The sequence below is a fragment of the Palaemon carinicauda genome, chromosome 1 (genome assembly GCF_036898095.1).
Source record: "Palaemon carinicauda isolate YSFRI2023 chromosome 1, ASM3689809v2, whole genome shotgun sequence".
Lineage (NCBI taxonomy): Eukaryota > Metazoa > Arthropoda > Malacostraca > Decapoda > Palaemonidae > Palaemon > Palaemon carinicauda.
This window is the reverse complement of record NC_090725.1, coordinates 1,212,429-1,356,607: the sequence shown is the minus strand read 5'-3', so window position 1 is coordinate 1,356,607 and position 144,179 is coordinate 1,212,429. Positions and strand designations below refer to the sequence as shown.

The 144,179-nt window shown below is 42.8% G+C and overlaps 1 protein-coding gene and 1 pseudogene across 1 annotated transcript; both read left to right on the top strand.

Annotated features, from left to right (window-relative positions):
• Positions 1 to 17,594, top strand: part of LOC137646057 (glutamate receptor ionotropic, delta-2-like) — a 93,268-nt pseudogene extending 75,674 nt beyond the window's left edge.
• Positions 17,595 to 25,319: 7,725 nt separating this feature from the next.
• Positions 25,320 to 139,703, top strand: LOC137641351 (phosphatidylinositol-glycan biosynthesis class X protein-like). The gene is made up of 6 exons (XM_068373824.1): positions 25,320 to 25,457; positions 62,046 to 62,189; positions 84,351 to 84,504; positions 112,571 to 112,701; positions 128,991 to 129,165; positions 139,515 to 139,703. Exons 2-6 carry the CDS (start codon positions 62,056 to 62,058, stop codon positions 139,647 to 139,649), a joined length of 729 nt encoding a protein of 242 aa, XP_068229925.1. The 5' UTR covers positions 25,320 to 25,457; positions 62,046 to 62,055; the 3' UTR covers positions 139,650 to 139,703.
• Positions 139,704 to 144,179: the final 4,476 nt, after the last annotated feature.

Here is a 144,179-nt window from a genome sequence, read left to right as displayed (position 1 = left end):
GGCTACTACAATCATTTAGCAAACTAAAGAGTTTGAGTGGGACTCGAATCTCAGTCTGGTGATCACCAGGCAGAGACGTTACCAATAGGCCACTACAATCATTTAGCATTACGTCTCTGCTAAAAGAAATATCTGTTTAAATCCCTTGTCACTCCAACATCACACCTCTCAACAAAGGGTTATTGTGGCCTGATTGGTAACGTCTCTGCCTGGTGTTTACCAGTGGGGGGTTCGAGTCCCGCTCAGTCTCGTTAGTGCCATTAGTGTCTGCAACCTTACCATCCTTGTGAGCTAAGGTTGGGGGGTTTGGGGGAGCCTATAGGTCTATCTGTTGAGTCATCAGCAGCCATTTGCCTGGCCCTCCCTGGTCCTAGCTTGGGTGGAGAGGGGGCTTGGGCGCTGATCATATAATATATGGTCAGTCTCTAGGGCATTGTCCTGCTTGCTAGGGCAATGTCACTGTCCCTTGCCTCTGCCATTCATGAGCGACCTTTAAACCTTTAAACCTTTAATAGGTTTGGTGGAAACTAAAATGGACAATAACCTAACGTAGTTGTTGTGTTTTGTTTCCTCACTATAAAAAAAATAATTTCTCTAAAGGTGCGATTAGATTGGAGAGTTTTTTCCGCGAGTTGCTCTGAGACAGCTGCTCTATGGAATGTAAACCGGGTGTAGAGTACTCTCCCGAGATTTTCTCTCTACTCTCGCGAGTGTTTCTCTTCTCTCGCGCGCGCTAGAGTCTAAACACTCTAGACAGCACGCTCGTAGAGCTAGGTTGTTGCTCTCCACTCTATCCAGTGAAAGTTTTCGTTTACTCTCGCGAGAGAACATGAGTGCCCAAAAGTGGAATAAAGACCAAACAATTGCATTAATTCAGCAATAATAATAATAATTATTATTATTATAATAATAATAATAATAATAATAATGATAGTAATAATAATAATAATAATTTTAATAATAATAATAATAATAATAATTTTAATAATAATAATAATAATAATAATAATAATAATAATAATGATAAAAATTTTAATAATAATAATAACAATAATAACAATAACAAAAACAATAATGATAATAATAATAATTTTAATAATTTTAATAATAACAATAATAATAATAATGATAATAATAATAATAATAACAATAATAATAATAATAATAATAATAATAATTGCAACTAACGGTATTTGTCTGTTGCTTTGTGTGTAATCCAGAGGACGTCCGTTTGGCACGTTTAAGATATTGTTTTCTAAAGCTTGTGACAAAGAACAGTTGGCAAATACTCCTCCATCTGATATGCGTCCATTGCACCCGACATCAAAGTACAAAAATTTATAATTGGCATCTACTAATGCCATCAGGACAATGCTATTTGTTCCCTTGTAGTTGAAGTAGAGACTTCCGCTGTTTTGAGGCTGTTTCAATACAATATGCTTCCCGTCTATTGCTCCCATGCAATTTGGGAATTGCCATTTTTCTTGAAATTCATTTGCAACTTTGTTCCATTCTTCGTTTGAATTGGGAACCTGTAAAAGACATTTAATTAGTTCGATAAATTGTCATAAATTTTAGAGCTGCATGTTTTGAGGAACACTCCTCTCTATATAGCAATAGGTAATCTATATTATAATAATCACAGTGTCTGTCCGCCTGCCTGTCCGTCACGCTCATAAATAATTAGTGTGAAAAAAAAAATCAAAACAAACAATTCTCTTAATAATTTTGCATGTGCTCCATCTTCTCCCCTTCTGCTTATCCATTTTCGGACCCACATACTTCTTTTCCTTTTCTTTTTCACTTCGTTCATGATTATTAATGCAGCAGCAACATGGCACTTTTGAGACATGTTCTCTTAACCCTCGCTTAGTTGTCGACTGAAACTGGCTACAGTGTAAATAGATGCGAGAGAAATCTTACCCGACTCTCGGACACTTTCTCTGGCGACACTCACTCACAGCTCTCGGAGAGAAAAACTTGCTGGTAGTATAAACACGCTGTAGAGAAAGTCGCGCTAGAGTAGCCGTCTCTCGGGAGAGTTTAATCTACAATCTAATCGCACCTTAATAGACCAAATTGGGATGTTATTTGTACAATACAGGTCTTCAAAAAGATCATGTAAATATATGAATATCTTTAATTTGGTTCCTGCTTCCACAATGTTCACTCGACAGTTTTAATAGACTGTGGGCGTGGCCACACTACTTGAGCAGGTACGTAAAGGACATCATTATCATCTGCAATCTAACCTGATAGTACTTCCTTCCACCTATATACAGTACTTCACTTATCTCCATTGCCCGTATATGTCCAACCACTTCCTTTGTTGAGCAATGTACATACATACATATACCAAGGCACTTCCCCCAATTTTGGGGGGTAGCCGACATCAACAAATGAAACAAAACAAAAAAGGGGACCTCTACTCTCTACGTTCCTCCCAGCCTAACAAGGGACTCAACCGAGTTCAGCTGGTACTGCTTGGGTGCCACAGCCCACCCTCCCACATTATCCACCACAGATGAAGCTTCATAATGCTGAATCCCCTATTGCTGCTACCTCCACGGTTATCTAAGGCATCGGAGGAAGCAGCAGGGAATGTAAATGTAAATCCATATAAATATGCACATCGAAGTTATTTCCTCCTCTGTCCTACATAACTCACAGTATCATTAATCCTCGTTTGTTCTTTTAAAATTACTCTTTAATTCTAGTATTTTAAGCCTATTCTCCCTTTTTATAACAATATCTATTACACTAAATCACTCTGTATTAGTATATGCCCATCCTGCTTTTACCTTTAGCAAATATCAACTGCATCTCCTTCCTTTGACTATCTTATCTATTTTTCCCTTCTGTATTCCATTATTTTGTATACATTTTTACCACTCTTTCACCTCAACAGTCTTTATGAGATTTTCTTGTTTGCTGTTTTCCAGCGTTTGTATTAATCTTCTTCCTGTAATTACTATGGTGTGATATAGCATAATCTCTTCTTATTCAATTTTGTATTGTGACGGGCCGAGAGAAGGTTGTGAACTCAAAGGCAGTGTGAAAGCAACTGAGTTAATTTATTATAGAACACTCTCCTTTATATACAAAACCTCAAGGCAACAGGAAATTACATGTTCGAGAAACAGACAATGTTACATAGGAGAAACGCAGACATGTTTATTCTGGTTCTTTTTAGTGCGAGGGAAGAGCGAAGATACAAGCATATTATATACAAAATTAATTATGTACGATCGTGTGACACACGGTTGGTACAGTATTCTACTGGCTATGCAAGCTACCTGTTTCTACTATTAATCCCCAGTATGGTTTTGTATATTTTCTTCCAGCATGTCTTTAATTATTTGGTAATTTATAACTTGTAACTCATTCATTTCTCTTTCTAATTCTTCCCTATGTTTATGGTGAAGATACTTTGATTGCCATATATTTTTCATTGTACCAATCACTCAAATATTTAATTCATGTTCGGTTACTCGTTTTATCTCAGTGTTTTTTTCCTTCTTATTCACTTGCTTATCTTTCTTCTTGTTTCCAACGATCAAATAATTCAGAAGGGTGTGCTAGTTAAAGTTGAGACGGAAAGCTGTTGCTTCCGTTGCAGTGAACTGCCACCTGTCGAGTACACGAATTGCAATTTTAAGGAAATAGAGCCTTTGTATAATGACGGACAGGACCTCCCGTGTGCATAGATAACTACTTAACCTAACCTTCAAGCTGTGTCCTTACCTGTTTAACTAGCGGGGGTGGGACACCCCTCTGACTGTTGTATTCTTAACTATTGGATTAAAAATAAGGGAGTTATAGGCTTTGGGCATCATCATGCATACACCCCCATGAAAGGATGGAAGGATGAAGGCTTTTACCCAAGCAAATCCAGCATAGAAAGTATAAAGAGACTACAAATGAATAGAAGCTTTACTAAACAATCGTGAATCAATAAAAATAACATACCATCATAGTAATGAAGAGAGAAAAAAAAGAAAATGAAGATCAGAGAACAAAGGGACTAACAGATCTGTAAATAGCAGTTTGTTTACCCGGATTTTCTTCTACTGTATTTCAAAAGCTTTTTCTCCTAATCTCTCTCGACGGATAATTGCATCTATTGTATCTAAGAGGTTAATGAAAGAAGGAAGATGAACCGAGAGAAAACTATGAGGAACAATAAAACGTTGGTGGATGAGACTAACGTAGACAGTCACATGTATAAAATTTTTATGGTGAAGAGGATGAAAATTAGGTTGGGTTGAATTAGGTTCAGCGTTGCCAGGTTGGCCTCTTTCAGGCCAAAAAATTTAAATTTGGCCTTTTTAAAATCAGTTGGCCTTTAGAAATATCATGGAAAAAACTCGACCTTAAATGCTTTATATTTTTACCCTTTTCTACTAATAGCTTGGCCTTTTAAAGCTACATTTGATGAGAAGTTGGCCTTATCTCATTTAGAAAACCTGGCAACCCTGGGTTCTGCCCCTGCGTGTCATTGGGTTTTCTGCTACATTTTGGCAAACGCTTTGCGAAGTGCGATTGATTAGGTGGTTCAGGGAAGGCAGAGAATTTCTCAATCTAAACTTAAGTGCATGTGCCATAGATGCTGAATGAGGATAAGCAGTTCACTCGAAACTACCACTACTTTTTGGCCTTACATCAATTAGCTCCGGCTATCTAAATCTAACGTAGATTAAACTATTAAACTTTAAACTAATAAAATCACTTTCTAATTGAATCCCTTATCTCTAACGTTAATTACTCTTACCCTATTATTATTATTATTATTATTATTATTATTATTACTATCCAAGCTACAACCCTAGTTGGAAAATAAGATGCTATAAGCCAAGGGGCTCCAACAGGGAAAAATAGCCCATTTATACAAGTATAACCCTCTCTCCTTCAAAACACATTCTCTTCTGGGCTGCCCAACGGCAAGAGCCCGGGTCTTACACAAGGTAAGGCAATCTATACAGACAGACAGACAGACAGACATGGACTGAGCAACCTTTTTTAGAGGTCATATTTCAAAGGCAACCGACCGTATCCGTCCTTTATGCCGATCGTTTCTCTAGCATTTCCTGTTGTTTCTAATACATTTCCTTTGCTTCTAAACAAAAGAGACTGGTTCGGCATTTAAATGGGTAGGTATTTTATGTTCAGCAAACTTCATTTTACCTTTTATAACAACGGTAATTGAAATTTAAATAATCTTTTGGATATTTCCACTTTAGCACTGAGAATATCATTACCAGAGAAAGATGTTATAGTAAATATCAGAAAAATTACAATATTTATTGATACTATCGATACTTATAATGCTAGTATATATGAATAAGTATTTCATAGGAAATATTTACGAAGATTGTTTTAAAAGTACAAATAGCATACTTGCATGGTCAATGGCGGTAATATTTACTACAATTAATCAAGTCAAACCATTACATGAAAATTTAGCCATCAAATTGATCACTAATCGCACTGTTTTAATTACAGTGCAATAGAGAGCGTGCTAGAAATAGGAATGAATGGCGAGCGATTGTGACGCAGTTCCGGTAGGCCCTGCTGCTGCCTTCGATGCCTTAGATAACCGCGGAGGTAGCAGCAGTAGGGGATTCAGCAGTATGAAGCTTCATCTGTGGTGGATAATGTGGGAAGGTGGGCTGTGGCACCCTAGCAGTACCAGCTGAACTCGATTGAGTCCCTTGTTAGGCTGGGAGGAACGTAGAGAGTAGAGGTCCCCCTTTTTTGTTTTGTTTCATTTGTTGATTTCGGCTACCCCCCAAAATTGGGGGAAGTGCCTTGGTATATGTATGTATGTATGCAATAGTTTTCCCTTTAAATTTATGCTGTTCTATGGAATGCTAACATATGTGGCTTTTGTAAAATCAGCATTTTCCTTCTGATGATAATTCGAGCTTTTTCTACGGCAGGGAAGCTGCTTCATGGCTAGGACCGACCCTCCTCTGCCCCGCTGGCAGTCGCTCGCCCTTCCGTTCTTACTGGAAACTTGGTTGGCCATATTCTTCGGACTCCTTTTGTTCTGCCCTCTCCTATACTTCCTGGGAAGGCTTTCGGCAATAAGGTAAGTCTCTCTTTACCATTAGTGGAACTTTGCAATGATCCGAGTGGAGGATTGATGCAATTAGGAAAGTGTTTGCAAAGGATTTTTAAGTGGAATTTTGCAATGATGGATTGATGCCATTAGGAAAGTGTTTGCGAAGGATTTTTAAGTGGAATTTTGCAATGATCCAAGTGGAGGATTGATGCGATTAGGAAAGTGTTTTCGAAGGATTTTTAAGTGGAATTTTGCTATGATCCAAGTGGAGGATTGACGCAATTAGGAATGTGTTTGCGAAGGATTTTTAAGTGGAATTTTGCAATGAACCAAGTGGAGGATTGATGCAATTAGGAGAGTGTTTGCAAAGGATTTTTAAGTGGAATTTTGCAATGATCCAAGTGGAGGATTGATGCAATTAGGAAAGTGTTTGTAAAGGATTTTCAAGTGGAATTTTGCAATGGTCCAAGTGGAGGATTGATGCAATTAGGAAAGTGTTTGCAAAGGATTTTTCAGTGGAATTTTGCAATGATCCGAGTGGAGGATTGATGCAATTAGGAAAGTGTTTGCAAAGGATTTTTCAGTGGAATTTTGCAATGATCCGAGTGGAGGATTGATGCAATTAGGAAAGTGTTTGCAAAGGATTTTTAAGTGGAATTTTGCAATGATCCAATTGAAGGATTCATGCAATTAGGAAAGTGTTTGTAAAGGATTTTTCAGTGGAATTTTGCAATGATCCGAGTGGAGGATTGATGCAATTAGGAAAGTGTTTGCAAAGGATTTTTCAGTGGAATTTTGCAATGATCCGAGTGGAGGATTGATGCAATTAGGAAAGTATTTGCAAAGGATTTTTCAGTGGAATTTTGCAATGATCCGAGTGGAAGATTGATGCAATTAGGAAAGTGTTTGCAAAGGATTTTTAAGTGGAATTTTGCAATGATCCAATTGAAGGATTCATGCAATTAGGAAAGAGTTTGCAAAGGATTTTCCAGTGGAATTTTGCAATGATCCAATTGAAGGATTCATGCACTTAGGAAAGTGTTTGTAAAGGATTTTTCAGTGGAATTTTGCAATGATCCGAGTGGAATATTGATGCAATTAGGAAAGTGTTTGCAAAGGATTTTTCATGGGAATTTTGCAATGATCCGAGTGGAGGATTGATGCAATTAGGAAAGTGTTTGCAAAGGATTTTTCAGTGGAATTTTGCAATGGTCCGAGTGGAGGATTGATGCAATTAGGAAGGTGTTTGCAAAGGATTTTTCAGTGGAATTTTGCAATGGTCCGAGTGGAGGATTGATGCAATTAGGAAGGTGTTTGCAAAGGATTTTTCAGTGGAATTTTGCAATGGTCCGAGTGGAGGATTGATGCAATTAGGAAGGTGTTTGCAAAGGATTTTTCAGTGGAATTTTGCAATGGTCCGAGTGGAGGATTGATGCAATTAGGAAGGTGTTTGCAAAGGATTTTTCAGTGGAATTTTGCAATGGTCCGAGTGGAGGATTGATGCAATTAGGAAGGTGTTTGCAAAGGATTTTTCAGTGGAATTTTGCAATGGTCCGAGTGGAGGATTGATGCAATTAGGAAGGTGTTTGCAAAGGATTTTTCAGTGGAATTTTGCAATGGTCCGAGTGGAGGATTGATGCAATTAGGAAGGTATTTGCAAAGGATTTTTCAGTGGAATTTTGCAATGGTCCGAGTGGAGGATTGATGCAATTAGGAAAGTGTTTGCAAAGGATTTTTCAGTGGAATTTTGCAATGGTCCGAGTGGAGGATTGATGCAATTAAGAAAGTGTTTGCAAAGGATTTTTCAGTGGAATTTTGCAATGGTCCGAGTGGAGGATTGATGCAATTAGGAAAGTGTTTGCAAAGGATTTTTCAGTGGAATTTTGCAATGGTCCGAGTGGAGGATTGATGCAATTAGGAAAGTGTTTGCAAAGGATTTTCAGTGGAATTCTGCAATGATCCAAGTGGAGGATTGATGCCATTAGGAAAGTGTTTGCAAAGGATTTTTCAGTGGAATTCTGCAATGATCCAAGAAGAGGATTGATGCCATTAGGAAAGTGTTTGCAAAGGATTTTTAAGTGGAATTTTGCAATGATCCGAGTGGAGGATTCATGTAATTAGGGAGTGTTTGCAAAGGATTTTCAAGCGGAATTTTGCAATGATCCGAGTGGAGGATTCATGTAATTAGGGAGTGTTTGCAAAGGATTTTCAAGCGGAATTTTGCAATGATCCGAGTGGAGGATTGATGCAATTAGGAAAGTGTTTGCAAAGGATTTTTAAGTGGAATTTTGCAATGATCCAAGAAGAGGATTGATGCCATTAGGAAATTGTTTGCAAAGGATTTTTAAGTGGAATTTTGCAATGATCCGAGTGGAGGATTGATGCAATTAGGAAAGTGTTTGCAAAGGATTTTTAAGTGGAATTTTGCAATGATCCAAGAAGAGGATTGATGCCATTAGGAAATTGTTTGCAAAGGATTTTTAAGTGGAATTTTGCAATGGTCCGAGTGGAGGATTGATGCAATTAGGAAAGTGTTTGCAAAGGATTTTTCAGTGGAATTTTGCAATGATCCGAGTGGAGGATTGATGCAATTAGGAAAGTGTTTGCAAAGGATTTTTCAGTGGAATTTTGCAATGATCCGAGTGGAGGATTGATGCAATTAGGAAAGTGTTTACAAAGGATTTTTAAGTGGAATTTTGCAATGATCCGAGTGGAGGATTGATGCAATTAGGAAAGTGTTTGCAAAGGATTTTTCAGTGGAATTTTGCAATGATCCGAGTGGAGGATTGATGCAATTAGGAAAGTGTTTGCAAAGGATATTTAAGTGGAATTTTGCAATGCTCCAAGTGGAGGATTCATGTAATTAGGGAGTGTTTGCAAAGGATTTTCAAGCGGAATTTTGCAATGATCCGAGTGGAGGATTGATGCAATTAGGAAAGTGTTTGCAAAGGATTTTTAAGTGGAATTTTGCAATGATCCAAGAAGAGGATTGATGCCATTAGGAAATTGTTTGCAAAGGATTTTTAAGTGGAATTTTGCAATGATCCGAGTGGAGGATTCATGCAATTAGGGAAAGTGTTTGCAAAGGATTTTCAAGAGGAATTTTGCAATGATCCGAGTGGAGGATTGATGCAATTAGGAAAGTGTTTGCAAAGGATTTTTCAGTGGAATTTTGCAATGATCCGAGTGGAGGATTGATGCAATTAGGAAAGTGTTTGCAAAGGATTTTTCAGTGGAATTTTGCAATGATCCGAGTGGAGGATTGATGCAATTAGGAAAGTGTTTGCAAAGGATTTTTAAGTGGAATTTTGCAATGATCCGAGTGGAGGATTGATGCAATTAGGAAAGTGTTTGCAAAGGATTCTTAAGTGGAATTTTGCAATGATCCGAGTGGAGGATTGATGCAATTAGGAAAGTGTTTGCAAAGGATATTTAAGTGGAATTTTGCAATGCTCCAAGTGGAGGATTGATGCAATTAGGAAAGTGTTTGCAAAGGATTTTTCAGTGGAATTTTGCAATGATCCGAGTGGAGGATTGATGCAATTAGGAAAGTGTTTGCAAAGGATTTTTAAGTGGAATTTTGCAATGATCCGAGTGGAGGATTGATGCAATTAGGAAAGTGTTTGCAAAGGATTTTTCAGTGGAATTTTGCAATGATCCGAGTGGAGGATTGATGCAATTAGGAAAGTGTTTGCAAAGGATATTTAAGTGGAATTTTGCAATGCTCCAAGTGGAGGATTGATGCAATTAGGAAAGTGTTTGCAAAGGATTTTTAAATTCGGGCACAATCACAGTGATGACTTCATTCCGTTTAATTTCCAAGTGTAATTACGATAATAAATTTACCCCTTTTAAACTTCTATTGTATACCTTCCTTAAATCATTTTGAATTTATCTTTTCCAACATTTTTCTATAGAGAAAAATGTGGAAATAATTTTTCTTCATTTGTAAATATCGTGATGGATAGTGAGAGAAAAAGTTGGATCCACTTTGTCTCACTATTTGTGTTCATATCACTAGCACAACTATAGTCCATTTCTTTTAGCGATGCATATTTGCACCGACTCGCAGCGGTGCCCTTTTAGCTGTGAAAAGTTTCCGGATCGCTGATTGGTTGGACAAGATAATTCTAACCAATCAGCGATCAGGAAACTTTTCCGAGCTAAAGGGGCACCGCCGCGAGTCGGTGCAAATATGCATCGCTAAAAGAAATGGACTATACGTCTGGAAGGCTGTAGATAGATTATTCGCCAAGATCCGCGAGGGATCCGTACTGTATGCGTTCTGCGTCCGTGGTATCCTTATCTATGGCCGTCGCAGTCACCCGTGTTCCGCATGCATCTGCAGGCATCTGCAGCCGAATTTTAAAAGCGATTATATGCTCCAGCGGATTGGCCAATCCATGCGGATGAGCAAAAGCCTTACGGATGGGGAAATTTTGTGTTGTATACGCCGCTTCCGTAATCCCTCCGTACTGCCTCCGACATAATCCATACTCTATTCACGGCGTCTGTACTCTCTCAGTACTGACTACGTAGTCAGTACTCAGAGAGTGCAAAAATAAATGTGTATCTTCTTCTTTCGGGCTCAGCGTTTTTTTTTCCTCTCTCTCTCTCTCTCTCTCTCTCTCTCTCTCTCTCTCTCTCTCTCTCTCTCTCTCTCTCTCTCTCTCTCTCTGTTTACAAGTGCATGGTGGCCTGTACAGTATGTGTCTTATTTATGTAGCCTACTGTCACGTCTGTAATTTCTATACAGCCATCTGCGGGATCCGTGTATAGATGTGATGGGGTTTTATATAACGTGCTAAATGACGTTATTTCTCAAATATAGTATTTTATTGCTCAATATAACATTCAGCGAGCGAACATGGGGAAAGAATAAGACCTTTGAAAAGCTTTTGTTAACGTAATTTCCCTTAGAATTTTAGTTTAGAACAGAACTGCGATAATGGATGAATTTACACATTTGATTTCCTTCACTCAGTCTACAACATTTGATTTCCTTCACTCAGTCTACAACTTCAAACATTTGATTTCCTTCACTCAGTCTACAACATTTGATTTCCTTCACTCAGTCTACAACTTCAAACATTTGATTTCCTTCACTCAGTCTACAACATTTGATTTCCTTCACTCAGTCTACAACATTTGATTTCCTTCACTCAGTCTACAACATTTGATTTCCTTCACTCAGTCTACAACTTCAAACACCGTCCATTCAGCTTTAAATCTTGCAATGCTTATCACAAATCACAAGGTAAACAACGGTTCTCTAACTTTGCAAAATAATATTTTCATGATAAAATAAATTTTTGAATATACTTACCCGCTGGTTATATAATGCCAAGTCCCTGGACGCCTCGGCAGGAAATTCAAAATCTCTTGCGCACCTAGCGCAGATATGCCAGGTGTACCCCAGCGCCCTCGCGGTACCACAGGTAGAACTATACCCAACCAATTCAGATTTTTCTCTGCCGGCGTGGCCGTCGGTTTAATTGGAAATTCTTTCTCGCTTTTTACTCTGTTTGGACGTTATTTGGTGATGTATTAACGTTTTTTGAGTTTAGGCTTTCGCCTTTTTTCTTTTATTTGAAATGTGATCACGTATTTATAATGTAAGGACACCGCTCCCTTCGTCGTCCAGAAAATCGACAAACTACTTATTTACTTGAATTCTCCTTTCGCCACACTGTGGTTTTCCATATATATATATATATATATATATATATATATATATATATATATATATATATATATATATATATATATATATATATATTCCGCTCTACCAGAGCTACATTTTGACATATGTATCATTTCATTTCATGTTTCTGTTAACTCATAATTCGTATATTTGTAAGTGTAAGAAAACACATATATTTTGGCGGGCAATTCAATCTGATTTGGCGCCAGCGCCATCCTACCTTTCCGTCCGCACCTTGTAATATACTCCCATGCACATTCGAATAAAGTATCAGTTGATCTTGGTGACGCTTGTCTCACTGTCCTTACAATAATATAATAGGTAAGATTAAAAGGTTTTCAAGATTAACTAGCGTTCAGTTGTTACGCAGTTATCAGTATTGTCATGGTTCTCTAACTTTGCAAATGTCTCTTTACAGTGGGGATGAAACCGGTCCCTTTCAGAGCCTGGTTCCGTGCACCCTCTACACCTGGGGAATCCACTTCCGTATATCTCAAGCTCAAATACCATTGATGGCCCCTACGCGCCTCATGGTGGTGTTTCTTTGGCTCTATGCCATAATCCTAACGACCGGCTACAGTAGTAACCTAACTGCCTTCCTGACAGTTGCGAGGAATCCCAGAAGCATTGAAACTATACAGCAGTTGCATTCATCGGGACAGGAGGTTCTGGGGATGGGATATTTCTTCCGAACATCTCTAGCCTCCTCTAGTAATCTTTACATAAAGGTACTGTTACAAATAGATGATTCTTACATCTTCAACACCACAGATAAAAGCTCATTATTTTCTTCTGAATGATGAATTAACGGGCATTCTATCTAATTATTCCTTTTCTTTTCAAACATAACTATTCCACCTTATTCCCTGTATAAAAGACTCGTAATCAATTCATTAGGTATAATTTTGCTTCAACACCACAGATAAAAGCTCATTATTTTCTTCTGAATGACAAATTAACGGGCATTCTATCTAATTATTCCTTTTCTTTTCAAACATAACTATTCCACCTTATTCCCTGTATAAAACGGATCTATTTTTGGGTGAGGTAGCCATGTCGTCGTATTCTCTTGTAGTCAAATATACCTAGGAAGCTACCTATGAAGGAACTTCCATCACGACGACATGGCCAGAGCCCAAAAAAAGACTCGTAATCAATTCATTAGGTATAATTTTGCGTAAACCTTTATCCTGATTAAATGTTAAAATACAACATAACTAAAATGCACTGCCTGTAATGACATAGCTATGCCAATGACAGCACTGCAGTTTTCAAGCCAAGTTCTTTCCCGTTTGCCAAATCCAGAATCTCGCCGGTCGTTACCACGGACTCTCGGACTTCGAGGAAGCTTATTCTTTACTGAAGGCAGGTCGAGGTGTCTTTCTAGAGAGCAGAAAGTACCTGGAGTATCTCATCAGCACCAAATTTACAGACCAGGGCATTCCGCAAATGAGGATTATGAAGGTAAAAGTAGTTAGATCAAAGGGAGTCTTTCACGCTATTGTAACGGGCCGAGAGAAGGTTGTGAACTCAAAGGCAGTGTGAAAGCAACTGAGTTAGTTTATTGTAGAACACTCTCCTTTATATACAAAATCTCAAAGCAACAAGAATTTTCATGTTGAGAAATCGACAATGTTACAGAGGAAAAAAGCAGACATGATTTTTTCAGGTTCTTTTTAGTGCGAGGGGAGAGCGAAGATACAAGCACAAAATGAACTATGTACGATCGTGTGACACACGGTTGGTACACTATTTAGCTGACATGGAGATCTAAATATGTATTATAAAAATGATATGTACGAGGAAGACATAAAATCAAACTGAATTACTCGGGTGTATTAGCAAATTCTTAGTACTGGATGACAAAATTTAGCCAAAAATGTTAAATTTTCATTTATTTCAATCATCGTTGTCAACTTTATCTTCATTATCATATGTGTTTGACATCATCATTTTCCTTTCTAGGGTTAGATGATATTAGTGTCAAGTAGCTAAGGTAAAATAAGGGAATTTCACAAATGAGACTAATACAGCCACGATATTTTCTGCATGCAGGATGTACAAAAACAAGGTGACATTTTATCCTGAAACAACACTACCTTATAATTAACTTCAGGTTCAGGTTCAGGTTCAGGTTCTGGGGTGAGGCATAGCCTTTACAACGGCGCCTCTAACGTTTATCTTCTTGTACTGTTTTGTCTTTTCTTCCACATTATGTTTAATACTTCTTTTTTCTTTTCTATATTTGTTTCACTAAATAGAAATAATCCTACTATTTTCTTTAGGTCTTCGTCGTATGGTTGTTGTAGCTCAATTACTTCATTCCTTTCTTTTCTATATTCCTGGCAAAATAACAAAAAATGTATCAAATCTTCCTCCTCATTTTCACAAAAATTGCAGTTTATATTCCCCCCATTGTGTCTATTTACAATATTTAGTTTTAACGTATTAGTTCTTGCTCTAAAAATATCACTGAAGCAAATGTATTGTCATAAATTAACTATATAGATACACGATCTTTGGATGCTTAAAAAACTCCACAAATTACATGTTCTGAAATTTCTAATTTCTCCTTTAGGATTATAAAACTAATTTAAGAGGTAATATTCATGAGGAATTTAGTGGACGCAGAATTCATTAGTTTCTGAAACATAACACCAGTATTCTATAGACCTCGTTGCCATTTCTGACCTCAAAATTACTTCTGATTATTATTATTATTATTATTATTATTAACTGCTAAGCTACAACCCTAGTTGGAAAAGCAGGATGCTATAAGCCCAGTGGCTCCAACAGGGAAAATAGCCCAGTGAGGAAAGGAAACAAGAAAAAATAAAATTTTTAAGAAGAGTAATAACATTAAAATAAATATTTCCTATATAAACTATAGAAACGTGAACAAAACAAGAGGAAGAGAAACAAGACAGACCAGGGTGCCCGAGTGTACCCTCAAGCAAGAAAACTCTAACCCTAGGAAGTGGAAGACCATGGTACAGACGCTATGGCACTACCCAAGACAAGAGAACATTGGTTTGATTTTGGGGTATCCTTCTCCTAGAAGAGCTGCTTACCACAGCTAGAGTCTCTTCTACCCTTAACAAGAGGAAAGTGGCCACTGAACAATTACATTGCAGTAGTAAACTCCTTGGGGGAAGAATAAAGACTTTCTGGACAACTCTTGCCATTTACGAATAAAATTTCGTCTCAAATTAGTATCTCCATCTTGAAAGAAACTCTCATTTGACTTGGATTAAACTCATGACAGAATACCAGCATGTTTATAGCACCTCTGTCCTAACCAACGTTACCAGAGATCAGCTGCAAGTATGGATGCATTAAATAAAAATAGAATTCTTTCTGAATATCATAAAGTATCACAGTAGGGGCTTACAGACAAGACTGTCGACACCCATGGGATAATATGGGTTATAATACTCCGGATATTTTCATTCCAAGGAATGTTATTAGTCGTTGTATGCCATTAAATCACAGAGTTAGAATGTATTTTAACACATCCATGTTATGTCGTTTTATCATAGAACAAACAGATAATAAAATGCCTTCCGAACAAAAAAAAACAAAAAAAACAAAAATTCTTCCTATCACTGTGTAACTAAAGCACTTACAATTCGCCAGCTTTTACAGTATCCATGTTATGTCGTTTTATCATAGAATAAACAATAAATGAAATGTCTTCCGAAAAAAAAGAAAAAAAAAATCTTCCTAACACTGTGTAACTAAAGCACTTGCCATTCACCGGCTTTTACAATATCATTCTATCTATTTACTATATGTTATTATTATTATTATTATTATTACTATCCAAGCTACAACCCTAGTTGGAAAAGCAAGATGCTACAAGCCCAGGGGCTCCAACAGGGAAAAATAGCCCAGTGAGGAAAGGAAATAAGGAAATAAATAAATGAAGAGAACAAATTAACAATAAATCATTCTAAAGAAAGTAACAACGTCAAAACAGACATGTCATATATAAACTATTAACAACATCAAAAACAAATATGTCATAAATAAACTATAAAAAGACTCATGTCCGCCTAGTCAACAAAAAAGCATTTGCTCCAACTTTGAAATTTTGGTTTGTTTCGTTGTATAGATGCTGTGCTTTTTAGGTGGATAACATATTCAAGTTTTATTAAGAATCTTTTCATTATTCGACTATTTATGTCCCACAGGAATGCTATGCGCCATATAGTATTGCTATAGCTACCCAGAAGAACTTTCCTTTGAAAAAAAGTTTTGACAGAGCCATTGCATGGATCTCTGAGAGTGGTCTTGTTCGACGATGGTTCCTTGACGTTCTCAGCCTAAACAAACAGGTGCTGTAAGCCCATATATCAGTTTGTGAGATATATATATATATATATATATATATATATATATATATATATATATATTTATTTATTTATATATACATATATATATACGTGTATATATATATATATAGCCTACACACACACACACACACACATATATATATATATATATATATATATATATATATATATATATATACATATTATAAATTCATGTATATAAATGTATATATGCATATATATATATATATATATATATATATATATATATATATATATATATATATATATATATGATTTGCCTTTAAATAGAAATAATGTGGTTTGATTTTGTAAGAAATATCCAAAAGTTTGTTAAAAACTAATTTTAAAAGTCTGCTAAGAACAGCTTACAGCAAATGACAGAATAAAGGTTAGAGACAAAATTGTTGGTAGCCTACCTCCATAGATTGAGACTATAGTCACTTCAAAAAGATTCCGTTTAATCTTATGGCTTTCTGTGATTCATTAATCTCTAACCTTTAATGCTGTCGTTAATGATTTTTTTTTAATTAATCAATTTCTTAACACTTTCCGTCACCCTTCTGGACATTTGAGTGGCATAAACAGAAGCAAATTTTAGGTTTTACGCCATGTCAGAAATTAGGCCTACGCTGAACTTCATTAATTAAGGCAATATCACATTTGATATTTGATGAAAATTACGGGATGATTGCACTTATGACAAAATACAAGACCCATCCAAAAGATAATTTTAAAGTAGTCTTTTGCACTACAGATTTTATACATTTTCATTACGTTTTAAGAATAACTGTAGACTTATCCTGTCTTACTGAAAACAAAATTGATGGTTTTAATGACAATGAAAAGCAGAAGTGAATTGAATGTCAGCAAAATAATATCGCCAATAATATTTTGTATGAAAATTCAAGTTGAAATTAGAAGATCATAGAAGAGTTTGATGAAATCCTGTCACACAACGTATTATTTTCATTTCTTAAGAATCACTTATACTGTATATCTCTTTTCACAGGTAACGACAGGATCAACAACGGAAACTAAAACTGAAAACGACAACTCTAAAGAAAACGGAGTGATCCCACTGGGCATCGACCACATGCAGGGTCTATTCTTCATTCTACTCTTCAGTCTCATTTTATCGTCGCTTGTCTTTTGTTTAGAGATCTTTTGCCATAAGAAATGAGAGCTACAGAGGTTACTGGCTCCAATGGAAAAGTTTTCGACCATCGCAACTTCATGCGAATCTTGCTAATCTATAAAGAAGAATAACCAGAAAGATAGCTTCACTGCTTATGATTTATGACCTAATTATGTGCCTCAAAGAGTTATCTAGTATTGTAGGCCTTTTGAAAGAAATGGCAATAAGCTTCCCGGAAAAGTTCTAATTGTTTTGTTAACTTGATATTTAAAGAAATTTCAACCACAAGTAATTAGTTTTTAGCAAAAATAATGTGTAGTAAGGGAAAATGATTTTATTAGCCACTAAAATTGATGTAAGGTACTACAATTCGATGTCAATACGAGGAATAGCATAGGAACTATTAGAGTTTCAACCTGAACCTTAGGAAATTCATTTATCTTATAGAGAGCAATTTAATTGTGGTTTCTTATCAATTAAAATTTGTAGGTTTAGTCCAGATTGAATAAAAGAGTACCCAAGAAGAAACAGAATATTTCTAGGTTTATTTAAAGAGAATTATATAAAATATTTTCAGTATCAGGGTTGCATTTTCCAGCTTGTCCCAAAAATCTCATTCTCCACTTACCAGCCAGTCGGAAGGCTACGTTCAGGTTCTTTGGAACAATGGCTCTACAATGATTTTGGATCCACTAAGGAAATGGGTGATTTTGATTAAATGAACATGATGGGCGCTCTCTTACTTCTTGTTTGTCGGTTGTTGCCAAAAGAGAGGAGACCTGGAGAGAGCTAATTAAGTCGGCAACTCGCGCGGTGTACTTCAGGAATTACTAGACTTAAATTTTTGCAGCTTTTTTTCGATCCCAGCTGCACCCACTTCTTAACATTTTGCTTTACCTCTGTTCCCACCCCATTTCTTCCATCATCTTGTTATCCAACCTCTTTTATCCATGACTTCATAGTGAAACTGTCTGGGTTTCTTCCTGTGGCACCTTGGCGCTGAATGACCTTGCGTACCCCTTTTACCCCCCAAAGGACGTACTGGTACGTTTCACAAAACTCATCCCTTTACCCCCATGGACGTACCGGTACGTCCTTGCAAAAAACTGCTATTTAAATTTTTTTTTGCATATTTTTGATAATTTTTTTGAGAAACTTCAGGCATTTTCCAAGAGAATGAGACCAACCTGACCTCTCTATGACAAAAATTAAGGCAGTTAGAGCAATCTTAAAAATATATACTGCAAAAGAATAACCCCTGGGGGTTAAGGGTTAGAAATTTCCAAATACCCTGGGGGTAAAAGGGGTACCCGAGCAGTACCGGGTCTCATAGGCCAAATTCCATATTTCCTAATCTGTCAGCGAGAAGGAGGGCCAGAAAAGTTGTTACATTAAAAGCAAAGCGAAGGTCTGACATAATGTGTTTTTGGTGTTATTGGCTGTGAAATGTTTAGTTAAAGGTAGAGCTAACTTAATGTTAGTCCACGTCACGTGGTACGTTGTAGGAATTACTTAAGGATCTTCACAGCACTCCTTTTGGCATCTAGCATCTTTATATCCATCTACTGTACACCTTGCATTCATTCTTTCATTTTCCTGATAAACCTCTTTTGCCTCATAATGTAACTCAAGGGGTTCACCCTATAGTCCATTTCTTTTAGCGAGGCATATTTGCACCGACTCGCAGCGGTGCCCTTTTAGCTCGGAAAATTTTCCTGATCGCTGATAGGTTAGAATGATCTCGTCCAACCAATCAGCGATCAGGAAACTTTTCCGAGCTAGAAGGGCACCGCTGCGAGTCGGTGCAAATCTGCCTCGCTAAAAGAAATTGACTATAGATGCACTTGGGTGCTGAATGGCTTTGCAGGTCCCAGTGTTGGGCTATTTAGCCTAAATTCCTTGACTAATTTAAAGCAGATCTCTCTCTCTCTCTCTCTCTCTCTCTCCCCATGTTCCAAGTTCCTCGTTGCCCTCTTCACATTATGATTGCGGTGCACTACTGGGTGTTGTGACGGGCCGAGAAAAGGTTGTGAACTCAAAGGCAGTGTGAAAGCAACTGAGTTAATTTATCATAGAACACTCTCCTTTATATACAAAACCTCAAGGCAACAGGAAATTACATGTTCGAAAAACAGACAGTGTTACATAGGAGACACGCAGACATGTTTATTCTGGTTCTTTTTAGTGCGAGGGAAGAGCGCAGATACAAGCATAATATATACAAAATGAATTATGTACGATCGTGTGACACACGGTTGGTACAGTGTGTAGATGCAAAGCGCTACAACCTGCAGAAAGTTCATTGTCATTAGTTACCGCTTACGCAGACAGCTTCACAGCTTGCGTACTTTTACATCTAACGTCCAAAGCCTGTCTAATATATTGGACAATTTCTTTGGTTAGTGTTTCTAAATTCCTTAATTATATGGCATTGCTTCTAAATTTTCTTATTTTTTTACAGCTAAACATCTGCCTCACTACACAACAAACAAAGTCTCTCCTTTTCATTCCTGTTTCTATAATTTTCTTTTATATTTATCATATCCAACATTGTTTTCACAACTACTAATGATTCATTAGTGTTAAGTTCTTTTATTTTATCTCTTCTGCCATTAATATTTACAAACCTTAATTTAGTCACTTCTATTTTCTTTACTTCTATTTTTCTTTAATTTCATTTTCCATTTTACTTTTTATTTCTTTCTTGAGTTCTTGCTTTTTATACTTTCATACTTCTTCAATTTTGATGTAATATTTGTTTTTGCAAATTTCTACAAGACCTTTTTTTTCCCAGCATTCCCCATATGGTTCCCTTACTTGGTCTTTTACTATCTCCTTAACTAATCGTTTATTATCTGATGTTATGATGTTAAGAAACAACATCACATTTTCATACTCTATTCTATTTTCAAGTGGCCATATTCCCGTTTCTGGTGTGGCTGGAACCTGTTCGAACATTCCTTTCATAATTTTACTCTCCCTTTTCTTTTTCTTTTATATCTGAATATTTTCAAACATTGTAAGTACTACTACTGTTCCAAAAATCTTTATTCTCAGACCGAAACACATTCAAGGAAAGAAGAAAAAAATAGAAATCGAAAGATATAAAATTTACGAGAATAACATGAACATAGAAGGGGTTGGGGTACTGCCAGGAATTGAAGAAGAACTGGGAAATGTAGCAGTTGAAATGAATAGAGAGAATTAGGCCCATGAAGCGCTCTGGGTAAAAATGGACAATGGTCGCATCAAGATTGCATAAGGAGTTGTGTATGCTTCACAAGAAGGTAAGAAAATCAAGAAGGAAAGGTAATAAATGTATAAAGTGATACAGGAAAAAGTCAAGAAGGCAGATAAGAAGGGATAAAAATTATCAAGAGCGAGAGATTTTAATTGAAAAGTAGGAGAGGAAACAGTGGGAAATAAGTCTGAAATTCCAGTAGGTGGAAGGATGCTTGTACAGCTGGTAAATAATATGAATTTAAATATTCTTAAGTTAATTACCCCCAGGCTATTTGGAAATTTCCAACCCTTAACCCCCAGGGGGTTATTTTTTTCCCAGCACATTTTGCAGTATATATTTTTTAAATTGTTCTAACAGCCTTAATTTTTGTCATAGAGAGGTCAGGTTGGTCTCATTCTCTTGGAAAATGCCTGAATTTTCTCAAAAAAATTATCAAAAATATGAAAAAAAAAATTTTTATAGCATTTTTTTGCAAGGACGTACCGGTACGTCCATGGGGGTAAAGGGATGGCTTTTGTGAAACGTACCAGTACGTCCTTTGGGGGTAAAAGGTTACCCATGATAAATGTAGAGGAAACCCAACGATAAGTAAAAATAGAACATATATAATTACAAACTATGGAATAATTAGAAAAGAGGATAAGGAAGGAATTAAAACGTTTCACATAGATGAAGAAAAAGTAGTAACACCCTACAGAATAACATATAGGATTACAAAAACGCTGATCACAATGCCATGCTAATTGAAGTAGACCGGTGTGACGGTCTGAACGATCCCCCGGTCTCGGAATTCTCCTTGACATTGTATAATGGTTCTTTTCCGCCATTAGCTCGCTTCGCTCGCATGAAAATAAAACATCAAGCTCGTATGCACTGGCAAGCGGTAATGTTGAGCTGCGCACGCTAACATTACAGGAAAATAAAACATCAACCTCGTATGCACTGGCAAGCGGTAATGTTGAGCTGCGCACGCTAACATTACAGGAAAATAAAACATCAACCTCGTATGCACTGGCAAACGGTAATGTTCGCGCATGCGCAGATTATCAAGGAGAATTCTGAGACCGGGGGATCGTTCAGACCATCACACCGGCGAACGAGGAATAATTGAATTAATCAGAAGAGGAGAATTCTGGACCTATAAATATTTAAAGAAGAGACTGAAGCGACGGGACTTTTGAAAATCATCAAAGGTAAGTGGATAAAAAAAGAAAAGTATAAAATATGTCAAAAACATGCAGCAGGACAGTCAATAAAAAAAGTTCAACGGAAAATAAAAAGAATAAGAACATTAATGAAGATGAAAAGGAAAATGAAGATCAGATTGAAGGAAAATAGTATAGAAAACAGAAGACTCCATGAAGTTCATGAAAAATTGGTAGATACGTATATAATAAAAGCAAATTCCAGAGAAAATGCAAAAAGAAAATTAAGTTGAAAAAAAGGGGGTGGGGGGGTGGGGGGTGGCCACGGAGCATCATTTTAGAATTTCAGAAAATGATAGATGGACATAAGACTTATTTTAAGACTGCCATCAGAAATAAAGAAGAGAAATGAGATAGAGTAGTGTGCCTGAGTGTACCCTCAAGAAAGAGAACTCTAACCCAAGACAGTGGAAGACCATGGTAAAGAGGCTATGGCACTACCCAAGACTAGAGAACAATAGTTTGATTTTGGAGTGTCCTTCTCCTAGAAGAGCTGCTTACCATAGCTAAAGAGTCTCTTCTACCTTTACCAAGAGGAAAGTAACCACTGAACAATTACAGTGCAGTAGTTAAATTTAAATCTAGTTTCGAATGTTCATATCTTAACTAAGTGTTCAGAAACAATCGTGAAACTCTCTCTCTCTCTCTCTCTCTCTCTCTCTCTCTCTCTCTCTCTCTCTCTCTCTCTCTCTCTCTCTCTCTCTCTCTCTCTCGGAGCAACAATACAAAATGTTCAGGATATTAAAAAAAGAAAAAAATTATCTTTATTATACAGGCATATTCAAGTTGGAAAGAGTGATACTGAATTGGAGAGACATGCTGGAAAAACTAATGAATGGGCTTTTAAGTGGTTAATGGGAAACCTAAAATAGAAATAAGATACTATAATGAAGACAATTCACCAAGAAGTAGATGCTGTTATACTATCCCTGAAAATAGGGTTGCTGTGGCCTGATTGGTAACGTCTCTGCCTGGTCTTTCCCAGTCGGGGGTTCGAGTCCCGCTCAGACTCGTTAGTGCCATTAGTGTCTGCAACCTTACCATCCTTGTGAGCTAAGGTTGGGGGGTTTGTGGGAGCCTATAGGTCTATCTGCTGAGTCATCAGCAGCCACTGCCTAGCCCTCCCTGGTCCTAGCTTGGGTGGAGAGGAGGCTTGGGTGCTGATCATATAATATATGGTCAGTCTCTAGGGCATTGTCCTGCTTGCTAGGGCAATGTCACTGTCCCTTGCCTCTGCCATTCATGAGCGACCTTTAAACCTTTAAATAGAAATATATGAAACAGACAGGAAATTAGCACTAAAATTACGAAAAACATGGGCCAAGATATAAAGAATAGTAGGAGAGAAATTATAAATTAGATGGAAGAGAGAATAGAAATAGCAAATGAATGAGATGAACTGTAGATATTAGATATAGGCAAAAGAAAAAGGAGTTTTTATTACTTACTTGTTTAATTGTTTTTGGTTTAAATCCAACCCTTCACAGAAGTCGAGTGAACCACCAGTTCTCGGTCCGGTCCGTATTAATCATCTAACGAAACATTTTCATTATAACTTATACAATTCTTTGATTGTGGCATCTTCCAAATCATATGATCTTATGAAAAGTAATGTCTTTAGTTTCTTCTTAAATTCAATTGCTCCCTTTAGGTCCTTCATTTCAGTTGGCAGTTTACGGTTAGTAAGATGTTTAAGAAACTAAGGTTAATGAAAATTAAGGATGGTATTGATAATAATATTAGTAGATTTCATTGTGGCGGGATGGAAGGTAGGTCAACAGCAGATCATTTGATCACACTGAAGGCAGTTTTAGATGATAGTAATGCAGTTTTAGATGATAGTAATGCAGTTTTAGATGATAGTAATGCAGTTTTAGATGATAGTAATGCATTTTTAGATGATAGTAATGCAGTTTTAGATCATAGTAATGCAGTTTATGATAGTAATTATGCTACTTGGGAACCTCAACATGCACATGGTTTGGGGATGCAGTAAAGTGTTTCGATGAACTCTGTTTGAGACTGTATTAAAGAATTGAGTAAAATGGTAGGAGAAACAAATGATGCTAAGATGATATGTGAATTAAATGAGAAAGGTAAGGCGATAATTAAGAAGAAATTGGCATAGAAGGAAATACAGCATAAGAATTATTATTTTTTTTTTCTACCAAATTTATGTTCAATTGCCAAAGACAAAATTAATTCTATAAGTGAGAAGACGATATCCCTGATTAGAAACATAAAAAAAAAAGCTGTAAGCAACTGCAGCAGTTTGGAAGAACTATAAGCTACCTCATTTTTTTTTCCTTTTCATATATGCTAAGAATATGGTTTCATTTTTCTGAGCACTATTCTCTCAAGTATTTATATTCCTCAACAGCTTCTATACTTCCATTTCTAACCCCTCCATTAACCTTTCTAACTTCTGTTTTTGAGTTTTATTATTAACACCGCTGACTTCAATGGAATGGTGCTATAAGTAAATTTCGTTAGTTCTAAATTTCTACTTTGTATCTATTGTTACAAAGGAACATTATATCCCCTACATAGATCAGGTCTCTCTCTCTCTCTCTCTCTCTCTCTCTCTCTCTCTCTCTCTCTCTCTCTTCAGGTGTTAGGATCGTGTTGATTTCTTAGTTTTGAATTATTGTTTACAAAGATATTTTATTCCTTTAGTTTGCCTGTCATTGCTTCTTGTTGCAAGTAGTACTGTAGGTGTAGATTGGCCAGGGCAACAGCCATTCGTTGAGATACTATCGCTAGAGAGTTATTGCGTCCTTTGACAGGCCAGATTGGATCTCTCTCTCTCTGGTGACGACTCATTTTACCTTTGCTTACACATAAACCGAATAGTCTGCCCTATTCTTTTCACATTCTCCTCTGTCCTAATTAACCTGACAACACTGAGATTACCAAACTATTCTTCTTTGTTCAATGGGTTAACTATTGTACTGTAATTGTTCGGTAGCTACTTTCCTCTTGATTAGGGTAGAAGAGACTCTTTAGCTTTGGTAAGCTGCTCTTCTAGGAGAAGGACACTCTGACATCAAACCATTGTTCTTTTGTTTTGGATAGTGCCATAGTCTATATACCATGGTCTTCCACTGTCTTTGAGTAGAGTTCTCTTGCTTGAGGGTACACTTAGGCACACTATTCTATCTTATTTCTCTTCCTCTTGTTTTTTTTTAAGTTTTAATATTCTATATATGAAAGATCTCTTTTAGTGTTGTTGCAGCTCTTAGGATATTTCATCTTAATTGTTCATTACTTCTCTTACATTTTTTCCCTTGTTTCCTTTCCTCACTGGGCTATGTTTCCCTATTGGATCCCTTGGGCTTATAATACACTGCTTTCCAATTAGGGTTGTAGCTTAGCTAGTAATAATAATAATAATAATAATAATAATAATAATAATAATAATAATAATAATAATAATAATAATAATAATAATGATTTTCTGCAAAGCAAACTTAATGACTACTGTATATCTCGTTTGAAAACCATTCTATTACGAAATCATTTACATTTTGATGTCCAAATATCTAAATACATTAAAAACAGACAAATGTTCAATTGTGAACGCATACCGTAAATCAATTAATAAGAGTAGGGAACTGCAAAATTAATTTATTAACAAAAATATAAAGGGGAGCCGTAACATAATAATATTTTCTCTTACTACTACAACGGATGCAGCTGCCCAAAAAATCCAAGAAATATTGAAAAGTTTACTACTAATAGACACTGGCAAGTATTTAAATTTGTTTTTGGATCAAGATGTGTAGAAGTAAGTGAATGGTGAACATCAAATGTTATTATTAGGAAAAATACTAGTAAATTAAGGTGTAATGATACGCCAAATTTATGCAATATCAATACTCTCGTACTAAGACCGGCGATGGGTAAATTAAAGGGATATCTACAAACCTTTAATATGCCTACTTAATATGACCTAAATTAAGATTTATTAAAGGAAATGGCCCTCTGCCTTATATCAGAGAAATGTATCTGGATAAGGCATCCCTTGTGATGAAAGCAAGATTAAATATGCTCAACTTGAAAGCAAATTTCAGGGGAAAATATGATGACAATTTGTGTGATTTATGCAAAGAGGAAGAAGACACTACCGAACATTTAATTTTATGCCCAAAGTTAGAACAGCTAAAGAATGTAGAAATAAGTTTAGGTACGCTGAGAAATCCTAGCAGGGATCTGGCTGCATTTATAGATAGGGCAATGCATATAAAAAGAAGAGTTTAAGAAGCCCAAACTGATTACCACAACTGGTTGCTAAAACTGATGGGTAATTTTGTAGTGAATTATATGGCAATGTAACCTACGAAAAAAACTACAGTTTCTTATAGAAAAAATTACGATCTCTCCAAAAATGACACTCGTTTCCGTCGCAAATGAATAGTTTCAGAAATATATATACATCTATATCCTATGATAATGGGGGACCCCCAGTGGGAACTCGGGGTTTTGGGTGGGGAAAACATACTGGGGAAACGAAATATAATTGTTTTCCTACAGTAAATAACGTGAATTAAGCGAATTTGATGTTCATTTCAATCGGAAACAAACAGATCAACCAATTCGGATAACTTTGAGATGCACGGTGTCACTTCTCTTACGAACGAACGATAACATTAGAAACGTTACCAATAATACGCAGTGTTACCAACGATGACGTATGGTACACAGAGTTACCAACGGCACGTTGACATTACTAAAGATAGTAATGATAGATATTTCCATATATTAAATAATTTCTCCATATAAGTTTTACTCAATATATAAAAAGTACAAAAAGGGCACAGAACCTAACAAACCCACCTAACCTAGCCTAGTAGTATGACAGGTCACAAAATAACATTTGATCTACATCGGACGTTGGCAGCACTGGTTACTGTATTTTTTCATGACACAATCTTTGTAACGGCGCCTCCAAAGTTTATCAAGATATACTGTTCTGTATTTTCCTCCTGTTATTATAATTTCAAGAAGGTAATGTATAGAGAAGAAAAGGCTTGTTTTACGTTTATATATCGATTCCCCAGTATGTTTTCCCCACCCAAAACCCCGAGATCCCACTGGGGGTCCCCCATTATTGGAGGATATAGATGTATATATATTTCTGAAACTATTAATTTGTGACGGGAACGAGTGTCATTTTCGAAGAGAGCGTAATTTTTTCTATTAGAAACAGTAGTTTTTTTCCTAGGTTACATTGCCATGTAATTCACTACAATGAAACCAACTGATGATAGCAAGGTGTTATCCTATCCAATTTCAAAGTAGAAGGGAATAAAAGTAAAGATTGAGAACCTCATTATGATATTAATTTATTGAAGGCACAGATGATATAAACTTAATGACAATAATAAGAATAAGCTTAGAAGCTTTGCACCCATCTATAAAGAGATAGAGTGCCCGCAAACTTATTTTGCGGAGTGAGCAATAAGGAACCAGGAACCAGGAACCAGTGTCTTTGCTCATATGGAAGAGGCTTCGCCATCCTTCTTGCCATAAAGTAATACAGTACGAAGAAAGACTAGATTTTACAATTATGCAAACGTATCTATGTAGGAAAGTTTGGAACCTTTGTATATCAGCGGTCAGTTTCTCCAGCGTGCGTGACAAATGGAGGCCAACTAACCTAAACTTCGCCGCTAACCTAACCTACTAACCATGTCCTTATCTACTTAGTTAGCGGGTGGGCTAACGCCCCCTTGCAACCCCCCCCCCCTTACACTGCCTTATTCTTAGTCAGCCGTCATCATACAAACAGGTGGCCGCTATCGTACGTACACCTCGAAAGTATTATGAAAGAAAATTTATTGGTAAAAATAAAATTATATGAATACAAATACATTACTAAGGAGCCTTTGTATATCGATGGACCAGGCCTTCTGTGTGCATAAAAATGTGAAATTTTTTCCCATTTTCTAGGCGTTCATAAGCGTTGGCCATCGTATTACAAAACCCATGTCAGTTTTTCCGCAAAAGGTTTACACAGGAACACAACCTAACCTAACCTACGAGCCGTATCCTTACCTACTTACCTAATGGGATTGTGATAATTGTTTACAACACCACCCTCTCCATTTACTCCAAAATAATGCAAACCTGCAGTTCTCATCTTCTTGCACAGTAATTAGGTGGATATTTAAATTCTGGGAAAGCAATAATTAGCAAGATATGTTGAGGAAGGGGTTATGAAAAGAAAATATCTCGGTTTCCTCACTAAACGACTTGGAACTGACATGTCAACATAGTCAACCAAACAGAATTTGTGATGCCAGCGTACATTTGATATACTGTACTGTATATTCAAAATATACTTAATCGAAAATTGAATGATTACTCAAAAGTGTCACTATTTGTAAATTGCATATTTTATGGACACTTTTGAGTAATTAATCCATTTTAACCAAGTCCTTGAAGGCCTTTAGCCCCAGAAAAATGGCCATCAGCTCCTTGTTGTTGATGTGCCATCCCAGCTGAATTCCTTCCCAATAGCCTGAGACCTCCTTGCTTCCTAGTGTTGCCCCCCAGCCTGACTCTGATGCGTCTGAAAACAACACTAGGTCTGGGTTCTTCTTGTGTAAGGAGATCCCTTCCCCTAACAAGGGTGGGTTCAGCCACCACTTCAGAAGAGTCTTGACTTCTATTGGAATGGGGAAGGAAAAGGAGTCTTCCTGCATCTTTCTGTTCCATGTCTTCGAAAGAAAGTGCTGAAGAGGCCTTAGGTGGAGTCTCCCCAGAGAGACAAACAGTTCGAGGGAGGATAGAGTCCCCAGCAAACTCATCCACTCCTTCGCTGTGCATCTCTTCTTGTCCAGGAAAGTTCTGACTTTTACGAGACACTTGGTCTGTCTTTCCTGAGAGGGAGAAGCCCGAAAAAGAACTGAATTCAGAACTATCCCCAAATAGAGAATAGTCTGATTCGGTCTGATCTGAGACTTCTCCCTGTTGATGACCAGGCCTAGATCTTGAGCCATCATAAAAGTCTTCCGCAAATCCTCCAGACATTTCTCCCTCGATCGTGAACGAATCAGCCAATCGTCCAGATAGAAGGATATCCTTATTCCCTCCTGATGCAGCCAACCTGACACATTCGCCATTACCCTGGTGAAGACTTGAGGAGCCGTGCTGAGACCGAAGCAAAGAGCTCTGAATTGGAAGCACTTGCCCTCCATTACAAACCTCAGGTACTTCCTCGAAGTCGGATGGATGGGGACATGGAAATATGCGTCCTGCAAGTCGAGGGACACCATCCAGTCCCCTGGACGTACTGACGCCAGCACCGACTGAGTCGTCTCCATGGAGAACTTTGTCTTCTCCACAAATACGTTGAGAGCGCTGACATCCAGGACGGGTCTCCATCCGCCCGAGTTCTTGGGGACCAGAAACAGGCGATTGTAAAAGCCCGGGGAGACTAGATCCCGAACCGGTTCTATCGCCCCCTTGTCTAGCATTTGGTTGACAAGGTCTACTAGGGCCTTCTGTTTCCCAGGATCTGAGTACCGGGCTACTAAGGCCAGCGGAGCATCCGCGAGAGGAGGTTTTTTCAGAAAGGGGATCTTGTATCCTTCCTTGATGACTGAGAAGGACCAGGTGTCCGCCCCTCTCCTCTTCCAAGACTGCCAAAAACCTGACAGTCTTGCGCCTACTGTCTGGAGGAGACGAACTTCATTTTCTGGAGCGAGGTCTGAAAGAACCCCTGGTAGATCTTGGTCCTGAATCTTGCCTTCTCCCTCTAAAATCTGATCTTGAAGTAGTCCTGCCCCGAAAGGGCTGCTGGAATCTCCTTTCCTCCCGTTTCAAAGAAGAAGGAGGGGGTGCAAAGGGCTTACGAGCAGAACGAGATAAAAGGTCTTGGGTGGCTTTTTGGGCCAGAGAACGCGTAATGTCATTAACCAGGGACTCGGGAAAAAGATGTTGAGAGAGGGGGGCGTAAAGCAGCTCAGACTTTTGAGCATTGGTAACAGACCTAGAAGCAAAAGAGCAAAGCAGAGCTCTCTTCTTTAGGACCCCAGCTGAGAACAGAGCAGCCAACTCATTCGCCCCATCTCTGAGGGCCTTATCCATACAGGACATAATGCTGGTAAGGTCCCTAGATCCTTCCATCTGTTCAGTTTTCCTTGCGAGAGTCCCAAGCGACCAGTCTAGGAAACTAAAAACCTCAAAGGCTCTAAAAATACCTTTGACGAGATGATCCAGCTCCGACATCGACCACATGACCTTGGCTTAGTTGAGAGCATGCCTTCTAGCAGAGTCCACTAAACCAGAGAAGTCACCCCCAGACCCAAAGGTTCTCCAGTTGCATACCACATACCCGCTCTTGAAGCAAGACGAGCTGGTGGAAACGAGAAGGAAGTCTTAACTGTTTGTCTCCGCTCCATCATCCAGTCATCAATCTTCGTGAGAGCCTTCTTTGCGGAGATAGACAGCTTCATCTTGATGAAGGCCGACTGTTTCTTGGCCTTCTTTCTGTTAAATTGGGACTGAGGAGATTGAGGGGCAGCAGGTTGGAATTCCTCTCCAAAAAGTTCAAGAAGGGAGCGAGAGAGAACTTTGTAATCTCCCACAGCGTCGGCAGGATTATCATAGTCATCAGAAACATCCTCGAGGTCCTGATCCACATCCGCAATATCCTTCGAAAAAGAAGGATCCTTAGAACCCGACAAGGGCAAATCAAAGGCATCATCCTGCAAAAGACGGGTTGCATCCTGGAGTCCCGCGCTAGAAGAATCCTTGGGACGAGAGGCAGTATCGTCCCGAAGAGGCAGGGTAGTATCGCCCTGGAACCGAGAACGAGAGGCAGAGTCGTTCTGTCGTCGAGAGCGAGAGGCGGTATCGTCGTGGCGGCGAGAATGAGAGGCGGTATCGTCGTGGCGGCGAGAATGAGAGGCGGTATCGTCGTGGCGTCGTGAACGAGAGGCGGTATCGTCGTGGCGTCGAGAACTAGGGTCGGTATCGTCGTGGCGTCGTGAACGAGAGGAGGTATCGTCGTGGCGAAGCGAACGAGAGGAGGTATCGTCGTGGCGAAGCGAACGAGAGGAGGTATCGTCGTGTCGAAGCGAACGGGAGGCGGAATCGTCTTGGTATCGAGAACGAGAAGCAGTGTCGTTCGATAAGGTATCGTCCCGGTATCGAGAACGAGAAAACGTATCGCCCTAGTATCGCGAAGAAGTATCGCCTGGCGAAAGCACACATTCCTCATCCTGGCGTAGAGAGGGAGAAGTTTTCTTTAAAGAAGAACTCCGTTCTCTCTTAGAAGCAGACTTCTTAATCGGCAACGAGTCGTCTTTACGTCTGTCAGACTGGGCGTGAGGGCGGCTAAAGGCTTGTACTAAAGTCAAAAGTTGTTCCTGCATGACAGACATAAAGGATTTAGCAACATCAGCTGGGTCTTGCGGACCCGAAGGGGGGGGCTGACGAATAACACTCGTATCTTCGGCAGCAGGCTTCGTCCTTTTCACAGGCACGGAGTCGAAATCATCCTCCGACGGACAAGGTTCATAACTGCTAGAACCGGGAGAGAAAGAACGAGACCGTTCGTCGCGGTTCCATCTCCTCTTAGTAGGTCTTGAAGCTTCATACTTCCATTTACGTCTGGACGAATTCGGAGAAGAAAACAACACATCCGACACGTCTTTCCCGTGACGGTCAAGAGCAGCCTGGGAATCGACAACAGGACTGTCTGAGGCGACGGCTGACCGAGGGTACGTACCTCTCACCCCCTTTCGGTCATCGACGTACCTTCTCCCTTGGTCCTGGGAGCTTGGTAGAGGTCTAGGCCTAGGGGTATGACAGATTCGGTCAGTCGCCACCTCCACTGCACTTTCACTTTCCTTACCTTTAAAGGCCTCCAGTTGTTCTTTAATGGCCTTCAACTCGGCCGCCAGGCTAGCGTACCGAGGGTCATCCGTAGATACGGAACCTGTAGGAGGTGCAGGAGTTACTACCTCAAGGGAAGGATCAACTTCCAAAGAGGAATCAATAATAGGATCAATAGATAAATCTACGCTAAGTTCGTCTTCCTTACCACTAACAGACTTAGACTTAGACCTAGAAGCTCTCCTAACTCTATCGAGCTCTAGCTTACGCACATAGCGCTTCATAATTAACCAATCTTTCTCATCCAAAACCTTACATTCCCCACACCTATTATCAAGGGCACAAACAAAACCCCTACAATGAGAACAAACAGTGTGAGGATCAACTGCCATTTTGGGTAGTCTCACCTTACATTCCTCATTCGCACAGATACGGTAATGACTCTTTTCACTCATAATGAAAAACAGCAAAAAAAAAAGGCTAAGAGAAAACAAAATACAACGATCGCCAAAACCCCAAATCAGAGTACTTCACCAAAAAAGCAGACTGGTACACCGAGCAGGGAAAGCGAAGAAAAACTCTTAATGACGGACCAACGTGTTATCGATCCGGCCGGCAGAGATGAACTGAAGAACAGAAAACGGGAATGATTCCTCCTACCACCCTTTAACGGGTGTTACCACCCAACCACCACAAGGCGGTTGCCTAGTTTTAGAAAAATTCTGCCGAAATAGAGATAATTAGCTATGTATATATAACTGCCAGGTAAGTATTCACAAAACTTTGTTTTATCATAAAAACTCCATATTTTGAATATACAGTATATCAAATGTACGCTGGCATCACGAACTTCTGTTTATGTACGCTGGCATCACGAATTCTGTTTGGTTGACTATGTTGACATGTCAGTTCCAAGTCGTTTAGTGAGGAAACCGAGCTATTTTCTTTTCATAACCCCTTCCCCCTTCCGCAACATATCTTGCTAATTACTGCTCTCCAAGAATTTAAATAACCACCTAATTACTGTGCAAGAAGATGAAAACTGCAGGATTGCATTATTTTGGAGTAAATGGAGAGCGTGGTGTTGTAAACAATTACCGGGATTATCCCCTGTGATTCCCCTTAGGTTGCTGTCTTCTTAGCTCACCTTGTGTTTATTTCACATCCTGCTTCACTCCTAGCATGGTAACACAATCATATTTTGTAAAGGAAATCTATTTTACAACTAATAAGAAAGTTTACACTTGTCCCAGCCAATTTCATTCATCCTCTTTGGGTGGTATCTTCTTCTTTCTAAGGGACAAAATTTTTTATGGTGGTTGAAATGGACTGGTAATTAGCGAAGAAGAAGGTATAGTATGATGGGATGGACTAGGACTTCCAAAATCATGGATATTGAGCTGATAAACATGCTTGACTAATTCCAGGAATAAATTCAGTTTATACCCTGTATTCTTTCAAATAGCATTTTTGAATAATGTACATAGCAAAGTAGCTACCATACAAATGTTTCTGTCTTGAATTTTGGTAGTACAGACCTTTTTTTTTGGCTTGAGCCGTGTCGTCCTGATGGAAGTTCCCTTCGGCAGCTTCCTGCTGTGTAATATTTCTGCGAGTGATATTACATAAGAATTAACATCATAGGAATCAATGTCTTTTCTGAATGTTCCTCAACAACCTTGATAAACATCTCAAGTTTTTCCCGGTCTATCCTGTTGAACACCCATTTGCTATCAACCTTGTTACCAGCATTTTATTTCCACTGCTAAACTTTTTGCTGTCGATCGCTAAGATATCCCCACACATGTCTTGGCAGAATTTGTACCAGTCCTTAAGTGTATGTGATGCAAAATATTGGTAGAAGATGCCAATTATGTTTTAAGGTACACAATAGGGAAAGCAAGCTAAAATAATGAAAACATCTTTGTAACACAGTTTGGATCGTGTAAAAAAGCTTTCACGTTTAGGAGAAATCTTCCAACTGCACAGACAGTTAGATCACTGCCATAAAAACATGGATTTTCCATTGTGTTGATTTAACATCATAACTATAATGCATTTCACCAACACTGTATTTCGAAGAATTGCTGGAATAATCCCTTCAAGTCCCAAGATTTTTGGATTAATTAAATTATAAAATGAATCACAAGTTTTAAATATTTAACTTAGCCGGTGAATATATAATAGCTGCAACTCTGTTGCTCGACAGACACATACATAAAAAACTCGCGAGCGATCGCTATGCAGGTTGCGGGTGTGCCCACCAGCGCCAACTGTCGGCCAGATACCACTCTCGGATGTAAACAAAACCTTCAATTTCTTCTCTGTCGACGTGTCGACAAGACGTACTTTTACTCGCTGTAGAACCTGGAGTTTTTCCCATCATATTTGGTGAAGTACTTTAATTTGGTTTGAGCTTTCGCAGTACAGGTGTTTTTCTTCAAATAAATCCTTGAACTCTTTTTTTGAATCGGATTAATTGTTGATGACTTAGATCGTTTTTTGGAATTTTCCCTTGACTAATTCAAAATGGCTGACCCTTCTCAAGTTCCCAAGTTTCGAAAGTGTAATGCTAGGGACTGTAAGAGGCGTCTTCCAAAGGCTTCTCTCGACCCTCACACTGTTTGTTCCAATTGTCGGGGTAAAACCTGTCAATTGGGAGATCAGTGTGAGGAATGCGTGGGCCTTTCGGAATTCGATTGGATCGAATTTGATAAATATACACGCAGACTAGAGAGAGATAGGGTAAGGAGAAGTTCTTCTAGGTCTGTAGATTTTTCCTCTCCACATGCCCCTGAACCTAATCCTTCCCCTGTAGTGGTTGTTCCTAACCCCCCTCCTAGCACTCAGGAACCGTCTATGCAAGACATGATGCGTGCCATTCATGCCTTGGGGGAGAGAGTTGAGGCTTTAGCAAGTGACCGGAATCAACTCATGGCGGACGTGAAGGAACTCAAGTGCCAAAGTGCCACGGCGGAAAGTGTCAAAGTGCCTAGTGTTACGCAAAGTGTTGTGAACAGTGTTGCGACCGAGGGTTCGTCTGTTCGTGCCTGTCGTCCACCTAGTCCGGGACCTCTTGCAAGCTCCCAAGCCCAGGGGAGAAGCAATGTCGTACGACTTATGGGTTCGAGAGGCCTTGATCAGCGAACAGACGTTCCCTCTTTGGTATCAGGCGTATCTCGTCAAGATCGCCCCTACCATCAGACGAGAGAGCCCATTTTTACCTCGTCGTCCGAAGGTGTTTCACGTAAGAAACCTTGGACCAAGGTCTCTAGACCTTTAAAACGTAAGTCGGTCCCTTCAGGACAAGTCCAACGTCCCGGATATAGCCACTAGGACAGTTCGGACCCGTTGCCGTCATCTGATGACTGCTCGCCGCCTAAGAGAGGCAAAGTTGTGCCGTCTCATTCGCTAACCCCGTCTGTTACCGCACCTGCTTCCGTAGACCCTAAATGGGTGTTACTGCAAGACATGCAGTCTAAGCTTGCGTCCTTGATGGAGGACTACAACGCTGAGAAGGTTTCCGTGGAACCTACTGGCCATCAGCCATCCAAGCGTTCTGTTGTTCGTCCTGTTGACGTGGATGTAGCTTTCTCGCGTCAACCAGTTGGGGTGGTACCTCCACCGATGCGACCCAGTGTGGATTTCCAGCCGCACGTTGACGTTAGGCAACGCACTGATGCGATTGGTGACGTTCAGGACGTTCATCAACCATCAGAGTTGACTTGTTTTGACGCGGTGCGTCAACCTCCGCAACCCGGTATGGTGTTGACTGCACAACCCAGACGGTCTAAACAGTCTCGGGTGGACGCTGTGCGTCCTCGCGCACCTGTTGTTGTTGACAGTTCCCAGACTGTTCAGCAGTTCCAGGACGTTGCGTCCGGCTCCGTCACGTATGCACCAGTGCGACCGGACTCTGCGAGTCAAACGTTGCCTACACCTTTGCCGTTTTCTCATCAGTTATCGGATGAGGAACTGTCAGATGAGGACGTTGCTGAACCACAGCCTGAGGATCAGCCTTCAGAATTAGATGAGCCTAAAGCAGTTCAACCATCCTTGGACTTCAGAAAAGTCATGGTTGTTTTTAAAGAGTTGTTCCCTGATCACTTTATTTCTGTGGCTCCTCGTTCGCCGCCGTCCGAGTTTGTCTTAGGCGTTCCTGCTACCATGCCTGCCTTTACGAAACTCGTTCTCTCTCGCTCATCCAAGAGAGCTTTACGGCTGTTAGGCGATTGGTTAGAGACCAAGAGGAGTTTAGGGAAGACGGCATTTGCCTTCCCCCCATCTAAACTCTCGTCTAGATCGAGCGTCTGGTATGCCACGGGAGAAGTTCTCGGCTTGGGAGTTCCTGCCTCTGCCCAGGGCGACTTCTCAAGTCTTGTAGACTCTCCCCGCCGCCTTGCCATGAGACGCTCGAAGATTAGTTGGTCACCCTCGGACCTGGACCACCTTCTTAAAGGCATATTTAGGGCGTTTGAAGTCTTTAACTTCCTAGACTGGTGTTTGGGAGCCCTGAGTAGGAAAATCTCATCTGCCGATAGGGATGTTTTCTTACTCATTATGTCCTGCATGGACAAGGCCGTCCGCGATGGGTCCAACGAGCTTGCCGCTTCATTCACGTCCGGAGTCCTTAAGAAACGAGAGTCTCTGTGCTCTTTTCTGTCAGCAGGAGTGACGCCATGCCAAAGATCTGAGCTACTCTTTGCGCCCTTGTCTAAGTGCTTGTTTCCTGAAGTCTTGGTTAAGGAAATTGCCTTGTCTTTAGTGCAGAAGGACACCCACGATTTAGTTGCGTCCTCGGCTCGCAAAGCTCCCCCTTTGCCTGCCTTGTCTGCTAGACCTAGGATAGACACTCCAACGTCCAGGTTTATCCCGCCCTTTCGTGGCAGAGCCTCCAGCAGGGGAGGTGCTCGTGCCGAAGGGAAGAGAGGAAAGAGGAAAGGATCCAAGTCCTCTAAGGGCAGAGTCTGACTGCCCGCAACTTCAGACAGCAGTAGGTGCCAGACTCAAGAACTTCTGGCAAGCCTGGGAGAAGAGAGGCGCAGATCAACAATCTGTGAGGTTGCTCAGAGAGGGGTACAAAATCCCTTTTGTACGCAGACCTCCTCTAGCGACGTCCCCCATCAATCTCTCTCCCAGGTACCGAGAGGAAGAAAAGAGACAAGCCCTGAAACTAGAAGTGTCTCTTTTGCTAGAGAAGGGAGCGGTGGTCAAAGTCTCGGACCTTCAATCACCGGGGTTTTACAACCGTCTCTTCCTAGTATCAAAGAAGACAGGAGGTTGGAGACCGGTGCTAGACGTCAGTGCTCTGAATGTCTTTGTCACAAAGACGAAGTTTACCATGGAGACCACAAAGTCAGTCCTAGCAGCGGTCAGAAAGGGAGACTGGATGGTCTCTCTAGACCTAAGGGACGCTTACTTCCACATCCCCATTCACTCAGACTCCCAACCTTTTCTGAGATTCGTCTTCGACGATGTGGTGTACCAGTTTCGGGCCCTGTGCTTTGGCCTAAGCACAGCTCCTCTCGTGTTTACGAGGCTTATGAGGAATGTGGCAAAATTCCTCCATTTATCGGACATCCGAGCCTCCCTTTATTTGGACGACTGGCTTCTCAGAGCCTCTTCCAGTCATCGCTGTCTGAAGGATCTCAATTGGACTCTAGATCTGACCAAGGAATTGGGACTCCTAGTCAACTTGGAAAAGTCACAGCTGGTCCCATCCCAAACTATTCTGTATTTAGGGATGGAGATTCACAGTCAAGTTTTTCGGGCTTTTCCGTCGGCCCCCAGAATAGATCAAGCCCTGCTCGTCATCCAGAAGATGTTGAAGAAAGAACGCTGCTCAGTCAGGCTTTGGATGAGTCTGGTAGGAACGCTCTCATCCCTGGAGCAATTTGTCTCGCTAGGAAGGCTACACCTCCGACCTCTACAATTCCATCTGGCTTTTCACTGGAAAAAGGACAAGACGCTAGAGGCGGTCTCGATCCCGATTTCCGAAAAGATAAAGACTTGTCTGACTTGGTGGAAGGACAATATCAGCCTACGAGAGGGTCTTCCCCTGGCAGTTCAGAAACCCAACCACGTTCTCTTCTCGGACGCATCGGACTTGGGCTGGGGCGCGACGCTGGATGGTCGGGAATGCTCAGGTCTGTGGAACTCGAGTCAGAGGAGCATGCATATCAACAGCAAGGAGCTTTTGGCGGTTCATCTGGCCTTGATAAGCTTCGAGAATCTCCTTCGAGGCAAGGTGGTGGAGGTCAACTCGGACAACACCACGGCCTTGGCGTACATTTCCAAACAGGGAGGTACCCACTCATTGACTCTGTACGAGATCGCAAGGGACCTGCTCATCTGGTCAAAAGATCGAGGCATCTCCCTAGTAACGAGGTTCATCCAGGGCGACTTGAACGTCCTAGCGGATTGTCTCAGTCGGAAAGGTCAAGTAATTCCAACCGAATGGACCCTCCACAAGGATGTGTGCAAGAGACTTTGGGCGGCTTGGGGTCAACCCACCATAGATCTCTTTGCAACCTCGCTGACCAAGAGGCTTCCAATCTATTACTCTCCAGTCCCAGACCCAGCAGCAATACATATAGATGCCTTCCTCCTAGATTGGTCTCACCTAGATCTTTACGCATTCCCACCATTCAAGATTGTCAACAAGGTATTGCAGAAATTCGCCTCTCACGAAGGGACAAGGTTGACGTTAGTTGCTCCCCTCTGGCCCGCGAGAGAATGGTTCACAGAGGTACTTCGATGGCTGGTAGACGTTCCCAGAAGTCTTCCTCTAAGAGTAGACCTTCTACGTCAGCCACACGTAAAGAAGGTACACCAAAGCCTCCACGCTCTTCGTCTGACTGCCTTCAGACTATCGAAAGACTCTCGAGAGCTAGAGGCTTTTCGAAGGAGGCAGCCAGTGCGATTGCTAGAGCAAGGAGAGCGTCTACCATTAGAGTTTACCAATCGAAGTGGAAAGTCTTCCGAGACTGGTGCAAGTCAGTTTCCGTATCCTCGTCCAGTACCTCTGTAGCCCAAATAGCTGATTTTCTCTTATACCTGAGAAAAGTTCGCTCCCTTTCAGCTCCTACGATCAAGGGCTACAGAAGCATGTTGGCCTCGGTCTTCCGGCATAGAGGCTTAGATCTTTCCAACAATAAAGATCTGCAAGACCTCCTTAAGTCTTTTGAGACCTCTAAGGAACGTCGTTTGGCTACACCTGGGTGGAATTTAGACGTGGTCCTAAGATTCCTCATGTCAGACAGGTTTGAGCCTTTACATTCAGCCTCCCTGAAAGATCTCACTCTTAAGACTCTTTTCCTGGTATGCTTGGCCTCGGCTAAAAGAGTCAGTGAGCTTCATGCCTTCAGCAAGAACATCGGGTTTTCGTCAGAAAAAGCTACTTGTTCTCTGCAGCTTGGTTTCCTAGCCAAGAATGAGCTACCTTCTCGTCCTTGGCCTAAATCTTTCGATATTCCTAGCTTATTGGAGATCGTAGGCAATGAACTAGAAAGAGTATTATGCCCTGTTAGAGCTCTTAAGTTCTACTTAACTCGTACTAAACCTTTACGAGGCCAATCTGAAGCGTTATGGTGTTCGGTTAAGAAACCATCCTTGCCTATGTCAAAGAATGCTTCATATTTTATCAGATTGTTACAGTAATACGAGAAGCTCATTCACACTTGAGTGAAGAAGACCGATCTTTGCTTAAGGTTAAGACGCACGAGGTTAGAGCTGTAGCAACTTCCGTGGCCTTTAAGCAAAATAGATCTCTGCAAAGTATCATGGACGCAACCTATTGGAGAAGCAAGTCAGTGTTCGCGTCATTTTACTTGAAAGATGTCCAGACTCTTTACGAGAACTGCTACACACTGGGACCATTCGTAGCAGCGAGTGCAGTAGTGGGTGAGGGCTCAACCACTACAATTCCCTAATTCCATATCCTTTTAATCTGTCTCTTGAAATGTTTTTTAATGTTGTTTTTATGGGTTGTCCGGAAGGCTAAGAAGCCTTTCGCATCCTGGTTGATTTGGCGGGTGGTCAAAGTCATTTCTTGAGAGCGCCCAGATTAGGGGTTTGATGAGGTCCTGTTGTATGGGTTGCAGCCCTTGATACTTCAGCTCCTGGGAGTCTGTCAGCATCCTAAGAGGATCGCTGGGCTCCGTAAGGAAGACGTACTTACAAGGCAGAGTAATCGTCTAAGTCGACTTCCTTACCAGGTACCTATTTATTTTGGTTTTGTTATATTGATAACTGTCAAAATGAAAAAACTCTTAGCTTATACGATGTAAACATATTTAACTCTGGTCTCTACCCACCTCCTTGGGTGTGAATCAGCTATTATATATTAACCGGCTAAGTTAAATATTTAAAAATGATATTTTAATTATAAAATAAATTTTTGAATATACTTACCCGGTGAATATATAAATTAAACGACCCTCCCTTCCTCCCCAATAGAGACGCAGTGGGATGAGAAGAAATTGAAGGTTTTGTTTACATCCGAGAGTGGTATCTGGCCGACAGTTGGCGCTGGTGGGCACACCCGCAACCTGCATAGCGATCGCTCGCGAGTTTTTTATGTACTGTATGTGTCTGTCGAGCAACAGAGTTGCAGCTATTATATATTCACCGGGTAAGTATATTCAAAAATTTATTTTATAATTAAAATATCATTTTAAATATTTAACTTAGCCGGTGAATATATAGCTGCAACTCTGTTGCTCGACAGACAAACTCTACGGAAAAAACTCGCCAGCGATCGCTACACAGGTTGCGGGTGTGCCCAACAGCGCCATCTGTCGACCAGATACCCAGCTCTTATGTAAACAAAGACTCAATTTTTTCTCTGTCGACGTGTCGACAAGACGTACTTTACTCGCTGTTGCTAAACTGGAGTTTTTCACATCATATTGGTGAAGTACTATATTCTGGTTTTGAGCTTTCGCAATGCAGGTGTTTTATCTTCATCTTAAATCTTGAACTCGTTTTGGATAGATTTAATTATGGTGACAAAGAGAGTATGGACTTTCTTTCACTTTTAAATGGCCGACCCTTCCCTTAGACGGAAGTGTGTTTAGGCTTTTAGTAATTATCTTATCACGTTATAAATTTTTTTTATAGATTTTCCTCTATATATTTTATATCTCTCCGCCTTTATTAGGCCTCTTCGATTAACTTTCCATTTATTATAAACATATAAAAATAAATTTTAATGTTTTGTTTATATGCGACCTTTCCTGAGAGTAGGCGGTCCTAACTTGGAACCGAAGTTAATCAACGTTGAGCCCTTTATATCGTAAATAGCTTTTAAAGAGCTAAGGATTTAAAACTTTTTAAATGTAATATTTTATGAAAGAATTTCTTTGATAGTCTTCATACTGTTTTCAAAGATGAACTAACGTTTAGTTTATTTATGCTACGCAGTTGTTGACGTTCAGGACGTTCAACATGCGCTCTATCGTTACGATAGAGAGAGAGTGTATCACGGTTTCACTTTGCAGTAAGAGTAAATCGATTCTGACGTTTTGTTCATTCTTTCTTAGCTTAAATGTTTTAAATTCTATTTTAAAGGAACTTGTTATTTGAAAAACCTTTCAGTTTTTTCCTTTAGTCAAATAACATGTTTTTTTGACGAAATATAATGGGGCTCTTCTCTTAGGTGCGAAATCAAGAGAGAAAGAGAGAGAGAGATAGAGACGGAGGGAGAGAGAGGAGAGAAAACGTTCCGTTCAAGCGGGTAACGTTGTTCTCGAGTTACTCTCGTCCCTAGTCTCTGTACGGGGAGGAAGGATAAAACGTTTTTAGTTTTTTATCCTCGTCCCCAGGCTATGTGCGGTGAGAGATTGAAAACGTAGTTTATATGAACTAGTGTTTAGTCTCTTTCCCAGCCACTGAATTTTTTATCTTAAAATATGTTTTCTGTTTTTTGCTGGTATTAATGAGCTTGCATTATTCGACTGATTTCGCAATTACTACCTTTTAATGAAGGGTAGAATTGCGTGTTTCAGGTAGAAATCAGTAAAAGTTTCGATTTCAGTGAAATAAGTGCAAAACAGAAAATCGAAGTGATAAAGTGATATGCGCAAAGTGTTACAGTGTTGCGTCCGAGGGTTCGTCTGTTCGTGCCTGTCGTTCACCTAGTCCGGGACCTCTTGCAAGCTCCCAAGCCCAGGGGAGAAGTAATGTCGAACGACTTATGGGTTCGAGAGGCCTTGCTCAACGAACAGACGTTTCCCTCTATGGTATCGGGTGTATCTTACCAAGATCTCCCCTACCATAAGACGAGAGAGACGTTTTTTCTCCTCGTCATCCGAAGGCTTTTCGCATAAGAAACCTGTCACAAGGTTTCGAAGCCCTTAAGCGAAAGTCAGTCCTTTCAGGACAGGTCCAGCGTCCTGGTTACAGCCATTAGGACAGCTCTGACCCTATGCAGTCATCGGATAACTGCTCGCCGCCTAACAAAAGCGTAACACAGACTCCGAGAGTCTTTTTTGTTGGCAAAGTGTTGCGGTCACAGACGTTACCCTCGTCTCTTACCACAACCATTTCCGTTGATCCTTAATGGGTTGTATGGCAAGACATGCAGAATATGCTTGCCTCCCTTATGGAAGATTATTCTCCCGTTTAGTCCGTTGAGTCTAGCCGTTTATCTCATCGATATCCTGGCTTTCAGCCAACCTAACGTTCCTTTGTGCTTCCTGTTGACGTTGGCGTAGCCAAGTCACGTCAGTCAGGTTGTTTAGAACCACACTCGATGCGGTCTCGTGTGGATTTTCAGCCGCATTTGGACGTTAGGCCACTTGCTGATGCTCCTGTTGACATTCAAGACGTTCGCTAACAATCGGAGTTGACTTGTTTTGACGCTGTGCGTCAACCTCCGCATTCTAGAGTTGTTTTGACTGCTCAGTCTAGGTAGTCAAAGCAGTCTCGAGTGGACGCTGTGCGTCCTCACGCACCTGTTGTGGTTGACAGTTCAGTTGTTGACAGTTCACAGACTGTCAAGCAGTTACATGACGTTGCGTTCTGGTCCGCTACTAATGCACCAGTGAGTGTGGACTCTGCTTGTAAAGCATTGCCACCACGGTAGGTCTCTCCCTTGCTTGAGACTCAGCTTTTATCGGACAAGGTTCCTGTAGATGAGGAAGTTGCTGTTCCCCCTCCTGCTGATATTCCCTTGAGGACTCTGTCAGATGGAGAGGAGCCTAAAGCTGCTTAGCCCCCTATGGACTTTAATTAAATCATGATGATTTTTTTTTAAGGATCTTTGTCCGGATCTTTTTGTAACTGCTGCTCCTCGTTCGCCTAAACGTCAGAGCTTACACTAGGCCTAGCTACTTCGAAGCCGTTGTTTTTAAGCTAGTGCTCTCTCGCTCTCCTAGAGAGCCTTACGTTGGCTAGGCGACTGGTTTATCACCAGGAGGAGTTTGGGGGATACAGCCTTTGCTTTCCCTTCTTTTAAACTGGCTTATAGAGCGAGAGTCTGATATGACACGAGAGAAGTTCTCGGCTTGGGAGTTCATGCCTCTGCCCAGATAGACTTCTCAAATCTCGTAGACTCTCCCTGGCGCCTGGCCAGGAGACGCTCCAAGTTTTTTACATGTCAACTTCACAGCTGTTTTCGAGCCTTTGAAGTTTTGCTGTACAATTATGTCATGCATAAACAAGGCTTTCAGGGATGGAAAGCGGTACCGCCTCAGTCGCTAACCCCGTCTGTTGCCGCACCTGCTCCCGTAGACCCTAAATGGGCTTTGCTGCAAGACATGCAGTCCAAGCTTGCGTCCTTGATAGAGGACTTTAATACGGAGAAGGTTGCTGCCGAACCTTCTGGCCAACAACCTTCCAACCGGTCGGTTGTGCGCCCTGTTGACGCTGAGGTAACCTTCTCGCCTCTGCCAGCTGAGGTGGTTCCTCCACCGATGCGACCCAGTATGGGTTGCCAGCCGCACGTTGACGTTAAGCGACGCTCTGAGGTGGTTGTTGACGTTCAGGATGTTCAACAACCAGCAGAGGTGACTTGTTTTGACGCAGTGCGTCAACCTCAGCAACCCGGTAGGGTGTTGACTGCACAACCCAGACGGTCTAGACAGTCTCGGGTTGACGCTGTGCTTCCTCGCGCACCCATGGTTGTTGACAGTTCACAGACTGTGCAGCAGTTCCATGATGTTGCGTCCGGCTCCGTCACGCATGCACCAGTGCGACCAGACTCAGCGAGCCAGACGTTGCCCACTCCGTTGCCGTTTCCTCATCAGTTTTCGGATGAGGAACCCTCTGATGAGGACGTTGCTGAACAACAAGACGATCAGCCCCCAGAATAGATCAAGCCCTGCTATCCATCCAGAAGATGCTGAAGAAGGAACGCTGCTCAGTCAGGCTGTGGATGAGTCCATAGGGACGCTGTCATCCGTGGAACAATTTGTGTCACTAGGAAGACTACACCTCCGTCCTCTTCAATACCATCTAGCTTTTCACTGGAAAAAGGACAAGACGCTAGAAGCAGTCTCGATCCCGGTTTCTGAAAAGATAAAGTCTTGTCTGACTTGGTGGAAGGACAATATCAACCTAAGAGAGGGTCTTCCCCTGGCTGTTCAGACTCCCAACCACGTTCTCTTCTCGGACGCATCGGACGTGGGCTGGGGCGCGACACTAGACGGTCGGGAATGCTCAGGACTGTGGAACTCGAGTCAGAGGAGCATGCATATCAACTGCAAGGAGCTGTTGGCAGTACATCTGGCCTTGAAAAGCTTCAAGTCTCTCCTTCGAGGCAAAGTGGTGGAAGTTAACTCGGACAACACCACGGCCTTGGAGTACATCTCCAAACAAGGAGGTACCCACTCACTGACGTTGTACGAGATCGCAAGGGACCTGCTCATCTGGTCAAAAGGTCAAGACATCTCCCTAGTAACGAGGGTCATCCAAGGCGACTTGAACGTCATAGCAGATTGTCTCAGTCGGAAAGGGCAAGTAATTCCAACCGAATGGATCCTCCACAAGGATGTGTGCAAGAGACTTTGGGCCACTTGGGGTAAACCATCCATAGATCTCTTTGCAACCTCGGTGACCAAGAGGCTTCCAATCTATTGCTCTCCAGTCCCGGACCCAGCAGCAATACATATAGATGCTTTCCTCCTAGATTGGTCACATCTGGATCTCTACGCATTCCCACCGTTCAAGATTGTCAACAAGGTACTGCAGAAGTTTGCCTCTCACGAAGGGACAAGGTTGACGTTAGTTGCTTCCCTCTGGCCCGCGAGAGAATGGTTCACCGAGATACTTCGATGGTTAGTAGACGTTCCCAGAAGTCTTCCTCTAAGGGTAGACCTTCTACGTCAGCCACACGTAAAGAAGGTACTCCAAAGCCTCCACGCTCTTCGTCTGACTGCCTTCAGACTATCGAAAGACTCTCGAGAGCTAGAGGCTTTTCGAAGGAAGCAGCCAGTGCGATTGCTAGAGCAAGGAGAGCGTCTACCATTAGAGTCTACCAATTGAAGTGGGAAGTCTTCCGAGACTGGTGCAAGTCAGTTTCTGTATCCTCGACCAGTACCTCTGTAGCTCAAATAGCTGATTTTCTCTTTTACCTGAGAAAAGGACGATCCCTTTCAGCTCCCACTATCAAGGGCTACAGAAGCATGTTGGCATCGGTCTTCCGGCATAGAGGCTTAGATCTTTCCAAACATAAAGATCTGCAAGACCTCCTTAAGTCTTTTGAGACCACCAAGGAGCGTCGTTTGGCTACCCCTGGATGGAATTTAGACGTGGTACTAAGATTCCTCATGTCAGACAGGTTTGAGCCGTTACAATCAGCCTCCCTGAAAGATCTCACTCTTAAGACTCTTTTCCTGGTATGCTTAGCCTCAGCTAAAAGAGTCTGTGAGATTCATGCCTTCAGCAAGAACATCGGATTTTCGTCGGAAAAAGCCACTTGTTCGCTGCAACTTGGTTTTCTAGCCAAAAATGAGCTGCCTTCTCGGCCTTGGCCTAAATCTTTCGATATTCCCAGCTTATCGGAGATCGTAGGCAATGAACTAGAAAGAGTCTTATGCCCTGTTAGAGCTCTTAAGTTCTATTTAAAGCGTACTAAACCTTTACGAGGCCAATCTGAAGCTTTATGGTGTTCAGTTAAGAAACCATCCTTGCCTATGTCAAAGAATGCTTGGTCAGACTTTATCAGATTGTTAATACGAGAAGCTCATTCACATCTGAGTTAGGAAGACCGAACTTTGCTTAAGGTGAAGACGCACGAAGTTAGAGCTGTAACAACTTCCGTGGCCTTTAAGCAAAATATATCTCTGCAAAGTATAATGGACGCAACCTATTGGAGAAGCAAGTCAGTGTTCGCGTCATTTTACTTGAAAGATGTCCAGTCTCTTTACGAGAACTGCTACACACTGGGACCATTCGTAGCAGCGAGTGCAGTAGTGGGTGAGGGCTCAACCACTACAATTCCCTAATTCCTTATCCTTTTAATCTGTCTCTTGAAATGTTTTTTTTTTTTTATGGGTTGTCCGGAAGGCTAAGAAGCCTTTCGCATCCTGGTTGATTTGGCGGGTGGTCAAAGTCATTTCTTGAGAGCGCCTAGATTAGGGGTTTGATGAGGTCCTGTTGTATGGGTTGCAACCCTTGATACTTCAGCTCCTAGGGGTCGATCAGCATCCTAAGAGGATCGCGAGGCTCCGTAAGGAAGACGTACTTAAAAGGCAGAGTAATTGTTCAAGTCGACTTCCTTACCAGGTACCTATTTATTTTGTTTTTGTTATTTTGATAACTTCTAAAATGAAATAAAAAACTCTTAGCTCATAAAATGTAAACATATATTACTGGTCTCTACCCACCATCCTGGGTGTGAATCAGCTATATATTCACCGGCTAAGTTAAATATTTAAAAATGATATTTTAATTATAAAATAAATTTTTGAATATACTTACCCGGTGAATATATAAATTAAATGACCCTCCCTTCCTCCCCAATAGAGACACAGTGGGACGAGGAGAAAATTGAGTCTTTGTTTACATAAGAGCTGGGTATCTGGTCGACAGATGGCGCTGTTGGGCACACCCGCAACCTGTGTAGCGATCGCTGGCGAGTTTTTTCCGTAGAGTTTGTCTGTCGAGCAACAGAGTTGCAGCTATATATTCACCGGGTAAGTATATTCAAAAATTTATTTTATAATTAAAATATCATTTTTCATCACTCTAGCACTGATATATTGCCACCTTTGTGTCTCAAGGGCTAAGAATGCGCATCTCCAACCCACACTTGATGCTCTCATTACCCTGTTTGAATTTTGGAAATAATGAATTCTGATTTGGTTGGAAAAAGCCCTCTGGCAATTTCCCTGGTCAAGCGGGGTCCGATTGGGTTATTTCAAATTACAGCACCTGCTGATTAGATTAGTATTCCGCTGCTAAGGCACTGCTGAATTGATCAAAACGTCATCTTCAGTGAATTCTAGGAACTAGGGGAGCAAGAAAGTACATTTGTTCCAACATAGATACAAATCCTCCGCTATTTATAGGGCTATACTTTGGGCGTAGCTGAAAGATGAGCCATGATAATTTTAGTGAGGGATAACTACCCCATCCGCTAGTCAGCGGGTAGGGGGTGGGGTAGACTGGCTCTCCCGCTCACTCACACCTCTTGGCTGAGTAACTACTTTACTTTTTGGCTCAGTAGAGAACGGACACGCTGCCTTTCTCTCCCGCAAAGACTTGCCTTGATTGTTTTTTTGTTTCATTTTGTTTTCTTTTGTGTGTGTTTTCATTTATCTTATACAGTGAACCCTCGCTACTTCGCGGTTCGACCATCGCGGATTCACCACTTCGCGGATTTTTTTCATAACCCATATATATATACATATTGGTAATAACAAAATCAACATACTGTACTGAATAATCAATATAATCGATGCAAAAACTAACCTATACACAGATGTGTACAGTAAATGCGTTTGTTTCTTCATTATGATCAGAGAAACGTAAACAAAACATTGGTTGCCATTTTTTATCGTGCTTTTTGGCGTGTTTAGGAAACGCATGATATAAAATCGCCTTTAATATTTGTGCCTGTTTTAGTTTAGGGTACTGTAGTATATGCATTAAGTGTTCTGTACATTAAAGGGTAGTTTGTTAACAGTACTACGTACAAGGGAAGGTTTTAAAAGTCTGAATATACATGTTAAATAAATAGGTAAATATGGTGTCACTACTTCGCGGATTTTCACCTATCGTGGCCGGGTCTGAAACCTATCTACCGCGATAAACGAGGGTTCACTGTACATATATATGCATACATATGTATATAAATGGAAATATACTTTTATGTTGTTAAATACTTGTAACTTTAATTACTGTTGACAACGTATCCGGCGGTCTCCGCCGTAAGGGAGTTGTCATTGTTTTGATAATACAGTACTCCCCTACCTTTCCGCCTTCCTCTGCGTGGGTGGTCGGCAGGTCCTCAACGCTCCCGTGTATTTGTTTCATTACTCGAGTTAAAGGTTATAACAGTTCAGCTCCCTTTTGAGGAATTCTCTTACAAGGAAGGTGACTTATTCCCTGACTAATTTATGTTGTGCAGCAGAGTTATGAATTGTAATCAATCACAACTTTTATTTTCTTTTCTGCAGGTAGCAGCAACGTAGAACACAAGGCCGATGGCTTCAGCCGCTCTAGTCATTATCCTGCGCTTCATGTGGCAACTCGTGAGCTACCCACATTACGAGGTAGCACTCGTTGTCAACGTTCAACTTGAACAAGGCTTATTGATTGGAAGCATGGATTGCTGCCAGGAGGTTCGCCTCCAGGAGTTGGAGAACCTTCCCTTACGAGGGGGTGTTAACCTTCCCCGGAGTTGGGCTGCTCCCCCTTCCAAGGGAGAGCTTCCCCACTTCAGCCGTTCAGCAACCTTCCCTCTTTCGGGAAGAATTGCGGACAGCTCGACGAGTTTTGCTTCTGCTATCTCGTCGTCGAAGACTGCTTCTTCCCTTGAGCTGGGGAAAAGAAAGTCTAAGGCTTGTTCCTCCTTCGAGGGGAACTTCTCTCTCTCGTTCATCAGAGAGATTGTTACGCCTATGCTTTTTATCCCATTGAGCTGGAAGAAAGCTTGTCTTAGGCGATATCCTCCTTCGGGAGGACTTCTCTCTCGTTCGTGAGAGAGTTTATTATGCCTACGCTTTTTTCCCATAGACCTGGGAGAAAGCTTGTCTTAGGCGATGTCCTCCTTCGGGAGGACTTCTCTCGTTTGCGACAGAGAGATTATTACGCCTACGCTTTTTTCCCATAGAGCTGGAAAAAAGCTTGTCCTAGGCGATGTTCTCCTTCAGGAGAACTTCTCTCTCGTTCGCGAGAGAGAGATTATTACGCCTATGCTTTTTTCCCATGGAGCTGGGAGAAAGCTTGTCTTAGGCGATGTCCTCCTTCCGGAGAACTTTTCTCTCGTTTGCTAGATAGTTGTTCAGTGACCAACATATGTCGTACGCCTACGCTTGTTTCCCATAGGGCTGGTAGAAAGCTTGTTCTATGCGAACAAACCTCCCATGCGGAGAAGTTATCTTTAGAGCTGGATCAGTCTCCCTTTCGGGTGAAGTCTGCTCTGCGTTCCTCTCCGGAGGATCGTAGGGTGGAAGGGTTTGTGACCCCTCTCCATCCTGGATGTTCTCCTCCTCGAGATGGAAGGAGATGTCTTTTTTGAACCCGCTGGTTCTCCTCGTGGTGATTGTGAGCCTTTGGGCCCTCGTCATGTTGATCCTACAGGTTCTCTTGACCTCAGAAGTCCTTCGGCCTCCGTCACGCTGGACTTTCGAGTTCAGGCGACTTGGAACCTTTGTGTTTCATTACGCTGAGCCCTCGGGCTCTCGTAACGATGATTACACTGATCCTTCGGGCTCTTATACCATCAGTCACGCTGACCCCTTGGTGTCTCGTGAAGAGGAAACTTTGGTGTCCCCTTGCGTTACCCTTCGGGGTCTCACAATACAGGTTACCCTGAGCCTTCGGGCTCTCGTGCCTGTAGTCACGCTGACACTTCGGTGTCTCGTGACAGGGAAACTTCGTTTTCCTGTTGCACTGAACCTTCGGGGTCTCGCAACACAGTTTACGCTCGTAACATCGGTATCGCTGAGCCTGTAGGCTCTCTTGCCGAACGCTACACTGAACCCTGGTTCTTGTACCTTTGGTCACGCTGACACTTCAGTGTTTCGTGACAGAGGAACTACGGTTTCTCGTTGCGCTGATCTTTCGGGGTCTCGCAACACAAAACACGCTGAACCTTCGGGTTCTCGTGACCCTTGTCATCAAGAGTCTTACTATTATGACAGAGAGTTTTCAAACTCTCATCGTGTTGAGCTTTCGCGCTCGCGCGACCTGCGCTACATTGAACCTCTGGGTTATCGTAGTAAGGAGTTATCTCCCAAGCGCGCAACCTCTAGGGGTTCACGCGATCACGCTGAACCTTCTGGTTCTCGTGAAACTAGTCACCAAGAGTTCTACTCTTACAACAGACAGTTTTCGGACTCTCGTCGCGTTCATGCGTGCGCGGCCAACTTGGCCCCACGCCCGTAACCAACACTACGTGTGCGAACAACTCTTGAGCGCGCACGACCAACTTGGCCCCACACGCGCAACCAACACTACGCGCGCGCACGACCAACTTGGCGTGTGCGACCTATCCTATGCGCGCAACCAATACTGCGGGGGCAAACACCACTTGCGTGCGATCATCGTCGCGCGGAGCGTTTCACGCTCACACGAACAACTCTCCGCACTCGATGTTGTAGGCGCGCGCAATCAGCGCTGTTGAAGCGCGCGACCATCTCAGCGTGCGTGGCCATCTTAGCGTGAGCGGTCAGCACTGTTGATCTCTCGGGCGCGCTTATCCCAACAGGAGTTGGGATGAGGTTCCTGGCAGTTTTTTCTTCGTTCGACTAAGAGTGCCGACAAAGCAGAGCTGTTCTGCTCATGCGTGGGGAATCTGCTGTCACTGCCGTCCCTCAGAGGACATCGCCATGGACGTCATCCCCTCTCTTAGAAGTATGCCCGTGACAACATGACCAGCACTTGAGATCATCTTAGAACGCTAACCAGGAGGTTCGCCTCCAGGGGTTGGACAACTTTCCCTTCCGAGGGAAAGTTTCCTCCCCAGGTGTGAGGTTGTTTCTCCCCTCCGAGGGAGAACTTCCCACATCTTAATAAATTCATCGTCTCCGACTACTCTTGCTGCCGTCGCCCAGACTTCTCTCCCCCCTTGCTGAGTCTCTCTTCCTTCAGGGGCGGAGCACAGTCTTAGGCAAGTCTCTTCTACGAAGTGTTCACCTCTCTCGTTCGTGAGAGAGGCCACTCATAGAGACTCCTCTTTGGAGGATCGCTACTGTTGAAGGTCAGCTTGCTGATCCACCGGCCCAAGTGGGCGTCATCAAGTCTCTTTTACGAAGTGTTCACCTCTCTCGTTCGCGAGAGAGGCCTCTCATAGAGACTCCTCTTTGGAGGATCGCTACTGTTGAAGGTCAGCTTCGTGATCCACCGGCCCAAGCGGACGTCATCAAGTCTCTTTTACGAAGTGTTCACCTCTCTCGTTCGCGAGAGAGGCCACTCATAGAGACTCCTCTTTGGAGGATCGCTACTGATGAAGGTCGGCTTCGTGATCCACCGGCCCAAGTGGGCGTCATCAAGTCTCTTTTACGAAGTGTTCACCTCTCTCGTTCGTGAGAGAGGCCACTCATAGAGACTCCTCTTTGGAGGATCGCTACTGTTGAAGGTCAGCTTCGTGATCCACCGGCCCAAGTGGGCGTCATCAAGCCTCTTTTACGAAGTGTTCACCTCTCTCGTTCGCGAGAGAGGCCACTCATAGAAACTCCTCTTTGGAGGATCGCTACTGTTGAAGGTCAGCTTCGTGATCCACCGGTCCAAGTGGGCGTCATCAAGTCTCTTTTACGAAGTGTTCACCTCTCTCGTTCGCGAGAGAGGCCACTCATAGAGACTCCTCTTTGGAGGATCGCTACTGTTGAAGGTCAGCTTCGTGATCCACCAGCCCAAGTGGGCGTCATCAAGTCTCTTTTACGAAGTGTTCACCTCTCTCGTTCGCGAGAGAGGCCACTCATAGAGACTCCTCTTCGGAGGATCGCTACTGTTGAAAGTCAGCTTGCTGATCCACCAGCCCTAATGGGCGTCATCCCTTCTCTCAGAAGCACGCCCGTGACAAAACCTGATCAAAACTTCACAGACTCCGATTGCTGTCTTCGCCTCGACTACTCACTCCCCTTGCTGAGTCTCTCTTCCTTCAGGGGTGGAGCACAGTATTAGGCAAGTCTCTCCTACAAAGTGTTCACCTCTCTCGTTCGCGAGAGAGGCCACTCATAGAGACACCTCTTCGAAGGATCACTCTGCTAAGGTCAGCTTGCTGGTCCACCGGCCCTCATGGACGTCATCAGTTCCTGATCATCCTACCAGCAGACCTACCAGCGCAACCCTGCGCTGGAGCTTAGTCCATGGACTTCGGTCCTGGACTCTTCTATGGACCTTTCACGGTTGCCATCGGTGGATGTTCGCCCTTCCAAAGTGCATATCCCAGTTCCTGATCGTCCTGCCAGCTGACCTGCCAACTTACCCACGTGAGCGCGCGCCAACGCTCTTCCGCGCATGCCAATGGTTTTCCGCGCGCACGCCAATGGTCTTCCGCGCCTGCGCGCAAATGGTCTTGCTCACGCGCGCGCCAAGCAGTCTTCCGCGCGTGCGCCAAGTACCTGCCCTTGCGCAACCAGTCACATGCTTCGGCGCATTCTAGGGAGACTGCACAAAACTACACAGTGCCTTACTGCGTGTCAGTGCTCTCCTGCGCTCTCATATCCAGCCCCTTCCTGCTCACTTGCGCTCGCCAATGTGCCAACTCTTCACAAAGAACCAGCTTTTGCCTGTTAGCGCTCTTCTGCGCATTCACCGGAAACTGCGCTTCAGCAGAAACTGAGCACCAGCATCATCCTGTGTGCCATCGCACCAGTGCTCTCCTGCACACTGCGCAGTAGGCAGAAAAAAGGAATAAAACTTTTTGGACAGGTCACCATTGTCCCATTCCTCTCCCCGCAAACACATAACATGGCCTCCGGGAAAAGAAGAAAGAGGCTTCACAGATGGGTTTAAGATCCCAAAGATTCCATCTTCTAAGGGGAATCAAAACGGGGAATCCTTGGTCCCCTTCTCTTCTGAAGTTTCTTTTTCCTTGACAGACCACCGTCAGCAAACAAGAAAGCATCAACAGACTGATCTCTAGATCACTGTTTGCTGATGGCTAGTTCACGGTTTGCTGATCGCTAGCTACCCGATCACCAGATTTCCAATTGCTAGCTCAGCTTGATCATTAACCTCTAGTCCCTCCAATGACTAATGATCTCCGATTGCTAGCGTTCCAATCACTGATTGCTAGTCAATAACCAGTCATCAGCTTGCTGATCACTAGATCACCGATGGGCAGCTCTTCTTTCTTCGATCATTGAACTCAGCTCGCTGATCTCTGACCAGCCCATCGCCAGCTTGCTCATCTCTGACCAACCAGGAGGGACCATAGTCAGCTTGCTGATCTCTAGCTCACTGATCACCGGTCCGCGATCGATCGCTGATCATCAATGGCTTACCATCACCAAGTGACTATCATTAAGCCATTCTGCTGTCTCTCAGGGATCTCAAAGCAGATTACCAACTCATTGGCTGACTGACCAGACAGCCTTCTTCTGCCTGTCAGTTACCATCCTTGGGTCACTGACTGCCAATTCACCGATCATTGGCAATTCGCCAGCAGTTCGTGACTCGGACTTACTAGTCAATCTCTGCCCATAGTTCCCTAGATCAGAAGGTATACAACATACTTCTCGATACTGGCCGTTCGCCATCACACTAAAGTGATCGGCAAACGATCGACAACCCTCATCAACGGCTTGTCGACAGGGGACTACTTGCGAGCACTCTCCAACTGCACAGTAACCACGATACCCAGCCGCTAACCATTGATTAACATTCGCCAGATTGATTCTATTCTAAGGAATAGCATCCACCCATCAGGGCGCATGGTAGGGCTAAGCGTTGCCTTCCTTCTGTTAGTCAAAGGAATTCTCTCTCAGGGAAGAATTCTTACACAGGGTATTGCGCCTGATCCTTTACGCCACGAGTCAAGACCCCAGCGTCAACAATCTCCCATGCAAAAGGATCTGCAAGGAGCTTTCCCTTTGGGTCGATGTCCACACCATTTTGGAGTTCGAACAAGGGCTAAGACCTCAGGTCTTCATTTGCACACTGGACCTAAAGGACACATACTTCCAGGCCCAAACCATCCATCTAGGAAGGTTGGAAGATTCAGTCTAGACAAACAAGAAACACCAGTTCAGGGCACTGTGCTTCAGTCTTTCCACTACACCCATCCTGGTCTCAGGATCGGCTTCTGTCTCCTCCGTTTTGGGACGACTGACTGACCTTGGCAGACTCAGTGTCAACCTTGCATTAGCACCGGAACTTCTGAAGTCTTTTTACCAAGATCCAGTGATCAAGGTAAACCTGCGGAAGTCTTCTCTGCTTCCCTCCCAGAAGACTGGTGTATCTGGGAATGATTCTAGACACCAATCTCCACAAAATTTCTCAAAACGAGAAGAACTCCCATCCCAGAGTGACTCTATCTGACAGGAATCAAGCCCTCGATCCCCCAGACATTCTGACCCCCATGGGACCAGAAGTTTGGACGAACCTCGGGGGATGGGTGTCAGTCGAGAATCTACAGAGCGGTATAACCTTCTCATCCTTCCACACCCCTCGGACTTGATGCTGTGCGTAGAACACATAAAAAAAAGAGAGGAGGGACCATAATGCTGCACCACATGACCTCAACCCTCTGGACAGAGTCTGAAATTACCTTCACTTAAATCTCTTAAGAGATGAAGGCCAACTTTCTGGTCCTTCAGCAGCCTCATCGGTTCCTAACAAACCACTCAGTGATGTGATGGCCGACAATACCACACACCACATAGAGGCTCACATTGGCAAGCAAGAAGGAACTTGCTCGTAGCCTCTTCTCATTTAACAGTATAAACACTAAGATGGGCCAAAATCCGTTCGGTGCCACTATCAGCCCACTTCATTCCAGACTAGAGGAATGTGTTCGCTGACAATCTGTGCACAGCATCTCAGATAAGGTATACCGAATGGTCTTTGGATCGCCTTGTAGCCGACAAAGTCCCGACTTTACGGGGTCCTCCAACTAGGGATCTGTTCACAACGCTCCTGATTCTCAGGCTACCGTTGCTCCCCAGCCCTAGACCCTAAGGCTCTCTGGCAAAAAACAGGCCAACAACGGTGGGTACAACAATGACGTTTACGTTTCATCCCTGTTTTGTCTGGAGAAGGGCACTCAAGAAGGCTAGAACATCGGTCAGCCTCTCAAGGACTCTCCTAGCTCCGCTATAGCATTACGCAGAACGGTTTCCAAACCTTTTGCAGCTCCTGATAGAGTCTCCAAGAGAACCCTCTCCACATCACAGACAACCCATTTCGACACCTACCACAAGCTATAGCTTTGCTATGATTGTACGCCTGGAGACTGCCCAGTACCTCTTTTGCGAAAAGTTTGTTTAGATATCTGAGGAATTCCTCAACATCAGTCTACCAGGCAGTATAACGTCTTGTGTGGTTGGTGTCATGTGAAAGTGTCTCTCTCCACTCGATACCTCTATTCCAGCAATAGCGGAATCCTCGAGTATATACAAGAGAAAAAGACCCCGTATTCAGTTTCGACAGTTAAGATGATCACTCAACCTGGATCCTTCACCTTCAAATTGAAAGGAAGGGATATCCTTTCATCGATAGACCTCTCCTAACTCATACTGACTTACAACTTGCGTTTTCTCAGTCGGAATTGAGACCTTCCTCTCGGAACAGGGTTCAAATTCTCCGATCTCTAAAGAGACCTCCTTATGTTCCACTTCACCAGGCAACAAATTTTCACCTTATTTTAGAAGACAATGTTCCTACACGCACTGACAGCAACCATACGAGTCAAGGAACTTCATGGTCTCTCTTTTCACATCGCCCATTAATGAGAAGGGCGAAAGGCAGTGTTCAGTTTTGTCCCTGAGTATGTCTCCAGACACAGTCTCCAGAGGTGACGGATCCTACACAAGTCTCCACTCGGTAACGGATGATCCAGATCATCCGTTACTGTACCCAGGGTAAGGTATGAGACTCTACCTTAATAAAACGGCAACAGCCCACCCAGGTCCCTTCTTTTGTCATCAGCACTGGGAGAGACTAGAGGAGGATCACCTAAACATCATCTCAACATGACGACTCACGATGTCAGGGTCATAGCTATGCCCCTGGTCCTTCTTAGCAGATTACTCTGTGACGCAGGTTTTACAAGAAAGGATGTGAATGCTTCAGATGACTTTCAAAACCTTTCTCCTGCTAGACGTGACCCACAGGAACTCGATACAATCTCTATCGGTCCGGTGGTGGCTGCACAACAGCTGGTTGTATACCTCAAGCTCCTTATTGGACAAGTAGCAGAAGGTTGAGGGCACTGTTGCCCGGTTTTAGTCTGCACGAATTAAAAGATTTGACTGGCTCTTATTCTTTTCTTCATCCTACCCTCTCGTGGGGAAAGTAGCATCCGGGGTTCTCTGCATAAGCTGACCTCAAACCACTGCAGGTAAACCATGCTCCCTTGTGTACTTAGTATTAAGCTAATATTGTTGAGTCCCCATACCCTAGCTAGGTGGTATTGGGAAAGTCTTGGTTACATCAGGTTTTTCCTGTAATAGACTCAGAATAACTTTACCTAGACAGTCACACTTCTGCATGTTTCAACACACAGCTTGCGTAGCAAGGTTTTAGCAAGGGCAGGGACTCCTTATTTTTGAGTACTAACATACTCAGATAAGGAGCCCCGGGTAAAGCCAAAAGCCAGATTGGCTAGGACGTCCACCCTTCCTAATGGGTGAGTCACCCCTAATAAATAGCGTGCTTTGTATTCCAGTTACGGAACAAATGACAAATTCGTAGATAATTTGTATTTTTCCTAACTATACAAACCTTAGCTATTTATACAAATTTCCCCGCCAGCCCTATCCCCCTTGAAGTCCTACCTTCAAGCAAAGTGAGCTAAATCACAGGTGTGTGAACCAGAGTGGTAGCAAGCTACCCCTCCTACCCCCCTGCTAACTAGCAGTATGGGTAATTAACCCTCGCTAAATTTTAATGGCTCGTCATTTCAGCTCCGCCGAAAGTGTAACCCCTAATAGATAGCTAAGGATTGTATAGTTAGGAAAAATAAAAATTATCTAAGAATTTGTCATGTTTATTGGGGACAAGTCCAGAATAGTTAGAAAAGTGTTCAAATCTTTCTTGGGCACGCAGAATGGCCGCCCTTGAAAGTTTATGGATTTTGTGCAATGGATGACTCCCGTCCGGAGAAGATCCGGTACATAATCCTCAGAGAATGGGGTTGTGGGTTGGAAGAAGCTCTTGAACTGGGGTGGTTTCTGTTTCCATTTCCAGTCTAGTCCCTTTGAGACTATGCTGTGAGCCCAGGGATCGAACTCCCGTTAATCCCTGGAAAGGTGAGGTCGTCCTTCTACTGGTAGGTCCTCGTTGTGAAGGACCTGCTTCTTTAACTGCCTTGCCTCTTCCTCAGCCTCTAGACTGACCACCCCTTCCAGACCTTTCTCTGCCACTAGTGCTCTTCTTTTGAGCTCTGACAGGGTGAAAAGGTGTTGTGGCTCTCTTATACACAGGGTTGAAGGCTGGAGACTGTGATACATACTTCTGGCAACCATGTACACTGTCTGAGGGATGGTAGCAACTGAGGCTGTCGTGACAGGAAAGGATTTCCTTCCTTTAAAGTGTCTTCTAGGGTTCTTGCCCTTAGGTTGAGGTCCTTCTCCAGGGGTAAATTTCCTTTTAGAGGACATAGCCCACATTTTTATAGGGCTCTTATTTTCCTGAGCCACTCTGTCCATGACTTCCTTAACAAATTTCTTGGGGAAAAGGTCTTTCCCCGAGATATTGGAGTCAATCAGTTTCTTAGACTCATGCCTGATAGTCGCTGCGGCTAGGATATGTTCTCTGCATGTTCTTCTGGCTAGGAAGAAAGCATGGAGATCTCTATGGAAAGTAGCCAGGTGAGTTTTTGCCAAGACTGGGAAGAGATCAGATTTGGAATAGTTTGCAATTAGCATCTCCGAATAGGATTGGAAGGATAAAGGTGCAGTTAGTCTTTCTTATGGCTTCCACCTCTTCCTTCACTAGAGATTCGGGAATTCTTGGCAGCTTTTCATGAAACTGCTTGCCTCCAATGTCCTTATCTAGTTTTCCTACAGTTAAAGTGTGTTGGACATATTCCCAACTGTCCGAGTCATAAGGAAGGGCTAGGGAGACAGGTTTGCACTCCTCTAGCACTAGGAATGGTCTACCCTCCACTACTGCTTTCTTCACAGCCTCTAAACCTTTAGAGGTGAAAGGAAAAACGGTATCCTTGGGAGCAACAAAGGTGGTCATCTTCCTGCCGAAAGCATAAAGGTGGGTATTAGTAAATTTGGCCGTTTTTAGCTCCTTAACCAGAAGAGACAGAGCTTTACTGTGGTCCAGGATGATCCTTTCCTTAGGGACCGTATCATCCCTAATGGACGCCTCTGAGTTAAGCCTTTCATAACAGTAAGGATAACTGTCAATCGAGGGTAAGGATTCTAAATCAGAGACCGGCTTAGAACCCAAACCTTCTCCAATGTGGAGGTATCCACTTAAATAAAGCCATATGCTCGGCATAACGCCAAGGGTTCTTAACTGAGCATTCAGGCAGGCTCGAAGCTTGTGGAGCCTTAGATGTAGGTGCTCTTTGCAAAGTTCTTATCTTAGCTTCTAGGGATGCTTGAGCATGTGCATGTTTGGCATGTAAATTTTTCATAAAAGCCTTCATGGATGCCATAAACTCCATTTGACCTGGAAACAAAGGTTCATCTGGTGTAGGAACAGGGGTCAAAGTAGATGCTGGGGCCTGAGATACGGGTATGGCAGAATGAGCTGAAGAAGTACTGGGAACGGTACTCACCTGATATACATCCAGAGACTCATCACAGTGTTCCGTGGACAGCAGGATCTTCTAACTCTCTGACGTCACAGAAGTTGTCGAAATGTTGTCGGCGTCTAGGCTTATCACTTATAGAGCGTCCCTAACGTCATCATCCGCATGATCCAATGGTACCGGTGAAAGTTGAACCGTCGGTACATGATGACCAAAAACAGCGGTCACCTTGGCCTTGGGAAAGAGGAGGTCATTAAGGTCCATGGAAGGAAGATAAGGGGCACCTTGTTGAGAGCTCCTCTAGAAGCCTCTAACCCAGTGACGAATAGTCTTCTGAATCCGCGCTTTCACATCCTGGGGGATGTTGGTGGCGTGGGAGCCAGAGTCTATTAGGTCCTTGCAAACCTGGCAGTTGGTAAGTTCCCAAATTGCAGGAAACCCTTTTGAAACATGACAGCAAATCTTTTGGCCACAGTGCAACTTGACCCACCTGGTATAAGTTACCATCGATCACTCCATTTCATCAGCAACCTGTAAAGAAGGAAAAATTTCAAAAAGTACAAATCATTAAAAATTTTCAATCTTAGACTAAGTATATATAAAAATGATATACAGAAGAAATATGCTAAAAAATATTTTTAGAATAAACATTCATACCAGCACATTATGGCTAAGGCTGCAAAACAATGGAGGCTCATGCCATACTGATCAGAAATCATTAGATCATTAGAGATTCATGAATAACTATCAATGATAGTGTGGTAGAAATATGGAGGAAAGAGTCACATCAGAGGAACACCAGTATCTCCAAAGTCGGTCTATTAGACAACCTATGGTGGCAAATACACTTATCAATTCTACCTAAGCCGGCAACAACTGCCCTGAAGCGGCAACAGCCGGGTCTAAGGCGGAAGCTTTTCCTAGCAACTGTGTGAGCATAAACTGACCTTTCAACACACCAGGCATGTCGACACAACGTGGCAGAGGCATTGTCCAGTCGACAAGGAGAAGGGGATGATCCCATAAGGAAGAGTCCACAATCGGGGGAAAGGCACAGGAATGAAAGACAGCAAATAAGGAAACCTGCCAAGACCTAGTCATTATCATTAACTCATGAAAATTAGGGTTGGTTTAGCTCGCAAGATAATGAGAGCCGTACAAGACGGCCAGGATGCCAAGAATTGAAAATTCAAAGGATATCCTGACAACCAGATGGGATCCATTCGACCAACTTCAGAGGATAATGTTCCTCATATGGAAGAGGAGAAGGAGGTGTAGATGACCAGCCTAAGGCAGCAGAGGGGATGCCATCATAGCCAACTCGCATCCAAAGTTAGTAGAACTCAAGCTGACGAGACCGGAAGCAGGGACAGAAGGCAACACTTCCGCCAAGATAGACTAACCAGGCAAAGGAGTCAGGACTCTGCAGCAAGAGGTACATAGACCCGGATGAGAAGCTGCAGCCACAGATCAGGCAACTACTAAGGTGGCAGAGGAGAACCCCAAGGGGTACCAGCTCTCTGCCTAGATAGGGTTAGGCCATAGGAAATAATGTGCAGGCAAGCCTAGCCCACCTTGCGGGTGAGGGAAAAACTCAAATGCTGGGGTAAGAAGATTAAACAAAAGGAACTATAGTTCCTAGGACAGTAAGGGTATGGCCTAACCAGGAAGGGGAAGGGGTAGCGAGACCACCCAAGAGTGGTCTCTAAGGTGGACAGAGAGAGTTAATCCAGGGAAGGAAATAATCTCATCCACCTAGGGCCAGACTAGGTAGCCTACAAGCTATCCCGTCCATGAATAGCAACGAAGGGTACTTCAGCTGCCAGGGAACTGGACTGGGAGGGTAACAAGGTTCCACAGCAGGTCGCCACACAAGCTGGCACAAGGGTTGGTGATGGGAACCTTAGAAATTGGTGAGGTGGCAGGACAGGAAGGCTTAGACTGTAACTTTAGAATGAAAATGTTCTGAGGGGTCTGCAGTAAGAAGGCACAGAGGACAAGTCCTCACAACCATCTGTTAGCCTACCAAAAACTAAGAAGGGAAGCCTAAGAATGGGTAAGGCAGCACAAAGGAAAGTGTACCTGTCAGCATTAGAACAGGGGTAGTGAGTTCCAATGGATAGACAAGAAGTAGACACAGAGAACAAGTTCCCAAGATCTGTGCCGCCTGACCAAACATGCAGGCTAAGTGGAAAGTGAAGACAGTTGCCCTAGGACAACTGTAAAATACTATCCAACTTCCAGAAGGACCTTCAGGACTGCAGCTCCCCGCTATGACTCATCAATAGCATGGGAGGATGGGCAGCCTCATGAAACCAGAAAGGTTAGGTGAAAGAAGAGGATGGTGCACAATTACATATTCACCTGTCATGGCCACCAGCCAGGGTAGAGTTAGCCTGAGTCAAGACTGGTAAAATACGCACATGCAAACACTAGTAAAAAGGGGGGGGGGTATTCCATAATCATACCACAATTGTAAAAGAATAGTATAAAACACCTTCTTACAATAATATGACTAAATAACTAAACATTTCTGAGCGATTTTGATATATGATGCACCGGTGCCGACCGCGTGCCAGCCACAGGCAATAAAAGGCATGCACATCGAATAAAAATGGGATGGAGACGCGAAATTCTCCAACACACAAGAAAAGGGTACTCAACTTGGTTGATGGGGAAGAAGCCGAAGCATTCATGATCGCAAAATCAATCAAATACAGTAGCTACAAAAACACGCAGAAAAGTTCCAAGCAACCGTCACGATTGCGTCTGCAAAAAGGAATGGTTTTACAGGAAATGTGTGAGTTGTAGCACACTGGTATCGGGAGTTGTAACAGCTCTCTCTCCCACATATCCAGTCCTATCTCATATCCTTCAAGACAAGGTTAACTACAGTATTTTGAGAAGAATAGCCGCGGATTATTTTAAACACATCCTTGGTGTATACATGATATCTCTAGGGATATTCACTCCAGAGGTTAGAATTCTGTGATACCTCTACAGGTAAAATTCTCTGGTATATCACTCGCAGAAATATCCCAATTAGAAAGCTGCCATTGAGGAACTTCCATCAGGACGACATGGCTCGAGCCCAAAAATATTTCAAAATTTTATGATGTTAAGGTCAAAGTGAAAATTACTTCACCTGGCAAGAGGGTGAAGCCTATCCTCCACCCATCAGCAACTAAATTACCTCATTAAAAGTTTAAATGGATGTTACAGCTTCACTGAAGTCATGCTCCTATTAAAGGACGTGGGTTTTTGTAGTTAAGAAAAATGCAAATTATTCCAAAAAAAATTGATATTTTGTCATACTAAAAAGAAAAACTTTAATTTGATTAAAATACAGTATGGTATATCAAACATTGTGATTGTTAAAAGTATTAAATTTTCCTTTACTGTTACCTTACAATTTTTCATTCTAAGGATGACATTTGACATTTCAGGTGGGTTACAATGCGTCATGTAGGTTTATGTCTATTGGCTGTAGTAGCATTGTATATACCTCACTGTTTCACCTCAACATGTCCCCTAGTTCTGAAAACAAATGCTCAGGTGGAACGAAGGCTTTTGAATGAAGGTTTTCACAGGTAACTAGAACCCTAGTATGTTTTTATCATTGATGTGTTGGAATTTATTGACAAGATTTTATCACTATACTGTAGCCTCTTAAGTACCATATGTTATATTTTCTGGGCTCAACCTGTGTCGCGCCGTGAAATGCTCCTTAAAGCACCATTTCAAAGGTATAAATACTGCTAAATATACCAGAGAAAAAAGTTATTATTAAGACATTTTGATTAACAGAATTACGTTAATTTATGCAGTACATTACATTTACTGTAGTATGTTTTTGGATCTTGAATACTGCCTGACTTGAGAGTTAAAGTGTTTTATAATGTATTGGGAATTATTTATTCCTACGCAAAAACAAACCATCGTCCTTAAATACAAGTTTGTTCCGGAACTGGAATACAAACCTATGCTATTTATAGGGGCGTTACTTTCGGCGAAGGTGGACGAGCCTTTGAAATTTAGCGAGGGTTGACTACCCATCCCGCTAGTTAGCAGGAGTGGGTAGTGGGGTAGCTAGCTACCTCTCTCACTCTCAGATCTGTGACTGTGTTTCACTTTGCTCTTAGCTCGGTTGGAGAACTGTTGTTGCCGCTTTTCCTCCTCGCTCTTATTTTGGACTGCCATTAATCATTACTTGTTCCCTAACTGGAATACAAACCTACGCTATTTATTAGGGATATTACTTTTGGCGAAGCTGAAAGGACGAGCCATTAAAATTTAGCGAGGGTTAACTACCCATCCCGCTAGTTAGAGGGGGGGTAGGGGAGTTAGCTCGCTACCACTCCCACTCACACCTGTGATGGAGCCCATTTTGCTTTTGGCTGGGATGGCGAACGGTCATTGCCGCACTTCATCCTCGCAAATTTTTGGACTGCCATTTATGCTTTTTTGCTTTGTCTTTACAATGTGTGCGTCTACGCTGACTTCTGGCATCTATGAGTACTTGCCCTGGTCCCGAGGGCGGCTCCTGTGTTACCTTCATGTCTGTGGAGGACACTGATCTTCGCACCCTTTCCCCTACTTGCAGAGGACAATGGTGTGATATGTCTAATAAGTGTGTTGAATGCCGGGAGTGGTCTGCCTCCAAGTGGGAGAGGTTTGGGCGACGTCAAAATAAGAAGTGTAAGCGGGACTCTTCTCCTTCGAAGGTTTCTTCGAAGTACAAGAAACCCAAGACTTCTTCCTCCGTAGCTCCTGCTCGTTCGGCCTCCTCCGGGGGACCGTCGAGTATAGCGCAGGCCGCTTAACCCCTGGACAACCTTGGTTCTCGACAGATGGTGCTGCTTCCCCCAGCGAAGCAGCCCCGCCTCTCCCCCGGGGCCGTTCCATGACTCTTTCTCCTATATTATAAGTTTGGCCGTCCTTGGGGTTACCAGGTCTTCCCTCCAAGGAGGCCCTGCTGCAGCTTCTTCGCTCTGGTGCTAGCCCGCAGCGTTCGTCGATGTTAGAGTTGGATCCTCTGGCCCTCGTCGACGTCGTGGTATTGGAAGTGTCGTCTGCTGCCCTGCCTGCCAACGTTCCTGCCTCTTCCGCCGATGCCGATGATTGCACTACCCCCCTGCCGAACATCTTTCAAGGGGGAAGCAAAGTCCGAGGCTAGTGTCTCCTGTGAGTGTTTCTCCCTCTTGAGGGAGTTCACTCATAGAGACTCCTTTTCGGGGGACTGCTGCTGACGGTCAGCTCGCTGATCCCTCTGGCTCCCTGTGGGCCTAGTTCCCGACGTGCTCGTCCTCCTCTTTGCCTGAGAGGTGCCTCTTTGCTCGTCAGCCTCGTCACCGCAGCTCTTGGAGGAGGATGAGACTTCTCGTCCGACGTCATCTGGTTTCCGACCTTCGCCGGCCTCCGGACCTTCTCCTGATGACGCTACCCCTAGTCCATGAATCTCAGTTCAGGACTCTTCGCCTGACGATTGTGTGCGATCCTCCTCAGAGGATGTTTGTCCTTCTGAAGCGCTCATACTCTCTCCAGCCTGTCATCCTGCTGCGCGCCAACCTTCGATCCACCGACCTCCTGCTCCTCCGTCTCCTGCTCTATCTCCTGGTTCCCGACTCCCTACCGCTTATCGCTCTCTGTCTCGCCAATTGCCTGCGCGGCATTCATCTACGCTGTATTCCCATCGTCATCAATCTCGTCAATCACCGCATACGCATCAACGATCTCCGATGCGTCAACCTGTACCGACTTGCCAACGCTCGGCAGCTTGTCAGTGCTTGCCAACGTGCAAACATTCGCTCGCACCCCAGAGCTCTCGTTATCAACCGTCACCGGTTCGACAACGTTCGCCGATGTGTAGGGGCTCATCAAGACATAAGAATGCACTACAACCTCGGCAAGCGCAGACAGAAGTCGACATCCATCATCTTCCGCCGACTTCGAAGAAGTCTCGCCTTCAGATGGAGGAACAGATAGGTGTCCACAAGAATAAGGAGCAGGAACAGAAAGGTAGGTGATGCCCTCCAAACCATCAGTCCTCTCTCCTAGGAAGGGCAGAGTCTTACCCCACAGGTCTCTGTCACCACATTCCCCTCCCTGCAAATTCATTACAGCGCGACTGCCGGGAAAGAGGGAAAGGGCACTTCTGGGGAATTCAAGATTCCAAGGTACCTGCACCCAAGGTAGACTTACGGTATCCAACGGTTCCAGAGAAGACTCCTCAAAGAGAACCTTTGGTTCCCTTCCCTTTGGGGGATCTTTCTGACAGCAACATCATCAGCAAACAACCCTGATTTGGCGCCATCATCAGGGCAGTTGTGCAAGCTTTCGGGCCTGCCCTCTCAGCTTGTTCCGTGGAAGCCTCCACGAGCCTTCAACATCCTTCGGCCCCATCGGATGCTCGGCTAAGAACCTCGGCTGTCTCTCCCCTCAAGAGGAAAAGAGGAGTCCCAGATACAATCTCATCCTCTAGGGAGAAACTGACTCCTGTGAGGCCATCAACAACAAGGCCAAGCCTCCCTGGTTCTCCTTCCACGCATGCTCTTGGGTCACCGCCACCTCAGCCAAGGGAACCTTACGAGGAACATGTTCCAGTCTCCTCTCTTCCACCTTTGGAAGACTCCCTTTGTGATGAGAGCACTCCACCTCCGGAAGAAACCAGGAAGGCCAGACCATCCAGGACTTCCATATTAGAAACGTACCTTCTTCCTCGCAAGGAGTTGAAAGACTCCAAGAAGTTGCTAAAGTCCTCTTTGAGGACTTCCAGACTCACAGGAATTGTCAGCCACCCTAGAGAAGACCGCTACCCACCCCGAGACGCACTCTCCTTGGTTGACGAAGGAGACTTCGCTTCCAGTCCCACTTCAGAGGGGGAACAGAAAGAGTCAGAACATCCTTCTGGCAGGTACTGACTCTGATGAGGGCTCTCAACGGGTTTTCCGACCCAGAGATACCCCCCAGTAGGGCAAAGACACAGTCCTAAACTGGGTCTTTGTCTCAGAAGCCCACAAAGTCCAGTGCAGCTTTTCCCTGATCCCAGGGGTTGAAGAGTTACCGGGCTAAAATCGCCCTACAGCTCTCCGAATTCTCCTCCTCCCTTCGTTCGGGCTCCTCTGCCAAGCTCCTCCCACTTCCTCGCATCCAGCCTCAACCAACTCTTTCACTCCACCAGTCTCTGGGACAGCTTACTAAGGGGATCTCTCAGGAGAGACTGTCCAGCCGGCAGGTTACGTTCTCGGTGATAGAGATCCTCAATCAAGAGAAGGTCTCGAAGTAAGCCATGCAGGCTATTTCATGGCTGGATCTTTGGTTGGGATATGTAGGAATCCTGGTACAGACCGAGGATTTTTCCAAAGAAAGTGCCAGGAAGGCGATGAAAACCTATATTCTCTCATATACCCAGACCATCGAGTTCTTGGCCCACCAAGTAATGAACTTGTGGGCCAACACCATCCTGAAGCAAAGGGACTCGGTAGCCGAGAGATTCCATCACCAAGTCCCTAACGCCGAGATTGCAAGGCTTCGAAGTTCCTCTCTGTAGGGTTCCACCTTGTTTGAGCCTAAGGACATCGAGCAGGCTGCAGAGAGATGGAGAAAGTCTCACCAAGACTACCCCCTCCAGAATGAATGAATGAATGATTTGAAGTTTTCTGGCATCCTGACATCGAAGGTCATTGATGCTGCCTCCTCCAGAGGGCCATGAAATCCCGGCCCTACAGACCACCAGCTCCCCCGCAGTCCAACCAGCCTAAATCTTCGACCAGAAAACGGTAGCGAAAGAAAAGGTGTCTAAGAAGTCCTTTCTTACCAAGGAAAGGAAAGGCACCAAGTCCACCCATAGAGGGCGACAGCCTAGAGGTGGCGGCTATGGCTGGAAATGAAGGATAAGCGATCCCCCTGCTCATCCACCAGTGGGTGGATGCCTACAATGCTGCTGGATCAGGTGGATGCATCTCAGGGCCAAACCCTGGACGGTCTCCGTGATTCATTCAGTGTATCACATCTTTTTCATTTCATCTCTCCCTCCACTGATCAAGACTCCAGCGATGATAAACTCCTTTACGCTGGGATCAGCAAAGTGGCAAAGTTCAGACCATGTTGGAGAAGGGCGCTCCCCAGGAGGTCCTCGACGACTCCCCAGGCTTCTTCGGTCGACTCTTACTTGTAAAAAAGGCATCTGGAGGCTGGAGCCCAGTCATTGACCTCTCAGCTCTGAACAAGTTTGTCGAACAGACTTCGTTCGGCTTGGAGATGGCAGACACGATCAGATAAGCGGTAAGACCACAAGACTTCATGTGCACACGACCTAAAGAACGTATACTTCTAGTTCCCAAGCCATCCGTCTTCAAGAAAGTATCTTAGAGTCAGTCTAGACGATAAGAAATACCAGTTCAAGGTGCTGTGCTTTGGTCTCTCCACAGCAGCCTAGGTTTTCATGAGTCTTGGCCCTAGTGTCATCCTGGGCCCACAGAATTGGATTCCGTCTCCTACATTACGTGGCTAATTTTAGCAGACTCGGTAGCAACCATTCTTCAGCACCGAGACTAACTTCTAAGGCTTTGCCAAGATCTGGGGATCATGGTAAATCACAAGAAGTTATCCCTGCTTCCCACTCAAAGACTGGTATACCTAGAAATGGTAATAGACACCAACCTCCACAAAGCCTTCCCATCAGACGACAGGGTAGTGAGACTGAGAAGGTTGTGAGACCTTGTATCAGATGAGAAGAGCTCCCAGCTCAGAGGGGGCTATGTTTCCTCGATCACTTATTATCAATGACCCGCCTTGTTTCCAACGGCCACCTCAGGATACGATCCCTCCAATGGTGGCTAAAGGACAACTGGAATCAGGCCTTTGATTCCCCGAACATTCTGATCACCATGGGACCAGAGGAACGGACCGATCTCAAGTGGTGGGTGGCAGACAAGAATCTGCTGAAGGTTGTCGATCTTCTTGTCCTTCCCCATGGACTTGATGCTGTTTTCCGACATATCAAAAGAAGGGTGGGGGCCCATGTGCTACATCACATGATCTCAGGCCTTTGGTCAGAGTTCGAAAAGTACCTTTACATAAATCTCTTAGAGATGAAGGCCATCTACCTGGCCCTTCAAAAGTTTCGTCAGTTCTTGGCGGGTCATTCTGTGATGGTGATGAGCGACAACACCACGGTAGTGGCTTCCATCAACAAGCTAGGAGGTACTTTTTTGCAGCCCCCTTTACCATCTAGCAGTAGAGATACTGAAATGGGCAGAAGTCCACTCGGTCTCATTATCAGCTCCCAGCAAAATGAATGTGCTTGCCGACAACCTGAGCAGAGTAACTCAGATAGTGGGTACAGAATGGTCTTTGGATCATCTAGTAGCCAACAAAGTCCTGACTTTGTGGGGTTCTCCGACTGTGGATCTGTTCGCAACGTCCCTAAACTTTAGGATCTCATTATACTGCTCCCCAGTCTTCCATTGTGTCTAATGGAAAGAGTACTCAACAAAGCCAGAACATTGGTCAACCTCTCAATGGCCCTCATAGCTTTGCTATGGCATCATGCAGAATGGTTTCCAGACCTTCTCCATGACATGATCTACTCAGATAGCCACATACCAACATTTTCCACAAAAGAGTAGCTTCGCTATGTCTACGCCTGAAGACTTTTTTTTTTTTTGCAATAAGTTGCGAAGAGGATGTCTGGATATCTGCGAAGGTCATCAGCATCAGTCTACCAGGCGAAGTGGAACGTCTTCTGTAATTGGTGTCGGGGAAAGGGTCTCTCTCCACTCGATGTCTCTATTCCAGCAATAGCAGAGTTCCTTGTATATTTGAAGGAGGAAATGCACGTTTCAGTTTTGGCAGTAAAAGGCTATCGCTCAGCCTCCTCATTGGAACGTGGATCGTGTTCTTCGGTCTCTAAAGAGGTGTCCCTACAAACCATTATGCCAGGCAACAGATCGCCACCTTACATGGAAGACGGTGTTCCTACTCGCCTTGGCTTTGGCTAAACGAGTCAGTGAACATCGTGGTCTCTCGTATGACATCGACCATTCCAAGGGGATGGGGAGAGGTAAGCTTCAGCTTCGTTCCTGAGTTTATTGACAAGACTCTGAATCCGGGGGTACCGGATCCTAGGCTCGATTCCATCCAGATAACGAGTCTCCGCTCAGTGACCATCGATCCAGATTATCTGTTAATATGCCCACTGAGGACTTTGAGGCTCTTCTTCAAGAGAACAGCAGCAGCTCGTCCTCGTGTGCCTTTGCTCTTCATCAGCACGGGAGAAATAAGAGGAGAATCATGAAGAACACCATCTCAGCTTGGATCTGCTGGGTCATTGACCATGCACTGAACCCTAATCCTCCTCCAACACATTGACCCAGAGCACACAATGTCGGGCATAGGTACGTCTCTGGCCTTCAAAAAGAAACTACTCTGTGGTGCAGGTTCTGCAAGCGAACATGTGGAAGCGTCAAACGACTTTCGCCACCCATTACCTGCAAGACGTGACCCACAGGAGATTCAATACGTTCTCTATCTGTCCTGTGGTGGCTGCACAACAGCTGGTTTAGTACCTCAAGCTCCTTAATGGAAAAGTAGCAGAAGGTTGAGGGCACTGGTTACCTGGTTTCAGTCTGCATGAAGGAAAGGGAATGACTGCCTCTTTTCTTTTCTTCACCCTACCCCTCTCCTTGGGAAATCAGCATCCTGGGTTCTCTGGACAAGCTGACCTTAACCACTGCAGGTAAACCATTGCTCCCGTGTGTAACCTAGTATTGTATCAATACTGTTACGTCCCCATACCCTAGCGTGGTGGTACACTATTGGGAATGTTTCAGTTAACAGACTCCGAATAACTTATACCTTAACAGTCACATTGGTAGTAACTCAACACACAGCTTGTATAGGCAGCAGACCATGCTTAGTAAGGTTTAGCGAGGTATTAGGGTTTCCTTATTTCTGTACTAACATACATAATAAGAAAGCCCCGGGTAAAGCCCAAAAGCTAGATTGGCAGGGACATCCACCCTCATAATGGGTGAAGCACCCCTATAAATACCGTAGGTTTGTATTCCAGTTACGGAGCAAATGACAAATTTGGAAATAATTTGTATTTTTCCTAACGATACATAACTTTAGGTATTTATCCAAACTTACCCGCCAACCCTGTCCCTCTTGAAGCCCTACCTCCAAGCAAAGTGAAATAAAGTTACAGGTGTGTGAGTGAGGGGTATAGCTAACTACCTCCCCCCTAACCCCTGCTAACTAGCATGATGGGTAGTTATACTCCCTATAAATAGCTAAGGGTATGTATCGTTAGGAAAAACACAAATTATTTCCAAATTTGTCATATTGTATCACTACTGTTATGTCCTCATGCCCTAGCGAGGTGGTATTGGGAATGTGTTGGTCAACTCGGTTATTTCCTATAGACTTGGAATAACTGATATCTTGACAGTCACATTGCTAGTATCTCAACACACAGCTTGTGTAGGCCACAGACCATGCTTAGCAAGGTTTAGTGAGGTGTCATGCTTTTCTTATTTTTGTACTATCCTACATATAAGGAAACCCTGGGTAAAGCCAAAAAGCCAGATTGCCAGGGACATCCACCCCCCCTACTGGGTGAGTCAACCCCCTATAAATAGAATAGGTTTGCATTGCAGTTACAGAACAAATGACAAATTTGGAAGTTATTTGTATTTTTCCTAACAATACAAACCTGTAGCTGTTTATACAAACTTACCCGCCAACCCTGTCCCCCTTCGAAGTCCTACCTCGAAGCAAAGTGAAGCACAGTCATAGGTGTTTGAGTGAGAGGGGTAGTCAGCTACCTCTCTAAGTAGCGGGATGATTAGTTAACCCTTGCTAAATTTTAATGGCTCGTCCTTTCGGCTTTGCCGAAAGTACTACCCCCATAAATAGCTACAGGTTTGTATCGTTAGGAAAAATACAAATTGCTTCCAAATTTGTCATTTTAGCTTGCTTGTGGTTAATACTACTGTGAGCAGTCCAACATTTTCAAATCACTCATGCTTCTTTTCACCCTGCCTTTATGCCGTTTCCCTCCCTGCACAACACCACTTCTCTCACTGATTTGGTTTCACTTTCCCAGCTTCTGTCTTTGTGAAAGCATCTCCTACAAGTGTTTGTCATGCAACAAGTAGTCTTCTCAAGGTACCGCTAAGCCGTTGAGAAAGGTCATGCCTCTTAAAGAGAAGATATAAGCTCTCAATAAGTGTAAGGAATTGATGTCATATGCAAGTGTAGAATACCTTTTTGGGCTCATCAAGAGTATCGTGAGATACACCGAGAAGAACGCAAAGAAGATTCGTGGCAGTAAGAACTATACGCAGTACGAAGATTATATTAAAGGTGAGGGCGGCATGATCTGAAAGGAAAATGCCCTGTATTTGTGAATTGAGGATCAGCAAAGCAAGGGTATAACTGTTGACTCGCATATGCTTTTCCGAGCCAGCAAAGGCTTGTTTGAGAAGTTTAAGTAGCGTTTGAATACAAATCATCGTTTTTTACATAGGAGATAACAGCACGAGATGGAACATGGCTAAAAAAACTTTTAACGAGGTGTCGACTGGTGGTGTTACCATTGGATAGCAAGTAAGCTCTGCTCCCCCCCCCCCCACACTCACTCACTACATCCCCACTTTGATTTCATCCGAGGTTGAGATCAGCCATTCTCCTGCAATGCAATGACTTTACTTGAAAACTTTTATTATCTTTTTCTTTTGCAGGTGTGAGCGGTGTGTGAACCTTTAAATTTGCTGGTATTCGGATTTTTTCTGGCATGGTGGTCTGCTTATGCATTATGTTTATGTTGGTAATGGAGACAGATCCTTATCGGCTTTACCCTTTGTGCAGAGGGCACTCCTGCACGAAGGCTTCTCTATGGTGTGTGTCGGGAGTGGCCATCCTTCGAGAGCAGTATGATAGGAGGAAGAAGTCTAAAACGGATTCATTGCCTTCTGAATCTCCCTCAAAGTAAAAGAAAGCATTATTTCTTCCTCCCTTTCCTAGTCCCCTCCCCTCTGCGTTTTCTCGTTCAGCAAGAGCAGTGGCTGTTTAACCCTTAGACCAGGAAGCTCTTCATCTTCCCTAGTGAGGTGGTGAAACCTTCATCCCAAGATGCTTTTGCATGTCTTGTGACCTTCCTTCCGAATTTTGAGTTGACCTTCGAAGGATAAGCTACTGGAATTGTTGGTTCATGGGGCTCAGAAGGACAGGGCTTTTGTTCCTGCGGGGTGGTGCTTCTATACCTGATGAGGTTGCCTTTGGCACTTTTCTCTCTAGACCTGACTGGAGGGAGTCGTCCTTCTCGGTCGCTTGCCCCCAGACTTTCGCCCTCCCCAGTAGATCTTCTCCCATTGGATGATCGGAAGAGTAACGCTCAGGCAAATGTTTCCCCAGCACACTCACCCCTTGCGGTAAGTGTGGAGCGCAAGCCTGTCTTCCCAGGGGTAGTTCTCAGGCGAGCATTCCCCCAGCTTGCTCACCCCTCGGGGTGAGTTTCATTGTAAGGACAGACTTCCCTCATCTTCACCATTCTGAGCCCTCCAACCTTCAGGGGACTTGGCAGATGCCATCGCAAGCATAAGAGGTTGTTCCCACCTGGGAGTCCATCTCCCCAAGTAGCTTAGAAACGTTCAACCGGATGGGTTGAGAGCGCAGCACTCAACTTGAGTTGGTTGGTTTTGCATATTTTCTTGTTACTCTTATTCTGCCCATATAAAAGAGAAAATTTGTCCAAATCCCTCCTCCACTTCAGTGTGGATAATCAAGCTAGATAAATTATCCTTTGGTAATGTTTATTAATATGAAATTTTCTTAATATTGATAATGCTTGCCTGGATACTTTAGCTAGTCCCACCAGCCCTCCCACATCTTTTAGGTCACAACTGATTGTCAAGGTCCTTGGAGAGCTGGTTCAATCAGCAGTGTTGCCGACAGGGGTGACAGATTAAGAGGTAGCATGGTTGCCAATGTTGTTGAAATTTGGGCATTTTTTTTAAGTTCAGAGGTTGCTAAATTATCCAGGTAAGTATAATTATCATTAAATTTATTATGAAAATTCCATTTTTATCTTTTCAGATCTCTAGTATTAGAGAAGTAACTGATGAGTTCATCAGTTATTATCGTGTCATGTGATGGTGCTGAGGCCATATATCAAATGTATTCTTGCAATTAGACGGCAGCTGCAATATCTCTTTGTCAGCATGGGGAGACTTAAGAAGAAAGTGACTAAGAACAAAATTTCTTAATAGTCAAGGGACAACATTGACCAAACCCTTTCACATTCCTCCCTTCCTTCCAGAGGAGGATGCAGGTCAAAGCCCATAAAGTCAGAAGTGTTGGTGCATCTTTAGCTTTAAAAAAGAATCTCTGTGATGCAAGTATTACGGGCAGGTGTGTGGAAACGTCAAACAACGTTCACCGCTCATTATCTGTGGAATGTGACACACAGGTCTCAAGATACTTTCTTGCTAGGGCCTGTTATAGCAGCACAGCAGGTGGTATAGCTACTTTGGCTCCTCACAGGATCATTAGCAATAGATCAAGGTCAAAGGTTACATATCAGTCTGGGATGAAAGTGAATAATGACTGGCCTTTTCTTTTCCTTTCAATCTTCCCCTCTTCTGGTGTACAGCATCAAAATCCTTGCCTGCTGGACAGGATCTCGATGCAGGTAAACCCTACTCACTGTGTGGCTATTCAGCACAGTATAGAAGAGTCTTTTCCCCACACTCCTTATGAGGGAGAGTGTGACGAAGCTAGGTAAACGTGGTGTCAGGATCCTTAACTCTTGCAGCATTCCAATGCATGAGTTTTGAGTATCCTGGGAGAAGTTTCCAGCCTGTTGGAACGGGGACGTCCTCCCGCCTAAAGATGAGTATTATGCAAAGGATAAGGGTTTATATTTATGTAAGAACAAAGGACAAATTTGGAAGTAATTTGGATTTTTCCCAACTATACAAACCTGAATTCTTTACTCATACTTTCCCACCATCACCAAACCCCTAGAAGTCCCAGCTGCAATCTTAGTGGTTTATCAGTAAGCAAGCAGGGGGCTACTGAACCAGTAACTACCGGCCAGTTGTTGATACCTTGTTATAATTTTCAACTGCAATATTCCAGCTTGGCTGTTATCATTCTCGTATGTAAAAGACTCAGGTTTGTATAGTTAAGAGAAATTCAAATTACAAATTTTAAACATAAGACTTACCCGGTAGTTATATATATAGCTTACGTCCCTAACGTCACGGCAGTAAATTCAAAACTCGCACCAATCGCCGATTGGATAGCCAGATGTACCACCCCTGCGCCCTAGCGAGGTACCTATGAACCATTCCAGGAACCCTCATATATTCCCTGCCGTCGCTAGCGGCGACACGTGGATATTCTGATCTTATTTTGGTGAAGTACTAAACTTTGGTTGTTGACTCCCGCTTGTTTTTTATTTCGCTTTTGGATATTCTTTAATACGATTGGATTTAGAAAATTTTGACCCTTGCATGTTTGATTTCTCTTTAAATTTTTCAAAATGGCCACCCCCCCTATAACTTTTAGGTTGTGTGTGAGTGGGTGTAAGAACCGAATTGCTAAAGCTTCTCTTGATCCCCATTCTCTCTGTGTTACTTGCAGAGGTAAAGAATATGATTTGGGGGATCGTTGTGATGAGTGTGTTCTTTTATCAGAGCATGAATGGATTGAGTTTGACCGGTATAGACGTAAGCTCAAAAGGGATAGATTGAGACTAAGTTCTTCTCGTTCTTCTAAAGACTTTTCCTCTTCCCATGTCACTAACCCTATTCCTTCCCCTGTAGTGGTAGATCCTGATCCCGCTACTGCAACTGCTAATGAGCCGACACTCAAAGACATGTTGATTGCGATTCAAGTGCTGGGCGCTAAAGTGGAATCGCTTGCGGCGGACAGAACTCAGCTTATGTCCGACGTTAAGCAGTTGAAGGGTGAAAGTGCGAAAAGTGCAGTGAAGTTAAGTGCTGTAGAGGGTGCGCCTGCTTGCGTCTGTCGTCCTCCTAGTCCTAGACCTCTTCCAAGCTCCCCAACCCCTGGGAGAAGGAATTTTGAACGGCGAAAGGAGACGAGAGGCTTTAAAACACGAACAGATGTCCCCTCGAACGTACCTGTTGGCGTTTCCCAGAACGTTCACCCTCACCAATGGAAAGGTGAGGTTAAGTGTTTCTCGTCGTCTTTGGATGACGCTTTGCCTAAAAGAGGTTGGAAGCTTGCTTCCAGACCTCTTAAGAGGACCTTTGATAAGGCCAACCAACGTCCTGCTAGTTCGCGGCCTGGCTGTAGCCATTGGGATACTGTACACCAGAGTCGTTTGAAAGTTCTCCGACGAAACGCCCTACTAGGACGTCGGACGCTACCAAGGATCCTACTAAGCAGTTGTCAGGACCAGGCTTAACCTCAATACAGGCTCCCACACAGCTTTCAGACTGGTTTTCACCATCCAGGCGCTCTGTACGCCTGAGCGATGAGGAGAACGTTGTGGTGTCATCACCAATATCGCAACGTTCAGATCCTAATTTTATCATGCTACAAGAGATGCAGAACTACCAACGTAGCGACAAGCCTCAAGCTGACACACGTGACAGTTATTGTCAGGATCGAGACAGCGAGCAGTCTGCTCAGCACGTTTTGAAACGTCTTGTAGGACGTGTTCCCGAACGTAGTCTTAAGCGCGCGGTGGTTCATGATCTCGAACGTCCTCGTATTCGAGGCTCCAAGCTTCCTGCTAGCTACATTGAACGTCCTTTAGGACGTGATCCTGAACGATCACCTAAGTCCGCAGTTGACAGTCCTAATGTCGAACGCGCTTTACTACAAGGCGCAGAAAGTCCTAACAAGCGCAAGGAGTTTCTTCAGTCAGATCAGGTGCTCGAACGTCCTTCAAAGAGAGAAGTCGAACGTCCTGTCAAACAGGCTGTCGAACGTCCTTCGAAACAGGCTGCCGAACGTCCTGCGAAACAGGCTGCCGATTGTCCTACGAAACAGGCTGCCGAACGTCCTGCGAAAGAGGCTGTCGAACATCCTAGTTCTCAGGATGCCTACCGCTCTTCAAGATACCGAGCGACAAACAGCCGAACTGGTTGTTGAGCGGCAAGTGGTTCGCAGCGCTGAACGCTTGTCAGGAAGCGACGGCAAGCACCTTTCAAAATACGATCCTGAACACCCTACCTCTTACCATATTTCAGACGCTTCAGAAGTTAGTCTTGATTATGACGATGAGGCTTACCTTCTCCAAGATAACGCTGACTCTAATGCAGTTTAATTTCAGGAAATCACTAATTCCGATCGCGTTGATCGCGAGCGTTTGGCTGAGCTACAAGTAACACGCCCGCTTGATATTATTCGTAAGGATCCAGTTTTTGTTGCTGTTGGAACTCAGGATCTTCTCGAGAAGGATACTGCTCTCAACACTGTTGCTCCCGATGTAACTTTACCAGAGAAGGACATCGAAGGTCAGCTTTCTCCTGTGGAGTTTGAGGAAGTTTCAGAAGACGAGGCCTCTATTTCTTTTCGTCATTCTGCCGACTTGAAAAAACTTATGAAAGTTTTTACTGAGGAATTCTCAGACTTCTTTGTACCAGTTGCTCCCTGTTCGCCACCGTCCGAGTTTACTCTTGGGAAGGCTTCAAAGAAGGCTCGCTTTACCAAGATGGTTTTATCACGATCGTCTAAGAGGGCTTTAAAACTGATGGGTGACTGGATGCAGTCCAAGAAAGCCTTAGGGAAAGCGGCTTTCGCATTTCCTCCAGCTAGACTAGCCTCTAGGTCTAGTATCTGGTATGAGACAGGAGAAGTTCTCGGCTTGGGGATACCTGCCTCTGCCCAGGGAGATTTCTCAAGCCTCGTAGACGCTCCTCGTCGGTCGGCCATGAGGAAGACCAAGATCTTCTGGTCTACATCGGAGATGGATCACCTGCTTAAGGGCATATTTAGAGCCTTCAAAGTTTTTAACTTCTTGGACTGGACTCTAGGAGCATTGGGTAAAAAAGTTGCTACTTTTAAAGAAGGGGATACCTCTGCCTTACTCCATTTAATGTCCTGTATGGATAAGGCTTTGCGGGATGGATCCAATGAATTGGCAGCTCTCTTTTCTGCAGGCATTCTAAAGAAAAGGGATCAGTTATGCTCGTTTCTTTCTCTTGGGGTTACTCCCTTCCAGAAATCCGAGCTGTTTTATGCGCCTCCTTCTCCCTTGTTGTTCCCACAAGAACTAATTAAGGAAATATCGTCGGCCTTAGCTCAAAAGGCTACTCAAGACCTGGTCTCTAAGACAGCCAGAAAAGCCCTACCACCTTCATTTGCCAGTCGCAAAACTAAGGAAAAAACTGCTTTTCCCAAGTTTTCTCAGCCCTTTCGAGGGAGGTCTTCCAGCAGGGGTAGCTCCAGACCTGACGCAAGAAGGAATAAGAGGAGTGGCTTCAGATCAGGGCGAAGCAGAGTCTGACTGCTTTCGCCTTCAGGCAGTAGGAGCCAGACTACTCAATTTCTGGCAAGCATGGGAGAAGAGTGGAGCAGATCAATGGTCTATACAGATCTTGAAGGAGGGTTACAAGATCCCCTTTCTAGGGAATCCTCCTTTGGTCTTAGCTCCAGTGGATCTCTCTCCCAGATACAGAGAGGAGGCAAAGAGACAAGCACTGATTACCCAAGTGTCTCTCATGTTGGAGAAGGGGGCCATAGAAAGAGTACAGGATATAAGTTCACCAGGCTTTTACAACCGCCTGTTCCTAGTACCCAAGAACTCGGGGGGATGGCGTCCAGTCCTGGACGTGAGTGCGCTGAACAAGTTCATCCAGAAGACGAAGTTCTCAATGGAGACTTCGAAATCAGTTCTTGCTGCAGTAAGGAAAGGAGACTGGATGGTCTCGTTAGACCTCCAGGACGCCTACTTTCACATCCCAATACATCCGAGCTTCAGGCCTTACCTAAGATTTGTATTCAAGGGAGAAGTTTTCCAATTTCGAGCCCTATGTTTCGGCCTCAGCACAGCCCCACAGGTCTTTACGAAGATCATGCTAAATGTAGCAAAAATCCTCCACTCAAGGGGCATGAGAGCCTCCCTGTATCTCGACGACTGGCTTCTCAGAGCTCACACATACGATCACTGCTTGAAGGATCTTCAGACAACCTTGAACCTTACAATAGAACTGGGTCTCCTTGTCAACAAGGAAAAGTCTCTCTTGATTCCATCACTAGAGATTCTTTATTTGGGAATGACGATTCGGAGTCAGATTTTTCGGCCTCAGCACAGCCCCACAGGTCTTTACGAAGATCATGGTAAATGTAGCAAAAATCCTCCACTCAAGGGGCATGAGAGCCTCCCTGTATCTCGACGACTGGCTTCTCAGAGCTCACACATACGATCACTGCCTGAAGGATCTTCAGACAACCTTGAACCTTACAAAAGAACTGGGTCTCCTTGTCAACAAGGAAAAGTCTCTCTTGATTCCATCACTAGAGATTCTTTATTTGGGAATGACGATTCGGAGTCAGATTTTTCGGGCTTTTCCATCTCCTTTAAGGATGGAACAAGCCAGGTTGAAACTCCAATGTTTTCTAGGCAAAAACCTGTGTTCAGCAAGGAAGTGGATGAGTCTAGTAGGAACCCTCTGCTCCTTAGAACAATTTGTTCCCCTAGGAAGACTGAACCTTCGTCCTCTCCAGTTCCATCTCAACAACCATTGGAACAAGGAGAAAGACCTAGAGACTATGAGTATTCCAATTACGAACTCCATCAAAGACTGCCTTCGGTGGTGGGACGAACCGAACAAGTTCCAAGAAGGTCTCGACCTAACTCAAAAGAACCCAGACCGTGTGTTATGTTCCGACGCCTCGGACTCAGGGTGGGGAGCAACCCTGAACAAGTTGGAAGTTTCGGGGCTGTGGTCAGAGACCCAGAAGAACTTTCATTTAAATCACTAAGAATTGTTGGCAGTTCTATTAGCCCTCAAAAGTTTCGAAGGATCAGTCACCAACAAATTGGTTCAAGTCAATGCCGACAACACGACGGCATTGGTTTACATTGCCAAGCAAGGGGGAACTCACTCGATATCTCTGTACGAGACGGCAAAGAATCTCCTTTTGTGGGCAAGGGAGAGGAACGTTATCCTAATGACAAGGTTCATCCAAGGAGAGAAAAACGTAATGGCAGACAGCCTCAGCAGAAGAGGTCAGATCCTACTGACAGTGTGGACGCTCCATCTTCAAGTTTGAAAGAGCCTGTGGCGACTTTGGGGTCGACCATGCATAGACCTCTTCGCAACATCAAAGACAAAGAGGTTAGAGGCGTATTGCTTTCCAGTACCGGATCTAGAAGCAGTCCACATAGACGCGTTTCTGTTGGATTGGACCAACTTAGATCTGTACGCTTTTCCACCATACAAGATCCTGTACAAAGTGGTACAGAAGTTTGTAGCATCCAAAGGGACCAGGGTGACCCTAGTGGCCCCCTTTTGCCCGTCAAGAGAATGGTTCACAAAGGTACTGGAATGGATGGTAGACACCCCAAGAAGCCTTCCATTAAGAGTAGATCTACTCAAACAACCCCACTTGGAAAGGTTCCATCAAAATCTCCACGTTCTTCAGCTGACTGCCTTCAGACTATCGAAAGACTCACTAGATCTAGAGGCTTTTCGAAGGAGGCAGCTCAAGCCATTGCAAGAGCAAGAAGAACTTCAACTATCAAAGTTTATCAATCCAAGTGGGAGGTTTTTAGAGAGTGGTGTAGAGTCGACTCTCTTTCCTCATCCAGTACCTCTGTAGCCCAGATTGCGGACTTCCTGCTCCACCTTCGAAGGAAGTGCAACTTCTCCTCCTATACTATTAAAGGATATAGGAGCATGTTAGTGACTGTATTCAGGCACAGAAACCTGGACCTTTCTAACAATAAGGATCTGCAAGAGCTTCTTAAGTCGTTTGATACTACAAAGCAACGAAACCAAGATTCACCAGCCTGGAATCTGGATATTGTATTGAAGTTTTTTATGAGTGACAGGTTTGAGACATTAGGTTCTGCTTCTATGAAGGACCTTACTATGAAAACTCTATTTTTGGTTAGTCTCGCAACAGCCAAAAGAGTGAGTGAAATACATGCGTTTAGCAAGAACGTTGGTTTTCGTGATGGTAAGGCTGTCTGTGCCTTACAATTAGGCTTTCTTGCCAAAAATGAACGCCCTTCTCAACCTTGGCCCAAAGCGTTTGAGATTCCGAATCTTTCGGATTTAGTTGGCGAGGAGTTGGAAAGAGTCCCATGCCCAGTAAGAGCTCTGAGATGCTACCTGGACAGAACAAAAGACTTACGAGGCAATTCTTAGGCTCTATGGTGCTCAGTCAAAAAGCCCACGTTGCAGATGTCAAAAAATGCCTGGTCATTTTTTATCAGGCTCTTGATTAAAGAAGCGCATGTACATTGTAATGAAGCAGATCTTGGACTTCTAAAGGTCAAGACTCACGAAGTCAGAGCAGTAGCAACGTCAGCAGCATTCAGACAGGATAGATCGTTGCAAAGCATAATGGACACAACCTTTTGGAGGAGCAAATCTGTGTTTGCTTCACATTATTTGAAGTGTTCAGACTCGTTACGAGGACTGCTACACTCTGGGTCCATTCATAGCAGCGAGTGCAGTAGTGAGCGAAGGATTCACCACTACGTTCCCATAATCCCAATACAGTGATACCTCGGTAGTCGAACGACTCTATACTCGAACAATTCGGAGTTCGACCAAAATTTTCGAGAAATTTTTGCTGCGGTGCTCGACCAAAAATTCGGTACTCGACCAGCCGAACACGTGACGACCGCATGGGCTTTGTGATGATCGCGCCATCTCGGCCACTCTCGCTTGTTCGGGAAGCATCAGTTCTCTCGAGAGCGTCACTCAGACAACGCGCGATCAGCATTCGTTGTGATTTAGTGATTTTCAGTGCTTTTAATTGCTTTTTTAGCTTTCATAATGAGTCCCAAGAAAGTAATGAGTGTTAAGGGGAAGGAGAAGAGGAAAACAGTGCGAACAACGATCGAGTTGAAGAAGGAAATTATAGCGAAATATGAGAATGGTGTACGAGTGTCCGATTTAGCGGTAGAATACGGAATGGCGAAGTCGACCATTTCTACGTTTTTAAAGCATAAAGAAATGATTAAGAAGGCGAATGTTGCAACGGGAGTTACGGCGGTAACTAAGCAAAGGCCACAAGTGATTGAGGAGATGGAAAAGTTGCTTTTAATATTTATTAAAGAAAAACAGTTGGCCGGGGAAAGTGTTAGTGAAGCGTTCATTTGTGAAAAAGCGTTGCATATCTATGAAGAATTAGTGAAGAAAAGTCCGAGTACCAGTGAAAGTGATTCATTTACATTTAAAGCGAGCAGGGGTTGGTTTGAAAAGTTTCGTAATAGAACAGGTATTCATCGTGTTACTAGGCATGGGGAGGCAGCTAGTTCGGATCAAATTGCAGCCGATAAATACGTGGGGGAATTCGATCGGTACATAAATGAACAAAATTTGATCGCACAACAAGTCTTTAATTGTGATGAGACTGGGTTATTTTGGAAGAAAATGCCAGCCAATACGTACATTACCAAGGACGAGACGAAGATGCCAGGTCACAAGCCAATGAAAGATAGGCTAACATTGTTGCTGTGTGCAAATGCAAGTGGCGATTGCAAGATCAAACCCTTGTTAGTGTACCACTCGGACAACCCCCGGGTGTTCAAACGAAATAATATTTGTAAAAGTGCACTACCAGTTATGTGGCGCTCGAACACTAAATCTTGGGTCACAAGACAATTCTTTACTGAGTGGATAAACGAAGTGTTTGCCCCCCAGGTTAAGGCTTACCTCATTGAAAAGAGCTTGCCAATGAAATGTCTTCTGGTTATGGACAATGCTCCTGCACATCCTCCAGGTCTCGAGGATGACTTGAAAGAAGAATACAGCTTTATCAAAATCAAATTCTTGCCCCCCAATACTACTCCCATACTCCAGCCCATGGACCAACAGGTCATTTCAAACTTCAAAAAAATCTATACCAAGGCCCTTTTCAGAAAGTGTTTTGAAGTGACCAGTGACACGAAGTTGACCCTAAAGGAATTCTGGAAGGAACACTTCAGCATCCTCAACTCTGTTAACATGATTGACCAAGCTTGGCGAGGTGTGACCTATAGGACATTGAACTCTGCCTGGCGTAAGCTGTGGCCATCATGTGTCACAGAGAGGGAGTTTGAAGGTTTCCAACCAGAGGCGGGTCCAAGCACTGCTACCCCTGTAATTTCTGATGACACTGATGTCGTTGAGGAAATTGTTGTCATGGGCAGGAGTTTGGGGCTTGAGGTCGACAAGGATGATATTGATGAGCTTGTAGAAAGCCATTCTACCGAGTTGACTGTGGAGGAATTGTTGCACCTGCAACAACAACAGCAGCAGGATCTGATTGTGGAGCAGGAATCTTCAGAAGAGGATGAGGTAAGGGAGGATGTTCCAAGTTCTCTCATCAATGAAATTTGTTCCAAGTGGGCAGATGTGCAGGCTTTTGCTGAAAAATACCACCCAGAAATTGCAGTAGCAAACCGGGCAGTGCATATGTTTAATGATAGTGTCATGTATCATTTTCGAAGAATACTGCAGAGGAGGAAGAAACAATTAACAATAGACCAGTTTTTCACAAAAGAAAAGAAAGCTGCTACATCAAAGCCTGTTTCTCCTCCAAAGAAGAGACAAAGAAGAGAAGAAACCCCTGAAATAGATCTGCCCACCCTTTCATTGGAGAGAGAAACAACTCCTGAAGGAGAACTACCCCGCCACATCATGGAAGGGGACTCTCCTTCCAAGCAGTAACCTCCCCCTTCCATCCTCTCCACATCCATCCCTGTATGCCATCGAACCGCTGCTCAAAGGTATGTTCACTACAGTACAGAAAATGGTTTAAAATTGTTTTATTTTAGTACAGTAAATGGTTTAAAATTGTTTTATAGGATTTTCTGACCAATTTCATACACATTTAGATAATTATTGTTGTTTAGGTACATGTTTTATTAATATTTTGGGCCTGTTCGAGTGCTTGGGAACGGAATAGAATATATACCATTATTTCTTATGGGGAAAAAAAATTCGGTACTCGAACAAATCGGAGGTCGAACACGGATCTCGAACGGATTATGGTCGAGTACCGAGGTATCACTGTAACCTTTTCTTCTCTTGGTACTTTTATTTTGTTTTTATGGTTGTTTGTGGAGATTGTGTCAGTCTTCCACAATCATTGATTTTAGTTAGGTGGTCAATTTTGTTCCTTGAAGAGCGCCCAGAACTGGTTATTGGAGGAGGTTCTGTCATAATGAGGTATATATACCGGTTTGACAGTCCCTACAAGATCTTCAGTCCCCTGGGAGGACCGCTGGATCTCATAAGGCTAGCAGACATAATGAGGCAGAGAATCATTGAAGTCGGCTTCCTTATCAGGTACGAACCCTTAAGTTTGTTTTAATTAACTCTTAAGCAGAATTCCAGATATACTAGCTGTCTCTAACCCTCCACCAAAGGTGTTAATCAGCTATATACAGTATATAACTACAGGGTAAGTCTTATGTTTAAAAATGGTATTTTCATTATAAAATAAATTTTTGAACATACTTACCCAGTAGTTATATATAATTTAAGTCCCACCCTCCTCCCCTCTAAGAGACTGGAGGCATGGAATATATGAGGGTTCCTGGAATGGTTCCCAGGTACCTCACTAGGGCGCAGGGGTGGTACACCTGGCTATCCAATCGGCGATTGGCGCGAGTTTTGAATTTTCTGCCGTGACGTTAGGGATGTAAGCTATATATATAACTACCGGGTAAGTATGTTCAAAAATTTATTTTATAATGAAAATACCATTTTAAGCATCAAGGCCAAAGGTTAATGTGTGGTTGCTCTACCTGTCAGGTTAGCAGGGTTCCCCACCACCTGGCAACCAACTATTTTTACATTATAAAAAGTCTAACAATCATTTCAGCTTTGCCAATCATACTCCTGTTAAAGGTCTCAGATTTGTATGCAGTAATTAGGAAAAATACAAATTACTTTAAAATTTGGTTTTTTCCCATCATATAAACCTGAGACTTTCAAGTTACACTACCCACCTCTACCACCCCCCAGTCCTAGGTCAAAGGTCAAAGTGAAGGGTGAATGGGGTTTCCCCAGCATCTAGTAGCCAGCTGTATTTACCTCATTAAAAGCTTAACAGCCATTTCAGCTTTACCTATGTCATACTGCTATTAACCCTTTTACCCCCAAAGGACGTATTGGTACGTTTCACAAAAGCCATCCCTTTACCCCCATGGACGTACTGGTACGTTCTTGCAAAAAAATGCTATAAAATTTTTTTTTCATATTTTTGATAATTTTTTGAGAAAATTCAGGCATTTTCCAAGAGAATGAGACCAACCTGACCTCTCTATGACAAAAATTAAGGCTGTTAGAGCAATTTAAAAAAAAATATACTGCAAAATGTGCTGGGAAAAAAATAACCCCTTGGGGGTTAAGGGTCGGAAATTTCCAAATAGCCTGGGGGTAAAAGGGTTAAAGGTCTCAGGTTTGTATGGTTTGTAAAAATGCAGATTGATTCAGAAATTTGTGATGTTTATGCAGTTGTATACTGCTCTACTAAATGTATGGTCTTTCTTTATCAAACATATTATTTATTAAGAAAAAATTCTTTTTTTCTTTTTTCAGAGATCTGGAAACTTCTGTGTTTTTGTCATCCCCAGAAAATTTGAAGTCCTGTATTGTACTTATAAAGGATGTTTATCCACCAGGATCTTATGTGGATCCTAATCAGTTGAAGTTTTTCAAGCCTTTTGGAGGTCCGGATTTTTATATTCCTCAGGTAATGCGTCCATATCTTTGCTTTTTTTAAGAGATTTAAGATTCTTTCTTGTAGTATTATATGTACTAGGTTAGATAAACCAATACACTATAAGTGAAGTACTGTACATTAGTAGGAATGGAATATTAAAAATAATATGTATTGTATGATTATTTCTATGACCCCCCCTAATGTTCATATTGCTTTGTCCTTGAAGCGGACTCAATAGTGACATTACCCAGAAGAGAACAAATATTTCCTGTTTTCCTCCCTTGAAGAGGCCACTCCTCTTACACATCACTGTTTCACCTGGTGGCTAATGGTAACCCAATTCAGTCTCTTTCATTATATGATCCATCACAGTCTATTTTCACCCCAGTACAAAGTTCCAATACATTTTGAAAATCATAATTGTTCATATACTGTACAAAACAAACCATTGTTCTTTAATGGCGGTATGATTTCAAAGAAGCTAGAAAACAGTAGTTAATATTTGTGATGAGGTGGTGGTAGCACCTGGCTGCACAGTATTTCATTGTGGTTATACTGTAGCTTTATTATGAGATTTAATGTGGTATTTTGTAGGGTTTGGAACGAATTAGGCAATTTGCATGTGAAATGGGACTCATCACGAAAAAATCACTTTACGAAACCCACTCCAGAACGAAATAATTTTGTGTTGTGAGGCATTACTGTAATTTGGATTTGGCAGTGTGGGATGGATGGCATGCCAAATCAACATGTACAAATTTAGACGCCATCACCCTCTAGCAGACCCCATTGGGTGTAGACTTAGTCTGTTAAGAGTCGAGCTAACTACCCCCAATGACCAGTGTACGCCCACCTAAAGAGAGGCAGCCCCTCTCTAATTGAGGACTTGTCCCCGCTGAAGCCTCTTCTCGTGTTGGGCCACATGGGATAGCAGGACTGACATCCTCCGATAAGAGGTGGATAACCCGACTTGGTTCTTGATCAACACAAACTAACCCCTCTGTTGACGACTGACCTGGAAATTGTAAAGGACCATTTTACTGATGCGCAAAAACCATGTAATTTGGGTAACATAGGAAATCTGCGAATTCTTCATGTCACCCAAGTTTCTATAGAAAGTAATTACAATGTACTGTATAAAATATTTCAGCGTTATGGTAGTATCAGAGAAATCCGAATGAGACTTGAAAATGACGAGTGGGATTAATGGATATCATTTGAAATCATGATGAAGCATTTGATGCAATCAGAGATGTTATGAATATTAAAGTTAATAATTTGAATATCAAGGGTGCTCTTTGCGATGGGGTACCTAAGGATTTAGATATATACAAACCTGTAGATTGGATTGACAGAGATATAGAGGTGGTTGTACCCTCCTAGAGAAAGCCAAAACCACCAAAGTGGCGTATTGCTCAGTCAAAAGGGAGTACAGGAAATTATTTTAAAATATGAAAATTTCTTCAAAAGAAATTAGGTATCATTGCACTGGGAGATATATCACGTTTTGGAAAGAACAGTTTCCTTATAAGCGCCAAATCAGAAACACAATCTGTTATACTGTACTATGCAAACTAAAGACAGAGAATGATGACATAAAGTTGGATGTGAAACCCCCATCTAAACTTCAGTTATGGAAGGGGAGTAGTTTTCAGTATAGACCTGTATGAGTGTATGGAGGAGATACTGGCCATGTGTCTTTTAACTGTATGGAAAGTGCACAAAGTCCCTGGAACATCAATGATTATCCTTACTTTCGAGGATGCTAATGTGCCTTTCCACTTTACATAGAAAATGAACGGATTAAAGTTCAAACTTTTAAGCAGAAGTCACTGCAATGTTTTAATTGCTTTAGATATAGGCTTCCCTCTAAAGTTTGCAAAAATGAAAAAATATATAGTACTTGCCCCAATGTTTACCATGGAGAATGTATACCAGAGGCCAATTGTTTAAAGTGCTATTTGAATCACAAATCTACTGATAGGAGTTGACAGCAATATAAGGTAGAAAAGGCTGCCCTCAATAAATCCAGTATCGAACATATAAGTGTGGGGAATGCCAAGAGGCTATTGAGTAAATCAATAAGCTATGCAAAGGTATTGAAATCAGGAGGAAAAATGAGGCAGGAGACATCCAACCCACCTATTAGTGCCAGTATTCCCCAAAAAAGAAATTTGCCATCTTCAGGGCAAGAGTATCACCTCATAAGGCTTTGCACACCTCTGTTAAACCCTTGTCCTCCATTACAAAGGATAATACTAACCTCTCTCAGGCTATACCTTAGCCTGATTTGATGGAGGTTTCACATAAAACCAGGTTATCAGGTGCACCTGTAATGTGGAAAACACCAAAACCTGATAAATCACCAACTCTTAATAGGAAAAGAGAGAGAGACCTCAATCTCTCTCACCCCCTTCCATTAAAATCACCAAAGTTATGACATCAAATAGATATGATGTTCTATCTGTTGATGTTTCAGATCAACCAGAAAACTACTTAAAACAATAAAAATTTCAAGTTGAGGTCCATTATCCCCTTCAAGAGTAGATAAAAAGAACATGGAAAAGGCTGATGTAAAACCTAAGTTATCAAGACCCTCACTCAAGAAGCCTATAGGAAATAATGTTAAATGTTAAAAAAAGTGCTAATGGGAAGACCTCATCCAAGATGTCTTCCAGAAATAATCCGTAGTTTACTCCTCAATTTTGCAATAGAATTGTCAGGGTTTAAGGGACAAATAAGAATTTAAGCTCGTCATTCATGAGCACTCTCCTATAGCTTTATGTCTACAAGAGAGCAAACTTGATGCTAATACTCCATGTCCTCAAGAATATGTTAGCTGTAGGACACCATATGATCAACAAACAGGGAGCCAATGCGGAAGTCTTACATATATTCGCCAAGATGATCCCCAAATATAATTACCCATTTGTACCCCTCTGCAGGCTGTGGTTGTACAAATTGATGTAGGGAGAAAATGCACAATTTTCTCTCTTTATTTGTTTCCTAATGACAACATCTCGTATAATGATTTAGTAGAGGTGATTTAACAACTCCCTCAACCTTTACTCTGTTGGGGGATTTAAATAGTAGACATCCTTTATGAAGCGATGTTTTAGCAATCACGAAGGGCAACATTATATTATCAATTGTGGAAAATGAAGATGTGGGACTACTTAATAAAGGGGAGCATACGCACTTTCATGTTCAGACAGGTACTTTGTCGTGCATTTACCTATCAATCGCAAGCTCTAGTTGCCTTCTCGATTTCGATTGGAGGACATTAGATGATTGGCATACTAGTGATCATGCACCAATCATTATAAACACCAACAACGGTCCACCTTTACAGAGATCGCAATGATGGAATCTTGACAAGGTGGACTGGGGTAGATTTCATGAGCTAAGCAAAATTGAAGGGGAATGCAGAACAGTTTGAGAATATTAATGATGCCGTAGACTTACTGAATGGAACTCTTCATACAGCAGGAGTTACTTCAATTCCTAAAACAACAGGGTTATTCAAATGACAACCAGTCCCGTGGTGTCTTCAGAACTAACTTCCCTACACAGAGTCACAAGAAGGTCTTTAACTTGATTGCGCAGACGCCGTACTGAGGAGAATTTAATTATATACAAGAAATGTAGAGCACAGTTCCATCTTGCCGTGAAAGAAGCTAGGTGTCTACTGTTTCCTCCATTAACTTTAGAACTCCACCATCTTCCCTGGGGAGGAAAATAAAAATGATGGCTAGCAAATTCACTCTCAACCCACCACCAGTGTTGAAGGCGAATGGACTGTACAGTATACAGTATGACTGGAGCAACTGAGGTTAGCAATGCCCAGGCTGATCATTTCTCAAATGTATCATGCAAATGTGAAGCAGCTCCTGGTTACTAGTTTAGGAGCATTGAAGAAAAGAAAGTTTTAAATTTTGCAACAGGACGGGAAGAGTCGTACAATTCTCCTGTTACTGAAAGAGAATTCGATTCCGCACTTTCTACGTATAATGATACAGCCCCAGGACTCAATGGAATTCCATATGCAATGATTAAACATGTACCTGTTAATACCAAGTTATTTATTTTAAACATTATTAACAGAATATGACATGGTCATAGTTATCCAAGTGTTTGGGAACTAGCCTTTATTTTAGCCTTTTTAAAACCCGGTAAGGATAAGTTTTTAGCTGCAAACTATCTACCATTTGCATTGAAATCGTGTTTATGTAAGATCATAGAGAAGACTGACATGGTACCTGGAAAAGAAAGGTATTTTATCACCTATCCAGTGTGGATTTAGAGAAATGCCTTGAACGACTTATGTGTAGATACAACTGGAATCCTCTATTTGTGAAGTTTGCTTTCAAACAGCACCATGTAAGTCTTTTTTTACCTTGAAAAAGCGTATGATACTGCATTGATATACGGTATATTTAAAACCTTTTCATGAATTGGGATTAAGAGGAGAGATACCATTGTTCATTAAATCATATCTTTTACATAGATATTTTCAAGTGAGAGTTAGGGAAACTCTATCTGAGAGGAAATGTTAGGAAGGAATTCCCCAGGGTAATGTGCTAAGTGTAACCCTATTTACACTAGCCATTAATGGGGTGGCTGGACAGTTGCGTCCCAGACATTTACGTACCGGACATTTGCGACCCGGACATTTGCGTACCGGGACATTTGCGTCCCCGGACATTTGCGTACCAGGACATTTGTGTACCGGGACAATTGTATTCCTGGACATTTGTGTACCTGGACATATAAGTATCCGAAATATTTTGAATTTATCATATTTTAAAAATTCTCTCTCTCTCTCTCTCTCTCTCTCTCTCTCTCTCTCTCTCTCTTCTCTCTCTCTCTCTCTCTCTCTCTCTCTCTCCTGGACATATAAGTATCCGAAATATTTTGAATTTATCATATTTTAAAATCACTCTCTCTCTCTCTCTCTCTCTCTCTCTCTCTCTCTCTCTCTCTCTCTCTCTCTCTCTCTCCTGGACATATAAGTATCCGAAATATCTTGAATTTATCATATTTTAAAATCTCTCTCTCTCTCTCTCTCTCTCTCTCTCTCTCTCCTCTCTCTCTCTCTCTCTCTCTCTCTCTCTCTCTCTCCTGGACATATAAGTATCTGAAATATTTTGAATTTACCATATTTTAAAATTCTCTCTCTCTCTCTCTCTCTCTCTCTCTCTCTCTCTCTCTCTCTCTCTCTCTCTCTCTCTCTCTCTCTCTCTCTCTCTCTCTCTCTCTCTCTCCTGGACATATAAGTATCCAAATATTTTGAATTTACCATATTTTAAAATCTCTCTCTCTCTCTCTCTCTCTCTCTCTCTCTCTCTCTCTCTCTCTCTCTCTCTCTCTCTCTCTCTCTCTCCTCAGTAACACCTTACCTTTGTATATAAACCCAAGAATTGTTTGGTATAGAAATTCACTCATTAATACCTTTAGTAACTTTAAACAAGCTGAAAGGTAGTTTACCAGAAATAAAAAAAAATCTTTCTAAAGCAGGAGAAAAATAAGCTAGCAATTCTAGTTCTCGCCAGCAGTGCGTAACACAAACATCTATTGGTATTAGTATTTTATATATTTTGAAACTCGGAACCCATGGCTAAGTTCCGGAAATCTAACACTGGTGGAAAAATATTTGTGGACAATGAAAATTACAGCTACCACTATCATAAGAAAAACTCTGATGAAACAAAAACATACTGGAGGTGTGTAGTGCGATCTTGCAAAGCAAGAATTCATACAGTGAACGACGTAGTTACAGCATGCCACAATGAGCATAGTCATGGCTCCTCAGCTGCAGAAGTCAAAGCACAAGAAGCTATGTCCCAGTTGAAAAATACTTCAGTGTCAACGTATGAACCATCAAGAAGTCTTATCGGAGAAACGATCGCTAATGAAGATGAGCATTTCATTTCAAAACTGCCTTGTTTTTCATCAATGGGAAGAAATATACGTCGATGGAGACAAAAGGCACATAATTAAATGCGCCCCGTATCCCACGGCAAATAAATAATTTTGAGATTCCGGAATCCTACTGTTTTCTGGCAACTGGGAAAAGTTCCTTGCGTTTGGTTCTGACATCGAACATGAGAACAGAATACTGATCTTTGCAATGGATAACGGCTTAGAAGATATAGCAAAGTCTCCTAACTGAGTAGCAGATGGTACTTTTAAAATCAGTCCATTAATATTTTATCAACTATATTGTATCCATACACAAGAGAGCTCATTTAGTATTTCCAGAGTTTTTGCCCTTCTCCCTGGAAAGACAAAGGAAGTGTATATTCGACTTTTCACATATTTATTGCTACTTAAACCGCAACTTAATCCAAAATCTTTGTTAACTGACTTTGAGATTGGAGCTCAGAAAGGATTCTTGGATACATATTCTCCTGAAGACAAGATAAATTTCTTAAGAGGGATAGCTCAAAATATCCATACATTTTGAATTATTTGTTTAACCTATAATTTCTTTGTTTTTTAATCTTTGATTGCTATTACTAAAATTTTAAACAAAAAATAAAACTGCAATTCCACTATTGGAAAAATATTCTCCTGAAAACAAGAATAATTTCTTAAAATGTATATTCATACATTCTGAATTATCTGTTATTATTATTATTATTATTACTATCCAAGCTACAACCCTAGTTGGAAAAGCAAGATGCTATAAGCCCAGGGGCTCCAGCAGGGAAAAATAGCCCAGTGAGGAAAGGAAATAAGGAAATAAATAAATGAAGAGAACAAATTAACAATAAATCATTCTAAAATAAGTAACAACGTTAAAACAGACATGTCATATATAAACTATTAACAACAAAAACAAATATGTCCTAAATAAACTATAAAAAGACTCGTGTCCGCCTGGTCAACAAAAAAGCATTTGCTCCAACTTTGAACTTTTGAAGTTCTACTGATTCAACCACCCGATTAGGAAGATCATTCCACAACTTGGTCACAGCTGGAATAAAACTTCTAGAGTACTGCGTAGTATTGAGCCTCGTGATGGAGAAGGCCTGGCTATTAGAATTAACTGCCTGCCTAGTATTACGAACAGGATAGAATTGTCCAGGGAGATCTGAATGTAAAGGATGGTCAGAGTTGTGAAAAATCTTATGCAACATGCATAATGAACTAATTGAACGACGGTGCCAGAGATCAATATCTAGATCAGGAATAAGAAATTTAATAGACCGTAAGTTTCTGTCCAACAAATTAAGATGAGAATCAGCAGCTGAAGACCAGACAGGAGAACAATACTCAAAACAAGGTAGAATGAAAGAATTAAAACACTTCTTCAGAATAGATTGATCACCGAAAATCTTGAAAGACTTTCTCAATAAGCCTATTTTTTGTGAAATTGAAGAAGACACAGACCTTATATGTTTCTCAAAAGTAAATTTACTGTCGAGAATCACACCTAAAATTTTGAAAGAGTCATACATATTTAAAGAAACATTATCAATACTGAGATCCGATGTTGAGGAACCACCGTCCTTGACCTACTTACAATCATACTTTGAGTTTTGTTAGGATTCAACTTCATACCCCATAATTTGCACCATGCACTAATTCTAGCTAAATCTCTATTAAGGGATTCACCAACCCTAGATCTACATTCAGGGGATGGAATTGATGCAAAGAGAGTAGCATCATCTGCATATGCAACAAGCTTGTTTTTTAGGCCAAACCACATGTCATGTGTATATAGTATAAAAAGTAATGGGCCAAGAACACTACCCTGTGGAACACCGGATATCACATTCCTATAATCACTATGGTGCCCATCAACAACAACTCTTTTGTTCAACTTGTAATACCACTCTTAAACAAAAATAAAATTACAATTCCATCAAATCTATTTCTTTCATCCCTTAATAATTGCTTTTTCATATGTAGGTTGATAATATTTGAAAATAATCTAGGTACACAAATGTCCAGGGACAAAGATGTCCAGGTACACAAATGTCCAGGGACGCAAATGTCCAGGTACGCAAATGTCCAGGACGCAAATGTCCAGTACGCAAATGTCCGGGACGCAACTGTCCTAAAACCATCATTCCCAAAGATATACTCTCAACATTATTAGTAGAGGATCTCTCCGTATCATTTGCTGGATCTAGAATGACGATGGTTGAGAGAAAATTACAACTCTCAGTTGAAAAAATTATTCAGTGGCTAATATGAATGGATTTAAGTTTTCAACAAGTTGTCCATTTCTGTTGTATTTGGGGAGTACATCCAGACCCTGTATATAGACTTGAAAGATCAACGGATCCCATGTGTAAGTGAGGCTAGATTTTTAGGGTTACAGTAATATTAAATTGTAGGCTTACATGGGTTCCTTACTTGAAAGCTTAAAAGTAAAGTGTTTTGTCCCATACATCATGGGGGGCAGACTGCAATACTATTTTAAAGTTATACAAGTCCTCATTTTTTTTTTTTAAATTAGTTATGGGTGTGATATATACTCCTCAGCCACCCCAAGTCGACTAAAGATTTTAGATTCTATACACCGTGCTGGTATCAGATTGTCCAAAGGAGCCTTTAGAACTTCGCCTATTCCAAGCCTCCTTGTTGATGCTGGAGAGTGGTGAAAGAATTATTAAACAGTCTTGATATAATTAGAAGTAAGGGGATTCTATTTAAGATATCATTGTGACGTGCCGAGAGAAGGTTGTGACTCAAAGACAGGATGAAAGCAACTGAGTGAGTTTATTATAGAATACTCTCCTTTATATACAAAAGCTCAAAGCAACAAGAAATTTCATGTTCAAAACAGACACCGTTACCGATGAGAAAAACAGACATGTTTATTCAGGTTCTTTTCAGTCCGAGGGAAGAGCGAAAATACAAGCATAATATATACACAAAATGAACTATGTACGATCGTGTGACACACGGTTGGTACATGGCTCCCCCCCTAAAAATGACATACTGTACATGTTAAATAGGGCGCCCTGATCTAGAGAGGCGAACTGTAGGCGGGTCATCTGGCAGGAGATAAGCATGTTTTAGACGATCAGTGGAGACCCAGTCTTCTTTGCCACAAATGTTTATTAGGAATGCTTTCGGACAGCGTCGGATCACAAGGAAAGGGCCCGTATAAGGGGGTCTTAGCGGTGGCTTGCTAGTGTCGTTGCGTAGGAAGAAGTGCGTTGCAGAGTGCAAGTCTGTCGGTATGTGATGTTTGGTTGGGGGCTCGTAAGTCTGGCAGCATGGAGTAAATTTTCCCATGACATGACGTATGGGCTGGAGATCATTGGAGGAGGTTGTAGAAGGAAAAATTTCGGCAGGGACAACCAAGGGGTCGCCATACACCATTTCAGTTGCCGAGACGTCGAGGGCATATTTAGGAGTGGTCCTTAGTCCTAGGAGGACCCAGGGAAGCTGAGTAAACCAGTTGGAATCCTTGCAGCGGGACATTAAAGCTGCTTTTAGGGTGCGATGAAAACGTTCAACCATTCCATTGGCAGCGGGGTTGTAAGCCGTTGTCTGATGTAGGGTGATGCCCAGGAGATTCGCTAATGATGTCCAGAATTGAGAGGTGAAAGTGGTACCCCTGTCAGAAGTAATATGCTCAGGGATACCAAATCTTGCAATCCATCCTGAGAGTAAGGCAGATGTGCATGAGGCGGACATTGCAGTTTCCATGGGAATGGTTTCTGGCTAACGAGTGGAGCGGTCGATGACGGTAAACAGGTAACGATGTCCTTGTGATGTGGGTAGGGGGCCTACAGTGTCGACGTGAATGTGTGCGAAACGACGCTGAGGTTGAGGAAAGGTGCCCACTCCTGAATCCGTGTGTCGATGTACTTTGGGAGTTTGGCAAGAAGTACAGGCGCGAACCCAATCCTAAGCATCCTTAGAAATGCCGTGCCAAATGAAATTCGTCTTCAGCAGCTGTGCAGTAGAACGGCACGAGGGATGTGAAAGGCCGTGAATGAAATCAAACACCTGCCGGCGCATGGGAGCAGGAATCCAAGGTCGCGGTCTACCAGTACTGACGTCACAGAGGAGGGTGGTGTTGGAGTCTTCAAGGGGGAAGTCTTCCTAACGGAAGGACGTGCAGGATGTCCTACATGCTTGATACTCTGGATCCTGTCGTTGGGTTTCAGCCAGGGCGTTGTAATCCAATCCCAGTTGAACGGCAGCCAACGTGTTTCTTGACAGGGCATCGGCAACGGGATTCATTTTCCCAGGGACGTATTAAAGGGTGCAATTGTATTCAGCCACGGCGGAGAGATGTCGGCGTATACGGGCGGACCAGGCGTCAGATTGTCGAGTGAAGGTGTGCACCAGAGGCATGTGGTCTGTGCGAATGACGAAGGGTGTACCTTCTAAGAAATGGCAAAAGGGACGGACAGCCAAGTGCACCGCCAGCAGTTCGCGATCAAAGGTAGAATAACCCGATTCTGCCTTGGACAGTTTTCTGCTGAAGAAGGCCAATGAGCGGGGCGAGCCGTTGACCACCTGCTCGAGTACTGCACCAATAGCGACGTTGCTGGGATCGGTGGAGAGAAGGAGAGGGGCATGTGGGATAGGAAAAGTGAGAGCCGCAGCGGTTGATAGGGCCTTCTTTGCATTGCAGAAGGCCACTTCTTGAAGGGGACCCCACTTCAGGTCCTTGAGGGAGGCGTAGAGGGGAGCAAGAGTGGCGGCAATGGGTGGCAGAAAACGGTGATAATAGTTGATCGTGCCCAAGAATTCCTGCAGAGCTTTGACGGTCAAGGGCACGGGGAGGTCCTGAACGGCTGCTACCTTCTCAGGGAGGGGATGGACTCCTTCAGGAGTGATGCGGTGCCCTAAGAACGACACTTTGTTGGCGCCAAAGGTACACTTGTCGTACCGGACTACAATGCCGTTTTGTTGCAGGCGGTCGAGCAGGATGTGCAGGTGATGGAGGTGTTCCTCTTTTGAGGAGGAGAATACAAGTATGTCGTCCACATAACATATACAGAAGGGGAGCTCCCTTAAGATGCCATCCATGAAACGTTGAAACATGGCCCCAGCATTACGAAGGCCAAAACAGGAGTAATTGAAGGTGTATGTACCAAACGGAGTGGTGATGGCGGTCTTGGGATGTCTTCTGGGTTCATAGGCACCTGATAATACCTCTTCAGGAGGTCGAGCGTAGAGAAAACCTTGGCTTTGTGCAGGTAGGAGGTCACGTCGGCAATGTTTGGGAGGGGGTAGTGATCCGGTTCTGTTTGCATGTTCAGGCGCCTGTAATCCCCGCACGGACGGAGGGAGCCGTCTTTCTTCACAACGATGTGTAAGGGTGACGACCATGGGCTGGAGGCTTTTTGGCAAAGGCCCATTTCCTCCATTTCGGCGAACGTCTGTTTGGCGGCCGCCAATCGTTCCGGTGCCAGATGTCTGAATTTTGCGAAGACTGGGGGTCCCGTCGTCTTGATATGGTGATAAATACCATGCTTAGCAGGAGCCATGAGCGTTTGGCGAAGTTCTGGACGGAAAACTTCAGGGTACGACGTGAGGAGGTGGGCGTAGGCATCCATGGGTGCGCTGATGTGTAGAGCGAGGTTGGAGGGGCCGGGTTGAAGAGGTGTCGACAAGTATGAGTCTGCGTTGACCAATCGTCGGTGGGCGACATCGACCAGAAGGTGGAAATGAGAGAGGAAATCTGCACTGAGGATTGGCAATGTGACGTCAGCAACGAGAAACTTCCAATTAAATTTACCGTTTCCGAACGATAATGTGAGGTTCTCGTAACCATAGGTGGGTATTGCAGATCCGTTGGCAGCAATGAAGCGGACGTCGGCAGACGTAGACAGACTACGTCGTGTCCTGAAGAGTTCCCTTGGTAAAAGAGAATGACAAGCACCCGTGTCTACCAAAAATCGCACGCCCGTTCCTGCATCATGTAGAAAGAAAAGATTAGAAACACGGGAGGCCACCGCCACGAGCGATGGCTTACTTACACGTTTTTTTGGCCAGTGACAATCCTTGGCACATTTCTTCGCGGTTGCCCCGAATCTGAAGTGGCAGTAGCAAAACTGCGGCGGATGGGAGGTAGTAAGTGGCTGTAGAAGTCGTTGGTTGGGGCGTGAGCGAGTGGTGGGTGGTGGGTGGCTTTGTCGCCGCTTTGGCATGTCACAGGGTAGGCTTGTATGTCCTACGGCATTCACGTCAGCTTAGGTTGACGTTGAATAGGCGTCCTCTTTGTCAGGGGTGGAGGCGTTGATGGAGGTGTTGATGGAGGTCTTGAAGTGGCTGTCCATAAGGCGTCGGCTTTGGTCATCAAGTCCTTTATGGGTAAACTATCGATATCGGGTATGGCAGCTCGTATAGGTCTGGGTAAACGGCGTATCCAAAGTGCACTAAGTAGGTTCACCTCACGAGGAGAGCCGTCTGCGACAAGTTCCAGGCGAGCGATACTGGTCATTTCCCTGAGGGGGAGTGAAGCCCTTTGGTCCCCCAATGGTTATTGCGAGAGCTGAAAAAAGCTTTGCTATACGGGCGGCTGGCGACGGCGAGTACTGCTGCATAAGGTATGTTTTGAGGGCGTCATATGCTTTTGGGGTGTCTCCTTGTTCACAAAGCCAGTCGGATATTTCCGGGAAGGTGTCCTCGGGTATCGCTGCAAGAACATAATCTGCTTTGGTGGTTGAGCGAGTCACGTCCTTGATGCGAAACTGGACTTCTGCGCGCTGAAACCAAGCAAACGCCTCTCCGCTGGCGAATGATAAAAGTTTCAATGGGGTAGTCGCAGCAATAACTTCCGTAGAGTCCGCCATAGTACCAACGATGGAGGGGCGAGGTGGGGGTGGAAGGCGGGAGGAGCGAGTCGACTTCCGGGGTCACCTATGTGACGGGCTGAGAGAAGGTTGTGACTCAAAGACAGGATGAAAGCAACTAGTGAGTTTATTATAGAACACTCTCCTTTATATACAAAAGCTCAAAGCAACAAGAAATTTCATATTCAAAACAGACACCGTTACTGATGAGAAAAACAGAATTGTTTATTCAGGTTCTTTTTAGTGCGAGGGAAGAGCGAAGATACAAGCATAATATACAAAATGAACTATGTACGATCTTGTGACACACGGTTGGTACATCATCAACTTGCCATGGAAATTACCTGAGATATCTTTTTGTGAATATTTTATTGGTGATAAAAAAATATGACTGACTTAAAGCTAGGTGTTGTTTATGGTAGTTGTTGCAGAAGATAGGTAATGGACTTTTATGTATATTGATGGCTCCAAATCTGATGCTGGCATTGGATTTGGAGTATATAGTAATGGTTTTGAGTGTAGAGGTGTACATCCTCTAACAGCTTCTATATTTGCTGCTGAACTTTATGGCATACCAACAGCTAGCAGCTTGTGAAAAAATAGCTTTGTAGGAGGAGGGTAATTTTACCATTTTAGTAATGCAAGGAGTGTCCTTCAAGCTTTAGAAGTTTTTAATTCCATTAACCCTTTAGTTTTAAAGGTTTTAGAATGGCTTTTTATTGTTGGACTGAGAGTTATATCAGTTCGATTTTGTTAGGTTCCAGCACATTTTGGTGTGTATGGGAAGGAGAAGGTATCCCATTCCCTGTAATGATTTCGTACCTACCATCAAGAAATTAGGATAGTTTAGCTGGAAATAAAGTGCGAGAAATAACAAATTTCATATCTCCTTGGAGGTATAACATGATTCCTAGAAAGTGGGAGACGTCTCTTTGTCGTCTCCGCATTGGTCACCATGGTTATGACAGGGCAACATCAGCCATATTGCGATGAATATTTGGTACCTTTGACAGTGAGACATTTGTTGAAGTACCAAAAGAAATAGACTTCTGTTTGAGGCTCGAGGTGAGGATGACAGGTTCATCTTTGCCAAGATGCTTGGACATGATGTGTCATACCATACTAGTGATATTTTTAAATTTATTTCAGAAGCAGGTCTTCTCACAGCTATTTAACTGTTATAAGGATGTTTTTGCTTTTATTGTTTTAAACTGAATTACCATTTATTTATTTATTTTTCTTTATTTATAACAAATAATATCGGTGTCAATGACCTCAGATGTCAGTATGCCAGATAACTCGTATTAATCTCTCTCTCTCTCTCTCTCTCTCTCTCTCTCTCTCTCTCTCTCTCTCTCTCTCTCTCTCTCTCTCTCTCTCTCTCTCTCTCTCAAAAAAAAAAAAAAAAAAAAAAAGAATTATGAAGATTTTGAAGCAGGATTATTTTAGAAATTTGTTATTTCAATGAAAAAATATGGAAATTAGAATTTATATAGAATTAGCAGTAACTTCCTTATTTGTTAATGAAAACAATAACTTTCAAAACAAATAAATCTTTTTTAAATTACCATCATATGATATGAAATTTGTTCAGTTAAAATTAGCTCAAGTTTTATGTTAATTTGATCAGCACCAAACAGGAACTTCACTTTTACCACATTGATTCCCCTCTCTTATAAAACACTCATAGCTGTTAACGGCTGTGAGCCTCTTTTTCCTCATCTAGTGACGTATACTGTAGATAATAAAAACATTGAGGTGTGGGACTGAAAATTATGTTGGAACATATATCTTGTTCATATCTTATGCAATGTTTAAAGAAATTTATTTAAAAAAACATTGAAGATTCAACATTAACCCTTTTACCCCCAAAGGACGTACTGGTACGTTTCACAAAAGCCATCCCTTTACCCTCATGGACGTACCGGTACGTCCTTGCAAAAAAATGCTATAAAATTTTTTTTTTTCATATTTTTGATAATTTTTTGAGAAAATTCAGGCATTTTCCAAGAGAATGAGACCAACCTGACTTCTCTATGACAAAAATTAAGGCTGTTAGAGCAATTTAAAAAAAAATATACTGCAAAATGTGCTGGGGAAAAAATAACCCCTTAGGGGTTAAGAGTTGGAAATTTCCAAAGAGCCTGGGGGTAAAAGGGTTAAGAAATAAGAGAGATAGAGAACAAAGATTTTTTTATGCATCAAAGAAAATGACACTGTACCTGCTTAAGGCCAGGTTTCAAAGATATCACAAGGAGAATTTTATTTCTTAGCCGAATATAAATTCTATGTATAATTTTGACAGCTTAACTGTGTCTTTTTCATTCTGTTTACTTTTTAAACTAAAATTCTTGTATTGATTTATTATGCAGGAAGGAGTCAAATATTAAAAGGAAATAAGTAGAAAATAATGTAGAAAATAACAATGAAAAGAAGGGATATGATTAAAATTTAATGTAAAGAGGTATTAATTTACATACATGTAAAATAAGGATTTTTTCTGAAAGAGATATGTGCACACACACCTACACAGCGTTTGGATTGTTTCTCTGGCGGGGCTAAGAGAGAAAATTATTTACGATAAAACTTTGTAAACATTTAGTGATGTTTTAGTAATTTTTTGTTATCATATTGTTTGCACTTGTAGTAAGATATGTATTCATATATTCATTGAAAAAAGATGACTAATACAGTATTGTATTTACAGTACTGCATTTTACTGTAAACAAAATCTTGAAACATGACATTCGATTACGTCAGCTCAGACCGACAAGTTTAGTCATTATACATTCTAAAAAATCATAATTTTAAAAAGATAATTGTGCTTCAATAAAACAATTTTTACTTTTGTTTTCAATTTTGGGTGCATTTCAACCATAAACTATTAGTACCTTTTTTTCTCTACAGCACCATTTGAAACATATGCAAAGCGAGGTGTGGTGGTGGTGAGAATATTTGGTTTATGAGTTCTCTTACATTGTACTGAAGTTTTGTTAACCCTTTAACCCCCAAAGGACGTACTGGTACGTTTCACAAAACCCATCCCTTTACCCCCATGGACATACTGGTACGTCCTTGCAAAAAAATGCTATAAAATTTTTTTTTTAAATATTTAACTTAGCCGGTGAATATATAGCTGCAACTCTGTTGCTCGACAGACAAACTCTACGGGAAAACTCGCCAGCGATCGCTACACAGGTTGCGGGTGTGCCCAACAGCGCCATCTGTCGACCAGATACCCAGCTCTTATGTAAACAAAGACTCAATTTTCTCTCTGTCGACGTGTCGACAAGACGTACTTTACTCGCTGTTGCTAAACTGGAGTTTTTCACATCTAATTGGTGAAGTACTATATTCTGGTTTTGAGCTTTCGCTGTGCAGGGTTTTTCTTCAAACAAATCCTTGAACTCTTTTTTGGTATCGGATTCTTTGTTGATGACTTAGATCGTTTTTTGGAATTTTCCCTTGACCAATTCAAAATGGCTGACCCTTCACAAGTTCCCAAATTTAGGAAATGCAATGCTAGGGACTGTTCTAGGCGTCTTCCGAAGGCGTCTATCGACCCTCACACTGTTTGTTCCAATTGTCGGGGTAAAACCTGTCAATTGGAAGATCGGTGTGAGGAGTGCGTTGGCCTTTCGGAATTCGATTTTATCGAATTTCAAAAGTACACACGTAGGCTAGAGAGAGATAGAGTTAGGAGAAGTTCTTCTCGATCTATTGATGTATCCTCTCCTCATGCCCCACAACCTATTCCTTCCCCTGTAGTGGTTGTTCCTAACCCCCCTCCTAGCACTCAGGAACCATCGATGGCTGACATGATGCGTGCCATCCAGGCTCTGGGTGAGAGAGTTGAGTCCCTTGCAAGTGACCGCAATCAGCTCATGGCGGATGTTAAGGAGCTTAAGTGCCAAAGTGCAGTGGGAAGTGCGAAAGTGCCAAGTGATAGTGTTGTGGACAGTGTTGCGCTTGAGGGTTCGTCTGTTCGTGCCTGTCGTCCTCCTAGTCCGGGACCTCTTGCAAGCTCCCAAGTCCAGGGGAGAAGCAATGTCGTACGACGCATGGGTTCGAGAGGCTTTAATCAGCGAACAGACGTTCCCTCCGTGGTATCGGGCGTATCTCCCCAAGATCGCCCCTACCTACCTAAGACGAGAGAGCCCATTTATACCTCGTCGTCTGAAGGTGTTTCTCGCAAGAAACTTTGGACCAAGGTCTCACGACCGTTAAAACGTAAATCGGTCCCTTCAGGACAAGTCCAACGGCCCGGTTGTAGCCACTGGGTCAGTTCGGACTCGTTGCCGTCATCCGATGACTGCTCACCGCCTAAGAGAGGCAAAGCGGTACCGCTTCAGACACTAACACCGTCTGTCGCCGCACCTGCTCCCGTAGACCCTTAGTGGTCTTTACTGCAAGACATGCAGTCCAAGCTTACGTCTCTGATGCAGGACTTTCATGCGGAGAAGGTTGCTGCCGTACCAGCAGCGAGTGCGGTTCCTAGCCTACAACCCTCCAAGTGATCGGTTGTGCGTCCTGTGGACGCTGAGGTAACCTTCTCACGTACACCAGTTGAGGGAGTTCCTCCACCGATGCGTTCCAGTGTGGGCTGCCAGCCGCATGTTGACGTTAAGCGACGTACGGAGGTTGGCTTTGACGTTCTGGATGTTCAACAACCATCAGAGTTGCCTTGTTTTGACGTGGTGCGTCAACCTCCGCAACCCAGTGTGGTTTCCACTGCGCAACCCAGTCAGTCTAGACAGTCTCGGGTAGACGCTGTGCGTCCTCGCGCTACCATGGTTGTTGACAGCTCACAGACTGTGCAGCAGGTCCATGACGTTGCGTCCGGCTCAGTCACGCATGCACCAGTGCGACCGGACTCAGCGAACCAGCCGTTACCCACTCCGTTGCCGTTTCCTCATCAGTTGTCGGATGAGGAACTTTCTGATGATGATGTTGCTGCACATCAAGATGAACAACAATCAGAATTGGACGAGCCTAAGTCTACTCAACCCTCTTTGGACTTTAGAAAAGTTTTGGCTATTTTCAAAGAGCTGTTTCCTGACCAGTTTGTTTCTGTGGCTCCTCGTTCTCCGCCTTCAGAGTTTGTTTTAGGCATGCCTTCTACCGCACCTGCCTTTACTAGACTCGTCCTTGCACGCTCGTCCAAGAGAGCTTTGCGGGTGATAGGAGACTGGTTAGAGTCCAAGAAGAGTTTAGGGAAGACAGCATTTGCTTTTCCCCCTGCTAGACTCTCTTCTAGATCGAGCGTCTGGTATGCCACGGGAGAAGTTCTCGGCTTGGGAGTTCCTGCCTCTGCCCAGGGCGACTTCTCAAGTCTTGTAGACTCTCCCCGCCGCCTTGCCATGAGACGCTCAAAGATATGTTGGTCATCATCGGACCTGGACCACCTTTTGAAAGGAATCTTTAGGGCTTTTGAAGTCTTTAACTTCTTAGACTGGTGCCTAGGAGCCCTAAGCAGGAAGATCTCTTCGACAGATAAAGAGACTTCTTTGCTCATTATGTCCTGCATGGACAAGGCCTTCCGTGATGGGTCCAATGAGCTTGCTGCATCATTTGTGTCCGGAGTCCTGAAAAAGCGAGAATCTCTCTGCTCATTCCTTTCTGCTGGAGTTACACCGTGCCAGAGATCTGAGCTTCTCTTTGCTCCTCTTTCCAAGTGCCTATTTCCAGAAGTCCTGATAAAGGAAATAGCCGCTTCGTTAGTGCAGAAGGACACTCACGATCTTGTTGCGTCCTCAGCTCGCAAAGCTCCCCCTTTGCCTACCTTGTCAGCTAGACCAAGGATGGACACTCCAGCGTCTCGCTTTATTCCGCCCTTTCGTGGCAGAGCCTCCAGCAGAGGAGGTGCTTGTGCCGAAGGGAAGCGAGGGAAGAAGAAAGGATCCAAGTCCTTTAAGGGCAGAGTCTGACTGCCCGCAACTTCAGACAGCAGTGGGAGCCAGACTCAAGAACTTCTGGCAAGCCTGGGAGAAGAGAGGCGCAGATGCACAATCTGTGAAGTTGCTCAGAGAGGGGTACAAGATCCCTTTTGTACGAAAACCCCCTCTAGCAACGTCTCCCATCGATCTCTCTCCCAGGTACAGAGAGGAAGAAAAGAGACGAGCCCTGAAACTGGAAGTGTCTCTTTTGCTAGAGAAGGGAGCGGTGGTCAAAGTCTCGGACCTTCAATCGCCGGGATTCTACAACCGCCTCTTCTTGGTTTCGAAGAAGACAGGAGGGTGGAGACCGGTGCTAGACGTCAGTGCCCTGAATGTCTTTGTCACAAAGACGAAGTTCTCCATGGAGACCACAAAGTCAGTCTTAGCAGCGGTCAGAAGGGAAGACTGGATGGTCTCTCTAGACCTAAGGGACGCCTACTTCCACGTCCCCATCCACCCAGACTCCCAACCTTTTCTGAGATTCGTTTTCGAAAAGGTGGTCTACCAGTTTCGGGCCCTGTGCTTTGGCCTAAGCACAGCTCCTCTCGTGTTTACGAGGGTGATGAGGAATGTAGCCAAATTCCTCCATTTATCGGACATCCGAGCCTCCCTTTATTTGGACGACTGGCTTCTCAGAGCCTCTTCCAGTCGTCGCTGTCTGAAGGATCTCAAGTGGACTCTAGATCTGACCAAGGAATTGGGACTCCTAGTCAATTTGGAAAAGTCACAACTGGTCCCATCCCAAACTATTGTGTATTTAGGGATGGAGATTCACAGTCTAGCTTTTCGGGCTTTTCCGTCGGCCCCCAGAATAAGTCAAGCCCTGTTATTCATCCAGAACATGCTGAAGAAGGAACGCTGCTCAGTCAGGCTGTGGATGAGTCTGGTAGGGACGCTATCATCCCTGGAACAATTTGTGTCATTAGGAAGACTACACCTCCGTCCGCTTCAATACCATCTAGCTTTTCACTGGAAAAAGGACAAGACGCTAGAAGCGGTCTCGATCCCGATTTCCGAAAAGATGAAGTCTTGTCTGACTTGGTGGAAGGACAATATCAACTTAAGAGAGGGTCTTCCCCTGGCTGTTCAGACTCCCAACCACGTTCTCTTCTCGGACGCATCGGACGTGGGCTGGGGTGCGACATTAGACGGTCGGGAATGCTCAATACTGTGGAACTCGAGTCAGAGGAACATGCATATCAACTGCAAGGAGCTGTTGGCAGTACATCTGGCCTTGAAAAGCTTCAGGTCTCTCCTTCGAGGCAAAGTGGTGGAAGTGAACTCAGACAACACCACTGCCTTGGCGTACATCTCCAAGCAAGGAGGGACCCACTCACTGACGTTGTACGAGATCGCAAGGGACCTGCTCATCTGGTCAAAAGGTCAAGACATCTCTCTAGTAACGAGGTTCATCCAAGGCAACTTGAATGTCATAGCAGATTGTCTCAGTCGGAAAGGGCAAGTAATTCCAACAGAATGGACCCTCCACAAGGATGTATGCAAGAGACTTTGGGCCACTTGGGGCCAACCAACCATAGATCTCTTTGCAACCTCGCTGACCAAGAGGCTTCCAATCTATTGCTCACCAGTCCCGGACCCAGCAGCAATACATATAGATGCCTTTCTCCTAGATTGGTCACATCTAGATCTCTATGCATTCCCACCGTTCAAGATTGTCAACAATGTACTGCAGAAGTTCGCCTCTCACGAAGGGACAAGGTTGACGCTAGTTGCTCCCCTCTGGCCCGCGAGAGAATGGTTCACCGAGGTACTTCGATGGCTAGTAGACGTTCCCAGAAGTCTTCCTCTAAGGGTGGACCTTCTACGTCAGCCGCACGTAAAGAAGGTACACCAAAGCCTCCTCGCTCTTTGTCTGACTGCCTTCAGACTATCGAAAGACTCTCGAGAGCTAGAGGCTTTTCGAAGGAGGCAGCCAGTGCGATTGCTAGAGCAAGGAGAGCATCCACCCTTAGAGTCTACCAATCGAAGTGGGAAGTCTTCCGAGACTGGTGCAAGTCAGTCTCTGTATCCTCGACCAGTACCTCTGTAGCTCAAATAGCTGACTTTCTCTTATACCTGAGAAAAGGACGATCCCTTTCAGCTCCCACTATCAAGGGCTACAGAAGCATGTTGGCATCGGTCTTCCGGCATAGAGGCTTAGATCTTTCCAACAATAAAGATCTTCAAGACCTCCTTAAGTCTTTTGAGACCACTAAGGAGCGTCGTTTGGTTACACCTGGTTGGAATTTAGACGTGGTACTAAGATTCCTCATGTCAGACAGGTTTGAGCCGCTACAATCAGCCTCCCTGAAAGATCTCACTTTAAAGACACTTTTCCTGGTATGCTTAGCCTCAGCTAAAAGAGTCAGTGAGATTCATGCCTTCAGCAAGAACATCGGATTTTCGTCAGAAAAAGCCACATGTTCGCTACAACTTGGTTTTCTAGCCAAAAATGAGCTGCCTTCTCGACCTTGGCCTAAATCGTTCGATATTCCCAGCTTATTGGAGATTGTAGGCAATGAACTAGAAAGAGCCTTATGCCCTGTGAGAGCTCTTAAGTTCTATTTAAAGCGCACTAAACCTTTACGAGGCCAATCTGAAGCTTTATGGTGTTCAGTTAAGAAACCATCTTTGCCTATGTCAAAGAATGCTTTATCCTACTTTATCAGACTGTTAATACGAGAAGCTCATTCACATCTGAGTGAGGAAGACCAAGCTTTGCTTAAGGTGAAGACACACGAAGTTAGAGCTGTTGCAACTTCCGTGGCCTTTAAGCAAAATAGATATCTGCGAAGTATAATGGACGCAACCTATTGGAGAAGCAAGTCAGTGTTCGCGTCTTTTTATCTAAAGGATGTCCAGTCTCTTTACGAGGACTGCTACACACTGGGACCATTCGTAGCAGCGAGTGCAGTAGTGGGTGAGGGCTCAACCACTACAATTCCCTAATTCCATACCCTTTTAATCTTTCTCTTGAAATGTTTTTAATGTTGTTTTTTTTGGGTTGTCCGGAAGGCTAAGAAGCCTTTCGCATCTTGGTTGATTTGGCGGGTGGTCAAAGTCATTTCTTGAGAGCGCCTAGATTAGGGGTTTGATGAGGTCCTGTTGTATGGGTTGCAACCCTTGATACTTCAGCTCCTAGGGGTCGATCAGCATCCTAAGAGGATCGCGAGGCTCCGTAAGGAAGACGTACTTAAAAGGCAGAGTAATTGTTCAAGTCGACTTCCTTACCAGGTACCTATTTATTTTGTTTTTGTTATTTTGATAACTTCTAAAATGAAATAAAAAACTCTTAGCTCATAAAATGTAAACATATATTACTGGTCTCTACCCACCATCCTGGGTGTGAATCAGCTATATATTCACCGGCTAAGTTAAATATTTAAAAATGATATTTTGATTATAAGATAAATTTTTGAATATACTTACCCGGTGAATATATAAATTAAATGACCCTCCCTTCCTCCCCAATAGAGACGCAGTGGGACGAGGAGAAAATTGAGTCTTTGTTTACATAAGAGCTGGGTATCTGGTCGACAGATGGCGCTGTTGGGCACACCCGCAACCTGTGTAGCGATCGCTGGCGAGTTTTTCCGTAGAGTTTGTCTGTCGAGCAACAGAGTTGCAGCTATATATTCACCGGTTAAGTATATTCAAAAATTTATTTTATAATCAAAATATCATTTTTCATATTTTTGGTAATTTTTTGAGAAACTTCAGGCATTTTCCAAGAGAATGAGACCAACCTGACCTCTCTATGACAAAAATTAAGGTTGTTAGAGCAATTTAAAAAAATATACTGCAAAATGTGCTGGGAAAAAAATAACCCCCTGGGGGTTAAGGGTTGAAAATTTCCAAAGAGCCTGGGGGTAAAAGGGTTAATAATGTACAATTACCCTTGAAAAGTAGTAAGAACTTAAATACGATGATAGAAAGCACATGAAAAGAATACTGTATAGGGCAGTACGGTAGTTTACCTAGTGTGTTAGTCAACCGCAGGTAGGTTCTGTTAATGGTCAGGGAGTTGTTAGGTTATAAATTGACTTACTCTAGGGCTGCAAGTATTCGTTCATTCTCACTTTTGCGCCTGTGTCTGTTACCTAACCTCCGTGATAAACGAGGGTTGACTGTACAGTATTTCCTCGGCTAACGCTGTGGTTCCTTAAAAACTGTGAAGTACAAACAAATCAATGGTATATTTTATCACTTCTATAATTTTTCAGAGTTTTTATGGCCTTTATTAAATTAAGCCACACTCCTTCCTGTGAATAAACTAATTTCCATACTCCTCCTTGTGAATAAACTAATTTCCATACTCCTCCTTGTGAATAAACTAATTTTCATACTCCTCCTTGTGAATAAACTAATTTTCATACTCCTCCCTGTGAATAAACTAATTTCCATACTCCTCCCTGTGAATAAACTAATTTTCATACTCCTCCCTGTGAATAAACTAATTTCCACACTCCTCCCTGTGAATAAACTAATTTCCACACTCCTCCCTGTGAATAAACTAATTTCCACACTCCTCCCTGTGAATAAACTAATTTCCACACTCCTCCCTGTGAATAAACTAATTTCCACACTCCTCCCTGTGAATAAACTAATTTCCATACTCTTCCCTGTGAATAAACTAATTTCCATACTCCTCCCTGTAAATAAACTAATTTCCATACTCCTCCCTGTGAATAAAATAATTTCCATACTCTTCCCTGTGAAAAAACTAATTTCCATACTCTTCCCTGTGAATAAACTAATTTCCATACTCTTCCCTGTAAATAAACTAAATTCCATACTCTTCCCTGTGAATAAACTAATTTCCATACTCCTCCCTGTGAATAAAATAATTTCCACACTCCTCCCTGTGAATAAACTAATTTCCACACTCCTCCCTGTGAATAAACTAATTCCATACTCCTCCCTGTGAATAAACTAATTTCCACACTCCTCCCTGTGAATAAACTAATTTCCACACTCCTCCCTGTGAATAAACTAATTTCCACACTCCTCCCTGTGAATAAACTAATTTCCATACTCTTCCCTGTAAATAAACTAATTTCCATACTTTTCCCTGTGAATAAACTAATTTCCACACTCCTCCCTGTGAATAAACTAATTCCATACTCCTCCCTGTGAATAAACTAATTTCCACACTCCTCCCTGTGAATAAACTAATTTCCATACTCCTCCCTGTGAATAAACTAATTTCCACACTCCTCCCTGTGAATAAACTAATTTCCACACTCCTCCCTGTGAATAAACTAATTTCCACACTCCTCCCTGTGAATAAACTAATTTCCACACTCCTCCCTGTGAATAAACTAATTCCATACTCCTCCCTGTGAATAAACTAATTTACACACTCCTCCCTGTGAATAAACTAATTTCCATACTCTTCCCTGTGAATAAACTGATTTCCATACTCCTCCCTGTAAATAAACTAATTTCCATACTCCTCCCTGTGAATAAACTAATTTCCATACTCCTCCCTGTAAATAAACTAATTTCCATACTCCTCCCTGTAAATAAACTAATTCCATACTCCTCCCTGTGAATAAAATAATTTCCACACTCCTCCCTGTGAATAAACTAATTTCCATACTCCTCCCTGTAAATAAACTAATTTCCATACTCCTCCCTGTGAATAAACTAATTTCCATACTCCTCCCTGTGAATAAACTAATTTCCATACTCCTCCCTGTAAATAAACTAATTCCATACTCCTCCCTGTGAATAAAATAATTTCCACACTCCTCCCTGTGAATAAACTAATTTCCATACTCCTCCCTGTGAATAAACTAATTTCCACACTCCTCCCTGTGAATAAACTAATTTCCACACTCTTCCCTGTGAATAAACTAATTTCCACACTCCTCCCTGTGAATAAACTAATTCCATACTCCTCCCTGTGAATAAAATAATTTCCACACTCCTCCCTGTGAATAAACTAATTTCCATACTCCTCCCTGTGAATAAACTAATTTCCATACTCCTCCCAGTGAATAAACTAATTTCCACACTCTTCCCTGTAAATAAACTAATTTCCATACTCCTCCCTGTGAATAAACTAATTTCCATACTCCTCCCAGTGAATAAACTAATTTCCATACTCCTCCCAGTGAATAAACTAATTTCCATACTCCTCCCTGTGAATAAACTAATTTCCATACTCCTCCCTGTAAATAAACTAATTCCATACTCCTCCCTGTGAATAAAATAATTTCCACACTCCTCCCTGTGAATAAACTAATTTCCATACTCTTCCCTGTGAATAAACTAATTTCCATACTCCTCCCTGTAAATAAACTAATTTCCATACTCCTCCCTGTGAATAAAATAATTTCCACACTCTTCCCTGTGAATAAGATAATTTCCACACTCCTCCCTGTGAATAAACTAATTTCCATACTCCTCCCTGTAAATAAACTAATTTCCATACTCCTCCCTGTGAATAAACTAATTTCCATACTCTTCTCTGTGAATAAACTAATTTCCACACTCCTCCCTGTGAATAAAATAATTTCCACACTCTTCCCTGTGAATAAACTAATTTCCACACTCCTCCCTGTGAATAAACTAATTCCATACTCCTCCCTGTGAATAAAATAATTTCCATACTCCTCCCTGTGAATAAAATAATTTCCACACTCTTCCCTGTGAATAAACTAATTTCCACACTCCTCCCTGTGAATAAACTAATTTCCATACTCCTCCCTGTGAATAAAATAATTTCCACACTCTTCCCTGTGAATAAACTAATTTCCACACTCCTCCCTGTGAATAAACTAATTTCCACACTCCTCCCTGTGAATAAACTAATTCCATACTCCTCCCTGTGAATAAACTAATTTCCATACTCCTCCCTGTGAATAAAATAATTTCCACACTCTTCCCTGTGAATAAACTAATTTCCACACTCCTCCCTGTGAATAAACTAATTCCATACTCTTCCCTGTGAATAAACTAATTTCCACACTCCTCCCTGTGAATAAAATAATTTCCACACTCTTCCCTGTGAATAAACTAATTTCCACACTCCTCCCTGTGAATAAACTAATTCCATACTCTTCCCTGTGAATAAACTAATTTCCACACTCCTCCCTGTGAATAAACTAATTTCCACACTCCTCCCTGTGAATAAACTAATTTCCATACTCCTCCCTGTGAATAAAATAATTTCCACTCTCTTCCCTGTGAATAAACTAATTTCCACACTCCTCCCTGTGAATAAACTAATTTCCACACTCCTCCCTGTGAATAAACTAATTCCATACTCCTCCCTGTGAATAAACTAATTTCCATACTCCTCCCTGTGAATAAAATAATTTCCACACTCTTCCCTGTGAATAAACTAATTTCCACACTCCTCCCTGTGAATAAACTAATTCCATACTCCTCCCTGTGAATAAACTAATTTCCACACTCCTCCCTGTGAATAAACTAATTTCCACACTCCTCCCTGTGAATAAACTAATTTCCATACTCCTCCCTGTGAATAAACTAATTTCCACACTCCTCCCTGTGAATAAACTAATTTCCATACTCTTCCCTGTGAATAAACTAATTTCCACACTCCTCCCTGTGAATAAACTAATTCCATACTCCTCCCTGTGAATAAAATAATTTCCACACTCCTCCCTGTGAATAAACTAATTTCCATACTCCTCCCTGTGAATAAACTAATTTCCATACTCCTCCCAGTGAATAAACTAATTTCCACACTCTTCCCTGTAAATAAACTAATTTCCATACTCCTCCCTGTGAATAAACTAATTTCCATACTCCTCCCTGTGAATAAACTAATTTCCATACTCCTCCCAGTGAATAAACTAATTTCCATACTCCTCCCAGTGAATAAACTAATTTCCATACTCCTCCCTGTGAATAAACTAATTTCCACACTCCTCCCTGTGAATAAACTAATTTCCACACTCCTCCCTGTGAATAAACTAATTTCCATACTCCTCCCTGTGAATAAACTAATTTCCATACTCCTTCCAGTGAATAAACTAATTTCCATACTCCTCCCAGTGAATAAACTAATTTCCATACTCCTCCCAGTGAATAAACTAATTTCCACACTCCTCCCTGTGAATAAACTAATTTCCACACTCCTCCCTGTGAATAAACTAATTTCCACACTCCTCCCTGTGAATAAACTAATTTCCACACTCCTCCCTGTGAATAAACTAATTTCCACACTCCTCCCTGTGAATAAACTAATTTCCACACTCCTCCCTGTGAATAAACTAATTTCCACACTTCCCTGTGAATAAACTAATTTCTCTACTCCTCCCTGTGAATAAACTAATTTCCATACTCCTCCCAGTGAATAATCAAATTTCCATACTCTTCCCTGTGAATAAACTAATTTCTGTACTCCACCCTGTGAATAAAACTAATTTCCATACTGTTTCCTGTGAATAATCAAATTTCCATACTCTTCCCTGTGAATAAACTAATTCCTACACTCCTTCCTGTGAATAAACTAATTTCTGTACTCCTTCTTGTGAATAAAGTAATTTTCGTACTCCTTTTGAATAAATTAATTTCCATACTGGTTCCTGTGGATAAACTAATTGCCATACTCCTCTCTTGGAATAAACTAATTTCCGTACTCCACCCTGTGAATAAAACTAATTTCCGTACTCCTCCCTGTGAATAAACTAGTATCTATAGTCCTTCCTCTGAAAAGACTTATATACACACTCCTTCCCAAGAAAAAAGACTAATTTCCATACTTCTTCCTATGAAAAAAAAAATTTCCATACTTCTTCTTGTGAATAAACTAATTTCCATACAAAGTATAAGTGAAATATTGAGAAAATTGGAGAAAGGTTCCAAAATTTGAATGAGGGAGTAAGTAACATCAGTGTACTATATATGAAATACATCAAGAGAGTGAGAGATCAAGTCAATATAAAGTTGAACTTAGAATGGAAGGTGAAATGGAACTGAATGAAGTACAGTACATTCAGGTGTCTTTCTCTCCTTCTCATTCCTTCTGCTGCTTGACTCCAACTCCAACAAATGACAGTGGGAATGTGCATCACTTTGTTACCTTGTTAACAATGAAAATAATCTTACTATAGGGCTAATTATTATGTGGTAAGATGTCACTTTTTCTTAAAAGGTTAGATTGTATATATTTTAGTTCATGTTGGAGATGATAGTGTTCTTAAAATATTAATTGGTAATACAAAACTGGTACTGTAATTCTTATAGCTTTTTAGATTGTATGGTTCCAAGAGCATCTTCTAAGCCAAATTTCATAAAGAGCTGATCTTTGTCATAATTTTCTTTGTTATAATGTAAATTGTCTTTAGATGTTTGAATGACATCAATTGGAAGAGTCACCCATTCCATCTCTTAAATATTTTTCAGATGATAAATGTTGAGACACCGGAACATTTCTCTCCAAGAATTTTAGCATACTACTTTGTGCGCCCTCAACCCATGGATGATGGGCGTTGGCTCATCAACATGACTGTTCCAATTCACTTTCGATATCACAGGTAGGATTTTAATGAAAATAAAATTTTATTTTTCAATATTAAACTTACCCGATGATCATATAGCTGTCAGCTCTGCTGCCCGACAGAAAAACCTACGGGCGGAATACGCCAGCGATCGCTATACAGGTGGGGGTGTACATCAACAGCGCCATCTGTCAAGTAGGTACTCAAGTACTCGATGTCAACAAAGAACCAATTTTCTCTCTGTCGTGCCACTGGCAAGACCTACTAAATACGCTGTTACTAACTGGATTTGTTTTCACAACTATTTGGTGAAGTACACTATTCCAGTTTTGAGCTTTCGCTATGCAGGGGTTTTATCTTCATTTCAAAACTTGAACTCGTTTTGGATAGATTTAATTATGGTGACGAAGAGAGTATGGACTCTCTTTCACTTTTAAATGGCCGACCCTTCCCTTAGACGGAAGTGTGTTTAGGTTTTAGTAATTTTGCTTAACACGTTATAGATCTATATATTTTATATCTCTCCGCCTTTATTAGGCCTCTTCGATTAACTTTCCATTTATTATCAACATATAAAAATAAATTTTTATGTTTTGTTTATATGCGACCTTTCCTGATAGTAGGCGGTCCTAACTTGGAACCGAAGTTAATCAACGTTGAGCCCGTTATATCGTATTTAGCCTTTAAAGAATTTAAAACTTTTTAAATTTAATATTTTATGAAAGAATTTCTTTGATAGTCTCGTACTGTTTTCAAAGATGAACTAACGTTTAGTTTTTTTAGTCTACGCAGTTGTTGACGTTCAGGACGTTCAACATGCGCTCTATCGTTACGATAGAGAGAGAGAGTGTTTCACGGTTTCACTTTGCAGTAAGAGTAAACCGATTCTGGCGTTTCGTTCATTCTTTCTTAGCTTAAATGGTTTAAATTCTAAATTAAAGGAACTTTTTATTTGGAAAACCTTTCAGTTTTTTCCTTTAGCAAATAACATGTTTTGACGATATATAATTGGGCTCTTCTCTCAGGTGCGAAATCAAGAGAGAAAGAGAGAGAGAGATAGAGACGGAGGGAGAGAGAGGAGAAAAAACGTTTCGTTCAAGCGGGTAACGTTGTTCACGTTTTACTCTCCTCCCTAGTCGCTGTAGGGGAAGAAGGTAAAACGTTTCTAGGGTTTTATTCTTGTTCCCAGGCTATGTGCGGTGAGAGATTGTAAACGTAGTTTATTTGATCTAGTGTTTAGTCTCTTTCCCAGCCACTGAATTCTTTATCTTTATATATGTTTTCTGTTGCATTATACGACTGTTTTCGCAATTACTACCTTTTAATGAAGGGTAGGATTGCGTGTTTCAGGTAGAAATCAGTAAAAGTTTCGATTTCAGTGAAATAAGTGCAAAACAGAAAATCAAAGTGATAAAGTGATATGCGCAAAGTGTTACAGTGTTGTGTCCGAGGGTTCGTCTGTTCGTGCCTGTCGTTCACCTAGTCCGGGACCTCTTGCAAGCTCCCAAGCCCAGGGGAGAAGTAATGTCGAACGACTTATGGGTTCCTCAGGCCTTGATCAACGAACAGACGTTTTTCCCTCCGTGGTTTCGGGCGTATCTACCAAGATCGCCCCACCCACACAAAGACGAGAGAGCCCATTTACTTCTCGTCTGCGGAAGAGGTTTCTCGTAAGAAACCTTGGACCAAGGTCTCGCAGCTTATTAAGTGCAAGTTGGTCCCTTCCGCGCAAGTCCAACGGCCCAGGTGTAGCCACTGGGTCAGTTCGGACTCGCTGCAGTCATCCGACGACTGCACACCTCCCAAGAGAGGCAAGGTGGTACCGCAACAGGCAGTAACTCCGTCTGTTGCCGCACCCGCTTTTTTAGACCCTCAGTCACAACGGACAGTAGCTCCGTCTGTTGCCGCTTTTGTAGACCCTAAGTGGTCTTTACTGCAGTCTATGCAGACTCAATTAGCTGCGGTTTGCAGGAGTTTCGTGCGGAGAAGGTTAACGCTGCACCCGTTAGCCTACAACCTGCCACGGTTGTGCGCCCAGCTCACGCTGAGGCTGCCTGCTCCCACACTCCGACTGCGGAGAAGGTTGACGATGCACCCGTTTGCCTACAACCTGCCACGGTTGTGCGCCCAGCAGACACTGCGGCTGCCTGCTCCCACACTCTGGCTGTGAGAGCTCCTCCACCCATGCACAGTCGACCCTGCCAGACGCATGCTGACTCCCACAGACGCACGGAGCACTCCGTTGACGTGCGTGTGCTACCACAACAACAGGAGGGTGGAGTTAAGCTGCCGTGTTTTGACACGGTGCGTTAGCCTCCGCAACCCACTGTGGTTACCGCCACTCGCCCGCAGCAGACTAGTCAGTCAGGAGTTGAGGCTTCCCCACATAGCTTTGGTTGTTGCCAGCTCACAGACTGTCAAGCAGTAACGTTGCCTTCTGGTCTGCTACTAATGCACCAGTGCTGTATGTCCTCACGCGCCTGTTGTGGTTGACAGTTCAGTTTTTTGACAGTTCACAGACTGTCTGCAGTTACATAACGTTGCCTTCTGGTCTGCTGCTAATGCACCAGTGCTGCATGTCCTCACGCACCTGTTGTGGTTGACAGTTCAGTTTTTGACAGTTCACAGACTGTCATGCAGTTACATAACGTTGCCTTCTGGTCTGCTGCTAATGCACCAGTGAGACCCTCACTGAGATAACCTAGCTTTTCTCGGACAAGGTTCCTATAGATGAGAAAGTGCTGTTCTCCCTCCAACTGATATTCCTTTGAGGACTCTGTCATTTGGAGAGGAGCCTTAAGCTGCTTAGCCTCCTATCAACTTTTGTCGAGCCTTTGAAGTTTTGCTGTACTATTATGTCACACATAACAAGGCTTCCAGGGATGGTAAATGGTTCCGCTTCAGTCGCTAACCCCGTCTGTTGCCACACCTGCTCCCGTAGTCCCTAATGGGCTTTGCTGCAAGACATGCAGTCCAAGCTTGTGTCCTTGATAGAGGACTTAATACGGAGAAGAACCTTCTGGCCAACAACCTTCCTACCGGTTGGTTGTGCGCCCTGTTGACGCTGAGGTATCCTACTCGCGTCCGCCAGTTGAGGTGGTTCCTCCACCGATGCGACCCAGTGTGGGTTGCCAGTCGCACGTTGACGTTAAGCGACGCTCGGAGGTGGTTGTTGACGTTCAGTGTCACTAGGAAGACGTTCAACAACCAGCAGAGGTGACTTGTTGTGACGCAGTGCGTCAACCTCAGCAACCCGGTAGGGTGTTGACTGCACAACCCAGACAGTCTAGACAGTTTCAGGTTGACTCTGTACTTCCTCGCGTCCCCATGGTTGACAGTTCACAGACTGTGCAGCAGTACCATGATATTGCGTCCGGCTCCGTCACGCTTCCACCAGTGCGACCGGATTCAGTGAGTCAGACGTTGCCCACTCCGTTGCTGTTTCCTCGTCAGTTTCGGATGAGGAACCCTCTGATGAGGACGTTGCTGAACAAGACGATCAACCCCCAGCCCTGCTATCCATCCAGAAGATGCTGAAGAAGGAACGCTGCCCTGTCAGGCTGTGGATGAGTCTGGTTAGGACTCTGTCATCCTTGGTTCAATTTGTGTCACTAGGAAGACTACACCTCTGTCCTCTTCTATACCATCTAGCTTTTCACTGGAAAAAGGACAAGACGCTAAAAGCGGTCTCGATCCCGATTTCCGGAAAGTTAAAGTCTGGTCTGACTTGGTGAAAGGACTTTTTCAACCTTAGAAAGGGTCTTCCCCTGACTGTTCAGACTCCCAACCACGTTCTCTTCTCGGACGTAGGCTGGGGTGCGACATTAGACGGTAGGGAATGCTCGGGATTATGGAACTCGAGTCAAAGGACAATGCATTTCAACTGCAAGAAGCTACTGGCAGTACGTCTGACCTGGAAAAGCTTCAGGTCTCTCCTTCAAGGCAAAGTGGTGGAGGTGAACTCGGACAACACACGGCTTTGACGTTCATCTCCAAGCAAGGAGGGACCTACTCTCTGACATAGTACGAGATCGCAAGGGACCTCCTCACCTGGTCAACAGGTCTAGACTTTTCACTAGTAACGAGGTTCATCCAAGGCAACTTGAATGTCATAGCAGATTGTCTCAGTCGGAAGGGACAAATAATTCCAACATAATGGACACTCCACAAGGATGTATGCAAGAGACTTTGGGCCACCTGGGGCCAGCCAACCATAGATCTCTTCGCAACCTCGATGACCAAGAGGCTCCCAATAGTTTGCTCACCTATCCCGGACCCAGCAGTAGTTCATATAGATGCCTTTCTACTAGATTGGTCACATCTAGATCTAGATGCATTCCCTCCGTTCAAGATTGTCAACAAGGTACTGCAGAAGCTCGCCTCTCACGAAGGGACAAGGTTGACGCTAGTTGCTTCCCTCTGGCCCGCGAGAGGATGACTCACCGAGGTACTTCGATGGCTAGTAGACGTTCCCATAACACTTCCCCTAAGGGTGGACCTTCTACGTCAGCCACGCGTAAAGAAGGTACACCAAGGCCTCCACGCTCTTCGTCTGACTGCCTTCAGACTATCGAAAGACTCTCAAGAGCTAGAGGCTTTTCGAAGGAGGCAACCAGAGCGTTTGCTAGAGCAAGGAGAACATCCACCCTTAGAATCTACCAATCGAAGTGGGAAATCTTCCGAAACTGGTGCAAGTCAGTATCCGTATCCTCGACCAGTACCTCTGTAACTCAAATAGCTGACTTTCTCTTATATCTGAGGAAAGAACGATCTCTTTCAGCTCCCACTATCAAGGGTTACAGAAGCATGTTGGCATCAGTCTTCCGTCACAGAGGCTTAGATCTTTCCAACAATAAAGATCTACAGGACCTCCTTAAGTCTTTTGAGACCACGAAGGAGCGTCGTTTGGTTACACCTGGTTGGAATTTAGACGTGGTACTAAGATTCCTTATGTCAGACAGGTTCGAACCGCTTCAATCAGCCTCCCTGAAAGATCTCACCTTTAAGACTCTTTTCCTGATATGCTTAACCACAGCTAAAAGAGTCAGTGAGATTCATGCCTTCAGCAAGAACATCGGATTCTCATCCGAAACGGCTACATGTTCTACAACTTGGTTTTCTAGCCAACACGAGCTGCCTTCTCGGCCTTGACCAATATCATTCGATATTCCAAACTTATCGTATGGTTGGAAATGAACTAGAAAGAGTATTATGTCCTGTAAGAGCTCTTAAGTTCTTTTTAAAAACCTTTACGAGGCCCGTCTGAAGCTTTATGGTGTTCAGTTAAGAATCCATCTTTGCCTATGTCAAAGAATGCTTTATCCTATTTTATCAGACTGTTAATACGAGAAGCTCATTCCCTTCTGAATGAGGAAGACCAAGCTTTGCTGAAGGTAAGGACACACGAAGTTAGAGCTGTCGCAACTTCCGTGGCCTTTAAATAAAATAGATCTCTGCAAAGATATTCGACGCAACCTATTGGAAAAGCAAATCAGTGTTTGCGTCTTTTATCTTAAGAATGTCCAGTCTCTTTACGAGAACTGCTACAATCTGGGACCATTCGTAGCAACGAGTGCAGTAGTGGTGAGGGCTCCACCACTACAATTCCCTAATTCCATAACCTTTTTAATCTTTCTCTTGAAATGTTTTATTCTTGTTTTTGGGTTGTCCGGAAGGCTAAGAAGCCTTTCGCATCCTACTTGATTTGGCGGGTGGTCAAAGTCATTTCTTGAGAAGCGCCTAGATTAGAGGTTTTGATGAGGACCTTTAGTATGGGTTGCAACCCTTCATACTTCAGCTCCTAGGAGTCACTCAGCATCCTATGAGGATCGCGAGGCTCAGTAAGGAAGACGAACTTAAAAAGGCAGAGTAATTGTTCAAGTCGACTTCCTTACCAGGTACTTATTTATTTTATGTTTGTTATTTTGAATAACTGCTAAAATGAAATACGGAATACTTAGCTCATAATAATGTCAACATGTAATGCTGGTCTCTACCCACCCCCCTGGGTGTGAATCAGCTATATGATCATCGGGTAAGTTTAATATTGAAAAATGTTATTTTCATTAGTAAAATAAATTTTTGAATATACTTACCCGATGATCATAAATTAAAGGACCCACCCGTCCTCCCCAATAGAGACCCAGTGGACAGAGGAGAAAATTGGTTCTTTGTTGACATCGAGTACTTGAGTACCTACTTGACAGATGGCGCTGTTGATGTACACCCCCACCTGTATAGCGATCGCTGGCGTATTCCGCTCGTAGGTTTTTCTGTCGGGCAGCAGAGCTGACAGCTATATGATCATCGGGTAAGTATATTCAAAAATTTATTTTACTAATGAAAATAACATTTTTATAATTCTTACCCAGGAATCATTGCTATTTCGCAATTGAAAAAAAATATGACAGTAACGCTATACTGTATTAGAAAATTTACTCTCCTTGGCAAAGCATGGTAGCTGAGGTTCCTGTTGATAAGGAGCCACCGAGATATACATGTGGATGCTCTTGCCTTGGCTGCTTCCCATGTAAATGAAGCCAATCCCCTTTTTATTATTTTGTTTTGCCACCAGGACATGCTTGTGTTTGCTGGTAAATTCTTTTTTTCAAATTTAATCTTTTTACTCACCTTCTTACCATATAGGACCATAACTATGTATGTTAAACCTCAATTTATAATAGGATGGTTCAAATAAGTTTAGGAATTATATCAAGAATACTTTTTATTTATATGCTCATATTCTCAACAGAAGTAGCTTGAATCAGCTGACGATGTTTACATTTTGTCAGTCGGGCTCGCATATCGTCACCCTCATAAACTAATTGCCTAAGTCATTTTCTCCACTTGTTGGGAACTCAAAAAAAAAAACCTTCTCATTTCCTAATTCTTTATATCATTGTCCTGAGTTTCAATTCACAAATTCTTAGCAGAAGAATTTGTGAATTAGAATTTGTTAATTGAAGCTCAATACAATGATATAAAAAATTAGGAAATGAGAAGGTTTTTTTTATTTCCCAACAAGTGGAGAAAATGACTTAGGCAGTTAGTTTATGAGGGTGACGATATGTAATTTCAAAACTTAAGAAATCTTATAATAGATATTGGCCAAATACCGGTATGCTATAGACTACCAGTTATCATAGTTTACTTGAAGCTATTAGTTCTTAATTTGATGTGTAAATGCATTTGTTTGTTGATTCATTTGTTGTGTCTGATGATGAAACGCATACAAAGCAATGGTCTTCCTTTTTGGGCATCATATGTAGAAAAAGCATGATATAAATAGCTTTATTTTGTTAATTTTGAATTTCTAAAGATAAAGTGAGTAAAACATTTGTAATAACACCATCTTTACATATATTAACAATACTATACTGTATGATATTTATATATGTATATATCCTCGAGAGTGGTAGCTTAAAATCAGATGAGGACAAAATCAGCTGAGTGTTTATATTTCTTGGATGGGCTTGTATAGAAATTTGTTGATTTCAATAATGTAGAATTATTCCTCACTTAGGCTATTTCCTATAAAGATATGCTAATAATAAATAAGGTAAAGATGGATTTATTACCATTATGTGCAAAAGTATAAAGTAAATAAATATAAATACTTTACCTCAGGCCTATAAAGGCAATACTTTATCTCGAACCTATGAATGCTACTCCTTCTATGACCCTTGCCAACTGAACTCTAATCTGGTTATCTGTATTTAGTCCATTATATTAGAAATTTGTTATAACCATGTCCGTTATCACAAGGCTCTACTGTATCATTTTTTTTGCCCTCTTGGAAGCGTGTAATTCAGCATTTTATTTTCAAAGGTAAGATTCATGAAAAACTGTTTTTAAACTAAAATCTATTTTCTGGGCTCAACCTGTGCCGCTCCATGAAATGCTCCTTTAGCATCATTTCTAAGGTATATTTCTGCTATATATTACCAGAGAAAAAGTTGCATTAGAATGCTAGGGATGAACCCAGCTCGCTCACCTATATAAGGTGTCAGTATAGTAACTGGGGCGTGAAAACCACTGTCAGAGGTCTCGTGCCATTTAGATCTCTCCTCTTCAAATTCCCCCGTTACTACGAGGTGCCGTTCTACATTCCACTACTGATCGCTACTACTACTACCTCCACCCACGCGATCACCTTCACTCCTCATAGCACCCAAGCTTGGGCCAATTTTGGGTGGGAAAGCAGTGGGTGGGTTCACTGGGCAGCACAGGTCTCTCGCCCAGAAATAGATTTTTCCTTCGTCAAAATCCCTTATTTCCATACTTTTGAATGCTGGTAGTTTCCTAGCCCCTCATCACTTCAGTCAAAAGGATATGTTTGGTAAGGTTTCGTAACTTCTATAATCTGAATCATTTTCTGTATTGTTATTTATTGGCACTTGTCCTCCACCAACTTCTTGGTACATGGCAGGTGGGTGGTGGTAGGTATAGTAACCCCTCGAGAGGAAATTTATTATAATTTCTTATTGTTATTTTGAGGTTTTTAGGCTGGCATCTTTGAAGCATAATAGTTTACTAGTTGGAGGTAAGTTTGGAAATAAATTATAGTTTAAAATCATGTTTTTTTATCAAAGTGTTTTTTTTTTTTCAATTAAAGAAAGGCAATGAATTTTGAGTAAATGTTCATAAATATAAATTTCTTTCAAAAATTGTTTGTTCCGTAACTGGAATACAAACCTATGCTATTTATTTAGGGGTATTACTTTTGGCGAAGCTTAAATGACGAGCCATTTAAATTTAGCAAGAGTTAACTACCCATTCCGCTAGTTAGCGGGGTAGGGGGGTAGCTTTCTACTGCTCCCGCTCACACTGTTCTTCATCTTCACCAAGTTATATTTTGGACTTCCATTAATGTTTTTTGTTTGTGCTTTCTCTTTAATAGAGTGTGCTTGTGTTGACTTCTGCTGACCTTGTGTACCTGCCCTGGACTTTAAGGCTGGCCCTGCGGTACCTTCATGCCACACCCTTTGTCCCGCCTGCAGAGGTCAATGGTGTGATAGTAGTAATAAGTGTAATGAGTGTCGGGAGTGGTCTGCCTTCCAGTGAGAGAGGTTTGGATGATGACAAAAGAAGTCTAAGCGGGATATTTCTCCTTCGAAGGTAGAAAAACCAAAGACCTCTTCTTCTGCCTCCCGACCTTCCTCCGAAGCTCCTATTCGTTCGGCCTCTTCCGAGAGACCGTCGGGCAGTAGTGTAGACCCTTTAATTTTTGGCTAACCCCGGTCCTCGAGAGATGATGTTGCTTCTAGCGAAGCGGCCCAACCTCTCCCCCCAGGTGAAGCCTTGTCTATGTCTTCTGTGTTACAGGTATGGTTGTCCTTGGGGCTTCCGAGTCCTCCCTCCAAGGACTCTTTGCTGCAGCTTATTCTCCGTGGTGCGATTGCACAGCCCTCGTCGACTTCGTAAGTGGATCCTCAATCTCTTGTCGACGTTGTGGTGTCAGAGGCGTCTTCTGTAGCCGCTGCCGACGCCCCTGCCCCTCCAGATTCTCCAGCTGTTGCTGCCTAGTACGTTTCCCCCTTCCTGTTCATCCTTTGAGGGGGAAACTAAGGCCCTTGTCTGTCTTTCCTGCGAGTGTTTCTCTCCCTTGGGGGAGTTCTCTCATAGAGACTCCTCTTCGGAGGACTGCTGCCCAAGGTCAGCATGCTGATCCAACGGCCCCTAGAGGGCATCTTCGTCGCAGAGCTCGCCTTCTGCTTCGCCTTAGAGGTTGCCCTTCACCATTGGTGAAAAGGCGTCTCTTTGACTCTTCAGCCTCGTCTTCTCAGCCATTCCCCGCTTCTTCTGGCCCTCGACCTTTGCCCGTCCCTGGTCCTTCTCCTGATGACGCTGCCGTCCTCAGACTTCGGCCCTGGACTCTTCTGCCGATCGTTCGCGATCCCCATCGATGGATGTTCGCCCTTCCAAAGGGCACATCCCTGTTCCTGTTTAACCTTCCAGCTGACTTGCTGACCTGCCATCACCATACCTGTCTCCTGTACATCCTCTGGATGTTCTATCTAAGGGTTCAGCTGCGCTCTCCAACAGCACATCAGCGCCAGCCTACACTCCAACGCTTTCCAGAGCATCTTCGATCTCCAGCGTGTCAGTGCTCTTCAGCGCGTCAGCGCTCTCCAGCGCGTCAGCGCGTCAGCGCTCTCCAGCGCGTCAGCGCTCTCCAGTGCTTCGACGTTCCCTTGATCGCCAGCCTTCTCCTGCTTGTCCTCAGCGCCCTTCAATGCCCCAGCGATCTCCCGATCGCCGGTACTCTCCAGCACAGCCCCGCCGTTCCAAAGAGCAGCGTTTACCAGCTCACCAGCACTCGCCAGCCAACCTACGCTTACCAGCGCAACTGCGCTCTCCAGCTCAAGCTCGTCAGTGCTCCCCATGACGTCAGCGCTTTCATTTGCAGCCTTGGTCTCCGGCTCGCCAGCGCTCTCCTATACGAAAGCGCTCTCCTATACGAAAGCGCTCTCCAAACCAACAGCGTTCTCCTGTACATCAGTGCTGTCCTGCGCGCCAGTGCTCTCCTGCGTGCCAATGCTGCCCTGCGTGCCAGCACTCTCCTGTGTGCCAGCAGTCCACTGCGCACCAGCGCTCTACTGTGCCAAAGGTCTCTCTAGCTCATCAGTACCCTCCGGCTCGCCAGCGCTCTCCAGCGCGCCAGGATCCTCCTGCGCAGTACTATTCTGCGTCCCCGTGCTCTCCTGTGCGCCCTTGCTCTCCTGCGCATTCTCTGGATTCAGCGCACCAGCAACATGTGCAGTGCTTTACTGCATGCAGTGCTCTCCTGCATGCCAGCGCTTTCTTGCTCACAAGCGCTCTCCGACCCACCAGCGCTCGCCAATGAGCCATGGCCATGGGCAGGTTCTACAGGCTCCTGGGTTTAAGGAACATCGAATCGACAGGTCACCATCGCCTCATTTCCCTCCCAGCAAACGCAATACAGTGCGAAAGCTGGGGAAAGGAGAAGGGGTCTCCACAGAAGGGTTCAGGATCCCGAAGCTGCCTTCCTCTAAGGCGGACCCATCAATAGTAGAAACTCCTCGCAGGGAACCTTTGGTCCCGTCCCCTTCAGGGGAGCTGTCTGACTGTGCGTCAGTCAGTCAGCAGCCGTGGTTCAGTGCTGTGGTCAGAGCAGTGGTGCAAGCTTTCAAGCCTGCTCTGTCTGCCAGTTCTACAGAGCATCTCTGAGGGTAAAGGTGACTCCTGTTAGGCCATCGAGGCCTGCTCTTCCTGCATCTTCCACCAGACACTCTCCTACCTCACCTCCGCTGAGGGAGTCGCGCGAGGAAGGGGCTTCCTCTCTTCGACCTTCGGAGGAAATTTCCTCTCGCACGGAGAGTTCTCCACCACTGATGGAACTCAGGAGGGACATGACAATCCGGCCTTCAATGCTTGAGTCCTACATCCTTCCTTGTAAGGAACCTAATGACTCCAAGACTCTTCCAAAGTCATCTTTAAGGATTTCTAAGTCTACAGATACAGCCAGTCACTTGAAGGATGTCCGCAACCTACCCCGAGAAGAGCTCTCTGGGATGGAAGAAGGAGACTTCGCTGCAAGTCCAACGTCGTAAGGAGAGCAGAAAGAGTCGGAACATGTATTCTGGCAGGTTCTAACTCTCATGAGGGTTCTTAATGGGTTTACTGACCCAGATATATCCATACGAAAGGGCAAAGACACGGTCTTAGACCATGTCTTTGGCACCCAGAAGCCCTCAAAGACCAGCGCAGCCTTGCCTTGGTCTCAGGGACTAAAGGGTGCGAGGGCTAAGATTGCCCTACAGCTCTCTGAGCTCTCCTCCTTCCAGCGTTCCAGCTCTACCACTAAGCTTCTACCTCCTCGTCTCCAGCAGAGGAGGTATTTCGAGATCTTAGACGAGCCTCGTCCACCCCTTGAAAGAGCTCACCAAGGGAGTCTTTCTAGAGAAACTATCCAACCGACAGGTCTCATTCTCAGCAACCGAGCTCACCAAGGGAGTCTTTCTAGAGAAACTATCCAACCGACAGGTCTCATTCTCAGCAACCGAGATCCTTAATCAGGAGAAGGTCACAAAGTATGCCATGCAGGCTACTTCGTTGCTTGATGTTTGATAGGGACCTTGGGAATCTTGGTACGAACTGAATATTTCTCCAAGGAATGTACCAGGAAAGCAATTGAGACTTTAATGTTCTCAGGCACCTGCACAATTGAGTTTCTTGCCCATCAAGTTTCAAATTTATGAGCAAATACCATTCTGAAATGTCTGGACTGGGTGTCTGAGAGATTCCACCAGTAAGTCCCAAATGCCAAGATCGCCAGACTCAGGAATTCCTCTCTAGAGGGATCCCATCTATTTGAGCCTAAGGATATAGAACATGCTCCTGAGAGATGGAGGAAGTCCCATCAGGACTCCCTCCTCCATAGGGCTTTGACACCCAAGCCCTATATACCACCAGCTCCTCAGTGGTCCCGTCCAGCCAAGACCATGACGAACAAAGCAGCAGCGAAGACAACAGTGTCTAAGAATCCCATTCCTGCCAAGGACAAAAAGGGCACAAAGTCCTCCAGGGGAGGAAAATATCCTAGAGGGAGTGGCAGAGGCTGCAAACACTGAGATAGACATTCCCCCTGCTTGTCCACCAGTAGGGGGATGCCTACAAAGTTGCTCGGACAGGTGAAAGCAACTCTGGGCCGAACCCTGGACAATCTCCGTGATTTATTCAGGGTACCGCGTCCCGTTCATAACTTCTCTCCTTCCCCTGACTAGGAATCCAGTGTCAATAGACTCCTTTGTGATGGGATCAGCAAAGGGGCTAGCCCTCCGGGCAGAAGTCCAGACCCTGTTGAAAAAGGGCACTCTCCAGGAGGTCCTTGACAAGTCTCCAGGCTTCTTCAGTCGACTCTTGTGAAAAAGGCGTCTGGAGGCTGGAGACCAGTTATCGACCTCTCAGCTCTGAACAAGTTTGTCAAACAAACTCCGTTCAACATGGAGATAGCAGACACTGTCAGACTAGCGGTAAGACCACAGGACTTTATGTGCACACTGGACCTAAAGGACGCGTTCTTCCAGATTCCAATCCTTCCGTCTTCAAAGAAGTACTTAAGATTCAGCCTAGACAACAGGAATACCAGATCAAGGTGCTGTGCTTTGGTCTTTCCACAGCACTTCAAGTCTTCACCAGAGTGTTTGCCCGAGTGTCATCTTGGGCACTGAGGATTGGCATCTGTCTCCATCGTTATCTAGAAGACTGGCTAATCCTAACAGACTCGGTGTCAACCCTTCTTCAACATTGAGACAAACTTCTGAAGTTTTGCCAAGATAAACCTCGAAATGTCCTCCATGCTTCTTACGCAGAGACTGGTATACCTAGGCATGATAATAGACACCAATCTCCACAAAGCCTTCTCATCAGTAGACAGAATATCGAACGGTCGCCTCAGGATGAGATCCCTCGAGTGGCAACTCAAGTCCCGGTGGAATCAGACTCTCGATTCCCCGAACATCCGGATCCATATGGGATCAGGGGAACAGACAGACCTCAAATGGTGGGTGTCAGACAAGTAACTTCTCGTCCTCCTCCCAGATTTGATGCTTTTCTCAGACGCTTCAGAAAAAGGGCGGGGGCCCGACATGCTGCACCACACAACCTCAGGCATCTGGTCAGTCAGAAGAGTACGTCCACATAAATCTCCTTGAGATGAAGGCCATCTTTCTGGCCCTTCAACAGTTCCAACAATTCCTGGTGGGCCATTCAGTGGTGGTGATTAGCAACAACACCACAGTAGTGGCTTACATCAACAAGCAAGGAGGTACTTTTTTGCAACCCCTGTCCCATCTAGCTGTAGAGATACTGAGATGGGGTGAGATTCACTTGATACCACTATCGGCACACTTCATTCCGGACAAGAGGAATTTGCTCACCGACAACCTGAGCAGAGCATCTCAGATAGTGAAAACCAAGCAGTCTTTGGATCATCTAGAAGCCAACAAAGTCCTGACTTTGTGGGGTTCTCCGACAGTGAATCTTTTTGCAACGGCCCTGAACTTCAGGCTCCCGTTGTACTGCTTCCCAGTCCCAGAGCCTAAGGCTCTCTGGCAAGATGCATTCCAACAATGATGGGACAACATCGATGTTTACTCCTTTCCCCCGTTCTGTCTGATGAGGAGGGTACTCAACAAGGTGAAAACATTGGTCAACCTTTCAATAACCCTCATAGCTCCGCTATGGCATCACTCAGAATGGTTTCCGGACCTTCTGCAACTCCTGACGGAGTCTCCAAGAGAACTCCCTCTACAACACGATCTACTCAAACAACCACAGGCCAACATATTCCGTAAAGCTGCAGTATCGCTACGACTTCATGCCAGGAGACTATCCAGCATCTCCTCTCTCAAAGAGGATTTTTGCAACAAATTGCAAGCAGGATGTCTGTATACCTGCGAAAGTCATCAGCAGCAGTCTACCAAGCAAAGTGGAAAGTCTTCTGTGGTTGGTGTCGTGGATGCCACTATTCCAGCAATAGGGGAGTTCTTTGTGCATTTGCGTGAAGAAATGCGCCTGCCAGTCTCGTCGGTAAAAGGCTATTGCTAGAATTTTCCTTACTCATATGGAGATGTGAACTTACTTGTCCTCCCCCATGGAACGTGGTTTGAGTTCTCAGGTCTCTAAAAAGATCTCCCTATGAACCATTACACCAGGCAACAGATTGCCATCTGACTTGGAAGACAGTGGTCCTGCTAGCTTTGGCTTCGGACAAGCGAGTCAGTGAACTTCATGATCTCTCATACAACATCACCCATTCAAGGGAATGGGGAAAGGTAACGTTCAGCTTCGTCCCTGAGTTTGTTGCTAAGACTCCGAACCCGGGAGTAGTGTATCCTCGATTCGACTCCTTCCGGATTTTGAGTCTTCGTTTTGTAACAGATGACTCTGATTATCTATTACCCTGCCCAGTGAGGAGTTTGAGGCTGTACCTTAAGAGAACACCTGCAGCATGTCCCCGCATGCCTGCACTCTTTGTCAGCACAAGGAGGACCAAGAGGAGGGTCACCAAGAACACCATCTTAGCATGGATTTGCAAGGTCATAGACCATGCGCTGAATCCAGACCCTCCTCCTTCACGTCATCCCAGAGCTCATGATGTCAGGGGCGTAGCTACGTCCCTGGCATTCAATAGGAACTTCTCAGTGACGCAGGTTCTACAGGCTGGGGTGTTGAAACGTTAGAACACTTTCACTGCCCACTACCTGCAAGACGTGAACCACAGGAGGCTCGATATGATTTCTATCGGCCCTGTGGTGGCTGCACAACAGCTAGTATAATACCTCAAGCTTCTTATAGGACAATTAGCAAAAGGTTTTGGGCACTGTTACCTGGTTTTAGTCTGCATGAATGAAAAGGTTTGACTGGCTCTTATTCTTTTCTTCATCCTCCCCTTTCTTAGGGAAAGCAGCATCCTGGGATCTCTGCATAAGCTGGCCTCAAACCACTGCAGGTAAACCATGCTCCCATGTGTACCTAGCATTAAGCTAATACTGTTGCATCCCCATACCCTGGCAAGGTGGTATTGGGAAAGTCTTGGTTACAACAGTTTTTCCTACAAAAGACGTAGAATAACTTTTACCTGGACGGTCACACGTTTAAATATGTAAACACACAGCTTGCGTAGACCGCGGACCTTGCGTAGCAAGGCTTTAGCGAGGTGTAGGGACTATTTATTTTGGGTACAAATATACTCAGATAAGGAGCCCCCGGGTAAAGCCAAAAAGCCAGATTGGCAGGAACATCCACCCTTCCTAATGGGTGAGTCACCCATAAATTATTAGCGTAGGTTTGTATTCCAGTTGCAGAACAAATGACAACTTCGTAGATAATTTGTATTTTTCCTAACGATACAAACCTTTAGTTATTTATACAAACTTACACCTTTAGTTATTTATACAAACTTACCTGCCAGCCCTATCCCCCTTAAAGTCCTACCTCCAAGCAAAGTGAGCTAAATCTCCGGAGTGTGAGCGAGAGCGGTAGCTAGCTACCCCCTCTACCCCCGCTAACTAGCGGAATAGGTAGTTAACCCTTGCTAAGAATTTTAATGGTTCGTCATTTCAGCTTCGCCAAAAGTAATACCCTTAAATAAATAGCCAAAGGTTTGTATCGTTAGGAAAAATATAAATTACGAATTTGTCATTTTTTATAGTTGGGTGCTCCTATGTTTAGTTACCTCCTAACCTCAAAAACAACTACTGTAGTGTACTGTGTCTTGGTAGTAAGTATTAACTGTTTTGTTCTTAGGTTTTGCATAAGAAGCAGTAGAATTTTCATTTGATGGCTTTTGTTATTTTCAGAGCAAGAAGTGGAACATCTTACCCTCTGGAAGTAGGTGTGCGATTGCCTCACCCAGCCATATTATTACAGTGTGAAGATGTTGGGGGCGATGCATGTCGAGCACTCACTCAGTTAGAGCCATGTCCTCCTACCGGTAATGATCAATGCGAATGGCTCTCAATACATACTTTTAGCGTAAGTTCTTTGTTTTTCTGTTATATTTTGTAGATATCAAAATTTCTAAAGCCATGCAAACCTGAGTCTTTAATTAAGGAGATTGATTCAGCACGAGCTGGAGTTGGTTGATAAAAACAAGTGGTTATCCATCTGGTGAAGGTGCGGGGCGACTCACCTTTTTCAGCCAGTGAGGCTTAACTTTTGACCTTTCTGCCAAGAACTTAAGTTGGTTGAAGAGGGAAGTTGGATCAAGGAACTCGGGTTTGTATGGCTAGGTAAAATGCAAATTACTTTAAAAATTTGTGATTTGTTCCTATGCCGTATACAAACTCTCGTCTTTAAATTAGAGACTCACTACTTGGTGGTTTGGAAGTCCTCTTAGAACTTGAACTGGATGTTACAGTTTCTTCCCTGGAAGGGACCACCACTTGATCTGTACCCAATCATGTGAACAAACAGAAATTCCTTTACCCCAAAGTGGATGTCATGTGGAACAGTTACTGTACCCTGTATGATGATCAAAGGGTTGGTTTAAAATCCACCATCCCCCACACATTAAGGAAGATGGGAGAGATACTTCTTTAGACATAAAGAATGGAGCACCGAAGTGTAACTCACCAGCATCAGGTCCAATACAGCATGTAACGTTTCGACCGCTTACTGTCATAAACTATTTAGAGTCGAGTAGGAGTACCAGCTTCCAAGATGAACTTAGAAATACCACTGGCTTCATATAAAATGTCTCCTCTAAGAATTTTGTTGAGGATGTACCTGCCATCCTCATTACAAACTTGAGAGAGGAATTCTTCTCTGATATCCACAAGATAGGGACATTCAATAAGTAAATGCCTAACTGTCAGAAGAACCAAGTAATCATAAAAAAAATGGTTGGCATCAGTCAGTCTCAAAAACTAGTGATTTTAAATATTAAACTTAGCCGGTGAATATATAATAGCTGACGTCTCTGACGGCTCGACAGATTCCAAAAACTCGCGAGCGATCGCCGTGAAGGTTGCGGGTGTGACCACCAGCGCCGACTATCGGCCAGATACCGCATATACTTGTCAATTTCTCCAGTTCTTCTCTGTCGGTCTTGTCGACAAGTTGGTTCTGCTCGCTTTATGACCTCGAGTTTTCGACCGAATTGGTGAAGTACTTGGTTTTGGTTTTATTGCTTTCGCCGTGTTGGATTATTCAATACTATCTTCAAAAGAAATGCTTTTGAAAGGAGAGGAAAAGTTTTTGCCCTTGCTTTTTTAATCTCGCTCTGGTTTTTCCATAGAGAAAAGATGGCCGACCCTTCCCTCAGTGTACGGAAGTGTGTTAAAGGCTTTTAGTAATTATTTTATCACTTTATAAATTATTGTTGATATTTATAGATTTACCTCTATATATTTTATATCTCACCCGCCTTTATTAGGCCTCTTCGATTAGCTTTCCATTTATACTAAACATCGAAAAAAATTTTATGTTTTTGTTTATATGCGGCCTTTACCTATTCTGTGTAGGCGGTCCTAACTTGGAAAACGAAGTTAAACAACGTTGAGCCCATTCAACTTTTATTTTTGTTTAGATTAAAACAGTTGCTCTGTAAGAGTGATGAGATGAATATTTTTAGAAAATATTTTAAGAAATTTATTCTTTGAATAGTCTTCGTGCTGTTTTTCAAAGATGAACTAACGTTTGGTTTATTTATGCTACGCAGTTTGCGCTCTATCGTTACGATAGAGAAAGAGACAACCACGGTTTCACTTTGCAGAAAGAGTAAATCGATTTTGACGTTTTGTTCATTCTTCTTTCAAACTGAAGTTTTTTAGATATTAATTTAAAGGAACATGTTAATTTTCAATTTCTGAGTCCTTTCAATTTTTTCCTTTAGTCAAATAACCTGTTATTGACGAAGGGTGAGTGGGCTATTCTCTTGTGAGTGACAAGAGAGAGAGAGAGAGAACGATCCGATCTTTATTCTCGTCCCAAGTCTCTGTACAAGGAGTTTGGGAGCGAGTAACGTTGTTCTCGCTTCAGTTTTTTTACTCTCGTCCCAAGTCTCTGTACGGGGAGAGAGGATAAAACGTTTTAGTTTTTATTCTCGTCCCAAGGCACTGTACGGTGAGAGATTGAAAACGTAGTCCTTAGTGAACTAGTGTTTAGTCTCATTCTCAGTTACTGATCTTTTTAACTTTATATATTTCCGTTTTATTCGATATACAGTATATGTATATGTTTATTGATTTTTGCATGTGTGTTTCATTTTGTACTAATGTGCTTACATTATACGACTCATTTCGCAATTCTAACCTTTTGATTTAAGGGAGAATTGCGTGCTTTAGGTAGAAATCAGTTTTATTCATGTCTAATGTGGAATTATTAAAAAATGTGATATCAGTGAAGTAAGTGCAAAAACATGTTCTGTGTTGCGGAGGGTTCGTTTGTTCGTGCTTGTCACTTGCCTAGTCCGAGACCTCTTTCAGGCTCCCCTGCACCAGGGAGAAGGAATGTCGTAGGACCTAAGGGAGTGAGGAGTGTAAACCAACGAACAGACGTTCCCTCAAAGGTATCAGACGTTGCTCGTCAAGCACGTCCTTGCCATAAGACAGGAGAGACGAAGTTTCTCCTCGTCTTCTGATGATTCGTCTCTTTAAAAGCCTGGGCGTAAAGTTTCGAGACGTTTGAAACGTTTATTAGTTCCTTCAGAACAAGTTCAATGTCTTAGCTGTAGTCATCATAAGAGTCCCGTTCGTAGCGATGACGTTCATGTACAGACATTTCTGCCACAGACTCGACGTGACGTTGAGCGGTAGACACGGTAGACACAACGTGACGTCGAGTGTCAGTCACTGTAGTCACGATATAGCATCGATCAGCAGTCACCGCTGTTACTACGTGACGTTTGAGCGTCAGCCACCGCAGTCACAGGTTGATCCGAAGTTAAGTGTTTTGCAAGATATGCTGTTAAAGCCTTCTTCTTTAATAGAAGCTTTCGATCCTGTTCCTGTGCGAAAGGATCCTTTGCTTTTTGTACGTCACAGTTCGGGGATACGTGATTCGGGTCTTCAACCTTCTAGACGAGCTTTGTTACGCCACGCTGGCGTTATCCCTAGTGACAGCTTTGCTGTTTAACGAGATGCGGAGCATAAATCTCGATGTAATTTTGATCGCTTTGAACGTCAGCCACCGCAGTCACAGCGTGACGTTGAGCTGCAGACACCGCAGACACGACGTGACGTTGAGCGGTAGACACCGTAGACATGACGTGACGTCGAGGGTCAGTCATCGTAGTCACGATATAGCATCGAACAGCAGTCACCGCTGTTACTACGGGACGTTTGAACGTCAGTTACTTCTGTCACGACGTGTAGTAGAATAACATTCTCTGCAGTCACAACGTGACATCGACCCTCCAACTTTAACTTCTGTTCATATACAAGTTGATGTAGCCTGTCAGGCTTTTCCTTCACGTCATTGTGAATATAAATCTCCTTCTCGCAAGACTTTAGATTTATCAGATGATGTGCCTTCTGAAGAAGTTGATGACCCCCTTTCAACTAATGTACCTTTGGGGAGTCATTCAGAAGATGAGTAACCTAGGGTGGTCCAACAATCCCTTGTTTTTTAATTATGAAGTTCTTTAGTGAAATTTTGTCCTACTCGTTTTGTAACGGCTGCTCCGCCGTCTGAGTTTACTCTTGGCATGACTTTCTTCGACTCCTACATTTACGAAGTCAGTTCTCTCTTGTTCTTCCAAGAGGGCCATGCTCTTACTGGGAGACTGGTTGGAATCCAGGAGAAGTTTAGGAAAGTCTGCTTTTGCTTTTCCTCCTTCTTAATTAGCTTCTCGCTCGGGCGTCTGGTGTGACACAGGAGAAGCTCGAGGAGAAGTTCTCGGCTTGGGAGTACCTGCCTCTGCCCAGGGAGACTTCTTAAGCCTAGTGGACTCTCCTCGTCGTCTAGCCATGAGACGCTCCAAGATTTTATGGTCTGCTTCAGAGCTAGACCATCTCCTGTTAGGAGTTTTTTCGAGCGTTTGAAGTTTTTTATTTGTGGATTGGTCACTGGGAGCCTTAAGTCAGAAGGTCTCTCCAGTTGTCAATGTATTGCTGTACAATTATGTCATGCATGAACAAGGCTATCAGGGATGGCTCCAATGATCTGGCAGCCACGTTCACTGCAGGAACAAGGCTATCAGGGATGGCTCCAATGATCTGGCAGCCACGTTTACTGCAGGAACAAGGCTATCAGGGATGGCTCCAATGATCTGGCAGCCACGTTCACTGCAGGAGTACTTAAGATGTAAGTGCGCTCAATGTGTTCATTGTCAAGACAAAGTTCACGATGAAGACTACCAAATCTGTCTTGGCAGCAGTAAGGGAAGGCGACTGGATGGTCTCTCTCGACCTTCAGGATGCATACTTCTACATCCCGATTCATCCAAACTTTCAACAACATCTGAGGTTTGTGGACGGGAAAGTAATGTACCAATTTCGAGCACTGTGCTTCGGCCTCATTCCTGCTCCTCTTGTATTTACAAGGCCCTTGCAAAATGTGGCAAGCTTTCTACATTTTTTGAGGATTCAGAGCCTCCCTTTATTTTGACGACTGGCTAATCAGGGCGTCGTCATTAAATCGCTGTCTGGAGAGCCTCTAATGGACATTAAACCTAACCAAGGAGCTAGGTCTCATAGTGAACGTAGAGAAGTCGTAACTTACAGTACTCCATCCCAGACTATTCTTTATTTGGGAATGGAGATACAGTGTCGGATTTTTCGGGCCTTTTCGTCTCCCACAAGAATGGAACAATCTCTGTTAAAAGTCCTTCACTTGCAAGAGAAAAACAGTTGCTTTGTAAGAGTTTGAACGAGCCTCGTGGGAACTCTTTCATCGCTGGAGTAGTTTATCTCTCTGGGGAGACTCAACCTTTGCCCTCTCCAATTTCACCTAAACCATTGGAACAAGGAGAAGGGCTTAGAGAGTATCTCTTTCCCAATCTCCAACTCAGTCTAGACATGTCTGACTTGGTGGGACAGCAACATCAGACTTCAAGAAGGTCTTTCTCTTGCGATCAAGAACCCAAACCATGTGTTGTATTCAGATGCATCGGATTTGGGTTAGGGAGCTCCACTGGACAGTCTGGAATGCTCGGGTCTTTGGTCCACGGATCAGAAGGAACTCCATTTAAGGCAAGTAACATCTCTCCTTTGGCGAGATTTGTGCAAGGAAAAATGAATGTCTTGGCGGACTGCCTCAGCAGAAGAGGATAAGTCATCTCCATGGAGTGGACGTTGCATAAGACTGTGTGCTAGAAGCTATGGATGACATGGGGTCAACCCACCATAGATCTTTTTGCGACTTCACTGACAAAGAGGCTCTCGACTTACTGCTTTCCAGTTCCAGATCCAGAGGCAGCCCACATAGACGCTTTCCTGCTGGACTGGTCTCACCTGGACGTTTATGCCTTTCCACCTTTCAAGATCCTAAACAAGGTGCTGCAGAAGTTCACCTCTCACGAAGGGACCAGGTTGACGTTGGTTGCTCCACTCTGGCCCGCGAGAGAGTGGTTCACAGAGGTACTTCTATGGCTGGTAGACGTTCCAAGAAGTCTGCCGTTACGGATGGATCTCTTGCGACAGCCTCACGTAAAGAGATTTCATCAAAGCCTCCCCACGCTTCGTCTAACTGCCTTCAGACTATCGAAAGACTCTCTTGAGCTCGAGGGTTTTCGAAGGAGGCAGCTAGAGCGATCGCGAGGGCTAGAAGATCCTCTACCATCAGGATCTATCAGTCGAAATGGGAGGTATTTAGAGACTGGTGCAAGTCCTCCTCTATTTCCTCTTCCAAGTGCCTCTGTAGCGCAGATTGCGGATTTTCTGCTTTATCTGAGAAACGGTCGCTCCCTCTCTGCATCCACCATTAAAGGCTACAGAAGCATGTTAGCTTCTGTTTTCAGGCATAAGGGTTTGGATCTTTCTAATAACAAAGATCTCCAAGACCTGCTTAAGTCTTTCGAGACTTCCAAGGAGCGTCGTATTTCGACTCCTGCTTGGAACTTGGACGTGGTCCTACAGTTCCTTATGTCAGACAGGTTTGAACCATTAAATTCAGCCTCCCTGAAGGATCTTACCCTCAAGACACTTTTTTTTGGTGAGCTTGGCTTCGGCTAAAAGGGTTAGTGAGATACATGCTTTTAGCAAGAACATCGGCTTCTCCGCTAATAAAGCAGTATGCGCTCTTCAACTTGGTTTTTTGGCCAAGAATGAACTTCCGTCTCGTCCTTGGCCTAAATCATTTGAAATCCCCAGTCTTTCTGAGATTGTGGGGAATGAAGTTGAAAGAGTGCTGTGCCCCGTTAGAGCTCTTAAATTTTGTTTATCCAGAACTAAACCGTGACGAGGTTGTTCAGAGGCTTTATGGTGCTCCGTTAAAAAGCCCTCTTTGCCCATGTCTAAGAATGTGTGGTCTTATTTTATTAGACTTTTGATTCGGGAGGCACACTCTCATTTAAGTGAGAAGGATCATAATTTACTTAAAGTCAAGGCTCATGAAGTTAGAGCGATAGCAACTTCTGTAGCGTTTAAGCAAAATAGATCCATTGAAAGTATTATGGACGCGACCTTTTGGAGAGGCAAGTCGGTTTTCGCTTCATATTACTTGAAAGATGTCCAGACTCTTTATGAGGACTGCTACACACTGGGACCATTCGTAGCAGCGAGTGCAGTAGTGGGTGAAGGCTCTACCACTACATTCCCTTAATCCCAATATCCTTTTAATCTACTCTTGAAATTTTTAATCTTATTTTAGGTTGTACGGGAGACTAAGAAGTCTTTCGCAATCTTTTTGATTGGCGGGTGGTCAAAATATTGTTTCTTGAGAGCGCCCAGATTAAGGGTATTGATGAGGTCCTGTTATAGGGGTGTTCACCCTGGATATAGCAGCTCCTGGGAGTCTTTCAACATCCTAAGAGGATCGCTGGGCTTCGTGAGGATAGCGGACTAATGAGGCAGAGTAATTATCAGAGTCAGCTTCCTTACCAGGAACCTATCCTTAAGTTTGTTTTTTGAATAGTTGTCAAAAACTCTTGAGCATATACGCCTTTATTGTTTTAATACTGGTCTCTACCCACCACCATGGGTGTGAATCAGCTATTTATATATTCACCGGCTAAGTTTAATATTTAAAAATGATATTTTCCTTATAAAATAAATTTTTGAATATACTTACCTGGTGAATATATAATATTAAAGGCCCTCCCTTCCTCCCCGATAGAGACCCTACAGACTGAGAAAAACTGGTTTGGTTGAGAAGTATATGCGGTATCTGGCCGATAGTCGGCGCTGGTGGGCACACCCGGCACCCTTCATGGCGATCGCTCGAGAGTTTTTGGAATCTGTCGACCGACGGAGACGTCAGCTATTTATATATTCACCGGGTAAGTATATTCAAAAATTTATTTCATAAGGAAAATATCATAATTGAGGAATTTTAAAACTTTTTACTACAGACAGGATTCATGGATTGGGACAAAGCTTCTCCCTGGCATCTCTACCTGATAGAAATAGTGAAAACTTTTGTTTGATTCAATCCCTATTACATGACTAATTTTACTTAAGGGAAACATTTTAATCATTGTTTTTGTTCTGTTCTCATGTCGAAGGGAACTGTCATGTGTTTACTTTGCTCTCATTTCTAACTTCACATATCCTTTATATGTGGAAAAGAAATAAAAATAGATTCTGTATTAATAGTTAGGATACATGTTAGTTTTTAATAAATCTTCATTTTACCATTCATTAGTCAGTTAGTTTTGAATAAATCTTCATTTTACCATTCATTAGTCAGTTAGTTTTGAATAAATCTTCATTTTACCATTTATTAGTCAGTTAGTTTTGAATAAATCTTCATTTTACCATTCATTAGTCAGTTAGTTTTGAATAAATCTTCATTTTACCATTCATTAGTCAGTTAGTTTTGAATAAATCTTCATTTTACCATTCATTAGTCAGTAGACAATATCAGACTGCATTAGATGTACCAGCAACAATGCAGTGTGAATCTGAAATACGTTTAATTTTAGCCAGAATTACCAATTCAATATTTTCATATTACCAAGGGTTATAAACAATATCTAAAACCAATTATCTAGACCTAACCTCATTTAGTTACCTGGTAACTTTAATTAAAATCATTAAACAGATTCATTATTTTTTGAAGTTAAAACCTTCAATCTAATCATATTTTTAGTCTTCAAGAACATTATTCTAAAAGATTAGAACAGAGAATCCAATATGACATAAATTACCAAAAAAATATTATCTCCTCTGCTCTAGGGCCAGTGTTTCAAAATGCAATGCTTGGACTCCGTGTGTGTATAAATGAGACTTAGGAGTCTAACCTCTCTTGAACTTTATCACAGCACCTCCAAAACTGACCCAGTGCTCATCTGGAGACAATGCTTTTTGCGCAGTATCTTGCATCAAGCCCCAGTCTTACATATTCAGAGTGAGAATCAAGTATCTTTGTTCCCTACACGAGGCTAAGGAGGAGGGAGGATCTTTGAAACCACACAGCACCTTCCCAAAAATGGGTTTTTCATTCATCAAAACCATTTTTTTTTTTGTGCTGTGTGGTATCCAAGGACTAATATCAGAGCAGTAACTGAGTAGATTTTTTTATTGTAAAGGACACCTATCTACAAACAAGTCAATTATACGTGTATAGGTGAGAAGAGAAACTAACAGGTCTGACGCTCACTTCATAAGGGAAAAACTCTAGAGAAGAAGCTGGATGCTTACCATTATGCTTTCACTGAGGGATCTAGACGATGTGCCCTTATTCTATAAAATTTTCTCTCATAGGAGTCACGAACAAGTCACGTACCCCGTATGCATATTGTACTGCTTGGATTTGCATTAGGTAATGTCTTATAAACACCCCATTCCCAGACCAACTCAAGGCTCTGGATGTTCTGAAATTCCATATTAACAAAAAAACTCCTTATCTCTTTGCAATGCTGTAAGTATCAACATTCCAAACTTGTAGAGATGAAAGCAATATGAACATCAGGTGGGTATAAAAATAATTTTTTTTTATTAACCCTTTTACCCCCAGGCTATTTGGAAATTTCCAACCCTTAACCCCCAGCGGGTTATTTTTTTCCCAGCACATTTTGCAGTATATTTTTTTTTAAATTGCTCAAACAGGATTAATTTTTGTCATAGAGAGGTCAGGTTGGTCTCATTCTCTTGGAAAATGCCTGAATTTTCTCAAAAAATTATCAAAAATATGAAAAAAAAAAAAAAATTATAGCATTTTTTTGCAAGGACGTACCAGTACGTCCATGGTGGTAAAGGGATGGATTTTGTGAAACGTACCAGTACGTCCTTTGGGGGTAAAAGGGTTAAAATTGTTTATATAAAAACAAATTCCAATTTATTATATGACTAACTCATAACTTATAGACATAATTAGTTCCTTTCCTGCTCAACTATCCAGTTGTCAAAAGTTTACAACATGAAAAATGAGTTGTGTTGTCATCTGGGACATGGTGCATTTACTTTGTTCTTTTGTCAGTGACTGGCAATCTTCCATTTGTTTCTTAACCCTTTCACCCCTAAAGGTCATACCGGTACGTTCTTGCAAAACACTGTTAATTACATATTTTTGATAATTTTACGAAAAACTTCAGGCATTTTCCAAAAGAATGAGACCAACCTGACCTTTCTAGGACAAAAATTAAGCTTGTTAGAGCAATTTTAAAAAATTATTTAGCAAAATGTGCTCGAAATTTAACCTTATGGTGGGGGTAAAAGGGTTAAGAGTTTAGTCTGTAAACATTTCAAGGCAAAGGAAGGCCCACTACAAATCATTTATTTTTATTTTAGAATTGAATTTGCTTTTAAAGGTTTAAAGTTTAAAGGCTGCTCATGAATAGCAGATGCAAGGGACAGTGACATTGCCCTATCAAGCAGGACACTGCCTTAGAGACTGACCATATACTTATGGTCAGTGCTCAAGCCCCCTCTCCACCCAAGCTAGCATCAAGGAGGGCCAGGTAATGGCCGCTGATGACTCAGCAGATAGACTTATAGGCTCCCCCAAATCCCCCATCTTTAGCTCACAATGATGGTGAGGTTGTAGCGACCAAAGAAACTAACGAGTTTGAGTGGGACTCAAACCTCAGTCTGGCAATCACCAGTCAGGGATGTTACCAAATCGGCCACCACAAACCTGTAGAAAAAATACTTTTATAGTAATGTTCATTTCTGTACATTCAAAAGTTCTTGAATGATAGTAAAAAATTCTTGAGTTTTATATAATGTACTTGATTATTACTTAATGCATTGTATAATTTTTCTTTTCTCATTTCTTTTTAGACATCAGAAGCTGTAATGGGTATCATACCAGTGGGCAATACTGATCTCCTTGACACAGTTCTTATGACAACAACCTGTGTCACAGCAGGTGCAACTCTATTGATTTTAGCCTCTCTTAGGAAGAAGAAAACATAGAATTTTGTAGTTTGACGTTATGTATTTTATGTAAATAAAAGTCATTGGATTTTACTCATATCTATTTATTATCAGGAATAAAATTGTCAAGTATTTTTTTTCATTTAAAATATTGTTTGGAATTTCATCTATTTACCAAGGCACTTCCCCCAATTTTGGGGGGTAGGCGACATAAAAAAAGGGGAACGAAAGAGGACTTTTCCTCTCTTTGCTCCTCCCAGCCTGACGAGGGATTCAGCTAAGTTTTTAAACCACTAAATAATATCCAAGTGCTGATTCTTTTCCACATTCTTGTTGTACAATAATAATACAATATCATGTAAAAATTTCAGTCACTAAATATGTCATTTACCTACCGCAGAAAAATATTGAAAAGAGGATAGGTTTGTTTTAGCTAAAAAAACAGTCATTTTTTCTAATCTCAGGAAATGCTCCCTTATGGTTCCTGCTCCCACTCCACCATTTGCTGTAACAACAGACCCCAAGTACTTAAACTGATCCACCTCCTCAAGTAACTCTCCATTCAACATGACATTCAACCTCGCACCACCTTCCCTTCTCATACATCTCATAACCTTACTCTTACCCACATTAACACTCAACTTCCTTCTCTCACACACACCCTTCCAAATTCTGTCACTAATCGGCCAAGCTTTTCTTCCGCGTCTGCAACCAGTACAGTATCATCCGCAAACAACAACTGATTTACCTCCCATTCATGGTCATTCTTGTCTACCAGTTTCAATCCTCGTCCAAACACTCGAGCATTCACCTCTCTCACCACTCCATCAACATACAAATTAAACAACCACGGTGACATCACACATCCTTGTCTCAGTCCCATTCTCACCGGAAACCAATCGCTCACTTCATTTCCTATTCAAATATGAACAAATATAATTTTTTATAAACTAGATATACAGTATTGCAAAATAGATGTAACTAAGACATTAAAGAAAACCAACTGATTGATTGAAACCACCAGTAGAAACTAGTGCATAAACCTTTTGATGAGTAAAATTGACAAATGTGAAAGTAATTTGTAATTTTCTTAAATATAAAATCCCGAGTTCTTTACATAGAAGTAATAATAACAGCAAATCTGGAGCCTGGCTATAAAACTCTTGGTTGCAGACCCTGGGGTAGGTGATGGTGGGTAAATTTGTGTAACAGAACTCGGGTTTGTATAGTCAGAAAAAATACAAATTTATTTAAAAATTTGTAATGTGTTCTTACATGAATAGAAAACCTTGTTGTTGACATAGGAGACACATCCTTAGGAGGGTGTTAGTCCCCTTTCCAACTGGCTGGAAACTTTACCCTTGGATTTCTACACTCGAGCATGATAACGCATAAAGGGAGAATCCTGACTCCTCATTTACCAATGCTTTGACAGTGCCAGCTGTTCGATGGCCTGTGCACTAGTGGTAAGCGAATGTAAAAACACTTCCGTGACAATGTCTAAGGCAAAATAGGTTTGTAAATATCACACATTGTGGATTACCCAGAAACCAAATTCCACCTTGAAATGAGCGTGGGTACGACACTTCTATAAAATATATAAAACATTTATGAGTTATAATGGGGCTTACCTGCAGTCATATCAAATCCAGTTGACAGGGTATTGGATTGTGTTCCCCAAAAGAAGGGAAGATAAAGAAAAGGCCAGTCATCCTGTACATTTATCCCATACCAAAACTAACCTCTGTCCTCAATCGACTGCCAATAATCATGTGAGAGGAGCTAAGGTAGCTCTATACTACTTGATGAGCAGCTACAGCAGGCCCTGGTTTGAATGTGTCTAGGGACCTGTGGATCACATCCTGCTGGTAATGGGCTGTGAAAGTGGTTTTACACTTCCAAACACAAGCTTGTAACAATTGCATCCCAGAAAGGTTCTTTCTGAATGCTGGGGATGCACTGAGGCCTCTGACATGCTGAGCTCTGGGTCATGTTCTTCTTTGGGAAGAAGAAGGATTGACTACCTTTTTGGGGTCAGAAGTGTATTTCAACCAGGTGGGCTCTGACTAGGAAAGATTCTGGGATAAAAGCACGTTTGGTGGCGAGGGGTTTTGAGGAAGAAGGTACTTTTCAGAGTGATTCCCCAGCATTGGGTAAGAGTGCCATCAGATTGTTTTTGACAGTGGTAGCTAGTTTGGGATGGGAAATAAGAACTACAGATATTAAATACGCTTTTCTTCAGGGGAGGGACCTCGAGAGAGATGTATACATTCATCCTCCTTGTGAGGTATGGAGGGTGTGGTGTGGAAATTAAAAAAATGCCTCTATGGCTTGGGAGATGCTTTCAGACAATTTTATTTGAGTGTTAGGGAGGAGATGCAAAGATTAGGATGTCAACAGTGTGTTATTGAGCCAAGTTTATTTTACAAATTGTCTGGGAAGTAAAAACTTGAGAGCATTTTGGTTACTCACATAGATGACTTTTTGCATGCAGGTACGAATGTTTTTAGGGAGGAAGTTATGGAGCCATAGAGAGAGAGGTTTCTTGCCAGTAGGATGGAGGGAGGTAATTTTTCTTATGTCGGTTGTCGTGATTTTCACTTCGACAATTATATGATTAGTTCTAAGCCCGATGTTAAGGGCGGATAACAAGACCTTGAAGAGGTAAGTCTCCCAAAACCGTCCAGGAATCAAACAAAATACGGCTACACTTTACAATTTTATTACAAAAATAGTTGTTTGAAAAGGGAATAACATATTAAAACATTTACACTGCTTAATAAATGAAATATCTTACTTGAAGCAATTACACGTGCTCGCAGAACACTAAGTCCACATCGGACTTAAAAGGAGAATAAAATACACCCAATTTCAACAAAATACCTTGGTAGACCACATACCAAGGCTTTCTATCGCAATTTAGTGAATGAATCTGATCCCCAATCACAAGGATCACCGAAATATATACAGATACAAAACTTACATCACACTTACAAAAAACTATGGGGAAACCGACCTGGTTATACAAGGAGCAGAGACGTAACAATATAGACAACTTACTTGTTCTGGGGATATTAGGCAAAGAGGACGATCTGAGCTCCTGCAGCTCCAACAAAAACTCTGATTTCCCGCGCTGACTAAAGTGTCCTTGACAGAGGGGAGGGAATTCTTACCTTATTAATTTATAAAGGGTTGGTTAGACCTGCTTTATTTGCCACAAGACTAAGAAACTGTTAAAGTCTTATTTTAAATACAAGTGGGGGTTTAATGATTCGGCTGAAGGCCATAATTTGCCGTAATCCACCAGCTTAGGGAGTCCTTGGCTCTAAACATATACATAAGACATTTTCATCGTGGTATAGTAAAATGACGTTACATTCGTGATTCATAAATTACAAATACTCAATTTCTTTAACACCCGCTCCTTCCCTACCCGGTGGTTAAGTTTTAGGCCCTAATACCGTCGCGTATTAGACCATAGTCATTCGTCTCAACGCCCGCGAGATCTTCCAGCCTTCCCTCAATTTAACGTAACGTTTGTGGAGTTAAATGACGGGACTTTCGAATGATCAGTTCGAAATTCCCAACATCGGTTTTAGAATAGTGCAAAGTAAACAGGGGTTTTTGCTTGATCAAAGTAATTATGTAGATAGTGTGGAGATGGAGAAATTAGATCAAGAAAGGCTTTCGCAAAGGGGTTCGGAACTTTCAGCACTTGGGAAGACAAGTTATCGGTCTATTGTAGGAGCAATCAATTGGATTGTGTTGGGTTCAAGACCTGATATGGTGGAGCTTTCAGCTAGAGTAAGTCATGCAACCTTGGAGGATTTAGTTAACGCTAGAAAGGTTTTGAGAAGATTTATGAATCTTATATTCTGTTCCCATGCATAGATAATCCTTGGTCTTTGTATGTTTTTACTGATGCATCATTGGCTAATTTACCTGATGGGGTTAGTAGTTCTTTGGGTATTGTTATTTTTATTACTGATGGGAATAGATCAAGTCCTCTTACCAGGCATGCAAATAAGATAAAGGAGGCAGTTACATCAACCTTGACGGCTGAGACTTTAGCATTGTTGGAAGGATTGGAGGAGGCACTTTATCTTAGATCAATGTTGATAAAAATTGACACCTGTGCCATAGTTCCTGTTGTCGGTTATGTGGATAATAAGAGTTTGGTGGAGGCTATTTATTCTACCAAACTGGTAAGTGGTAAAAGATTGAGAATTGATCTTGGGGCAATAAAGGAGATGTTATAAAATGACGTAAAACAAGACAACTGGTTACCAGGATCATCCCAGCTTGCTAATTGCCGGACAAAAAGGAGGGTATCAGGTGAACAATTGCTTACTGTATTTCGTACAGGTCGCTTTGGGAATATTGAGATCTAAATGTTCTTGCTCAGTTGAGTGTTGTCTTGTTGGTATGTTCACTGACATATTTTACGATTGGTGGATCTTTATTTTAGATGTATTGTGTGGACAAGGAAGTCTAGGTTTTAAGAAAAAGAAAACGGTACAAGTTTAGATTTAGAGAAAACTTTATTTAAGGGTAACTATAATATATTTA

Coding starts and splice junctions, on each gene's coding strand:
- LOC137641351 (XM_068373824.1), top strand. CDS start 62,056: ATGCGTCATGTAGGTTTATGTCTATTGGCTGTAGTAGCATTGTATATA. Junction 62,190..84,350: donor TTGAATGAAGGTTTTCACAG/GTAACTAGAACC, acceptor TTCTTTTTTCAG/AGATCTGGAAACTTCTGTGT. Junction 129,166..139,514: donor TCTCAATACATACTTTTAGC/GTAAGTTCTTTG, acceptor ATTTCTTTTTAG/ACATCAGAAGCTGTAATGGG.